Source organism: Pongo pygmaeus, chromosome X, assembly GCF_028885625.2.
Source record: "Pongo pygmaeus isolate AG05252 chromosome X, NHGRI_mPonPyg2-v2.0_pri, whole genome shotgun sequence".
In the NCBI taxonomy this organism is placed as follows: Eukaryota; Metazoa; Chordata; class Mammalia; order Primates; family Hominidae; genus Pongo; species Pongo pygmaeus.
Genome location: NC_072396.2, coordinates 97563314 through 97707492, shown reverse-complemented (window position 1 = coordinate 97707492; position 144179 = coordinate 97563314). Strand labels below are relative to the sequence as shown.

Sequence of the window (144179 nt, the reverse complement as noted above, 5' to 3'; positions counted from 1 at the left end):
ATTCTAGAACCATAAAAATACTGGTCTCATGTTCTTGACAAATAAAATAAAGCCCTGCTAATGATACTATTCACAATCACTTAGCCTTTGGAAAGGCAGTACAGCATAGTGAAAACATGCGCTACATTGGGATTTAGATAATTCTAATTTGGCTTTAGTCTGCCATTCACTGGCCATATGACTGAACAAATTGGTTAACCTCTCAGCCTCAGTTTCCTCCTCTGCAAAATCATCTGTCTAGCTAGTGCCATCCACAAGGTATTTGGAAAATCATATAAGGTTATGTATGTGAAATCCTTATCGTGCTCTATATTTGGAAGGCATTAACAATCTGAATATATCTCTGTTCAGCAGTGAATTTACGCTATATTCCCCTTACAAATATTTCTTTTCATATAATGTTTCTTTGGCTCTTGTCGCTGTTCACCCTTTAACTTTGTTAAAGACTATACTTCTTGATGAAAGGGATTTTAATTTTGACCATATAACCCTGCCATATAACCAAGCCTGGTTGTCTAGAAGTACAAGAATTATCAACTAATTGTTCTGTAACATTTAGCATTTACTTGTTCTAATATATAAAAATTGTAAAATATTGCAATTAATATATTAATTACAATATGAATATATATATCAATATGTTTATTTTTTATTATTTTCCTTTTTTGAGATGGAGTCTTGCTGTGTCGCCCAGGCTGGAGTGTAGTAGCGTGATTTCAGCTTACTGCAACCTCCGTCCCCTGGGTTCAAGTAATTCTTCTGCCTCAGTCTCCCGAGCAGCTGAGATTACAGGCGCCCACCACCATGTCAGCTAATTTTTGTATTTTTAGTGGAGACAGGGTTTCACCATATTGACCAGGCTGGTCTCGAACTCCTAATCTCGTGATCCGTCCTCCTCAGCCTCCCGAAGTGCTGGGATTACAGGCATGAACCACCACTCCTGGCCGATACATTTATTACTATATTTGTATATATGTGAAATTTGTTCAAAATCTACCAAATATTTTAAAAATTAAAAACTTCATAAACAGATAAAAACAAAATTCCGAAAGGTTAAGAAATCAACCTCACTTTACTTTAGTGAGTCTATATTTTTGCTATTGTGGTAATTTCCTTCATTTAAACTGTGTTTTGGGGTCATTTTTAATGCCACTTTGTAAGTTGCTAAGCTTTATTTGTAAATCAATGAGCTGTCAAGCTGTCTTTGACTTAAAAACTGGAATATGAAATACTGATTTGTAGTCTTTCATTTTCAGTGAAATAATTATGCAAATGTTGCAATATCTTTCTAATACAGTGAATAAAAATCTCATGAAAAATAATTTAATGAAGATCTGTTTTTACAATTTGAATTTCAGAGAGATTTGAAGAAATGTATGGAGAAACTATGCAATCATTTTACTACAGAAAATAACTGTCATGTAGCACTACCAACCCTCAGCTAGAATCTCTACTTTTCTATTTCAGCATCCATTATGGATTTATTTGCTTGAATGTTAGAGAAAGGCAGGAAATGCTCAATTATTAGCAATAGTTTCCTTCACTGAAAAATCTAAAAGAAATAGTTGAAACATTCAGCAGAGCTCTTAAAGTAAGAATGTGCTATATTAGTGATTCACATTTTCCTAACACTTTAATGACACATATTCAAGTAATATTCAAAGCGTAGACAATTATAATTATACTCCACAAATGTTCAGTAGAAATTAAGAATGGTGGTGATTTGAGATTGAGTTGCCATACAGAAATTCTGATCTTTGACTATTTACCTTTTTCTTAAAAATAAGTGTCTAGTTTAGTATTTAGATGCCCAAGTGCTTGGGCAACATGAAACCTTGCCTAAATCCTCAAGCATACAAATAGGATAGATAGAGTTGTTGAAATTTGACTGTAAATATACAGAATATGTAATGTCAAAAACACATTTAATTTCCATGGAGTGACTATAGCAAGCAGTACTTTTCGTACAGTAATATACATCTGAATCTATTGAATTTTTTAATTGCAAATTCTTTTTCAGTAGGTCTGGTGTGGGGCCTGAGATTCTGCATTTCTGTCAAGTTCCCAGGTGTTGCAAATGCTGCTGATTCTGCTCACACTTGCAGTGGGAAGAGACCATAGGGTACAACTGTATTAAGTACTATGAAGGTAAATTTAAGCTGTCACACAAGCATCTGGAAATAAATGAGACAATTATCCATATTTTCACTGGATTTCTCACCAGAGATAACACGAAAGTGGGCTTGCTTCCAAGTGGATTGGATGTTTTGATTTCATGCATTTTTTTCTAAGAGAGTAATGAAACACAATATCTAAACCAAGATAGATGAACCAGGCCTTGCTAAGAAGATACATAGGTATGGCAAAATATGTCAGAGTTCTGATACCCGAAGGAGCTAGGTTAGAATCCTATGTCTGGCTACTAGCCAGGTGCCCTTCGGCAAGTAATATACATTTTCTGAACTTCTGATTTTTGTCTCTAAAATGGATATAATAATAACTCACTTCTAGGCATTCACTGAATACTTCTTAGGTTCTAGGCACATATCTATGCATTTAAAAGTATTATCTCATTTTATCTTCACAACTCTATGAAATAGGTGCTATTATCATCTGCATTTTACAGTTCAGGAAATAAATGGACACCAAAGTGAAGTAAAATGCTACAAATCACATTGCTAGTACGTGGTATAAGTGGTATTCAAAATCAGGCAGTTTAACTTCACAGTTTGCTCTTAACCACTATGCCATGATGCCTTTACAGGGCCGCTCTTAGCATCAAAACTAAGTAAGAAACAGAAGCAGAGAGGTGAGGCAGATTGACATCAAAAGACCCCTTTATAACTTCTAAAACTGATATTGGAGAGTATGACTAATATGAGAGGAAAAGCATGGTTCTTAACACTGAATTCCTGAATTACGCAGACTTATCTGCCCAGACAATAGGTAGCCATGGAACATGGAGGCCTTCCTTTCAGGGGCATGTCCTTTATTGCAAAGCACATGCAGACAGAACCCAAAGAGGGTGAGTGAGGTAATGGATGAGCTGCACACGCTCAGTTCCCTCTCCCAAATTCACTGTTCCGATAAGTCACTAATGAACTCCTTGTACATGGAAGAAAATAAAAAGGGTAGAGAATAAACATTTTCTTCAGCAGTAAGATTCTACCTTTAATCTCTAGCTAAGAATTACATAAATAACATTTATTATACATCTGTCTTATCGAATATTTGAGACTCTTCAACTAGTACTTGCTATATTTCTTTATGCTACCAATTAGTCAGGCATTCATTAATCATGAATAAATCAAAAGAGATTACTAATACTTAGCTGGGTACAAAATGCTAGCAGGAAAAAAAAGCTCATCTAATATTATATATAATAAAATAATCTGCCCAATTTTAAAATTCAAAAAGGAAGAGATATTAGTAAAATATTTTTCTCATAGGGACTATTAAAAGTGGCACTTGATGTTATTAATAAGCATGCATATAACATGTTTCTAAGTTTTAATAAATAGCTCTTAATTCAGGAAAAATACATTTTCCTATTAATAGCATTAATATAAACGTGTATCTAATTAGGAAATAGTAAAAATATACAAATTAGTAAATAGGAGTCTCAAAACAATGTGGAGAAAATAGAAAAATGTAAGATAAGAAGATACTACATTGTATTTTTGTTTGTTTGTTTGTTTGTCTTTTTTTGAGACAGAGTCTTGCTCTGTCACCCAGGCTGGAGTGCAGTGGCAAAATCTCAGCTCACTGCAACCTCCGCCTCTCGGGTTCAAGCGATTCTCCTGCCTCAGCCTCCTGAGTAGCTGGGATTACAGGCGTGCACTATCACGCCTGGCTAATTTTTTATTTTTAGTAGAGATGGGGTTTCACCATGTTGGTCAGGCTGGTCTCGAACTCCTGACCTCGTGATCTGCCCCACCCCCTCGGCCTCCCAAAGTGCTGGGATTACAGATATGAGCCACCGTGCCCAGCGTAAGTTGTATATTTTGTGAATCAAATTCATTTACCTTTTGGTTGACATTGGACCGTGTCATTGTTCAGGGCGGCCTCACTGAACACCAACATGCCAACATCCATGTTATTGTTCCTGTTCCCATATATACTTTATATATTTATGTCCTTCTTCCCCTAACTGCCTACTTCCTTTAGCCTCTCCTTTTTCCACAAGTCATCAGCCTTGTCTAAATATCAGTTTCCTCTCTCTTCATCGCTGACCCTATGATCTGTCTCTTCATCTACTCTTATGTTAGCATTCTTCACTTCCTTCTCTCTGTGTATTTTAACTAATATTTACCTGAAAATTTCAAAACCTAAATCAATACAACCTAGTAACTCCCTCACTCCCACCTTAGCTCATTAAAATTGGCTATTTCCCCATAAATATGAGTATTGATTCAGCCACAAACTTATGGATTCCAACCACAGCTGAGCTCTCAGCAAAGCAGTGTTATTTGTTCAGGTGTTCCTGGAAAGATTCTTCTTCCATTTCCCACATTGTCTATTCTAAATCTTCACAATTCTGTACTCATCTCAGAGGTGATTAGATGTTTTTAGGCAAAAACTACTGCATTTCTCTGCTCCTAACCTGAGGACTTACCTCTATCTATATAAACCTTTATTTCTATGGATTAAATTTCTGTTTTTTCAAAGATGAATGTTTCTGCCTGTGCTCTGGGTTACATCCCTTCCTGTCTCCTCTGAAATCTTGCTGTAAGAGTAATTTTCCCCTTTTACTTTATCTTCAATCTATCCTTCTAAATTTTCTGGCTGATACACTTTGGCCTATACATATTTTAAAGTCTCTCCCACATTAAAACTATTAAACCCTAGACCTTCCAAGTTCCATTTCCAGGTACTAGTCGCTCTCTCCACTTTCCTTAACTGTTATCCTTAGAAGAATCATCTGTACCCGCTATTGCCATTTCTTTGCCTTACATTTACATTTCCATCCAGTCTAGCCTTTGCCCCCACTTCTACATCAAAACCTTCTCCTTGTATTAATTAGAAGAAAATAAACTCCACCCTAAATTTTGGTAATTTGATACTAACTTAATCAATTATTTATAAAAATATGTGTAGCATGTAGAAAAACAACTGCAAAATACCAGCCTCAGTAACATTGGGATTGCTTTACCACCCTTAAACCTGAAGGGGCAAGAGAAGGATGCAGTTACCAGAACCTGGAAATAGAGAAAGCTATCTAGAAATGGACACTTGACAGGAATTGTGACTTTGTGTCAGGAAAAATCCAGCATGTGCTAACCACAAGGAGGTAACGAGGAAATAAATATTCAAATGTCACCCTGCTCCTTCCCTCAGAACTCCTACAAGGACTCCCCAATACTTGAACCTGAATCAAAGCCCATTCATACACATCCGCTGAAGATGTACAGATCAGAGCAGAGTGGAGAAGGGTTAAGAGTGGATCCAGAGACATCTACAGAAGATATCCTGCATATTCATGTGCCCGGATCCAATGATGAAATTTCAATTCTTAACTTATTTGATATCTACAATATGTGATGTTGCTCCCTCTGACCACTTTAAAATTCTTGCCTACAACAAATTATGCATTTTGCACTTGAATATTTTTTTCTCCGACCTCCCTGAGTGTTCTTTCATGATTTCCTTCATCATCTTTTCTCCCTAATCCTGCTTACCTCTTACATATGGATGTGTCCCAAGACTTTGCTCTCAGCCTACTTGTCTCAAAAAGTAGGCCTTAGTTTGATCCTGATCACATCTAATATTTCAATGTATATGCTAAGAAATTCCAAATATATCTCTTCAGGACATATATTTGTTTCCAGAGCAACAGCTTATACTTTCAATTGTCCACTGCACATCTTTTTACCAGATGTCCCACAAATAACTCTATTTCAATCTGTCCAAAATAAAATTTGTCTTCTTTACCCAAGTACAGCTATTCCTTTACAAACCTATTCCTCTTCGTGTGTTCTTTATTTCAGTTAATAAAAACAATGATCCCCAATCTCTCCAACCAGAAATCTGAGTGATATCTGTGTTAGTTCCACCTCCTCATTCCACATACCCAAACAATGCTCAGGTCTCTTCAACACTATCCCATTAAAATACTTCATATGTATTCTCTCATCTCCGTCCCACTGCTACTACCTTACATCAAGTCCTATTTATCCCCTGGACTTTTGTTGCAGTATCCTGATTGTTTTTGAGGTTTGCGGGGGGGTGTCAAATGTCAGTCTCCATTTACTATACTGCCAGAATTATCTTTTTAAAAGGCAAATATATTCACAATATTCCTCTTTGGGAGCAAGGTGGATGAGGCCCTTTATGAGTTAGCCATTACTTAGCAATATAACATCATCAACATTCCCTATGCAGATGTTCCTTAGAGATTTATGTAATCAATATATGAGTGGATTCCATTGCATATAATAATTTTTACCACGTATTGAGGAATTACTGGGTGTTAGACACTGTGCTAAATGCTAATTGTGAGGTTTATTTCACTTAAACCTTGACAAGTCTGTGATCTAAGTATTTTTTTTTCCTGTTTAACAGATGAGGAAATACAGTAAATCAGGTTATCTGCCTAAAGTTACAAACCTGCAATTGGCAAAGGCCACAGTTTAATTCATGGCTACCTGAACCAAAAGCTTATGTATCCGGCAATATGCACAGGGCTTTATACCCAGTGCTCTGCATCAGACTACCTAGGTTCGGTTGTCAGTTTAGAAACTTATTACAGTTATGATGATTTAAAAAAAAAAACGTGTATTTTGAACACTTACAAACGGGCCTGACATTTGTTAAGCACCCAAAAAATGTTAGCTACTATTTATTAGACAGTAGGCTTTAAGGCTTTCTGGGAATTGAAAGAGTTAATTGCTTGCTAAAGCCTCTACGTTGATTGCCCCTCTCCCTTGACCCTCAATTGCTTTCCTGTAAAAAACTAGAGAAAGAAACGTTGCTGACCCTCATTCTGCATACAGGACAGATTTTGCTTGAAAAGGGACTGCAGCGTGTTCTCATTAGGAATTCAAGACCACATTCACCTGCAGCTTCACAGTGAGAACTAGTATTTTTGAGCAATCACTTTGCAAGACAACTTGAAAGGCAAAAGTCCAGATATAGTTATTCATTTTGTCACAGTCGGGGAGGGGATGTGTCGTAGGTTTCATTTGTCTGTTTGTCTTTGGAGAGAAGGTAACAGAGGAACCAAACTGCCTTTAGGAGTGTTTGGAGAAAGTAAAACACATCAAAATTAAATCAATGCATGGAGTTCGTACTAGCTATATGACCAGTACAAACATACACATACACACACACACACACACACACACACACACACACACATACACACAATTTCTTTTCCTTCTCCTACCTCTCTGTCCATATAGCATGAGTGAATCATCCAGAATCATGATTGCCTACACATTAAAGAAACATCAGGAGTTGGTGTCCCTTCTGTCACTGCCAGTAGCCCTAGACCCCAGTGCCCCCCTCTGCCTGCCACAAGCTAAGGAGAAAGCACAGTGGAATGACTCAAGCGTTTGCTTTTCTGTACTCCGTACATTAACATAACTGCATGTCTTGTTCCAGAACCTCCTGAAAAACAATGCACATGAGTTTGTAATAACAAAAAAGTTAACCGTTTATACACTCCCTTCCTTTTTTTTTGACTGAAGAATCAAAATATTCCACTTTTCTTGACAGTCTTCCCAGACTAGTTTCCATTTTGACCAAAACCATTGTCTTTGACTATAACTCATTTTTAAGATATTATCATTTCCTCTTATCTCTTTCTCCTTCAGTAGACTTATATAAAGTAGTCGAAACAATTAATTCAAAAACATTCGTTGCTCCTCTCCATTGTGCCAGATACACCCGGGACACTGAGCATTCAGAGAGGGATCAGACCCTCTCCCTGCAATGAAGGAACTTACATTTCAGGAAAATAGGTTACCATCTATTAGGTAGCTTAGTCTCATGAGACCAGTGACACTAGTCATCTTGAAGTGATATAGAGGTAGGTACACCCAGAATAACACATGATTAGAACACTTTACTATTATATTTTTTTTTGCAAAAGGACTTAATCTTTATTTTTATTTTTATTTTTATTTTAAGTTCTGGTCTACATGTGCAGGATGTGCAGGTTTGTTACATAGGTAAACATGTTAGAACATTTCACTTTTTAATTCAGTAGATAAGCATCAACTCAATCCAATCATAACATAGAGTTTTAATAAATTGAATCAGTATCATCATAATAAGATAATCTAGAAACAAAGTTTTTATTTGTTTTGACTAAAATTTCACGCAATTATTATTCCATGCTATTGCAATGGTGATTTTCACTTAAGGAAGAGAATGAAAGAAAGAAATGTGTTAATACATATTGTGGTGTCCATCAGAAAATTTTGACCCAATTAAATGCTTAATCATCAGGAAGCTTATTCTTCCCCTGTACTTGGAATATGTTCTCTTTTGTATTTAAAGATGATATTAAGGGTCATGTTTGGAATAATTCACAGTTGGGTGAGGAGGTGGAGGTGCATAGATACTCTACTTGCTAATCCAATATTCCTTGTAATTAATATATTACAAGGTTCATATATTTTTGTTTAAAGATAGCTAGCTGCCATAACTATAAGCAACAACAATGGTCATTAGTTCACCGGAAAAATTAATTGAACTGCTTCTAGAAGTAGCTCTGGATAAAAATACGAATTATGTGAAAGCGACCTTTGATGCAGCCCATCTTTCCATCTTTTCATATTTTTTGCCAGACTTTCCATTTCTCTTATCTCTTAGACATAAAGTGACTTTCTGCTACACTGGGTCTCTTCCATTCCAGAAAAAGCAAGTATAATATATACTAATACTTACCAGTCAAGAAGTTCTATATATCGAGTATCGTTAGTAGTCTCCTCATAGAAATATTGAATTTCAAAAGAAAACTATGGCGAGGGACAATGCAAAACTTCATGCTTTTCATACTATAGGGGCAACTGGCCATTTGTCCTTAGGGTAGTCCTTGTAACCTTATTAGCTCTGGGTTCTGACAAACAGCTGTTTAAGAAGCAAACTTCTGGGCTGCTGGATTGCAAGGCTCTTACCAATCTCTAGTGAGCCAAAATCAACTAGGATACAAATCAGTTGGTGGGTGCTAGTCCTTCTTGCTCTAGTAGTTCTTCACAGAAACACATCATATATTTCATGGTCATGCAGAATGAGGACCTGGCCAAGTCAGACATGTCTAAGATGCAGACTTTCTGCCTTTTATCCCATTAGGTTTGGGAGCAGCCACATCAACACTCAAGGATCTATTGCCATATGTAGCACTAGCATTCAAATTTTAAACTTTTGTGACTGAAATATATAGTAAGAAGTATACTTTATATATTGACTCATTAACTATACACACATGCAATACACATATGTATGTACTTCCATTATATATGTGTATTTACCAATATACACACATGCACATGCATATTGAACCAAAATTTCCACAAAGCAATACTTTCTCTTACCACTTGTGATGTACTATTATACTTTTAATTATCTTTCACTCTATTTTAAAAAGATGTAATGTGACTTGCTAAATTGATTTCACAACCCACTGAAAACCTCGACCCGCATTTGTAAAAACACTTAATATTACTGATATACGGTAATTCTATGCCATACTGCAGCTACATGTTTTCTTGCTCTCTTTCTTAATAAGTCATGAGGCCTACAGTAGTCCAGCCCATTGCTTACCAAACATCCTGACTAGAAACTGGAGGTGCCTCCTTAACTACCTGACTTATTACTAAGGAATGAAGAGAATAAAATACCTGGTTGTAAATTACAGGGCTGATTGTTACAGGTTTATTTCACCCAGCTTTCTATGATGCTACTTTTTTACAGATTATTTGAGATAGCAAGAAAATATACACTTCAGGGCTGCTGTCTTCTTTAAAAAATCTTTTGAGGTATAAATTATACAAAATAAAAATTTCCCTTTTCACATGCACAGTTTGGTGAGTTTTAATAAATGTATATAGCCATGCAGTCAACATTATAATTATGAGAAGACTATTTCCATTACCCCAGAATGTTTCCTGTGCTTCTTTGTAGTAAACATATTCTACTAAACTCCAGGCTCTGGAAACTACTGATTTGTTTTTTATCCCTAGAGTTCTGCCTTTTCTAGAATATCATGTAAATTAGAATCACACAATATGCAGGCCTCAGTTTCTAGCTTCTTTCATTTAGTATAATACTTTTAAGATTTATTTATGCTGGATACTTTTGCTAACAGGTAGTATATTGTATGGATATAATTAAAATTTTTTTTTTTTTTTTTGAGACAGAGTCTCCCTCTGTTGCCCAGGCTGGAGTGCAGTGGCACAATCTTGGCTCACCACAACCTCTCTCTCCCAGGTTCAAGCAATTCTCTTGCCTCAGCCGCCCAAGTAGCTGGGACTACAGGTGTGTGCCACCATGCCCAGCTAATTTTTTTTTTAATTTTTTTTTATCTTTAGTAGAGACGGAGTTTCACCATATTGGCCAGGCTTGTCTTGACCTCCTGACCTTGTGATCCGCCTGCCTCGGCCTCCCAAAGTGCTGGGATTACAGGCGTGAGCCACCGTGCCCGGCCGATATAACTCAATTTTTTAATTCCTATCCCTTTTCTATTGATGGAGAGCTGAACTGTTTCCAGTTTGTAGCTGTTATGAATAATGTCACTATGAAAATTCACATAAGGTATTAATATGGACATATATTTCTTTTTGTGTGTGTGACCACCTGGGATCATATGGTACGTGTATGCTTAACAATTTAATAAACTACTGAACTGTTTATCGCGGTGGATGTACCCATTTTCATTCTCACTGGCCATGAATAAGGGATCCAATTGCTCCTCATTCTTGCCAAGACTTGGCATTTCCAGTCTTTTAAATCTCAGCCATTCTAGCTATGCATAATAGTATCTCATCAGGATTTTTATATTCTCTTTCTAATATCATGTGAGAAAAAATAAGCAAATGCATCACAACTGTCATATTTAAATTGTTGAAAGCACGCATTCCAGTACAAGTGTTAGCCAGATGGCAAAGCACACTGCCAAAACATCCTTCCAAGTTTCTCTCTCCTTATGATGCAATGGCTCTGAAGCCTTAAGGATACATTGATATTCAATACACCTCTTCTTTGAACAATGCAATGTCATATCAAACATCATTCAGGTGTACAATTAATGCCTTAAATGTGCTGTTTATTTATTTATTTATTTATTTGTTTATTTATTTATTGAGAAAGGCTCTCACTCTGTCTTCAGGCTAGAGTGCAGTGGTGCAATCTTGGCTTACTGGAACCACCACCTCCCGGGTTCAAATGATTCTCCTACCTCAGCCTCCTGAGTAGCTCGGAATTACAAACACACACCACCATGTCTGGCTAATTTTTGTATTTTTTGGTAGAGACAGGGTTTCACCATGTTGGCCAGGCTGGTCTCGAACCCCTAACTCTAAGTGATCCGCCAGCCTCAACTTCCCAAAAAGTGCTGGGGTTACAGGTGAGAGCCACTGCGACTGGCCTAAATGTGCTATTTTTGAATGTGATTTTTTTAAAAAATAAAGAGTTTTGAATTCATAAGGGCTTAAATAGTTGAAAATTCTGAGGACCAAGAAATTTTTTAAAAACCATAAATCCCACCCCCTGACAAAAAAACAAAATTAGAACTACTTAAGAATTCTGTTTTCTGGTAAAAATACTATCTACATTGAGAAAGTTTAGGACTGGGAGGGGGATTGCAGAAGATGAGCTTGCGAAGAAATATTAGGGCCAAAAATTGTGCGCTTGACCTTAAATGGTATGCCAAGGAACCAAAATATGAAATGACTTTTACTTGTTTGCATGTGTGTATTCATATGACTCCATGTGTAGCTCTCGATTTGCTTGTCTGTTAGTTTCTATACCTATATAATACTTCTTTATTTAGTAAAATGTGCTATTATTGAAAGTTCCCTACTGTTTTTAATTATTTTATGTAGCTATCTGTTACCCAATATTTAAACCTTATCTGTGCTGTTCCTCTAAGCTCACACATTATTTCCTCTTGGAAGCCATTCTGACCCACTCAGCCTTCATTTTGAGTTAGGTGGCCCTTTTCTGTAATTCTATAGCCACCTACACTTAGCTCATAACCTTTACCTACACTGTTAACCTTAAATTATAATGGCACATTTATTTGTTCATTTTCCCTACCAGGCTTGAAAATCTTTGAAGTCAGAGACCAAGTTCTGTTAATTGTTGCACCAACCAGACCAGGCAGGGGACCTAGTGTATAGTGGATATTAAATAAATATTTGGTTAATGAGTTAATGATTTTTACTCCTATCTGACTCATGCATTTCAACAGGAGTTTTCAAAGTCTTGCAAAGGCATTGCTAATGCAGAAATTTTAGTCAGGCTATGTGTTGAGATATTCTTTGGGTTAAGATTGTAGCTACCCTCTTATCAATGAGTATTACTGCCTCCACATCTTACCTCACTAACTTCAATGTATGTCTTAGTGTTTTACGTATCCATGTAGCACTGTGGTAATGTCCTTCGATCTGTCTCAGAAAGAAAGAAGCATGATCCAAGGATTCTATAAACCTGACATCAGGTACCATCAGAGGACTGAGCAAACCTTCCTTGAATAAGGTCTTTCTTTTATCTATATTTGTATGTTCCAGGTGCTATTTTAGGATACATTTGTTATTAATTTTTTGTCTTTAAATAGATTTTATCTGTGTGTAAAATGTCTTCCCAACTTAGACAGTCAGCAGCTTAACATAGAGAAACATGACGGAAGCATAAATTAAAATTTTTAGTCTCTTCTCATATCTTCTTATAGCTACATATATGACACACAACAAAACTCACTGTCTAATTATGTAACTCTGCTGGGTAATTACTTCTCTCATTTAGGCAGAAACTTCTTTCCTGCACAGTGTCATCCTGACCTGAATGATTGTCAAACTGAAAACAATTTTGAAAATGGGAAAATTTAGATAAAAGGCTATCACAAAGGCAAAACAAATAAAACAGACAAAACCCTAAAATTGAGATGATTAAGAGGAAAATTGAGAAAACTATTTTGCTTTAAAAATTGTGAAACAGTGTCAGTTCCATGCATGAGGGAACTTATGTAATCAGTGGCCAGAAAGAATAATTATGAATGCTAAGCCTCAGACAATTGCAACTAGCAAGTAGTTTTAACAAATACCTTTCATAACTTGTTTTTAACACACTTTTTTGACTAGGCCTTGCCACTCATGCTTGTAATCCCAGCACTTTGGGAAGTCAAGGCAGGAGGATTGCTTGAGATCAGGAGTTTGAGACCAGCCTGGGCAACATGATGAGAACCCTGTCTCTAAAAACCAAAAACCAAAACAAAGAAACCCACAATTTTTTTTTATTGTTAACATAGCTATGTAAGAAACAGAACTAACAACCTCCACAGACATCTGAGCTGGCAGTGAGAACTGCCTGGAGAGCTGGATGAAACAGAACTCCTACAGAGATACCAGAGTGTTTGGTACCAGAAAGGCTGTAGTTGAGCACTGTCATGGGCTCCCATCCCCTAGGAAGACTGAGCCTTTGTTAGCTGCTGGAACTGAACAGAAAAGGGCCATCTTGCCCATGGGATGAGGCCAATCTGATCTGAACACTCCCTCATTTGCCAGTCTTTCCCAGGGTTTCTCCCTGGACATACCTGCTTGCAGCATGGCCTCAGATCCCTAGCCAAAACATTCACCAGTGCCCACTATTATAGCTCTTTCACAGGCAGACTCTGCCTACCCACCTTTGCAGACAGATCCCCCACTATTGCATGCATGGGGGCCCACCACTGCCCCACCATAGCACTTTTGATGGCCACCCAAATCAGAGGATTATTGCCAATGAACTGAGAACACTTCAATCGCTCCAGTGCAGCAGGTGCTTAAACTCAAGAGGCCAGGGAACAAAGCTGCAGGCCTGGTCCTAGCCCCCAGGGTGAGAGTATGCAGCACAAGAGTGCTGAGCTGAGCCTTGGCCTGCTGAAAGCATACAGAAACAAAGCCAATCCACTAAACTCAACTTATACCACAGTTAAACCCTCAAGGGCATCAAAGGATATAAAAGAAAAAAGCACCATCCTCAAGAGAGCAACTCCAAAGATTAAAGAAACACGAGCCCACACAGATGAGATACAACCAGCACAAGAACTCTGGCAACTCTAAAAGCCAAACTGTCTTCTTACTTCTAAATGACCACACTAGCTCTCGAGCAATGATTTCTAGCCAAACTGAAATGGCTGAAATTACAAATGTAGAATTCAGAAACTGAATGACAAGGAAGCTCACAGAGACACAGGAGAAGGTTGAAACCCAATCCAGGGAAAAAAGTAAAATGGTCAAAGAGTTGAAGGATGACATAACCATTTTGAGAAAGAACAAAACTGAACTTCTGGAAATGAAAAATTCACTACAGGCATTTCAGAATGCAATTGGAAGCATTAATAACAAAATAGACCAAGCTGAGGGAAAAATTTCAGAGCTTGAAGACTGCTCCTTCAAATCAATGCAGACAGATAAAAATAAAAAGAATAATATAAAAAATGAAAAAATCTCTAAGAAATATGGGATTATATAAAGGGTACAAACTTACAATTCATTAGCATTTCTGAAAAAGATGGAGAGACAGCAAGCAACTTGGAAAACATATCTGAAGATATTGTCCATGAAGATTTCCTGAACCTTGCTAGAGAGGTATATATGCAAATTCAGGAAATTCAGAGCACTTCTGTGACATACTATAATGGATGGCTATCCACAAGGCACATAGTCATCAGATTCCCCAAAGTCAATTTAAAAGAAAACAGCAACAACAAAATTAAAGCCAGCTAGAGAAGAGGGGTAGGTCAAGTGCAAAGGGAACCTCATCAGGCTAACAGTGGACCTTTCAGCAGAAACCTTACAACCCTGAAGAGATTGAGGACCTATATTAAACATCGTTAAAGAAATTCCAAGCAAGAATTTCATGTCCAGCCAAACTAAGCTTCATAAATAAAGGAGAAATATGATCCCTTTCAGACAAGCAAATGCTAAGGGAATTTGTTACCATTAGACCTGCCTTACAAGAGGTCCTTAAGGGAGTGCTAAACAGGGAAATGAAAGACTGTTACCTGCCACCACAAAAACACACTTAAGTACATAGCCCACTGGCACTATAAAGCAACTATGCAATCAAGTCCAAGTCTACAAAACAACCAGCTAACAATATAATGACGGGATCAAATTCCCACATATTAAACTTGAATGTAAATGGGCTAAATAACCACTTAAAAGACACAGAATGACAAGTTGGATAAAGAAGCAAGACCCAACTGTATTCCGTCTTCAAGAGACCAATCTCACATGCAATGACACCCATAGACTGAAGGTAAAGAGATGGAGAAAGATCTATGAAGCAAAGAAAAAAAAAAACAAAAAGATCGGGGTTGCTACTCTTATTTCAGACAAAACAGGCTTTACACCAACAATAATTATGAACAAAGAAGGGCATTACATAATTATAAAGAGTTAAACAAGAAGACTTAACTATGCTAAATATATATGCACCCAACAAAAGAGCACCTAGATTTACAAAACAAGTTCTTAGAGATCTCCAAAGAGACTTAGATAACCACACAGTAATACTGGGAGACGTCAACACCCTACTGACAGTGTTAGATCATTGAGAGAGAAAACTAACAAAGATATTCATGACAGACCTAACAAGCATCTACAGAATACCCCACTCATCAACAGAATCTGTATTCTTCTAATCTGTGCACTGCACATACTCTAAGATTGACCACAGGCTCAGCCATAAAGCAATTCTTAACAAATTCCAAAAATAACAAAATCATGCCAACCACACTCTCAGACAACAGTGCAATAAAAATAAAAATAAAAATAAAAATCAATACCAAGATCTCTCAAAACCGTACAATCACATAGAAATTAAATAACCTCCTTCTGAAGGGTTTTTGGATAAAGTATAAAATTAAGGCAGAAATGTCAAAAAATCTTTGTAACTAATAAAAACAAAGATACTACACACCAGAATCTCTGGAACACAGCTAAAGCAATTTTAAGAGGAAATTTAACAGTGCTAAATGCCTATATAGAGAAGTTAGAAAAAGTTCAAATTATAATAACAACATAACAGCTCATTTAGAAAAATAGAAATAAAAGAACAAAGCAACCCAAAACTAGTACAAGAAAAGAAATAACCAAAATCAGAGCTAAATTTAATAAAATTGAGATGTGGAAAACTATACAAAAGATCAGTGAAACCAAATCTTATTTTTTGAAAGAATAAATAATATTGATAGACTACTAGCTGGACTAATAAAGATCAAAAGAGAAGATCCAATAAACAGAATCATAAATGACAAATGTGGCATTACCACTGATCTCACAGAAATACAAAAAAAAAACAAAAACAAAACTCTCAGACTATTATGAACAACTCTATGCACATAAACTAAGAAACTTGCAAGAAATAGGCAAATTCCTGGAAACACACAACCTCCCAAAATTGAATCAGGAAGAAATTGAAATCCTGAACAGACCAATAACAACTTCTAAAATTGAATCAGTGATAAAAACCTTACCAACCAGAAAAGGCTCTGGAACAGATGAATTCACAGCCAAATTATACCAGACATATAATGAAGAGCTGATACCAATCCTACAGAAATTATTTCAAAAACTTAGAAGGAAGGATTCCTCTGTAATTCCTTCTATGAGTCCAGCTTCATTCTGACACCAAAACCTAGCAGAGATACAATGAAAACAGCAAATGTCAGACCCATATCCCTAATGAACATAGACACTTAACTTTTTAACAAAATACTAGCAAATCAAATCCAGCAGCACACCAAATAGTGCACCATGATCAAGTAGTCTTATTCCTGGGTTGCAAGGTTGATTCAATATATGCAAATCAATAAACATGAATCATCAGTTAAGCAGAACCAGAAACAAAAACCATATCGTTATCTCAATAGATTCGGAAAAGGCTTTCAATAAAATTTAACATCCCATCATTTAAAAAGCCCACAACAAATTAGGCATTGAAGGAATATAACTCACAATATTCAGAGCCATCTATGACAAACCCACAGCCAAAATCATGCTGAATGAGCAAGAACTGAAAGCATTCCCATTGAGAACTGAAACAAGACAAGGATGACCTCTTTCAGCACTTCTATTCAACATAGTACTGGAAGTCCCAGCCAAAGCAATCAGTCAAGAGAAAGAAATAAAAGGCATCCAAATAGGAAGAGAGAAATTCAAACTATATTTCTTTGCAGATGATATTATTCTATACCTAGAAAACCTGATAGTTTCTGCCCAAAGACCCCTAGAACTGATAAACAACTTCAGTAAAATTTCAAGATACAAAATCAATGCACAAAAACAGTAGCATTTCTAGACACCAATAATATCTAAGCTAAGAGACAAGTCAAGAATGCAATCACATTCACAATAGCCACAAAAAGAATAAAATGCCTAGGAATACAGCTAACCAGGTAGGTGAAATATCTCTATAATGAGAATAACAAAACACTGCTGAATGAAATCAGAGATGACACAAACAAGTAGAAAAATATTTCATGCTCATTGGTAGGAAGAATCAATTTTTTTTTTAAGAAATCATAGTTAATTAACTTTGGGAACAGAAGAATCAAGGTAGAGTATCTGCAGAATGAGTTTAACAATCATGTAAAGGAACTAGAAATAAGAATCAATATTGTTTAAATGGCCATTCTGTCCAAGAAATTTACACATTCAATGCTATTCCTATCAAACTACCAATGTCATTTTTCTCCAAATTACAAAAAAAAAACTATTTTAAAATTCATATGGAACCTAAAGATAGCCCAAATAACCAAAGTAATCCTAAGCAAAAAGAATAAAGCTAGAGGCATCATACTGACTTCAAACTGTACTACAAGGCTGCAATAACCGAAACAGCATGGCACTGGTATGAAAACAGACATATAGATCAATTATACAGGTTTAGAGAACCCATAAATAAAGCCATACACCTACAACCATGTAATCTTTGACAAAGTCGACAATAACAAGCATTGGGAAAGGACTTACTATTCAATAAATAGTGCTGAGATAACTGGATAACTGGCTAGCCATATGCAGAAAATTGAAACTTGATCCCTTCCTTTCACCATATACAAAAATCAACTAAAGGTAGATTAAAGACCTAAATGTAATACCTAAAACTATAAAATCCCTAGAAGAAAACTTAGGAAATACTATTCTGGACATAGGGCTTGTCAAAGATTTAATGATGAAGTCTCCAAAAGCAATTGCAATAAAACAAAAAATAGATAAGTGGTTCCTACTTAAACTAAAGAGCTTCCGCATAGCAAAAGAAACTATCAACAGAGTAAACAGACAACCCACAGAATGGGAGAAAATATAAACTATGCATTAGGCAAAATCCTAATATCCAGAATCTGTAAGAAACCTAAATCAACAATCAAAAAACAAACGACTGCATTAAAAATGGACAAAGGACATTAACAGACACCTCTCAAAAGAAGGCATATACACCTGGCCAACAAGCATATGAAAACAATGCTCAACATAGCTATCATTAGAGAAATGCAAATCAAAACCACAATTAGTTGGCTGGGTGTTGTGGCTTGCACCTACAATCCCAGCACTCTGGGAGGCCAAGTCAGAAGTATCGCTTGAGACCAGGAGTTCAAGACCAGCCTGTGCAACATAGTGAGACGCCTATCTCTACAAATGAAAAAAAAAGCCAGGGTAGTACACGCTTGTAGTCCCAGCTACTGCAGAGGCTGAGGTGGGAGGATCGCTTGAGCCTGGGCAGTTGATGCTGCAGTGAACTGAGATTGCACCACTGCACTGCAGCCTGGGCAACAGAACAAGACCCCATTTCAAAAAAAAAAAACTACAATGAGATACCATCTCACACCAGTCAGAAAGGCTATTATTCAAGTCAAAAAATGACAGATGTTGGTGAGGTTACAGAAAAAAGGGAACACTTATACACTGCCGGTGGGAATGTAAATCATTTCAGCCACTGTGGAAAGCAATTTGGACATTTCTCAAAGAACTTGAAGCAGAACTACCGTTCACCTCAGTAATTCCATTGGTGTATTGTGTATATACTCAAAAGAATATAAATTGCTCTACCAAAAAGACGCATGCCTTCATATATTCATCACAGTATTATTCACAATAGCAAAGACATGAAATTAACCTAGATGCCCATCAACGGTGGACTGGTTAAAGAAAATATGGTTTTTGTACACCATTGACTACCATACAGCAATTAAACAGAAGAAAAATCATGTTCTTTCCAACAACATGGATGGAGCCAGAGGCAAATATTTTAAATAAATTAACACAGGAACAGAAAATCAAATACTGTGTGGTCTCACTTATAACTGGGTGCTAAACATTGATTACACAAAGAAGAGAACACTAGACACTGGGGCCTACTTGAGGGTGGAGGGTAGGAGGGTCAAAAACCTACCTATTGGGTACTATGCTTACTACCTTGGTGACAAAAAAATCTGTATACCAAACCCCAACCACATGTAATTTATCCATTTAACAAACCTGCACATGTACCCCCTGATCCTACAATAAAAGCTGACAAAAGACCAAAAACAAACAAACAAACAAACAAACTGATTACCTCTTTCACATGATTTCATTCTAAAGCAGAATTTACTTTTGATATGAACATTGTTAAGAAACTTTGCTTATATGTATCTCAGCACTCCAGGTGGTTACCTTTTAAAGAATAAGACATAATATGGATTTCAACATTCCAAATGCTTGCATTTTAAATTATCAGTCATAAAAAATAAGGGAACAGTTGGTACGCTAAGCAGAACATTCATTTCTGCTTAGGGCAACGATTTTTTACATGTGTATGGCATAATGAGCAAAAGAATAAATATCTCAGTGACAGGTTATATAAAACAAACATAACAAACAGATCAAAAGGCACAAGTGTGTGCATGTATGTGTGTGTGTTGGGGGTATATGAATATTGACAAGAGTAAGAAAATATGAAAATCTAAAGAAAGATCCAGAGGTTCATGATAAGAGGAATTGTTCTAAAGAGAAGCCTATCAGATGAGGAGACTCAAGAAACAGATATTGGGTTGGATACTCTTTTGTAGTTCCCTATTATTATCAAGATAAAAGGTGACATTTCAACAACTGGCAGTGGGAGAAAAAAAAAAATTCAGAATGCCCCCTCTTACCTTGCCCAGGTGCAGATGTGGGTTATTCCTACATATGGAATGTTAAATCCAGAAGCTATTCACAATAAAGTGGGAAGGTAAGTAAACACATGGAATCAATTATCCAAAGAACGTATAATTTTAGAGAACATCTTGTAGCTGTTTACTACTTTCACAAATTGAGAAATTGAGAAATTGAGGCTTAGGTAGAATAAATAATTTTGAAATGACAAGAGATGCATAACTGTGATGCCACCAATTATGACTCAAGGGTTGATACTCAGCCCACTTTACATTATGGCTTCTTGGAAAATACAGAAATGTTTCTCAGTGGCGTACTTAATAAATTGCACTCGTTTATCCATGTTCATTTGTAATAAAAAAGCACTGAAGCAGTGGACTGTACACCATGCAATGGAGAAACTATAATTGAGAGGTGACTCAAAGAAAGGATGAAACTAAGGCACAAAACAGAAAAACTGAGGCATAGAGATCCACACTGAGGCTAGAGAAAGACAACATCTCAACATAGCATACCAAACTAGCACCCATTCTCCCCTTAGCAGAGCTCCAGGAGTCTATCTTTGTCGAGGATGCTGAGGAACCATTTTAGGAAGGCTCCTGTTTTTGTCTTTTCAACATATTAAAGATCTGCCCAAAACATCCTAGTTTTTACAGTGAAAATCATGTCATTATGTCATTAGAGCCTATTCCTTTGTACACAATGAAGACCATTATTACCACCTCATAGGGGAGCAGAAAAAAAACTAATTGATTTAACTTCCATCTACTTTTTTTTTTTTGAGATAGGGTCTCGCTCTGTTGCCAGGCTGTAGTGCAGTGGCACAATCACGGCGCACTGCAGCCTCGACCTCCTGGGCTCAAGTGATCCTCCTACCTCAGCCTCCTGAGGAGCTGGGACCACAGGCACATGCCACAATGCCCAACTAACTTTTGTATTTTTTTTTTATAGAGACAGGATTTTGCTATGTTGCCCAGACTGGTCTCAGACTCCTGGGCTCAAGTGATCTGCCTGCCTCAGCTTCCCAAAGTGCTAGAATTATAGGCATGAGCCACTTCTCCCAGCCTAACTTCCATCTTAAAGATAGAGAGGAAATGTGCTTTCCTTTCATTTTGAATATGTAAAATGTGAGGTATTTTATCCAGCTGCTAATTATCTCAGAATACTTTAAAAGGATGTCACAAACCCCTATTTTTTAAATGACAATCAATTCATAAAATATTATATTAAAATTATAAAAGAACTGATCAAGTCTCAAGTAGCTTAAGAAATTTTATTCCTTTCCCATTGGCTTATATTGATTAATATATCTATATAGATGTCACTCAACACAGAGATCTTCCCTGACTACCCTGTCTATAAAAGCACCCCATGATTTTCTGTTTTATTTTCCTACTTTTTTTCTTCATGGCACTTTTCATACCTGATATTATATTTTTGTTTGTCTATTTCCCTCAATATACTATAAACTCCATGAGGGCTTGTACCTTACTTTTGTTTATCATGTATCCCCAACGCCCAGAAGAGTATCTGGTATATCTCTATATCAGCAGCAGCAGCACCACCCTGGAAATTTCTAAAAATGCAAATTAGCAGGCCCCATCCCAGACCAACTGACTCAGAATGCAGTGAGTGAAGACCAACAATCTATATTTTAACACGTCTTCCAGGACTTTCTGATCCATGCCTTTGAAAAACACTAATAGAAAAATGAAAGAATTAATGTATTTAGGTCTGATTGCTTTCAAAGGGCAGACATTTGCATAATGACTTTCCTTTTTTTCTTTAATTCATACTTAATTAAATTGGAATACCATTCACATCCACCTACAAAAAAAGGCTACATATTAATATTTGGATGTGTGGTCATGGCCTGTCTGGACTATCTGGATAAGATAAGATTTGACATATCTTAGAATAATGGGGGAAGTTACCAATTTATTATCTTCACTCATATAAATCCCCCCTATCGCCTCCCTGCCCCAATATAATGTGAATAATTTAGTATTATGTTGGAGGAGGACTGGAGTTGGGGGTTACTCACAACTGCTGATAACATTTATTCTTTAAACAAATATTTAGTGGGTATCTACTGTGTACTGTTCTAGGCACTGTTCTAGGAGCCTGTGGTATATCGATGAGCAAAACAAAACAAAATTCCTACTTTCCATAAAGTATACTTTCTAGCGAATCCTGATGAAAGTTTCCTGATGAAAACTTACATCTTTCTCTCCCTGTCTCTTTCTTTCTCTCTCTTTCAGACTTGAACTAGACTTTGACTCATAACCTATAGCATTGAAGGTGCTATGAAATAAAAAAAAATATTTTAGCATTGGTTCACAGAGTCTGTGTCTTTTTAAAAATTACCTCTAAAGCCCCCCCAAAATCATGACTAAAATGGAGAATAGGCCCTGCTACCTTTACATTGTCTCCTAATACTAGACTTATAGGCTTCTTCAAGAGCCTGTGCCCTAAAGACACACAATTACACTTCACATCCCACTTGTTATTGTTGATGGCTGCAGTAATAATAACTAGCATAGTGCTTCCTATGTGGCAAATACTATTCTGAGTTTTTTACACATAAAAACTCATTTAATTCTTACAATAACCCAGTGAGGCAGGTACTACTATTTTAATCTTCATATTCTACAAATCAGGAAAGTGAGGCACAGAGAGGTTACATAACTTGCCCAAGTGTTTACAGATGGTTCAGAGTCAGGCTTCAAATTGATACCATTCATCTCCAGAAACTGTGCTGTTAACCAATGCACTAGTGATTCTTTGTTATGTCAAGGAACATAATTACCTAAGAACTCAATATGAGAGAAATCTTCCTAAAGCACTTGTAACAAACAGTGGCAATTTATGCTTGCAATATTGATTAGACTGACTAATTACTTCTGTGAACTGCTAACTAAATAACTAATACTGTCTCCTTTAAACCATTGACTCTGTTATTAACGACACTAACAGCCTTGGAAGAGTTCCTCACATGTTCATTCAGTTTATCATTGTTTTGTTTCCATCTTTTCCTTTATTTCATATTTCTTTTCTCATATATACACACACACACACAAGAGTGTAAATTTCTTTTGGTATGTGTGCTCTCTTCCTTTTTAGATCTCATTCTCTCCCCACCATTCATTGTCAAACTCATACAAATAACCTTTTGGAAATGCTGAAATAAGGCTGTTTCTATAGCAGCAGTTTTCAAATATCTTGAATTTTTCTCTAATTGGTACAGGCTTTTAAGGTCATTCAGAAAACTAAATTAGCTATTCCTGAATATGCTGGTATTTCAAGAGCTGCATTTTTCTCTCTTTCTGATGAAATTCTGTTAACAAATATCAGTTACAGGAGGACAGAGTCAATTAACTTTTAGAAAATCCATTCTTTAAGAAAGGACTATAGCCCAGGTTTACACAATCTCAGAATTTAATGAGCTTTGATTTTTTTACTGAAAAGGTTATAAGTTCTTGAATGATGTTGAAGTAACAGCATTATATATTTTTGCCTTGTATATCACATTGCCAAGCACATAAAAGCACTCAATAAACACTTTTAAAAATTAATATAAGGACTTCAAGTCCCAAGCAAGATAGAGTAAGTCAGCTATAGCCTATCTCTTCCACTGATTACAACTGAAACCTCTGGACAAAGTATAAAAATAAACTATCAGAAGGTATGTTAACAGGAGAAAAAATGCCTATTTTTCTCTGGTTAAACATATTTAAAATATTGTAAAAGATAGAATGCCCCCCCAAAATGTTTAGGAACTAATCCCGGGAACCTGTGAATATTCTTTATTATATTACAAAAGAGACAGTAGAGATGTAATTAAGGTTATTGCTGGAGTCAGATAGAGTCAGAAGAATAAGAAGTCAGAGAGATTGAAAGAATGAGAGGAACCTGACATGCCATTGCTAGAGGAGGCCACATGGAAAGCATGAGTAGGAATGTGAGCAACCTCTAAAAGCAAAGACTGGCCCCAGCTGATGATATTCAGCAAGGAAAGAGGAACCTCAGTGCTCCAGATGAAAGAAAATATATATGGCCAATAACCTGAATAAGCTTGGAAGTCGATTTTTTCCACGGATCTTCCAGTAATAAAGAAATACAGCTCTGCTGATACCTTAATTTAGGCTTTGTGAGGCCCCGAGCAAAAGACCCCAGTGAGTCATGTTGTGATTGGCTTCTGATTCATAGAACCAAGATAATAAATGGCTGTTGTTTTATGCTGTTAAATTTCTAGCAACTTTTTATGGCAGCAATAGAAAAACAATGAATATTTTGGTACCAGAAGTGGGGCATTTATATGACAAATATCAAAAAATGTGGAAGTGAGTTTGGAATGCGTTAGTGAATAAAGGTTGGAAGACTTTGAGGAGCATGACATAAAAAGCCTAAATTGACTTTAACACTCTGTCAGTAGAAATACTGATGCTGCTTGTGAGGGTTCAGAAGGAAGAGAAGAGAGAAGATAACTTGAGAGAAATTGTAAATCACTAGCGAAAGCCTAAATCACTTGAACAGACTATTAATAGAGATCTAGACTTGGATGATAGTACTGGTTAAGGCTCAGAGAGAAGTGAGGAACATATTTCTGTAAACTGAAGGAAAGGAGACCCATGTTATGCACTGTCAGACAGTTTGGTGAAATTGCATCCTGCAGTTATATGAAAAGCAGAACTTGTAAATGAAAGTCCTGATCATTTACCTCACATCTCCAAGCAAAATTTTAAAGTGCATTCTGGTTTCTTCTCACTGCTTATAGTAAAAATAAAGAGAAGAAAGAGAACTTAAGGAAAGAACTGTGAAATTAAAAAAAAAACAACCCAGGAATTAATGATTTGGAAATTTTCCAACCTATTCAGATGCCAAAGAGTCAGAGTATTCAGTCACACAAAATGCTGTTTGAAAAGATTAAAGGTGTGGCCCACAGATCCCCTTAAACAAATCAGGGACCCTCTATCTTAAAGGAATCATGCCTTAGACATCCCAGTAGAAGCCAAGCATAGAGAATCATCCAAAAAGATTAGTAGACCTAACTTCTGTCTAATGAATACTTGTGACATCAAGATGAGATCCACAAACTTCTTGAGAATCGTATATCATCAGAACACTGTCAGCTTAGATTGAAAAGGACAGAGAAAGTAAGTAATCAAAGACGGCTGGAGAACCTGTGAAATGCTGCTGACAGTAAGCAGGCTGATAAAGTTATTTTGCTGCAAATACATGCTTCCTCCCATGAAAAAGAGAGAATGACTTAGAGGACAGAGCCAAGAGCATACAGGACAGAGCTTAGAGCACCGAGGGCAAGGCTGAGAACCACAGAAAATTACTTCCAGGTATTGAACTATAAGGAAGTTTGAATGGCTAATTTCAAAACTGTTTTAGATTATTGATTATTGTTTACTATCCATCTTCCCTTTTTGGAAATAAAATGTCTACACTGTAACTGCTATCCTATATCTGTGCCACAAGTATATTTTGGGAGCAGTTCACTTGTTTCTTTAGCTTCACAGGCCAGCAGATGGAGAGGAATTATGCCCTAAAATTTGTATCTAATGAATTATAGCCACAGTCTCATCCACAACTGATTTAGATTAATAGACTTAGGTTTTTTGAGCTCATGAGATTTATATGCTATTTTTGGACTTTGTTTTGACATTGTAATGGAATGAGATCTTTGAGGAACTTAGAATGAAGTGAATATTTTCTTTTTTATTTGGAACGGACATGAATCTTTTGTGGCCAGAGGGTGGATTGTGGTAGATAGAATACCCACCAAGATGTTCAAAATCCAAATCTTAGGAACCTGTTAATGTGTCACATGGCATGGCACAAAGGAATTGGCAGATGTAATTAAGGTGACCAACATTAAAATAATAAAGAGATTATTCTTGCTTTTCCATGTGGACCCAATGTAATTCCATGAACCCTTAAAAGCAGAGAACTTGTTCCAGCTGAGGTCACAGAGATGTAGTATCAGGGACTGTGAGAAAGATTCAAAGCATAACCAGGACTCTATCCACTGTAGTGGGAGGGGAACACATGGAAAGCATGAGAAGTAATGCATGTGCACTTGCACTCCAGGAGCAAAGACCTGCCTTAGCTAACGGGCAATGAAGAAACAAGGACCACGGGCCTACAGCTACAATTGGATGTCCATATGCAAATACATAAATAAATGAACAAACTATAATCTATACAGTTTGGCAGCAAAATACAATAAGTATCACAAGAAAAGTAAGTGGGCTAGCTTCATCCATCAAATCATACAACACCTCAGACTGAATTAGAAATAAAATTCAATTATATGTTGCTTATAAGACACGTTTTTAGTAAAAAATTTAAAAAGAAAGGCTGAAATCTATAAATCAAAAGTCCTTAGGAACTACTAGAAACAAAGAAAAAATGAGGAAAACAATAGTGGCATGATATGTTTAACTAATGTCAATCTACCACAGATAACACTAAACAAAAATTAAATAGCAAAGGAATAAAAATTTAATTATTGAGGAGCCAAGATGGCCGAATAGGAACAGCTCCGGTCTACAGCTCCCAGCTCGAGCCACGCAGAAGACGGGTGATTTCTGCATTTCCATCTGAGGTACCGTGTTCATCTCACTAGGGAGTGCCAGACAGTGGGCGCAGGTCAGTGGGTGAGTGCACCGAGCGCCAGCCGAAGCAGGGGCGAGGCATTGCCTCACTCGGGAAGCGCAAGGGGTCAGGGAGTTCCCCTTCCAGGGGTGACAGATGGCACCTGGAAAATCGGGCCACTCCCACCCGAATACTGTGCTTTTCCGACGGGCTTAGGAAACGGTGCCCCAGGAGAGTATAGCCCGCACCTGGTTCAGAGGGTCCTACGCCCACGGAGTCTCGCTGATTGCTAGCACAGCAGTCTGAGATCAAACAGCAAGTCGGCAGCGAGGATGGGGGAGGGGCGCCCGCCATTGCCCAGGCTCGCTTAGGTAAACAAAGCAGCCTGGAAGCTTGAACTGGGTGGAGCCCACCACAGCTCAAGGAGGCCTGCCTGCCTCTGTAGGCTCCACCTCTGGGGGCAGGGCACAGACAAACAAAAAGACAGCAGTAACCTCTGCAGACTTAAATGTCCCTGTCTGACAGCTGTGAGGAGACAAGTGGTTCTCCCAGCACGCACTGGAGATCTGAGAACGGGCTGACTGCCTCCTCAAGTGGGTCCCTGACCCCTGACCCCCGAGCAGCCTAACTGGGAGGCACCCCCCAGCAGGGGCAGACTGACACCTCACACAGCCTGCCGGCCAGGTACTCCAACAGACCTGCAGCTGAGGGTCCTGTCTGTTAGAAGGAAAACTAACAGAAAGGACATCCACACCAAAAACCCATCTGTACATCACCATCATCAAAGACCAAAAGTAGATAAAACCACAAAGATGGGGAAAAAACAGAGCAGAAAAACTGGAAACTCTAAAAACCAGAGTACCTCTCCTCCTCCAAAGGAACGCAGTTCCTCACCAGCAACGGAACAAAGCTGGACGGAGAATGACTTTGACGAGCTGAGAGAAGAAGGCTTCAGATGATCAAATTACTCCGAGCTACGGGAGGATATTCAAACCAAAGGCAAAGAAGTTGAAAACTTTGAAAAAAATTTAGAAGAATGTATAACTAGAATAACCAATACAGAGAAGTGCTTAAAGGAGCTGATGGAGCTGAAAACCAAGGCTCGAGAACTACGTGAAGAATGCAGAAGCCTCAGGAGCCGATGCGATCAAATGGAAGAAAGGGTATCAGCCCTGGAAGATGAAATGAATGAAATGAAGCGAGAAGGGAAGTTTAGAGAAAAAAGAATAAAAAGAAACGAGCAAAGCCTCCAAGAAATGTGGGACTATGTGAAAAGACCAAATCTATGTCTGATTGGTGTACCTGAAAGTGATGGGGAGAATGGAAACAAGTTGGAAAACACTCTGCAGGATATTATCCAGGAGAACTTCCCCAATCTAGCAAGGCAGGCCAACATTCAGATTCAGGAAATACAGAGAACGCCACAAAGATACTCCTAGAGAAGAGCAACTCCAAGACACATAATTGTCAGATTCACCAAAGTTGAAATGAAGGAGAAAATGTTAAGGGCAGCCAGAGAGAAAGGACGGGTTACTATCAAAGGGAAGCCCATCAGACTAACAGCGGATCTCTCGGCAGAAACCCTACAAGCCAGAAGAGAGTGGGGGCCAATATTCAACATTCTTAAAGAAAAGAATTTTCAACCCAGAATTTCATATCCTGCCAAACTAAGCTTCATAAGTGAAGGAGAAATAAAATACTTTACAGACAAGCAAATGCTGAGAGATTTTGTCACCACCAGGCCGGCCCTAAAAGAGCTCTTGAAGGAAGCGCTAAACATGGAAAGGCACAACCGGTACCAGCCACTGCAAAATCATACCGAAATGTAAAGACCATTGAGACTAGGAAGAGACTGCATCAACTAACGAGCAAAATATCCAGCTAACATCATAATGACAGGATCAAATTCACACATAACAATTTTAACTTTAAATGTAAATGGACTAAATGCTCCAATTAAAAGACACAGACTGGCAAATTGGATAAAGACTCAAGACCCATCAGTGTGCTGTATTCAGGAAACCCATCTCACGTGCAGAGACACACATAGGCTCAAAATAAAAGGATGGAGGAAGATCTACCAAGCAAATGGAAAACAAAAAAAGGCAGGGGTTGCAATCCTAGTCTCTGATAAAACAGACTTTAAACCAACAAAGATCAAAAGAGACAAAGAAGGCCATTACATAATGGTAAAGGGATTAATTCAACAAGAAGAGCTAACTATCCTAAATATATATGCACCCAATACAGGAGCACCCAGATTCATAAAGCAAGTCCTGAGTGACCTACAAAGAGACTTAGACTCCCACACATTAATAATGGGAGACTTTAACACCCCACTGTCAACATTAGACAGATCAACGAGACAGAAAGTCAACAAGGATACCCAGGAATTGAACTCAGCTCTCCACCAAGCGGACCTAATAGACATCTACAGAACTCTCCACCCCAAATCAACAGAATATACATTTTTTTCAGCACCACACCACACCTATTCCAAAATTGACCATATACTTGGAAGTAAAGCTCTCCTCAATAAATGTAAAAGAACAGAAATTATAACAAACTATCTCTCAGATCACAGTGCAATCAAGCTAGAACTCAGGATTAAGAATCTCACTCAAAACCGCTCAACTACGTGGAAACTGAACAACCTACTCCTGAATGACTACTGGGTACATAACGAAATGAAGGCAGAAATAAAGATATTCTTTGAAACCAACGAGAACCAAGACACAACATACCAGAATCTCTGGGATGCATTCAAAGCAGTGTGTAGAGGGAAATTTATAGCACTAAATGCCCACAAGAGAAAGCAGGAAAGATCCAAATTTGACACGCTAACATCACAATTAAAAGAACTAGAAAAGCAAGAGCAAACACATTCAAAAGCTAGCAGAAGGCAAGAAATAACTAAAATCAGAGCAGAACTGAAGGAAATAGAGACACAAAAAACCCTTCAAAAAATCAATGAATCCAGGAGCTGGTTTTTTGAAAGGATCAACAAAATTGATAGACCGCTAGCAAGATTAATAAAGAAAAAAAGAGACAAGAATCAAATAGATGCAATAAAAAATGATAAAGGGGATATCACCACCAATCCCACAGAAATACAAACTACCTTCAGAGAATATTACAAACACCTCTATGCAAATAAACTAGAAAATCTAGAAGAAATGGATAAATTCCTCAACACATACACCCTCCCAAGACTAAACCAAGAAGAAGTTGAATCTCTGAATAGACCAATAACAGGAGCTGAAATTGTGGCAATAATCAATAGCTTACCAACCAAAAAAAGTCCAGGACCAGATGGGTTCACAGCCAAATTCTACCAGAGGTACAAGGAGGAGCTGGTACCATTCCTTCTGAAACTATTCCAATCAATAGAAAAAGAGGGAATCCTCCCTAACTCATTTTATGAGGCCAGCATCATCCTGATACCAAAGCCTGGCAGAGACACAACAAAAAAAGAGAATTTTAGACCAATATCCTTGATGAACATTGATGCAAAAATCCTCAATAAAATACTGGCAAACAGAATCCAGCAGCACATCAAAAAGCTTATCCACCATGATCAAGTGGGCTTCATCCCTGGGATGCAAGGCTGGTTCAACATACGCAAATCAATAAATGTAATCCAGCATATAAACAGAACCAAAGACAAAAACCACATGATTATCTCAATAGATGCGGAAAAGGCCTTTGACAAAATTCAACAACCCTTCATGCTAAAAACCCTCAATAAATTAGGTATTGATGGGACGTATCTCAAAATAATAAGAGCTATCTATGACAAACCCACAGCCAATATCATACTGAATGGGCAAAAACTGGAAGCATTCCCTTTGAAAACTGGCACAAGACAGGGATGCCCTCTCTCGCCACTTCTATTCAACATAGTGTTGGAAGTTCTGGCCAGGGCAATTAGGCAGGAGAAGGAAATACAGGGTATTCAATTAGGAAAAGAGGAAGTCAAATTGTCCCTGTTTGCAGATGACATGATAGTATATCTAGAAAACCCCATTGTCTCAGCCCAAAATCTCCTTAAGCTGATAAGCAACTTCAGCAAAGTCTCAGGATACAAAATCAATGTGCAAAAATCACAAGCATTCTTATACATCAATAACAGACAAACAGAGAGCCAAATCATGAGTGAACTCCCATTCACAATTGCTTCAAAGAGAATAAAATACCTAGGAATCCAACTTACAAGGGATGTGAAAGACCTCTTCAAGGAGAACTACAAACCACTGCTCAAGGAAATAAAAGAGGATACAAACAAATGGAAGAACATTCCATGCTCATGGGTAGGAAGAATCAATATCATGAAAATGGCCATCCTTCCCAAGGTAATTTACAGATTCAATGCCATCCCCATCAAGCTACCAATGACTTTCTTCACAGAATTGGAAAAAACTACTTTAAAGTTCATATGGAACCAAAAAGGAGCCCGCATCACCAAGTCAATCCTAAGCCAAAAGAACAAAGTTGGAGGCATCACGCTACCTGACTTCAAACTATACTACAAGGCTACAGTAACCAAAACAGCATGGTACTGGTACCAAAACAGAGATATAGATCAATGGAACAGAACAGAGCCGTCAGAAATAATGCCACATATCTACAACCATCTGATCTTTGACACTGAGAAAAACAAGAAATGGAGAAAGGATTCCCTATTTAATAAATGGTGCTGGGAAAACTGGCTAGCCGTATGTAGAAAGCTGAAACTGGATCCCTTCCTTACACCTTATACAAAAATCAATTCAAGATGGATTAAAGACTTAAATGTTAGACCTAAAACCATAAAAACCCTAGAAGAAAACCTAGGCAATACCATTCAGGACATAGGCATGGGCAAGGACTTCATGTCTAAAACACCAAAAGCAATGGCAACAAAAGCCAAAATTGACAAATGGGATCTAATTAAACTAAAGAGCTTCTGCACAGCAAAGGAAACTACCATCAGAGTGAACAGGCAACCTACAAAATGGGAGAAAATTTTCGCAACCTACTCGTCTGACAAAGGGCTAATATCCAGAATCTACAATGAACTCCAACAAATTTACAAGAAAAAAACAAACAACCCTATCAAAAAGTGGGCAAAGGACATGAACAGACACTTCTCAAAAGAAGACATTTATGCAGCCAAAAAACACATGAAAAAATGCTCACCATCACTGGCCATCAGAGAAATGCAAATCAAAACCACAATGAGATACCATCTCACACCAGTTAGAATGGCAATCATTAAAAAGTCAGGAAACAACAGGTGCTGGAGAGGATGTGGAGAAATAGGAACACTTTTACACTGTTGGTGGGACTGTAAACTAGTTCAACCCTTGTGGAAGTCAGTGTGGCGATTCCTCAGGGATCTAGAACTAGAAATTCCATTTGACCCAGCCATCCCATTACTGGGTATATACCCAAAGGACTATAAATCATGCTGCTATAAAGACACATGCACACGTATGTTTATTGCCGCGTTATTCACAATAGCAAAGACTTGGAACCAACCCAATTGTCCAACAATGACAGACTGGATTAAGAAAATGTGGCACATATACACCATGGAATACTATGCAGCCATAAAAAATGATGAGTTCATGTCCTTTGTAGGGACATGGATGAAATTGGAAATCATCATTCTCAGTAAACTATCGCAAGAACAAAAAACCAAACACCGCATATTCTCACTCATAGGTGGGAATTGAACAATGAGAACACATGGACACAGGAAGGGGAACATCACACTTCGGGGACTGTTGTGGGTTGGGGGGAGGGGGGAGGGATAGCATTGAGAGATATACCTAATGCTAGATGACGAGTTGGTGGGTGCAGCGCACCAGCATGGCACATGTATACATATGGAACTTACCTGCACATTGGGCACATGTACCATAAAACCTAAAGTATAATAATAATAATAATAATAATAATAAAAGAAAAAAAAATTTAATTATTAACATAGAATTAGATGTGCTTTAAATTCTATAGCTCACTAATTGAAATTATAACTCATTTTCAAATGTCTTTTTATAAAATAATAGACAATATATCAAGCTGCCAAAAAAGGTGAGAATATCCAATTAAATTAGTAATATAAAAAAGAGTAAATGTTTAGAAACAAAAATGGTGCACCCTAAGTAATAACTCAAAGACAAATTGAAAATATCTGATTACCTAAAAGTAATATTTAGAAAATAATAATAGGTATATAGCATTTACTATACACAAAGCATTGTTTAAAAAAGATCTTTACATAAACACTTTTCTTCCTCTCAGTGAGCCTATGGGATTTATGTGTGTATAACTATTGTAATAATTATTATTTTACAGTGAAGATAGACAGTCAAGGAAGTATTCAGAGGTAAATTAATTAACTTTAAAGACTTTTTTAAATAGCCAAGTTAAGGCAACTAGTAACTATCCAGATAGAACCATCAAGTTGAGACCTACAAAAAATTTTATAGGATCATAATAGGCTCAGTTGGAGCATCTTGAGTTAAAAGCCCCAGAGAACATGAAAATGGAGTTATCCAGCAAGGGTTTGAATATATAGTCTGAAGCTCAGGAGAAACAGATCATGGCTTGAGTTGTAAAGCTGGGGAACATCACCCACAAGTTAATAGCTGAAACAATTTACCTTGCTTTGTGTTATCAATTTGTTTTTACAAATTTCTATTACAATGACAGTCTGAGCTCACTCAGGTTAAAAATGGCATCATATTCATAAATGGATATGATTTCTCAGGTAGAGAACAAAGAATGAGAAGGGACAAAGGCAAGACTCTTTGAAGATACATTTGAAGGTGAATAAAAATGGAAATTGAAGGGCTTCATGCCTGAAGGTGTAGTTGACAAGATATCTAGAAGAGAATGAGAAGGTAATGAAGCCTGGAGGGGCCTGCCAGCCTGGGAGAATTGGGAGGGATCACAGGTTAAATATATAGAAAGTAGAAGAGTGGAAAAGTGAGAGTGGAAGTGGAAAGATACAAGAAAGAATCATTTCTGAATTCAAGAATTCAATGCTTGCATTTTCCCAGATGTTTACAATGTCTAGGGTGGGCCCGTGAGAGGGAATCACAGAAGTGTTGAGGGTAATTTTTGGTGGAGTATAAGATAGATATCAGAACTGAAAAATCACATTGTTAGATGAGTCATCACCATGATCTTGAATTTGCTAAGAACAAATTTTCTCAGGATTACAGGAGAATAAATGAATGGGAAAACTGTGAATGAAGTTCCAAATCCCTTTCTGGAGATGGGGAGAACCCACGATTTAGTTTAAAAACCTGAATCTAGGAAGAAGGTTGGGAAAATGTGTCATCTTCAAATGAGACATTAGAAAGCAGAGATGGTAGAAAAAATTTCAGCTTCTCTTATCCGTAAGTCATATGCCCCCACGTCTTTGCTTGGAATGCATATACCCCACACATCTCTCTCTTCACTAAGTCAGCTGATGTCTATTATTTAAGAGTCAACGAAGGTATCACCACCTCCAGAAAGACACTGTTGACTTCCTCAATTTGGGTTATGTGTCCCTCCCCTGTGCCTATCACTATAAATTCACTAATAATAATTTATTATAATGATGCATTTGCACGTCTATTAGGATTATATCATAATAACCACTCTAACCCTAATTCCTAGCAGTGTCACACACATAGTAGGCCCCCTATATATATGTGTTGAATGAGTGTTCTCTCTAGTTAAGTTCAATTTTATCAAGATTTTACTTCCCTTACTCTCACGTAAAAGCCCCAATATGTAACATACAATACCATTAATTTCCATTTTGTTTCACAAACCACTTCTTATATAGAAGCCAGTCTTCAAGTTTTGTCCTAAAACTTTGTTAAAAATGAAGAATCACAGACCTATACTTAGAAAGTTTGATTCAGAAAGTCTAGCATGCAGCTCAGAGCTCGGAAATCTATTTTTAACAATCACTCCATGTGATTGTGATACATGTAGTCTGAGCATCATATTTTGAAAAACATTTCCTTAAGTTAAATGCTTGAAATAAAGTTAGGTTAGTGATTTATAAAGAATGTAATGAAAGACATATTTGGTATGACTGTTTTAGCATTTTTCATCTCCGCCATGGATTTTTGTCACAATTAACTGTGATTAAGACATGTCAAAGTTAGTTTTATAAGAATGATTTGTAAGTATCTCTAAATATAATTGGAGATGTTGATAGCAGTGTCTTGTGCAAAAGAAAAATATAGCTATATCCATAATTCAGAACAAAAGTCCAATATGACAGGATTTTGATTTCTTCCACAGCTTTATCCAAGAATCAAGAGTGGAAGCAGTTAGTTTTCTAATCAGCAAAATATCAGAAATTTTTTTTAGTCGCTCATAAACACTTATAACTATTTGATTAAATAAAATAAAGAAAGGAGTTTTCATGATTGCAGTTCCATTTTGTTATTATGTGATATATTAAATATATAAGAAGGTAGAGAGAATGATACCACATACCTACTCTTGTACCTACCACTTAGTTTAAGAAATAAAACATTACGAATACAGTTATACTCTGGTATACCACTGCCCAATCAACTTTCCCTCCTCATACCCAAAAGTAACCAGTATCCTGAATTTGGTAGTTATCATTCCCATGGATAACTTTCTACTTTTATCAGATATGCATTTATCAATGAGCAAAATATGAAATTGTTTATATTATTTTTTGCATGCCTATACTGCAATTTATTTTTCCTTTCTCATGTTAATGTTGCCATTCTTAGCTCAATGTAGAATTTTTATGCTTTTCAGTTTTAACCTCTTAGCTCCAAGATATTAAAATGTTAATATTCCTAATTTGTGTGGCTTCCTTTGACAAACTTTAGTGGCTCAAGTTTGTCCCATTCTCTACCGCTACCATCAAATTTTCTTAGTTCGTTCTAAATACTAATTTATATAAAGTCATTTTTACAATTAAAATGGGCATTCAAAACAGGCATGCAAATAATTTTTCTATACTTAAAGGTTGAGATTATTCTAAGTCTTTGTTTATGAATACTTTTAAATATATATGGGATAGAGAGAGCATCTGTTTTGGCATATAGACATGGTGACCTCAAACTAGAAGGAGGTACACAAGTGTAATCTTACCATGTGCTCAGAAGGGGAACCATTAATATCTATTGAATAATATTAATGATTACCATGCCAAGGGAAATATATTAGGCAACTAGTAGGTTGAATACTTTATACAGTTGACAGTCAAGGTGTGAACTGATAATGTGTCAAGTCAGATTCAGGACATAGGCAACAAGATGAATAAGATTTGAGAGCAGACTGAAGAGAAGACCTATTAGGGCTCAAGTTTCCACAGGAATAGACTGATCACCAATCGATGGGTTCCTCCTATTCTCAATATCTATGTGCCCCACCAGCTCTACTCTACCCTTTGATTTCTGCCCTGGGATATTAACAGTTATGGGTTACATCAACAGGCTCCTGTGCTCTCTAGCTTCCCCTTGGGTTTAGTGAAATGAGAATCCTCGAAAGAGACAGGAGAGAGAGGGAGCACTGTAAGCCCAGCATGTTTATTCTCTTGGCATTCTCCCAGTGAGGTCAGTTCAGGTTTCTTGTGTCCATTCAACTCTCTTGCCTGTAAAGGCAGCCTCTGCATAAAACACTTTCAGTAGTAGGACCAGGACTGGTTGCCTCACAAATTGGAATTATTCCTCTTTGTAACTTACCATCTTTCATTGTCTTTGGGCCCATAAGAGAGTGTGGAGGGCATGTATGGGAGTGAATTATAAGAATGTTTCAGCAAGGCAGGTGAAATTTAAGACTCAATGAACTAAATGCATTGACATAAGTATATTCACCTAGGATACAATAGTTGATGTGGCAGCTCAAGAACCTTGGATTAGCTAATAACAATCTGCTAGATTGGATAATTAAATTCTGGGTTCAGTAGTGGACTACAGTTAATGAGGTTAAAATGCTAGTATTTTCCTGGCATACACTGGAGCAATTATTATAAAAAATTAGTCCCTAGACCATCATCATCAGCCTAACCTGGGAACTTGTTATCATTCTAAATTATTAGTTTCGGGGTAGCCGGAAATGTTTAATCAGAAACACTGGCGGCAGCACCCAGTAATATGTGTTTTAACAAACCCTCCAGGTGATTCTGATTCACAATGATGTTTGAGAACCACTGCACTAGAGGAAAAAGGCCAAAGACCCAGGGAAACGGAAACACTGGTGCATCAATTATGTAAAATCTTAACTCTGTAGTGGCCGAACTCTGTAAACCAGCGAAGAATATGAAATGTGATGGATTTGGGTTCCCTAATGTCAATGGAAATAATGGGATCCTGGTGTGGTAGAGATGAAGTAGCAGCATTTAACTATCAAGTTCTGTGAAATTTCTCAAAAACCCAGGGATTGTAATGATAATCAGAGTGTTTTGACCTAAAATAAACTATGGCAATGGCCACCTGATCACAGGGTCCTTAGAAATTCAGTAGATTGGTATCCTACTAAGTTGCTAGTTGATAATAAAGGTGGAAAAATTCTAAAACACTTAGAATCCTAATTTTTACACCACAGTGTGAATTTATTCACCACAGTGTGAATCCATGGTCTCTTCTCCAATTCCTCAGGGTCAGTCAGGTCAAAGACCTTCAACTGAGGGCAAACTGTGAACTTTTGAGGAGGGATCCTGCAATATGGTCACAGACTTATACCGTAAACCATTCCTCAGCTCTTCTCCAGTGAACCCTGCAGCCATCAGTCTGAGTAACTGCACTGGGGGATGAAAGATAGCCTTAGCTTCTGGGGATTAATAGTTACTTACCTGGAATTTGGGTCAATGCCTAGATACTTGAAAATGCCACTGTATTCCACTGGTAGAAGTATGGGCTTAGTAAAATCAGATGATAGATGGAGTCTTGGCTTTATTTTACAATATATTCATTTGAAATGTAGGATCATTCCGTGGTTATTTCACTGGCTGCAAAGTATATAGTGGGAATAGGCATATAAAGTAACTTACGAGATCTCCACAATGGTTCCTTTTCTCATAGGGTAAGGACTCTTATGGTAGAAAATGTGAAGGGGGAGATCCTTCAAAGATAACAAACCAAAAACCCTGAAGAAATTTGCAGATTAGTGCTGCCATCAGAATTTAGAGATGCAGAGGAAATGATTGCTATAACATTTCCATTTACTATGCTTGTTTGGCTGGTGCAAAAGCCAGATGGATGATGGAAAATGACAGTAAATTATTGCAAATAATCAGGATGTGATGCCAATTACAGGCATGATTTCAGATGTGGAATCTTTACTGAAGCAAAGCAACACAGCTCCTGGATTCAAGTACGCAACTACTGACCTGTAGAACATTTTCCCTTAACCTTCCAATCCGTAATGACTATCAGAAACAGTGTATATTTCCATAGCATGGACAATAATACATTATTTACTGTATCACCTCAGGACTGAAAGCTCTCTTGCTCTAGGTCCAAATATAGTCCAAAGAGACTTTGATCATCTTGATATCCCACAGACTATCACTTTGGCCCATTAGAGTGATGTTAATTGGATTAAATTATGTTAATTGGACCTACTGAGTCAGAAATAGCAAGCACTATAGATCAGTTCTTACCAAATTTCATTAGCAAAGGATATCTTTTAAAATTTTCAATTAAAAAATTTTTTTTTAAATTCACCTTTAATGTGATTTTTATTTATTTATTTATTTATTATTATTATACTTTAGGTTTTAGGGTACATGTGCACAATGTGCAGGTTAGTTACATATGTATACACGTGCCATGCTGGTGTGCTGCACCCACTAACTCGTCATCTAGCATTAGGTATATCTCCCAATGCTATCCCTCCCTCCTCCCCCCACCCCACAACAGTCCCCAGAGTGTGATGTTCCCCTTCCTGTGTCCATGTGTTCTCATTGTTCAATTCCCATCTATGAGTGAGAACATGCGGTGTTTGGTTTTTTGTTCTTGCGATAGTTTACTGAGAATGATGATTTCCAATTTCATCCATGTCCCTACAAAGGACATGAACTCATCATTTTTTATGGCTGCATAGTATTCCATGGTGTATATGTGCCACATTTTCTTCATCCAGTCTATCATTGTTGGACATTTGGGTTGGTTCCAAGTCTTTGCTATTGTGAATAATGCCGCAATAGACATACGTGTGCATGTGTCTTTATAGCAGCATGATTTATAGCCCTTTGGGTATATACCCAGTAATGGGATGGCTGGGTCAAATGGTATTTCTAGTTCTAGATCCCTGAGGAATCGCCACACTGACTTCCACAATGGTTGAACTAGTTTACAGTCCCACCAACAGTGTAAAAGTGTTCCTATTTCTCCACATCCTCTCCAGCACCTGTTGTTTCCTGACTTTTTAATGATCACCATTCTAACTGGTGTGAGATGGTATCTCATTGTGGTTTTGATTTGCATTTCTCTGATGGCCAGTGATGGTGAGCATTTTTTCATGTGTTTTTTGGCTGCATAAACGTCTTCTTTTGAGAAGTGTCTGTTCATGTCCTTCGCCCACTTTTTGATGGGGTTGTTTGTTTTTTTCTTGTAAATTTGTTTGAGTTCATTGTAGATTCTGGATATTAGCCCTTTGTCAGATGAGTAGGTTGTGAAAATTTTCTCCCATTTTGTAGGTTGCCTGTTCACTCTGATGGTAGTCTCTTTTGCTGTGTAATTATTTTTAACTTCATCAAAGATTGACACTTTTTTCTACTTTTATTTTGGGTTCAAGGATTACATGACATGTGTAGTTTTGTTACATGGGTAAATGAAATAACACTAAGGCCTGGTCTACAAATGATCCCATCACCAAGGTAGTGGGCATAGTACCTGATAAGTAGCCTTCTCATCTACGACCCCCTCCCACCCTCACCCTTCAAGCAGTCCCCAGTGTCTATTCTTCTCAACTTTGTGTCCATGTGTATTCAGTGTTTAGCTCCCACTTATAAGTAAGAACATGTGGTATTTGGTTTGTAAAATATAATAAACATAAAGTACTAGAAAAATATTTATGTACTTGGATATTGCAAGTATGTCATTATTTCTGTATGATTATTTAAAAATGCCAATTTTCTTATTTATCTTATTGTAGACTAATGACAAACAGTTCCTGAACCGACATGAATCCATTACTTTCAATAATACTGCCATAGATGCCTTAGTAAAACATGTGAATGCCAGAGAGTGGAAGATACATTACACAGAAGTTCACAACCTGCCACATTAGGGAGAGTCCAGTGGTCTAGGGTATATTGGGAAAATTTACTCAAAATGAGAGACAAGTTGTTTTACCTTTTACCACCCACCACACACACATACACACACACACAGTAGACATAATGCTTGGCGGACCTCTTTGGATTTGGAAGGCAACATATAATACACTTGGCATGCTGCTATGACAGCCTATTTGGTGATCTGTAGAGCTTCTAATTTTAAGTGAGTGCTCGAAAAGAATGGGGTCTCCGTGAGTTCCAGGCTGCAGTGCAACATGCTTGACTATTAAGGCTTTGTGAGCCAAAGGTCCTGAAGGCATGCAAAGTTTTGTGGGAGAAAAAGATGTTGCACGCAGCCTCTGGAAACTCCAATTGGAGAAAAATAGCACAGAATTCCTTGGTTTAAGAGAACAGTCTTACCCTACTTCCATTAGAAAAGCAGCTCCTGCTTTTCTCACCTAGAAGAGATTGTATTGCTCATCATTAATTGGTGATATCTGATTCAGATAACCATGAATTTGGATGTGCACAGAAACTTTTCATTATAAAATAGAAATGGTATATACCTGGCCTAAATATATTTGAAAGGCAACATAAAAATTATGAGCAGATGATCCAGCAATCACACTTCTTGGTATTTAACCAAATTAGTTGAAAACTGATAGCCACACAAAACTTTGCCTACAGATGTTTATAGTAGCTTTACTCATAATTACCAAAACTTGGAAGCAACCAAAATGCCCTTCATTAGGTTAATAGACAAATAAACTGTGGTACATCCAGACAATGGAATATTATTCTGTGATCTAAAGAAATGAGCTATCAAGTTGTAAAAAGACATGAAGGAACCTTAAATATCCATATTACTAGGTGAAAGAAGCCAACCTAAAAAGGCTACATTACCGTACGATTACAACAATATGATATCTGGAAAAGGCAAGATTGTGAAGACAATAAAAAATTCAGTTGTTGTCAGTGGTTACAGAGGGGCAAGGGATGATTAGACGGAACACAGAGAATTTTTAGGGCAACGAAACCACTCTGTATGATATTATAATGATGGATACGTGCCATTATACATTTGTCAAAATCAGTAGAATGTACAACACCAAGAGTGAACCCTAATGTAAACTATGGATTTTGGGTGATGATGGTTTGTCAATGAAGAATCATCAATTGTAACAAATGTACCACTCTGCTACGGAATATTGGTGGTGAGGGAGATTGTGTATGTATGGGAAAAAAGGTATATGAGAACTCTCTATACTTTCTGGTTAACTTTTCTGTGAACCTAAAATTACTCTAAAAATAGTCTATTAAAATTATGGACAATTATCTCAGGCTTTTATGCTACTTGATTATATTGTTTTATCACTTGCCCTCAACCACACCTATTATCCCATGAGGAGTTCCTCATGAGTAGTTAACGAGGAGGAGAAAATGTGGGCTCGATTCACCTATGGATATGCATGCTATGCCAATATGACCAAGAAGAAATGGTTGTGAAAATCAGTGGTGAGAGGAAACCCTTCCAGTTAGCAGAATATTTGGCAGTATATGGGGTTTTACACATCAGTGGAAGGAAAGATAGCTAGACATATAGATCTAGCTCAATTAATGAGCAAAGGCTAACAGGCTGGTTAGGAATTTGGAAAGATCATAATTGGGAAACCAGTAAAAAGAAGTCATGGGAATGGGGGAAGGTACTTGGATGGAACTCTTAGAATGGTTCCTCTTACAATAGTGTAAACACATTCATAGCCCATGCAAATGCCAACCAGGGGGTATCCATATCAGAGGAGGCTCTCAATAATCAGCTGGGCAAGATGACCTTTTCTTCCACTGAGTCAACCTTTCCCCAGTTACCTTGATGCTTATTCAATGGGTTAACGTACAATGTGTACATGGTGGCAGAGATAGAGACTATGTGTGGACTCAGCAATATGGTCTTTCCATTGCCAGAGCTAACTTGGCTACCACCTCTTCTGACTGCCCAACCTGCTAATAGCAAAGGCCAACGTTGAACTCCTAATATGGTATAATTTGCCATGCATTAGCATGTGGCAGATTTATTATATTGGACCCCTTCCCTTATTAAGGAGAAAACTTTGTCCTTGATGCAATAGGTCAGCACAATTGTTCTTGGACCTATAGAATGCCTTTATCCATTGCCGTGGCATCCCACACAATATTATCTCTAACCATAGGACACATTTATAGTAATAAGTTCACACCCACAGAATTAACTGGTCTTATATGGCCTACTAAAGATTAATTTGTTATTCGAAATAGAAAAAAAAATCTGCAAGGTTAGGATGCTGTGGTAAACGACACAATATGTGGCTTAAACCACATGGCCAATAAGTGGTGCAATTTCTTTCATAACAAAGAATTAAAGGGTAGATGGGAGTGGCTCTTCTTACGAGTACAGTTCATAATTTCCTTGAATATTTTTTTCCCATTTTCACAGTCTTGGTATATTTGGAAATCCTAGTGTACAAGGCAAGAATACTTCCACCAGAAGAAAAGAAAAAAAAGATCATGGGTTTGATGAGTAGGAAGCTGAGACTACCCCAGTGGCCTTTTCTTGAGCTCCTGATGCCACTAAATCAACAGGCACAGAAGGGAGTCACTGTATCGGACTAGGTAATTGGTTGTAATTTTAGGGGAAAATTGGGTTGTCGCTACACAATGGCACCAAGAGGATTATGTTTAGAATCCAAGTACTTCACTGGGGTGCCTCTTGTTATTCACTCCCTTGTCCAGTTGTCCTCGTCAACTGAAAACTGCAACAACCCAATAAAGGCAGGACCACAAGGACTCAGATCCATCAGGAATAAAGGTTTGTTACACCTGAGTAGGTAAAGAACCCCATCCATCCAGGTGCTGGCAGCGGGTAAGGGGAGCATGGAATGGAGACGAAAGGTAGCTATGGAAACCGATTTAGCCTCATGAACAGTTATAGAAGAGAAAGATGTAGCACTATGTTTTATGTTCCTTTTCCTCTCACCTTCCCATACCCCATCACTATTTTAATGAATAATGTCAGTGGTGGCTAATATTTTACTTGCAGTGTGATCAAACTGACATCACCTTGAGATGATATGAAACTTCTGTGACCTCACGAAACTTCTTGGTTGGAGACATAAAATGTTCACTCAGTCGAAGGACAAGAATGAATGCTGACGTGCAAAAAGGGTGTGCAGTGCTGGGTATATATTTCATTTGCCCCTCCAGCTCCACTGTCTATCCTTCTTTCACCTTCCCTGTGCTTGAGGAGGCTGACCTGTATAGATAACATCAGTGAGATCCCATGACTTCTGATTTCCAGTTTGGTTCAGCTAATGGGGAAGCAGGACAAAAGATCAGAAGAAAGGAAGTGAACTCAGAGTATTTATTTATTTAATGACAGCTCAGGTTGATTTGACTATGCTCAGCTCAAAGTGACCTTCTATACACAACTCTCTTTCTTAGTTTTAGTCTCTTTGGGCCTAAAAGTAGCGATAGCTCATTGTTACTAGTCCCAAGGTTACTGCACTCACTAGCCCTGTGGTTCTCCTATACTCTGCCAACACCTTTGTAAATAGCCCTTTTGTAAATAAACCCTTTTCAAATTATCTGGAGTGTGCCATCTGTTAAATGATTGGATCTCTGATTGATGCAATCTCCCAGAGAATGCTCTTGGTACAGCCTACTATCAGTGGCTGGGCAGGTATATGACAGATATTTCCAAGCAATTTTTTAAAGGGTTAATCTATACATGTGCATATATGGTTATATATTGGGGATAATCACATCTTGCCCTGCTAATTGATTGCAATGACTTCTAGAATATGATAAATAAAGATCTATGTGGTATTGCAAAAGATCATTGGACTTATAGAAATTATGTATATAGGATTCTTGGTTAGCTCCAGAAATACATGTCCATCAAGCAGGAGTAGTAACTGCTTAACGACCATAGTATATCTTTTGTAAAGTCTCCATTTTTTTTTCGTTGATATTTATCTCTATTTTATTTTATTTTTATGTACTGGAACATTATTAAGATCATTTTGAGTTATACTAGCTCTGGTTTATACATCCGCTGGTTTCTCCCTGTTCATTTGTAACAGATGTAATAGGGCCTTAGCTGTGGTTCTTTACTTAGTATTATGTTTGTTGTACTGGTGAAATATTTATGTCAGTAAAGAGACTACAACAGAGAAAATATATTATTGTGTATTATATCTGAATAGTGTCTAGATAAATTAATCCTGTGAAGGTTTGGGTAGCAGGTAAATGGGACACATCTTAAAAACAAATTTAGGTGAAGTAATTGAATGAAGATGGGAAGGTGGGTGGATGGATTGCAAATGAGATACCATATAGATAAACAAGTAATAAAGCTATTTGGGGGGACTAAAGAAAAGCGGATTACAATGTCTTTTTTGAAGGGAGATAATCTGTATCCTTGATCTTTGTAAACAGCTTCTGAGAAAAGACATTTCAAAACACTAGAGTTCTTGATTAAATCATTCAGAGTAGTAGCTTATTGGAAGGAAAATAAGCCTATCCATGCTCTCCTTAAAACAATTTCAACTTGCCAAGTTTCTGAACACAAATCATGCTCGTGCTGGGTTAATGTTATCTGCATCTATCATAAAAATTGACGCAATGTCTCTATTAATTCATATTCGAACATTTTTACATCCAAGAAGTATAAACGCTCAATAGCCTTCTGTATAATCAGTATTTTTAAATCAGTGCAAATCGGATTAATGATGTCTCGCATATTTAAATAGGGAAGATTTTTTTCTCCTGGTTCTAGCAGAAATTCTATGGACTGCGCTAGATTTTCTTTCTTTTTATCTTGATGTAAATGCTCTTAATACATGCTAAAGAATGGATGAACATTGAAAATATTATACAAAGTGAAAGAAGTGTCACAAAAACCATAATTATATAATTCAATTTATATGAAGTGTCCACAACAGGGAAATATACAGAGTCAGAAAGTATGTCAGTTGTTGCTTAAGGCTTGAGAGGATGGGTGGGGTGAGTAGGGAAGATAAAAGGTACAAAGTTTCTTTTTGAGATGATTTACATGTTCTAACATTGTGGTTATATGGAATTCTTGGTTAGGTCCAGAAATATATGTCCATAAAGCAGGAGCAGTGACTGTTTAATCTCCATAGTATGTCTTTTATAAAGTCTGATTATGTTTCCATGTATTTGTAAATACACTAAAAACCATTGAATTGCATACTTTAAAGAAGTGAATTTTATGGCATATGAATTATATCTCAATTCAGCTGTTGTAAAACGTAAGGCAAGGCACTTACACACAACATCTAGTATACTACATTCATTCAGTTTCCTTTCTCCCAAGTCTTGTTCAACTAATTCAATTTAATGAAAATTAGGAGACACCCATCATATGCAAAACACCATGTATTATCATTGTTAGAGATAAAAGATGAAGCAGGCGCTACATTCAAAAAAGTTAAAATGCAGCATAGGAGGTGGCAATATCATAATAATGTAATCATCATTATTATGTCATATGTGATAATGATAACAATTGGAGGTGGAGGATGAAAAAAACACATTTATTGAGCATTTACTATGTGCCAGGAATGTTTAAATACTTTAAATGTTATTTTATCTTATTTTCATAACAATCCTAGATATAGGTACTGATGTGGTTTAGATGTCTGTCCCCTCCAAATCTCATACTGAAAAGTGATTCCCAATATTGGAGGTAGGGCCTAGTGGGAGGTGACTGGATCATGGGGGTGGATCCTTCATGAATGGTTTAGTAAAGTCTCCTAGGTGACAAGTGAGTTCTCACTCAATTAGTTCACAAGAGATCTGGTTGTTTAAAAGTCTGGGACCTCTCCCCCTGCCCTTGTTGCCTGTCTCACCATGTAAGGTGCCTACTCCTGCTTCACCATCAACCATGAGTATGAGCTTCCTGAAGCCTTCACCAGAAGCTGAGCAGATGCTGGTGCCGTGCTGTACTGCCTGTAGAACCGTGAGCCAATTAAACCTATTTTCTTTACAAATTACCCAGCCTCGGGTATTTCTTTATAGCAACGCAAAAATGGTTTAATGCAGATACCATTTTCTCTGATTTTGTATATGAAGAAATTGTGTCATAGAGGTAGTGAAATAACTTATTTTGGGTCACATGTCAAGAAATGGCAGAATGAAAATTTCAACCTAGTGCTGAGCTGAGAGCTGAGGCTCGTAACACGAAGAGTCCATGAGTCTACAAAATACATAATACAAAGCAAATTAAACTTAAGTGGCATGAAGAGTCAAGAAAAAGTGCTAGAGCCTATATCAAAGAACATACCTTGTTTGCAGCTCAGGCAGGAATGAGAAAGTCAGTTCAACTTTAAATTACATAGGTGATTTTGAATGATTGTCTATATTTTCATGAGACATGACGTAGTTACAAACCTACATCTTAGATTAAATATGTCTTTTTTGTAAAATAAATAGGGCCAAACAGAAATGACTACAGAAATGTCACAATGTCAAATGAAACTTTTCTTCAAAATAAATTTATAATTATCAAGAGAGTTGTCACAAGATAAAAAAGAACTCTAAATTTTCTTGTTTCCTTATCTCCAATCTAAATCTTCACCTGAAGCCTGAGATGTTTCAAATTCCTTTTGTGATCAAAATTAAATTGTGAATCTAGAGTGTATCAATTTTTCCCATCTCCCATCTTCTTTCTTATTTACTTTCTCACTGCTGCCCTTTCCATAGCCAAAGCAAGTTGAATGTTATAGCTAAAGCTATACTCCTTACTAAGCACACAGGCAGATCACTAATAACAACTTTAGTGCTTTTCAAATAGGGACAAAATTATGTTGCTTTTAATTTAGAAGCTACATATTAATGTTCAACTAAATCTATTTAGTGTATTATCCTCCATATTTCTATAGCACTTTTCTCTGCTGTAAGTTCTATAATTAATATAAAAAATAGCATTCCTCTTCTTCATCAAGTCCTCATTAGTACTTTTAAAATTTCCTTCTCAAAAACTTTACTGGAACTTTTTTACTACAATCAACAGAATAATGTAGTTTTATTTCCTAGGCAGCATTTCTGATAAGCATGAAATATGGTAGACCACTCTCTCCCTCAATCATTACATAAAAACCAGTGCAAATACAATGAGTATTTCCTTCTACTATGGCATAATGATCACTTCTGAGTCAATCTGTAGACTACAGAAGAATGTGATAGAAGAAGGTGAGTTATTTTATGTAAATAATGAAATAGATGTTCTAGAGTTCTGTGTTATTGGTCAGATTTAGGTTAGGTGATTCCGCAGCAATAAAAAGACCTCAAATCACAGTGGTTTAACACATAACAGTTTATTTCTTACACTTAAAAAGTTTACTGCAAGTCCATTAGCACTCCAGTCAGGTCCCTTCTAAACAGCGACCTAAGGACCGAGGTTGCATTCGTCTTGTAAGTATGCCATTTGGAACATCTTGCTTTCAGGTCACCATGACAGGCAAAAGAAAACTGGAGGGTCATGCAGAACTTTTTACAGTCCAACATGGAAATAGAAAATCACTTCTGTTTACAATCCCTCTGCTTGAAGTAGTCAAATGGCATTGCCTAACTACAAGAGGTTTGGAAGTGAACGGGAGCAGATAGATATATGATGAGCTGTAAATGCTTTTGCCATATTCTACAAATAATATAAGCTTATAAAAGGCATTTTAATGAACAATTCTGAAAAACTCTATATGGATACAAAATATCCCATAAATGTAATTGTTTTTATCAGCATAAACATATATTTTTAGGAAAAAGCTAAAGTTATGAAGCTCCAAGGTAATCTAACATGGCATCACTATAATGTTCCAAGAACTTTAATGAGAGATTCCAGTATTTCCAATGCAAAAAATTTGGCAGCCAACATGTTATTTATGTAGATGTTTTTTATCTTTATAATTTTACTTGTGATTGAAGGTAGCTGAGATAAAATCTGCTATTTAAAAACAATAGCTATTGAGCCTTTCATCATGCCAAAATACTTTGTACCTATGATATTACAATTAGCACATCCTCCATCACAGGTGGTTTTTGAGACACAAATTTATAATTTATGTTACTCTGATATATAAAAATGTAAAGTAAAAATATTTTTTCACTTATTTTTACACTAGTGGTAAAAGTGAATCAGCAACAGATACAAGGCACCAAATTGTAGGAAAATATGGACACAGGAAGATCAATGATGTCATTATCACCTACATTTAACTTCTATATAAATTCAATATTAATGCTTAAGACAACAATCTTTTCAACAACAATCTTACTAAGATTTTGGCAGTAGTTTCATGTAACACACGGCGTACTAGAGGTCTGGCACTCAACTTGCGTACAGTAACCAGCTTCAATATGAAGGCATTACATATTTTTTTAAAAAAACCTTTTCACATGCTAAATATTTTGGCAAGGGTGCAATTAAACACAGTAATGAAATTAATATAGCAAGGTTAAGAAACTAAAAACTTGAAACTTATATCCTAAGCATAAATCATATCTTAAAAAAGGATCATCAGTTATATAGAATATGGTCAGATAATTAAAACTTAACAGTATAAAACATGCAAAAAAAATTTCAGAATATTTCTTAATCAAACAACATCAGGGTCTGTTTAGAATGGTTCCCATACAAAATGGGTATAAAGTTATTTCAAATCATGTAATATTGTAATACTAAATATTATTCAGTACTGTATAGTAAACAGTGCTGAAGAAGAGGTAAATTTCATAGATATGGGGGCTTACTTATGCTGTAAACTTCTGTCCTTCTTGTTCACTTGAAGCAGCATACAACACCCCAGAATTTCATAAAGTAAGAAAAGGACGGCTGCTGCTCTGGCAAAAATAGGATGTGTAAGAGTCAAAGGCACACTATTCAGCTAGCCACAGTGATTAGCAAACACTTGCCCTTCCCACCCCACATGCTCTTTCCCCATGTAAACAAAGATTCATTAAAGAAAAAAGGAAAATGAACTAAGCTTATTTACAAAAGCAAGGAATTTGAGACATCAATATTAAGTCCTTGCATCAAAAATACCAACTACAATTGTCTGGAAATTACATTTATGTTTCATTTATGGTGATATTTCAAAGATGTACTCGAATTAGATACATTTAACCTTAGATACACTTTTTTTGTCAAAGTTATTCATTATCTAACACATTTTACTTTAATTTCAAACATTTTATTCACTGGTATGACAACAGAATTTTAGCTCTCAGAGGAATTAACCATTGGAAGGAAGGACAAGCAAACAAACAAAAATGTATATTGAAGTTGCCAGCAGCCACTATGCCCCTTTCTGGCACAGTGGGATTTGATAGGCAACTCAAAGTCCAGAAATAATTCTACTAACACAGGGAAACTTGGCAAACTCATTCTTGCTTTTTTTCTTGATGTTACCTTGACTTGTGACTTGATCCAGACTTCTTTTTCTTCTTCTTACTATGTTTCTTGTGCTGTTTCTTCTTCTTCTTCTTTACTTTTTCCTTTGCTTGTTCTCGCTCTTCACACCTTCTCTTCTTTTTTGCTTGCACATCCTCTTCATAATCTGATTCAGATGAGGACTCAGATGATAAAGGTTTATCATCAGGGTAACTTTTCTTTCTTTTTTTGCTGAGGCTTCTTATATCCTTTTCTTTCTCTGTTTCATCCTTTGACTTCTTTTTCTTTTTTACAGACTCCTTGCTCTCTGATTCTGATTCATACGTAGAGCTTTGGGATGATTTGTATGAACGGTTCTTCTTTTTCTTTCTCCTTTTTCCTTGTTTCTTTTCCTCATCCTCAGAATCTGAAGAACTGCTTGAAGAATCAGAGCTTGATGAAGAAGATGAAGACCGACAAGATTTCTTCTTTTTCTTTCTCTTTCTTTCTCTTTTTTTAGATGAGCTCTCATTTCCACTTAATAATTTCTCTCTGCTTTTTTCAAGTTCTTTCTTCCAATTTTCATTCATTTTTTCTTCAAATTCAGCTAATGCTTTTGAGCCTGTTTTTTTATTTTCTAATTGTTTCTTTACTTCTTCCCAGGTGGGTCTTGGTCGATTTAGATAATCTTGGATTGTTGGGCCCACAGATTGAGTTGGGCCTCTCCATCTGGCCATTGCTATTGGATTCATATAGGCTACCCGATTATCCCGCTTCCCCATGGTGCCTGACGTTTCCAAGGGCAGACTCTCAGTTGCCAAGGAGAACAAAGATAGACACTCGCCTTAAATTCTTTATCTAGTGAAATATCAAGCAAGCTCCATTCTGTAAGAGAAGCAGATGGAATGATTACAAATCACCTTTAATATAAAGACAAACAAACATATAAGCTTAATTGTTCACTGCCTATCACAGAGTACAGTAGAAATTTCCAAAATCTTATACCATGGGAACAAACAATACACACATTTAAAAATTTTACATATTACAGACACTGTGGTATAAACATAATATAAACTAAAAGTGTTTTATATACCTCATGTAAGATTCTGACAGATACCTAAAATATTTAATAGCCATTTTCTCTTACATTTTATGATACTTACCTTTTTCCTTTCTTTCATTCCTGCTTTATATAGTATATAGAGAGAAATTTATATAACTAAAATCTGTACCAGACAGACCTTCGCCAACTCAAGAAAGTACAACACAACCCTCTCCACTCCTTTTGACAGAAGCCCAGGAGTCATAACTGAAAAATCCTTCTCCCTCAACTGTCAAATCCAATACATTACTAAATCCTGATATTTAAACCTCCACGATAGGCCTCGTATCCATTCACTTGTCTCCAAACATGCTGTCATCAACTTAGCCCAGGCCACTATCATCTCTCGCTTGGGCTATTAATCTCTAGTACCTAGTAAGTGTTTATTCTCTGTCAAGGACTGCTTAGTGTTTGCAATGGATTATTTCATTCAATCTCAAAGCCAAACCTATGAAGTTGATCCTATCATTGTCTCTATTTCACAGATAGATAAACTGAGGCTTAGAGAATTCGAGTAAAACTCAAAATTTGAACATGAAGTAACATGGCTAATAAATGGCATATCCAGGATTTAAACAAAGGCAGCCTGATTCCAAACTGCACAAATAAGGCAACACCAAATTGTCTCCTTACATCAACCTCTTAATAGGTAGCATTTTTCCAACCTTACTCCCTTTTATTCTAGTCCCACACTGTAAACAGAGGGATCTTAAAAAACTCCAGTGGCTTTACATTTTAATGAAAAACAAATCCAATCTCCTATAAGGTCCTATATGATCTGCCCTACTTCTGTCTCTTACTTTTGTTTTGTTTCACTCACCTTTTTTCTCAATGCTTTTAATTTGGTTCCTGGAACATGCCAAATTATAGGCTTAGCCAGCATGGCCAATTCCACCTCATCCTTCAGGTTTCAGCTTAAATGTCAATTCCTCAGAAAGTCAACCATTAGGTTAAACTATGTAAAACTATTTTATGGGACACAAACAGTTTAAAGATCAACAACTTTTTATGGCTCAACCTTATACTAAAGTGGTTTGCCTCTCTGTCTACCCCTCATCTGCATTTTTCTGTATGATAGTTCATTGTTTATTTTATTCGTAGCATTTATGAAATTGGTAATTATTTTGTGATTATTGCGTTATACATGTGTATCCACTGATAAATTTAAGACCAAGAAGGGTAAAGGTCATGTGTGGCCTATCTTATTCACCACGGTGTTCCCATTACATGACATAGAAACTGATCCATATTAAGCACTCAATAAATATTTTCTCAATAATAAACAAATAAATAAATGCATGGATGGATGGATGGGCAACTCTGAGAGCAAGGAGGATTCAGAGGGAGTGTCCTGGAGATGGTGATGTCTGTATAGGGTCTTAAGGAATGAACAGGCATTTACCCAGAAAATGAGGAAATTAAGGACAATCTTGGCAGAGGAAACATGAGAAAAGAGCAGCAGGTATTTAGAGTTGATGGAACCTAAAGATCAAGAGTGCAGGGGGAAGGAGGTAAGTTTGCAGAGATAAAAAGAAGCCTAAATATGGAGGCCCTCTTAGGTCATTTGAAAACCTTGAATTTTGTCCTATAGTTGATAGAGAGCCAATAAAGTCTTTTATATATAAGAGAAAGATGATCAGACATATAATAGATTTTTCTATCAATCTCCATCTTAAATATGATCCTTGAAGTCAACCTAACATACCTACCCATCATAAGCTCAATGCTATAGACATTTCAGTGACTCTTGGTGATAGTTTCCAAAATCTTATTTTCTGTGTTCTTGATCTTGTTCTCCTTCCTCCTTAGTTATAGGCAGCCCTTTTAGGTCTTTCTGTAATTTTCATTCTTACTCTTACCCTAACCACGTCTCAAATATCATCGTGTCTCTGATTTGACCATTCGAAACTCTTAAATACTTCAGTTCATATTCAACTTGCAGCTTCTTTCTGTTACTTGACACTTACAATAGAATATTCCATTCTAACTTCAGTCCCTTGAGACCTAGTCCTGACATCAGCTAGAAAGATAGGCAAAGGCCAGTTAACGAAGGCTTTGGATGGTATGCTAAGGAGGTTGGAATCTCTCCTGTGGCATTTACAGTGAAGCTAATGGGGAGACACTATTTTAAGCAGAAAAATGATATGGTCATATTTGAGTGTTTAAGGACAATTATTTGCACAGTGAAAGACAGATTGAAGTCAGGTTAAGACAGAAGGCAATGGAACCACTTAAAAATTCATGTAGACAAGAAATGAAAGAGTCTGAACTCAAACAGCGACACTGTGAATGAAAAGAATGAGAAATACATGAGATATGCTGAAAAGATTGTATTGAAATTAGTGACAAATTGGATACAAAGGATGAAAAAGGGAAAGAAATCTGGGGTAAGGCTCTGGCTCGACACATTAGACCAAAGGCAATGACAATGACTAGGTAATAGAGAAAATGGCACAGACTTCGAGAAAAGGTTCTAGTTTCCATTTTGGACTCCTGAAGTTTGAAGTGCCTATGAGATTTATGAACCATTATGCATGTAAGAAAGAGGATGTATGGGAATTGGCACTTTGGAAAGTGATCTGAGTTAGAGATACTGAACTGGCAGTCGCTGAGTGATAGCTAGGGTCATGAGAGAAAACTAAATTACTTTGCAGGGAAATTTCAAGTGAAAACAAGTTTGAGCACTGGATCCAACTGAACACCAACATGCAAGGGGTTGGCAGTGAATGAAAAACCTACAAAGTATGCATTAAGAAATTAGCCAGAGTAGTAAGAGCTGGACCAGTATCAGAAAAGAAAGAGTCAAGAAACACAGGGTGAATAAAGTTTCAAGGTGAGCATAAGAATCCTTATGACTCTGTAATGTTTAAATTTTCTACAAAAAACAAGTATTATCCTTACCTTCGAAAAATTCATAAAAATAGAAAAGATTTGTTACAGACAACAGTATTAAATGCAGAACATCAGTCAAGTTCAGATCTGAAAATGTCCATTATACTTAGCTATTAAGAAGTCATAGTAACCTTTGCTAATGCAATCTCAGCTAAGTGCTGAAGGCACAAGCCAGGTGACAGTGGGTTAAAAGACTGAATTGGAAGTGAGAATGTAGAGACCTAGAGTACATAGTTACAGTCGATACAGAAAGTCAAGAGATAAGAAGGCAACCATGAAAGATGCAGAGTTAAAATTCTTTTATGTTTTTTTTTCTACATGAAAGAAACTTGAGCATATTCATAGGGCATCTAGAAGGATAAAGTACAAAGAAAACATGTTTTAAAAACATAGGTAAGAGAAGAAATAACTAATGTGGCAATATCACAGAGAAAACAGAAAGGAATGAAATTAAACTCAGAGATAGAAAGAATTTTCTCTCCCAAGAGCAGAGGCAAGGAATAAAGAAAGGGAATGGATGCAGGATTTTTTGGAGGGTGGTAGGAGGTAAAAGGGAGAAAGATGAAGTATTTCTCACATAATAGCCTTCATTTTCATTCAGTGGTAAGTGCCAAGGTCGTCTGCTAAGATTAAGACAGGATAGGAGTTTTAAGACCAGTAATTAAAATTTGGAGTAACAACAGAGAATAGGAGTTGCCAGCAACCACATAAGTGTTGCTGGAGTTCTTCTGAACTGAAGAATCTGTATGATCCTTTCCTAGAAGATAAATCAAATTGAGAAAAGAGAAAAAGTAACACCAACAAAGTCTCTTGCTCAAACACTCTGTTTTAAAAGCATTGTGGCTTACCTTCTCTGTTTCTATTATAGAACAAAGAGTAACTTGATTTTCTGTACATCTACTTAGTTTCATGAAATATGCTAAAATCCTGTAAAGGTTAGATATAAATTGTGACAATCATGCTAGTAATCTGGATATTATAATAATATTTGTTCATTGATTCTTACACTTCCCTTTTGATAATCTATTATGTGCCAAGATACCATGCAATGGATATTACAGTTTAGTAAAGGTAATAGTTATTACACAAATATGAAACAAATGAGTATATAATCATAATCATGACTGGGGAGATGAAGGGAAAGTACAGGATGCTATGAAAGAAACAGAGACCTAATTCAGAAGGGAAGGTCAAGTCTGAGTTACTGACATATCATCTGAGACCTGTGGTATAAACCAGAGCTAGCCAGAAAAAGTAGTTAAACAGGATGGGAGTAATAAAAGAGCCAAAATTGTTTGAATGCCCCAAGCAGAAGGAATATCAGATGCTAAGGCCTTGAGGTACAAAGGAAAAGCTGAATACAGTGCAAAATATTCATATTACTTTTATAAACTAGTAATCATCTCAATTTATCCTTTTTGAAAGTGATTATAACATCTGTTATGAAACATCTTAAGTAAATGTCAATATAAATGTAAGATCACTGAAAAGATATTTAAATGTTTCACAATGTAGTTTCTACCACAAATATCACTAAAACTAGTTATCTTAAAGGCTACCTCTAAATCATTTAAAGATTACAAATGATTCCAGTGAATTTTCACTGAGATGTATAATTGTAGATAAATTCTCACAGATACATAAATTTGAGTTGAAACATCTTTTTCAAAGTAGCTGGCAATTCCTCTAAGCCTTAATCTGAAGCATTCAACTCTTCTGCAAATATCTGGACATTTGGATGAGGCTCCTATTTAAAAAAAAATCTTAATGTTCTTTGTTCACACTAGCTCATGTAAATTACCATGCTGCTGAAACAAATGTATCTTAGAAAATTTCTTAAAGGATTTAAGATAGGAATGGGTCTGTCAAATTATGAAACGACAATAATCTTCACATACAACAATATCTTTAATTACCACAATATGCTTGGCCATTTCACATTGGATGATAATATAGAAAATAACAATAGTGCAATCTAAGTCACAGGACAAATGAAAACTAAAGAGGGTTTTTTGGAAAATTTAATCATATATATTAATTTCCAGGAAATACATAGCTCTAGCAAGGGTGTGTAATATAATATCCTTTTTTTCCTAAATAAAAGCCAAGCATGAACGCATCCTATTCTAGTTGTCAACATGACTGTTCTGAAGCAGAAATTATCGCTCTTATCCTGACTGGAATCAACATGGTAGAAAACTGTGCAGTGTGGAAACAGTTCTTCTCATGTATATTCCCTCCCGCATAGTTCTGTCATGGAGCATTTGTCATTCTAAGGAAAATGTGAGAATTTAAAATATCTCTTCCTCTTTCTTCCCTCTACAGAATTGTCAAGTGACAAACAATCAATCTCTGCCATCTTAAGGATGATATCTGAAAGCTTATAGAAGCAACAAAATATTGTAGATGCAAGTGATAAGATAGAAAAGAATGACGTGAGAGGGTAGAAGCTCCAAGTATAAATGTTTGTCAAATGTTTGTTTTAAAGAAATGAGCACTTCACTCTCTCATTTACCTTAATATAGTAAGACATTTTGAATTTTGTATTCAGAAAAACAAATCATCACTATTGTTTAGCTTTTATGCCAATCAAGTGATATGTATTTTTAAACATGCTTTTTATTTAAAATAGTTTTAGATTTACAGAAAATCTGCAAATACTGTACAGAGAATTCCTATATCCCCTGCATCTAGTTTCTCTTACCGTTAATATCTTACATTGGTATGGAACATCTACCACAACTAATGAACCAGTACTGACACACTATTGTTAACTAATGTCCATTCTTTATTCAAAGTTCCTTAGTTTTCAGCTAAGTCCTTTTATTGTCCCAGGAATCCATCTAAGATACCACATTACAAGTAGGCATCATGTCTCCTAGGCTCCTCTGAACTGTGGCAGAGGAATTTGTTTTTGATGACCGTGACTGTCTTGAGGAGTAATCATCAGTTATTTATTTTATAGAAGGTTTATTTTATATTTATTTTATTTTATTTTTGAGACAGGATCTCACTCTGTTGCCCAGGCTGGAGTGCAGTGGCATCATTTCGGCTCACTGCAACCTCTGCCTCCTGGGCTCAAGCGTTTCTGTTGCCTCAGCCTCCTGAGTAGCTGAGACTACAGGCATGTGCAACCACATCTGGCTAATTTTTGTATTTTTTCGTAGAGACAGGGTTTCACCATGTCACCACGGCTGATCACGAACTCCTGGACTCAAGTGATCCACCTGCCTTGGCCTTCCAAAATGCTGGGATTACAGGCGTGAACCACAGTGCCTAGCCTAGAATGCTTTTCAATTTGGGTTTGTCTAGTGTTTCTTTTTTTTTTTTTTTAATCATAGCTATAATTAGATTGTAAGTTTTTGGGAGAAATAACACAAAGGCAAAGTACCATTCTCATCACATCATATCAAGGGTATGTACTACTAACTTATCGCTAAGGTTACTAACCTTGATCACCTGACCAAAGTAGTATTTATCAGTTTTCTCCACTCTAAGATTATTCTCCTCCCATTTCCATACCGTACTCTTTGGAAAAAAAGTCACTATGTGCAGCCCACACTTAAAGAATGGGAAGTTACATTCCAACTTCTTGATGGTGGTATGCCTACATAAATTTTCTGGAACTCATCTGTACAGGAGATTTTTCCATTTATCCCCATGTATTAAGTCATTTATTTATACCAGTATGGATTCATGAGTATTAATTTTATACTTTGGGTAATATTCCAATACAATTTTATTTTGTTGATTAAACTATTCCAGCTTTGGCCACTGAAAGCTCTTTTAGTTAGCTCCTGTGTCTCTCTGACATTAACTCCCTCATTTTGTTTCTTAAGTACTCTCTTACTTGCTGGCTCTTACAAGATGCTCCAGTATCATTTTGTATGACCCCTGCATTAGCCCTAGAATCAGCTATTTCTACAGAGCTTGGGTTCCTTTTACTGCAGAACGATAATAGGAAACAAGACCTTGGCACTGGGTGTGCTTATTGCTATTGGGATATTGTTTCGTCCAGGCCTTCTCAATGGACAGAGCTACAAAATACATAAAATGTTTTTAATTCATCCAATCACATATTAAGTTTAAATTAAGCACTTTGCACGAGACAGGAATTATTTAAAGATGATATATAGAATACTGTGTTGACTATAATGGACATCTAGGTGATATGACTGAGTCATCATCGACAAAGTCCATTTATTTCTCAAGTAGTAGGAATGGATCTGTCCTGCATATACTTCTGAAATTCTTTGAAAGTCTAAGAGTATAGTCTAATAAAAAGCATAAAGGCCCTCAGAGAAACTAAATTCGCAAGCTTTGTCCCTTTAGCACTTTACCCTAGCCAAGAAGCCATGAACTAAATAACAATAGTTTCTATAGTTCCAGTGTCAATGCTTTAGGAAATCCTCTGTAGAAAACCATTATATACATAAATACCAACTTCAAATATGCATTTTCCAAGAAGGTACTTGTTTTGAAAGTGCATTTGATATGTTTTGGATACTCACTAGCAACTTTCTTGATTCTTCCTTGACAACAGATTTTGCTCTAGAGCCCTATGTTCAGATGTAGTGGGACATGACTACATATGAAGTAACCAAAATGTCCTAGAGCCCTGAAAATTCCAGCCCCTCTATTTCACGGGTCACCTTACATGAAACAAATCTAATTAAATACTAGTTTATTTCCATCTGTGTGATATGACTACTTATATAAAAATACACCCCAAACAAATAAGGTTTGCCCTATGTTATCTGCCCATTGTCCTAGTTCCTATTTAACAAATGTCTTGTAAGCTTTGTAGAAATCCTTGACAAGTTTCCTCAAATTACAAATCTTATTAAGCCAGTGTTGTTCAGCACTGAACACCTAAAATCAATTTTATTTGGATTTGACCAGTATGCAAATGAAAAAATATTTCAAACTTTCAGGTTGAGATCAAACTGGACTTTCCATTTATTTCTTATAATTTCATCTGCATTTTAGTTTTAAACTAAAGCAATATATTTTATAGTAGAGGACCATAATATGCACTTTGAGGCAATGCACTGTGCATACAAAGCGATTTGCAATCTAAAATATGTCAACATTTCCCTAGCATCTAGTTGTGCCAATATACACATGTCATCTCGTCTAACAACTTATCAAAGATAAGGACTTAAGCATAGGACGCAAAATACCAGGGGAGTTCTTTACTATTTTTCCCAGTGAGCATAATTCAAAACATATCTATTTGTGCATGGCTTTAAATAGCATTACTTGGTTTTACATGTATCAGTGCCTTCTGCAAACTGCCACCCCCACATAAATTTTTTAATGTATTTCTGAAAACAGAACAGAGAATTTGATGTAAATATACTGGCTGAGAAACAGCCAAAAGTATTACAGTTATTTATTGAAGCTGGATACACTTATATGAGTTTTAGATTTTCTCACATTAGAAATGTCTATGTATATGTACATGTCCTTAAAATCCAAAGGCCAGAGTATATTTGTTAACATAACTAAATTATAGATGGCTACTGAAAATAATAGCATGGAATGGTCAGAAGCATCAAAAACTGTGCAAATTTATATTATAATTATCATACTGGAATCAAAAAGGACTATATTTTCATAACTGGCATGATTTGAAAAAACATGTGGAGGGATCACTCAGTATTCATCGTCAGAGGGAGAAAATTTAAAATGGAAAAATGTCTTAAGCTGAGATTGAAACTGGATGGCAAAAATATATAACCTGAATGTAAGTGATTCATTCATTCACTCAACAAATTTTTATTGAGATCCTACTGTGAACCACACACTGGTATTGGAGAAGGCTTTATGGGGCTTACATTTTAGAGGAGGAAAATAATTAGCAAATTTGGGTTTTATTCCAAATATATCAGAATGAGTCTAACCAGGACTTTAATAGAAAATATTGGGAGTGGCGGTTGGGGGATGGATAGAGGAAAAAGTTAAATGACATAATGAGAAAACAGGCAGATAAATCTAGAATGTGGAAGATTCCATAAAACAGCTGATTTCTTCTAAAAATCAATTTCATGGACTAAAAGAAAAATTATTTTAGGAAAAAACTTTAAAGAGACATAACCTTGATTTAATCCTAGTTCAATTAAAAAAAAAACATGTATCAGAGGCTTCTTTCTAGAATGACGAAATGTTCTCAAATTAGATTAAGATGATGGCTGTACAACTTTTGTAAATTTGCAGTAAATTATCAAACTGTACACCTAAAATAAATAATTCTTATGGTATAAAAACTCCAATAAAACTGCTAAAAACTGGGGGGAGGCATCTAAGATATCTAATACTGATTAGGCAATAGATGATAGGAAAACAAGTAGCTTAAATATGGTAATACTGAGATTACAGAGAATGCCCTTATTTTTAGGCAATATATGCTGCAATATGTGCATATGAAGCATCATGAGGTCTGTAACTTACTTTCAAATTATGCAGCAAAACAGAGAAAGCAAGTAGAACAAACTAATAAAAGTTCTTGACTCTAGATTGCGGGTATATAGGTGTTAGTCTTCAGGTTTTCCAAGTGCTTAAAAATTTCATAAGAAAAAGTTGGAAAATATATTATTTTTAAGAGATTTAAAGAAAGCCGCTGGAGGGTATTAGGTAGGGAATGACAATCTGTTGTTACTGATCATATTAACAAACAAATTGGACCTGCTTACTATATGATTTGATCAGTTAGACAGAAATATCTCAATGATGTGAATACTGAATAAATTTAGTATTTATGAGAAAAAATAATTGATGATGAAGCTACAGATAGACTTGGCCTAATGTCATGTGTGTGGCAGTATGAATAGTGGTAATGCAATTCACCTTTCCTTTCTGCTTTCTATCTGTCCCATCTTTTACCTTTCAGTTTTGGCTAGTTTACTTTTGTTACACCAAACACACGAAGTCAAGAATCCCTAAGGTACATGGCATAATAACCAAAGACCTTAACTAAATCTATGAACTCCAACCTAAATAATTTAGCCACTGATTAACTCTTCCTCTTTTTCTTCTGCCAAATTCATTCTACCCTCTGTCTGTACTTCAAGCTCAGTAGCTTCTTTCTTTCAGTATCCCTGATATGCCATATTCCCTCTGCCCAAGACCTTTTCAAGTACTATTCCCTCCCTAAGGGCAACCTTAGTATCATTTACATAGGGAAGCCTTTCTTGATGTCCTTGAAAAAGTTAGGTGTGGTAATTATACTCTAATTATTTGTGTAATCATTTATTTAATACCATTTCCCCCCACTAGATCATGGATTCTATAAGGAAAGCATTCATGTCTTGAGAGTTCACCACTGAAGCTCTCAAAAAAATAAGCAAATATGCATGCTATTATTTATCTCATTTACAAACCAAAAGAAACCACCTGTATTAACCTCATTTCCTCTAAAATCTATTGCTCCATTTCTCTGCTTACTGTTTTAGCAAAACTGGAAATAGCTACTTATACAAAGTTTACAACTCCTTTCCTCTCAGTCTCTCTTGAACTCATAGCAATGGAACTTTCACCTCAAACACTCCATGGGAATTTTTCCTCTCTAGGTTAAGAATGACCTCCATGTCACTAAATCTCATGATGAATGATTATTCTTCATTTTAACCTCATGGATCAGCATAATTTGACAGAGTGGATCACTCCCTCTTCCTTGAAACACTTACCTCAATTGGCTTGCAAGATAACACACACTCTAGGTTTTCCTCTCACCTTTTCCAGCTGCTTCTTTCCAGGTTCCTTTTCAGGTTCTCCACTTTTACCACAGATAAATGAGAAATAAGATAATGTTTGTCAAAGTTATTGCACTAACTTGGCAGTAAGTTTTAGGTTATAGAACTAAAACTTAAGAGTAACAAAAAATGTAAGAAAATTTGGGGAGGTATGTGACCACAAGAAAATATTGTTTTATCAGGCAAATTAATCACCCTTTTTAGAAAGTTACGATTAGCACTTTCTTACCATTATTGTTATTTATTCAATTGTGAACAACTATCTACTATAAATAACTATAGATTGCTCCCTGCTCTCCCACTTTTTCTACCTATAATTGTTTACCTAACGTATTCCTTCCTCACTGCCTATTGAAACCACTCTACTCTCAATCTAATCATTGTTCTAAAACCCAATTTCTGTAAACAAAATTCTTCCCCATCACCTACACTTCTATTTTATATTTCAATAGTGCTTTAAACCTAATAAAGCAAATTAATGAAAGAGCAACTGGGGTAATATTTATAAAATAATTTTCCCCACCCTAAGTAATCTAAGAAATAAATTCATTTTTAATGTTCCTCAGTGTCCCTAAACTTTGATTGCCAACAAAAACTGATGAATATAGAACTCTCTGACAGTAAAAACAGCTATTCCTACAAAACAGGAACTCAAAGTATGGTCCCATGACCATGGGAATCTTCAAGATCCTTTCAGGGAGTCTCCAAGGTTCTCCTTTTTCTAACTATGTATTTGTGTAAGGTCTGATTTTCTTCATATACTTCAACTAAAATATCATATCACAACAGACTGAATGTAGAAACAGATAAGAAAATTATTAAGCTAGGCATTAAGGAGATTTTAAAAAATATGCAATAGTATATCCTGTTTTCACTAAATGTTTTTAATTTGGAAAATACAGTTATATTTTATAAAGTGTTACCTGGTTAACAGGTAATGGGTTTATTCTTGGTATTTTCAAACGCGTTAAATATTGTAAACATTTCTCAGTTTTACTTTTAATACCACAAATATCAATAGCTACTATATATCAGATATTATTTACCACATAAATAAATGCTTTTTAAGGTTCTTGGTAACTTGTAACAGTGCAAAGGAATCCTCAGATTAAAAAGTTTGAGAAGCTTCGCTCTGAAAAAATTTTCTCAAATAATACCCACTGACCACCTGTCTTATTTTTATTGAAAACATATTTTTATTTTTAATACATTAACCTGCCTATGAGAGAGAGAGATATATATATAACTTGCCTATATTTATTAAAAATACAGATTTTTGATTTTGCAGAATGCCTATTAAATCATAATTTGGGGGGAACTTGTCATGAATTTACATTTTCAACATGGTCTCCAGTTGATTCTTATACACATTAAAATTAGAAAAATCAAGGGAAGGGGTATATAGACTTTGAAGTCTGATTAATTCAAACTCTAGTTCGGACACTTCCTGGTTGTAACCCTAGCCTATACTACTTTTTTTTTTTTTTCTTTTTGAGACGGAGTCTCACTCTGTCGCCCAGGCTGGAGTGCAGTGGCGCGATCTCGGCTCACTGCCAGCTCCGCTTCTCGGGTTCACGCCATTCTCCTGCCTCAGCCTCCCGAGTAGCTGGGACTACAGGCGCCCGCCACCATACCCGGCTAATTTTTTGTATTTTTAGTAGAGACGGGGTTTCACTGTGTTAGCCAGGATGGTCTGGATCTCCTGACCTCGTGATCCCCCTGCCTCGGCCTCCCAAATTGCTGGGATTACAGGTGTGAGCCACTGCGCCCGGCCGCCTATACTACTCTTAAGCAATTTCCAGCTCTTAGTTTCCCCTCCCCCTATGTCCCGAATCCTATTCTAACTGCATATACTCAATCAAATAATTGCTCATTTCTTGAAGACGCTCCAAGATTTTGTATCAGAGAAGTTTTAGAGGCAGTAATCTGGGTCTGAGAGAAAGAACACTGGAAAGGAAAGTTGCACTTCCATAAGAGGCACGTTGTTTTAACTTAAATTGTTTTTAGGTGGCTATGAGAAGATGATGGCGATTTTAATGGGATTCTGTCTCCCAGGCTACTCCTTGGCATCAACACTTACCTATTTGCTTCTGCTATTGAACAGGGAGGGTCCCCTCAAAGGATTTTATTAATCACAGGCTTAGAAATGGTTAGAATGTTACCAATTTAGTCAGTTAACAGAAACCTAACAGAAACCCATGAAATTTTGCCCAGCAGTGAACCATCCTTTTAAGAAAGTTTTCATCTGTATAAAAGTGCTGCTTATAGTTCATTAACCCTCAGGATGAGAATTATACAGAGTGATGTTTAAAAATGCAGATTCCTGGCTGGGCGCAGTGGCTCACGCCTGTAATTCCAGCACTTTGGGAGACTGAGGCGGGTGGATCACAAGGTCAGGAGATTGAGACCATCCTGGCTAACATGGTGAAACCCTGTCTCTACTGAAAATACAAAAAAAAAAAAAAAAAAAATTAGCCAGGCGTGGTGGCGGGCGCCTGTAGTCCAAGCTACTCAGGAGGCTGAGGCAGGAGAATGGCATGAACCCGGGAGGCGGAGCTTGCAGTGAGCGGAGATTGCGCCACTGCACTCCAGCCTGGGCGAAAGAGCGAGACTCTGCCTCAAAAAAAAAAAAAAAAAAAAAATGCCGATTCCTGTGTTTCATCCCAGACCAAGTGTATCAGAATCTCTAGGAATAAGACCTAGGAATTTAAAAAATGTCTTCAGGGGCCTGGCATGGTGGCTCACGCCTGTAATCCCAGCACTTTGGGAGGCCTAAGCGGGTAGATCACCTGAGGCCAGGAGTTCGAGACCAGCCTGGCCAACGTGGTGAAACCCCATCTCTACTAAAACTACAAAAATTAGCCAGGCGTGGTGGTACGCGCCTGTAATCCCAGCTACTCGAGAAGCTGAGGCAGGAGAATCGCTTGAATCTAGGAGGCAGAGGTTGCAGTGAGCCGAGATTGTGCCATTGAACTCCTGCCTGGGCGACAAGAGTGAGACTCCATCTCAAAAAAAAAAAAAAAAAAAAAAAAAAAAAAAGGCTTCAGGTTATTATGATAGAAACTAAAGTCTGAAAACCATTGCCACAGGAAAAATTTCACATAAAAACAATACAGAGAATAGGAAAAATATGCATATTCTCTATCATCACCTAGTTCTTTTACCAATTGCAAACAGAAGGATGTTGTCACCAACATGCCCTTCTATATAGCCATATTTATTTCCTTCCAATTAGACACTATTATTCTGCAGTGTCCCAGTAGCACCAGGAGTAGCGAGGCTAATTCTCCCTGTCTAAAGTCATAAGATATTTAAGTATAAATTAGAATGCCCATGCAATAGCTTATACTGGGAAATATTATAAACACAGGAATGTTTAGTTTGATAACCAGCATATTATGTCTCTATTAAAGGATATACATACTTTTGTATGTATATCATACATTAAAATCATAATCAGAGTTTTCCTTGGTGAGCCTGAAATCATTAAAAAGAGAGTCAGTAGATTTTTTTAATGATCACTGCCTCAAGGTTTAATTTGATGTACTTACCCATCTCCATCATTGAGATAGGGACTGAAATATTCCAGTCTACTAATCAGGACACCCTCTTTCCCAGACAGTGCTGGAAACCTGCAACTAGCTCTCTGATTTTCCCTAATGGAGCAGTTTTCTTTCTGATAATTCATTCTCCTGTTAAATGATTAGATTTTACTTTTTCAATTTATAATCATGGTCTATTTGTGTCTCCTTCAGACTCAACCAAAACTCTGGATGTTTCCAAATTGAATTGTCTACTCACCAGTCATCTCTTTGGTTAATTTTGCGGGTGTTTTAATCTTATTGGAGATTTAAATTTTTCCTAATTTCACCTTGAATTTCTGACCCCTTTGTATTTATTTCACACAATACATCGAATTTTAAAAGTACAAGCAATCAACTTTTAAAGAGATCTCAAGAATGTTTAGTATAACGTCTATTAATTATAAAAATCCCATGGCAGAAGTTTTTCATTGTGTTATATTAACTGGAGAATATTTTCAAAGTGGTTTACTGCATCAAAAGATATTCCATATGAAAATATTATAAACAAGCATGTAATATTATCTTTCTCAAAAGATGCTCAGTAATATTGACATTTTTCATCTGCATTTTGCATTTCTACCTCTGCTTCTCTTGATCTCACTCTCACCTTCTAAACATACAAGATGATCCCTGTGCTGCCAACCCAATGTTATTTTTTCTCTGGGCTCACTTGTTCTTTCCCTTTAAAAAAATATACCTTGGGTTTTGTAAAAGGTCTAAAATACAAGTGCTTTATTGTACTGGATAATAATCAACATTTTAATTTTAACAAATATTATATTCATAATCTATTATCTAGGTAATTCTTTATTCAACCTTTTACACTGTGGAAATACTTCAAAAGAGCAATTTGAAAGAAGCAAATGCTAACCTTGTTGTTACTTCAAAGTTAAAACTTTCTTATAAAACTTTTATAAGAACTATTAGTTACAGAAAGCAAAAGCAGTAAAATTAGTACTAAAATTCATGGATGAATGCTACCTTTAGAAGGGGTTTGGATTTCAAAAAGGGTTCTAATGTTGCATCTTAACTTGTACTGGTTATGAAACCATAGGCTGATCTTTTAGTCTTTATTAGGATAGTCTTCACATTGGTAAAATGAAAAATGCTGTCTCTACCTTGTGGGTTTTTGTGAAAATCAAATATAGTACTAATAGGGGCACACTTCAAAAAGGCAAATGTGTCATACTGATGTAATTTCATATTGTTAGAATTTTAATATTAAGAATTATCATGCTGTCACAAGGATATAAAGGGAGGACCATGTGGCTCTATTTAACAAAAATTCCAAAGCAAATTTTAAAATTAAAGAATATATATCTCAGTGACATTACACTCTCTCTCTCTCTCTCTCTCTCTCTCGTAAGCTTTTAGGAGGCTCCTATACATAATACAGATGGCTATACAAATATTGTACACTGGGTTTGCCCAGCTTGCATACATATTATTTATTCTTTTCTCTGTCCAGTCCATCTTCCATGCTGCCAACTCTAGTTGCCTACTTTAAAATAAAACCCTGACTTTTTAAAATGTCATTAGTTTGTCAGAAAGACCCTGGCTTCCACTTGCTTCTCCAAACTCATCTCCCCTTAACTTTCTTCCTCTTATTCTCTTTTCTTCTTTGACTCATCACTATAATTCCTATGCTACAGCCCTAGAAAATACCTTACAGTTACTCAAATATTTCTGGGTCTTTTCTAACTCTTTGACTTTAAACAATCATATTGTTTCCTTTGGCTGGAAACCTTTCCTTTAACCCCTGACTTTTCTGATCCTCTTAGTAGGAAATAATTTCCTTCTACCCTATATTTCCATGACATGTTGTTCACTCATTCATTCAAACAATATTTATGGAGTGTCTATTATGTTCCAAACACTGTGCTAGGAAATGCTGACAACATGGAAGTAAACCATACAATCATGGTTCCTAACCTCATAGATTTTATGGATGTTCATATTAAATAAATCACAAGTAACTACATAATTAAAAATATGACAGTGCCATAATGGTTCAATGGCAGCACATAACTACAGCCTAGTCTACAGGATCCTTAGGGCAGCAATGATGATTTATTCACCCATTATTTCCTGTGGTATTGAACATATAAGAAGCGCTGGAATCTATCTGTTTGTTTATTTAAATTACATAGCCAGTCTCAGTAACTGTTTCATCATCATGCTAAACATAGTCTATTCAATGCAAAAAAAGGAAACTATTCAGTAACCTAAATGTTTTGTCTTTATAAGACAAGTGGTAGTTTAACATGTTTTTTGACTGAATTGGCATCTCAATACATATTATGTTACTAAGCATTTGCAGCTAGAAGCGCTTGGAACATAAATTCTCATAAAAATACACAGATGACAGAACTTCCAGTTATGACTAGATGAGAAGATCAGGAAATCCTTTCCCACAGAAGTATTACAGGTTGAGTACACCTAATGTGAACATCAGAAATCCAAAGTGCTTCAAAACCCAAAAGGTTCTGAGTGGCAACATGACAGGAAATATTCATTGGAGCATTTTGGATTTTGAATTTTCGATTAGGGCTATAGAATCGGTAAGTATAATGCAAATACTTCAAAATACAAAAAATCAAAAATCTGAAACATTTCTGGTCCCAAGTCTTTTGGATAAGGAATATTCAACCTGTATAAGCCTGGACAAAATTAACAAAAGCAACCATTTTGGTACTCTGGAAATTAACCAAAAACATACCTCCATCTGAGAAGCATTTATGCTTGAAAAATCTCTGACTTTTGGATAAGAATAGTAGGTAACTGTGGCCTACAGCTGCTCCCATAACTCCCCACCCTTAGCTCATTTAGCTCAGAGGTTCTATCAGGACGCATACACCGAAAAACACAAAACATTACTGAAAGAAATTAAAGAATATCTAACTAAATGAAGAGACATTTCATACTCTTGGGTTGGAAGGATCAACACTGTCAACATGGCAATTCTCCCTAGTTTGACTGATAGATTAAATCCAACCCCTATAAAAATACCAGCTGGCTTCTTCACAGAAATTGACAAGTTGATCCTAAAACTGACACATTGATTGGAAAATTCGTTTAAGAGTACAAGGGATCCAGAATAGCTGAAACAATCTTGAAAAAGTAGAGTAAAATTGGATGACTCATACTTTCTGATTTCAAAACCTACTATAAAGCCACAGTTAAGACAATGTGGTGTTGACATATAATATAAATAAGTGAAGCAGAATTCATAGCTTAAAAACAAATCCATACATTTATGGTCAATTGATTTTCTACAAAAGGACAAAGACATTTCAGTGGTGAAAAGGATAGTCTTTTCAACAAATGGACATTTGTGTATCCATCTTTTTTGAAAAGAAAGAAATTAGACACTTCACACCATATATAAAAAGTTAACTCAAAATAGACCACAGACCTAAATGTAAGATCTAAAGGTAAGAGCTAAAATTATAAAATTCTAGAAGAGAATATAGGAGAACATTTTCATGAGTTGGGGTTCGTCAAAGAGTTCTTAGGTAAAATATTGAAAGCATGTTTCAAAGAAGAAAAATACTATAAATTGGACTTCAACTTGTGTGACTCAAAAGTCATCATTAAAAGAACATAAGAGAAAATATTGCAAATCATACATCTGATCATATCCAGAATATTTGAAAAACTCTTACAAGTCAATAATTTTTAAGACCAAAAAATTAAAAATTGGCAAATAACTTGAATAAATATTTCTTCAAAGAAAATACATTAGGGAAATGCAAATCAGAAGTCCAACAAGAAACTACTACACATACACTAGAATGGCCATAATAAAAAAGGCAAATTATACCAAGTGTTGATGAGGATGCACAGAAAGTGGCCCACGGTGCATTTGTTGGTGGTAATGTCATATAGTACAGCCACCTTGGAAAATATTTTGGTAGTTTCTTAACAAATTAATCACAAATATACCATACAACACAGCAATTCTACTCCTAGAAATATATCCATGAGAAACAAAAACATTTGTCTACACAAATACATGTACGTAAACATGTATAATAGCATTACACATAATAACAAAAATAACTGGAAACAGTCCAAATATCCACCACCTAGTAAATGGATGAATAAAATGTGATACAGTCATACAATGGAATAGTATTCATCAATTAAAAAGAAAAACTATTGATCCATGCTATAACATGGATGGATCTCAAAAACATAAGTGAAAGAAGCCAGGCACAATGAGGAATATACTGCATGATTCTATTTCGATAAAATGTACAGAAAAGGCAAATTTATATAGACAGAAAACAGAAGAGTGTTTGCTTAAGCCTGGATGTAAAAACAAGGATTGACTGCTAACAGGCCCTAGATAACTTTCTGGGGAGACAGGAAAATTCTAACAATTATGGTGATGGTCACACAACTCTCTATAAATTTACTAAAATTATTGAATTATACACATATAATGAGTGAAATTTATGGTATGTAATTATATTTCAATAAAGGTTTTTAAAAAACACACAGGGATATAGTAAATAAAAACAATTTAGTGGATTTTCTTAAGTCCTTACTTAGCATTTATAGGCTCACCGTATGCACCCATTTTCATAATTTCTACTTCTATACTAACACTCTTTACACCCAAGTCTATATCTCCAGCCCTGACTTCTAAGCCTTTTTTTTTTTCCAGTTTTCATCTCATATAGTTGGTTACCTCTTACACTACTCCTGGCAAAAGTTAACTCCTCCACCTCTTGCTTTCCTTCTCAATTTTCCCACACCTATTAGTGGCACCTATATTTTCCTATGTTTCTCACAACTTCAGTGTTGTCTTCAGTCTCCTTATCTTAATCCCACATTAAATTAGAAACCTAGTAAAAGTGATTTTCTCCAAAGCGTCTCTTAAATGTGCCCTTTCCATTGTCTCATCAACTAAGTCTTACTGGTTTGATATCCTTATGCATAGGTGCTAAAGCAATCTACCTCATGTTCTATCTTCATATCATTACAGTCCTTGAAAACTTGTAGTGTCTTTAAATTTACATATGCATTTTTTCAACCAAAAATATCTGCTGAAAAAAATACAGAAAAACAAAAAATAACCATGGAGTACACTACTTATATGTAAACATACCTTGTTGATTATACTTCCAGATATTTTAATGCCTATTTATACCCTTTATTTAAAAAAACAAGTTTATATACATAATATTTTGTAACCTGTTTGCATGACTAAATACTATATCATGATCATCTTTCTAAGTCAATAAATACTTATCACTATTGATAGCAGATTAGTATTCCTTTGGATAGGTAGACTTTATTTTATTTAATCAACTATTACTTTTACCAAAATTTTAAAAAATTAATTAGAAAATGATTGTTGTGGCCAGGTGCAGTGGCTCACACCTGTAATCCCAGCACTTTGGGAGGCTGAGGTGGGAGGATCACCTGAGGTCAGGAGTTCGAGACAAGACTGGCCAACACGGTGAAACCTCGTCTCTACTAAAAATACAAAAATTAGCCGGGCATGGTGGCAGGTGCCTGTAATCCCAGCTACTCGGGAGGCTGAGGCAGGAGAATCGCTTGAACCTGGGAGGCGGAGGTTGCAGTGAGCCGAGATCGTGCCATTGCACTCCAGCCTCGGGGACAAGAGTGAGACTTTGTCTCATAAAAAAAAAAAAAAAAAGATTGCTCTTTCCTATTATATTAAATCTAAATTTATAACCCTTGTATTCTCCAATACCATCTCTATATGTTCCAACATAATCCCTTTATGCCAGACAAAGCAATCTGCTTGTACCACACACATATATATATATAGTTAAGTCATGCATTTACATTTTCTTATATCCTTAGCACTGATATTTAAAATTTTTAGATTATTTATTTTACTTATTTATATAATTGTTCTGGGCGTGTCTCATACTTGTATTATTTTCTCTCCTAAATTAGATTGTGAACTACTCCTAAAGCAATTTTCAAGTTTATTTTTTCTATCCCCACAAAGCCATCAATATAGTGCTACATATACAGTAGGTAATTAAATTAGTATTGATTTAAATTAATGACTCACATTCTTGCATTCATTCATCATAAGTTCATTTGGCAAAAATGATTTTGAGAAAGTGAAATGAAATGAAAAACATTTATTATAAGTTAATGAACATCTACCTCATACATAACACTGGGTTATCAAGAAAACAAATAAATAAATGATACATGATCTCTCCTCTCAAGGGGTTTACAATCTATATGGGGAAAGTAAGGCACATAAATAGTTAGACAAATATACAAGACTACCATTCAAAAAAGATAATAACAAGCAATACATGATTAAAAGAAAATGAGGAATCAGAAAATCAGTGATTCGGCGACCAGTAAAAGGAGAGCTAAATCTTAGAAAAGATAAGTTGAATATTAAAACATGAGAGATTTGGAGAAAAGGCAACCCTTACACACTACTGATGGGAATGTAAATTAGTATAGTCATTTTGAAAAAACAGGTTGGTGGTGCCTTAAAAAACTAAAAATTGAACTACCATATGATCCAGCAATCCCACTGCTGGGTATATATCCTTCCGCCAAAAAAAAAAAAAAAAGACAAATCAGTATATCAAAGATGTATCTATATTCCCATGTTTATTGAAGCAATTTTCATAATAGCTACGATATAGAATCAACCTAAATGTCCATCAGCAGATGAATGGACAAAGAAAACGTGATATACAAGCATAATGGAATGCTATTCAGCCATAAAAAGAGTGAAATCCTGTCATTTGCAGCAACATGGATGAATCTGAAGAAGATTATGTTAAGTGAAATAATCCAGAGACAGAAAGATTCCACATGGTCTCACTAATATGTAGAATTTAAAAAGTTGTTCTTATGGAAGTAGAAAGTAGATTAGTGGTTACCAGAGGATGAGGAAGGTAGTGAGTTAGTCGGGGGATGGGAAGAGATTGGTCATTGCTACAAAGTTACAGTTAGGAAGAATAAATTCTGGTGTTCTATTGCATAGTAAGATGACTAGAGTTATCGACAATGCATTGTATATTTCAAAATCGCTAGAAGAAAGGTTACTGAATGTTCATCACAAAGAAATGATGTTTAAGATGATGCATATGTCAATTGCCCTAGTTGATCATTATACAATATATATACATGTACCAAAACCACTATGTTGTAACCCGTAAATATGTATAACCATTATGTGTCAATCACACATCTTTTTAAATTTTTAAAACATTTTAAATTTTATTTCAATAGTTTTTGGGGCACAGGTGGTCTTTGGTTACATGGATAAATTCTTTAGTGGTGATTTCTGAGATTTTGGTGCACTAATCACCTGAGCAGTGCACACTGTACACAATATGTAGTTGTTTATCCCTCACCTCTTCCCACCCCTCCATCCGAGTCCTCAAAGTCCATTGTATCATTCTTATGCCTTTGCATCTTCATACTTAGCTCCCACTTATAAGTGAGAACATACGATATATCTTTTTCCATTCTTGAGTTACTTCACTTAGAAAAATAGCCTCCAGCTCTATCCAAGTTGCAGCAAAGGCCATTTTATTCCATTTTATGGCTGTTGTATATATACCACATTTTCTTTATCCACTCATTGGTTGATGGGCATTTAGGTTGGTTCCATATTTTTGCAATTGTGAATTACACTGCTATTAAACATGCATGTGCAGTCATACATCTTTTTACAAAGTAACAGGTCAAAAGCATTGCAGGGAGTGGGAATGGGCTGAGTGAGAAAAGCAGACAGGAAAATTCAGGGCTTATGCAGAGGAAAATTAAGTTTGGAAAAGTAGGCTGAGGCCAGACAGTGAATGGCCATGAATGTCTGATAAATGAGTCTAGACTTGTTAAAATAGCCCTTTACTAGGCACTATTATGTGACTGGTGGGTCACATGCCTAGTGGGCATCTTTTGTACATTAGATATTGGAAATCCATTTCCTCTGTTTCATGGCACTCTTGTTTTCTTTTGAGAGTAGTCAAGTGAGACTAGGACCAGCAGCCTCATCCTCCTATTATAGCCAAGTAGCAAGTAATTGAATTAAAAATGACTGACATTCCAGTTTATCTCAGCCTCAACATCATGATTAGACTATTCTGGCTATGGAGCCATGTTGTATTCCCTGTTTCCTTGGTCTGCAGGGCTACTTCAGTTTCTGCCTGTTTCCATACCTGACTCACTAGTCTCCCATTGATTCTGTGAGACCCTGATATTTTTCCAACGAATTAAATATTACATAAGTTAGCCAGAGTCTATTTCTGTTGCTTGTAACTAAAAAGTCCTAATTGACATAGCTATGTATTATTTTCCACATTTCACTGAAAAGAAGACTTTGTATTTGTGAAATCTAGTAAATTCCCAAGGCCACACAGCTAGCAAGTGGTAAATGTGGGTATGTTTGACTCTGGAATCTAAGTTGTATAAAATTACCTACTAGATGCTATGTGTCAGGCCAAAGTTTAAACTCTAATTTAAATCTTCAAAACTGATGTTCTTATCCCTATGTCATTCTGGCTTTAAATGAGAAGTGACTGCAGATTTTAGAGAAGGGTATGATATAAAGAAAATTACATTTTAAAAGGGTTTTTTTTTTTTTTTTTTTTTTTTTTTTTTGAGATGGAGTCTCACTCTGTCACCCTGGCTGGAGTGCAGTGGCGCCATCTAGGCTCACTGCAGCCTCCGCCTCCCAGGTTCAAGTGATTCTCTGCCTCTGTCTCCCGAGTAACTGGGATTACAGGTGCCTGCCACCACGCCCAGCTAATTTTTGTATTTTCAGTAGAGACCAGGTTTCACCATGTTGGCCAGGCTGGCCTTGAACCCCTGACCTCAAGTGATCTGCCCGCCTTGGCCTCCCAAAGTGCTGGGATTACAGGCATGAGCCAGCATGCCCGGCAAAAGGGTTAATTTCAGAGTATGTAGGCTGGAAGGGAAGCAAGAGAGCTTGAGGTTGGAAGATAAATGAAGAAGGTGAGGTGAATAACCCATGTGGGAAATGACAGAAGTCTAAACAGTGAAATGATGGTTAGAACATAAGACAGTGTAGAAGGGAACAATTATTAGAATATTCTATCAGTTTTCATGGCTATCTCTCTGAAATTTGCATCCTATTAATTTTTCTTTTTACTATTTTATAATAACTTTGGTCCAATGACGTCAAATTTCAGTCCAGTAAGCATAAGTCTTACTGAATTAAACAGAATCTCTTGGTAAGCATATTATAAACTTATAAGCATGCATAGATCATTTGCAGCTAAATTAGGTACACATCATTTGCAGAAAAAGTGCAATCTGCCTAGTGATTTTATGATCGAGCAATATTTTATAGGTTGAAATTTCTTCAAATCATCACAAATCTACAGGAAAAAAGGATACCATAAAATTAAGATAGACATTTGTAGAAATTGGCTCAAGTTTTTCCTACAAGAGTAAAAATAAACTTTTCAGAAGAATGGTTAGCCAACTCACGATCTTCATTTTTCAGGTGAGAAAAGTCTCTAGAAGCAAGTCATTTTTCTCCATTAAAAACAGCTGTACGAGTCAATAAGAAAAAGAATAGAAGTTTTGAAATAAGAAGAAACAATTAAAAGTAATTTCACAGAACTTAGACTGTGAACATAATGGAGAGGAGGATAGTACCTCCTCTGACAACTTTATAGTCATCCCAAGAAAATACCATGCTTTTTGGAAAGAACAATGATGCATAGAAGCTTCAAATACCAATCAGAGTAAAGCATAAGCTCTTTAAAAATGGTACAATTTACATGGCACCCATGTATGATAATAATACCTCAGAGCAGCCTGTATGAGTGCTGTTCAAGTGATAGTTCCTCCTTTGCAAAAGTAGTAATTGAAACACTATTTCAGCTTTCTATATAAACTTTGACCAAATAATGACCCAATTTAAACAAACAATGTTATTCATTATTGCCTTAAATGTTTGTTTTTTTAATTATAAAAATAATATATGTTTGTTTTAAAAATTCAAAAAGTGATTCAGAATAGAAAATACAAAGTTAAAGCTTTTCCTTCAATCTAATTTCACTGGTTCGGTGCATCTATCGTCAGACATTTTTCTATGTAAATGAAAACAAACACACATGCACATAACATATATACATCTATACTTTTTATATAGATGGGAGCAAATAATAGATATTGTCTCACAACTTGCTTTTTTCATTTGAAACTTTATTATGGACATGTTTTTTATATATTGAGAACCAGCTCTTTTGTTCTAAGTTACCAAGGCAGATATGTCCTTAAGCTCTGGTTTCTGGCACTTTCCCAACCATCTAAATGTTTCAATAACTGATTTTTGTATTAAAAAAATTTGACTTCTGGCATAAAAAGAGGCACGTAGTTCAATAGAACAGAACAGAATATCAAAACATTAATCCACATATCTACAGCCAAATGATTTTTGACAAAGGCTCCAAGAACACTCATTGGGAAAGGGCAGACTCTTCAATAAATAGTGCTGGGAAAATTGGATAACCATAGGCAGAAAACTGAAACTAGACTCTCTCACCTCTCTCCCTATACAACAATAAACTCAAAATGGATCAGACTTACATGTAAGACACAAGACTATAAATCTATTAGAAGAAAACATAGAGTAAATGCTTCAGGACACTGGTTTGGGAAAAGAGTTTATGAATAAGACCTCAAAAACACAGGCAACAAAAGCAAAAATAAACAAATGGGACTATATCAAACTAAACAGCTTATGCACAGCAAAGGAAACAATCAACAATGTGAAAAGTCTACCTAGAGAATGGGAGAAAATATTTGCAAAGTATTCATCCAACAGGGAATTAATATCCAGAATATACAAAGAACTCAAAACAGCCAAAAAAAAAAACCCATTTCAAAAATTGGCAAATTATCTGAATAGACATTTCAAAAGAAGACATACAAATGGCCAACAAATACATGAAAACATGTTCAACATCACTAATCATCAGGGATATGCAAATCAAAACCACAAAGAGATATCATCTCACCCCAGTTAGGATGGCTATTGTAAAAAAGATAAAAATTAACAAATGCAGATGATGATGCATAGAAAAGGGAACTCTTATACACTTTAAGTAGTGAACTAGTACAGCCACTATGGAGAACAGTATGGAGGTTCCTCAAAAAACACGCATGTATAATTTTTATAATTATAATAGAAATATGATTTGACTTTCCAAAGAAAAGTATCTTTCAAACAATAAAGAAATTGGAGGAAAGTTGTTTTCAGTAATTTATGAGACAGGAAAATGCAATGTGGCAAGTTTGATTATGCTTAATTCAAGCAACAGATTCTGATAAGAATAAAAGTAACTGGGTTATTAGGGTAGCCATTTTATGAGGTAGAGTACTGTTTATTAAAATAAGAAGCTCTGGTAATTTGATCTATATTTTCCTTTAAATGCTCATTATATGTAAAGGAATTTTGCAATAATTATTTAAAATGTTGTCCTTTAGAAAGAAAATACTAATGAAATAAAAGGGTTAAATAAACAGACATTTTAATTTAATATTAAATGTGGATCATCATTAGATTCCAAAATTTTTCTTCTGAAGACTCTGTGTGTCCTCCTAACTATTAATAGTTTGTGAGGTGTTACTATTTAGAAGTTGGTTGGTAAAAAGCGAATTCTTTAAAACCTGAAAATTTAGTAAACTAATGTAATTTGTTGCATGACAATTATGCATTAGTAAATCAGGCACAATTAAGAGACAACTGTTAAATAAAATTAGAGTGCAATCAAAGGCTAAAAATGAGTTTTATTTGAACAGCAAGTAAAAATGGTACTGCTGGCTGAACGCGGTGGCTCACTCCTGTAATCTCAGCACTTTGGGAGGCCGAGGCAGGTGGATCACTTGAAGTCAGGAGTTCGAGACCAACTGACCAACACGGTTAAACCCCGTCTCTATCAAAAATACAAAAATTAGCTGGGCATGGTGGTGAACGCCTGTAATCCCAGCTATTTGGGAGGCTGAGGCAGGAGAACGGCTTGAACCCGGGAGATGGAGGTTGCAGTGAGCCGAGATCACACCGTTGCACTCCAGCATGGGCAACAAGAGCAAACTTTGTCTCAAAAAAAGAAAAAATGGTACTGCTGTAAGGAAGCCAGTTCATTTGTTTAAGAAATTAATTAGTACAGTACTAAATGTATTCTTGTGCAGAGCAATACTCTGAGCAAGGACAGAGGATTATAAATAAGAAAATATCGTGGTCCCTCTACTAGGTAAATTTAAAATATACATAGGAAAAGAACATGTGTGTGTACACACAATAAATGACCTATGTGGTTCTGTTATAATGTTTATCATAAAGCATACAAAAATGTAATACACTCCAAGCAAATAAGCTCTGAAGGAAAGAAAGAGTTAAAGAACTATGTTCCACTGGGTAACTATTCCTGGAGAAGATAAGTTTAGTAAAAACTGTTTGGACATGCACTATGTTATCAGAATTTTACATGTATTATGTCATTTCGAGCTCAGCATTGCTCTGTGAGATGGGTACTATTATTATCCCCATTCTACAGATGAGGAAATTGAGGCATAGAGAGTTAAAAAATGTGCCCAAGGTCACTGGAGGGTAAAGGACACAGCTTGTACTTATACACTGGTTTGATTCAAGACAGTGAAGTATCACTAAAAGTTTGGGATTAGAGCAAGGATATAAGTGTTTTCACAAAGACCTTTCAAAGAACTATGTACAGCATATCTGAGAGGCTAAGGAGCAGTTTGGGGGCTGCTACAAGCAGATTGGTCAGCTAGCCTAATCATTTATGTAATGCTCTTGTCATGTCATGTTTAATCCTTCTTACAAAGAAGGCTAAACACATTCCCATGATGTAGATAATGTAACAGTTTTAATTAAGGTATCCAGTTACCTCTAAACAAACAAAAAAATGCTTATTCTTTTAGATAGACAAACGCTGGTTATAAGAGAAGACAGACAAAAGTGGTCAGTATTATAATTTTAAAATTTGGTTACACCTGTTTTAAGAGAGTTGCTAAATCAAAGTAATGAATCTAGAGAATGTATGCCTCTATTTCTTCTTTCTCCGAGAAGCAGATTTTTTAACCAAAAGCAACAATTAGTTCATTGACATCTTGTTTGTTTACTCACTTCTTAGAGAATTGTGAAGTGTTAGCTATCATCACCTTGAAAGTATCAATACTAGATTTGCTGAAGCATTAGTCTATACTACTTACTAAACATATACTTTAAAAGAAACATCTGCCAGAATGGAGAACAACTAATTTTTTTTCTGAGAGGAGGTACCTAATGAAATTAATTAAATATATTTGGATAGTCTGGAAAAAAATCAGCAGAAAATGTCACTTTGGGCTTCCTTCACTTTGTCCAAATAAATTGCAAAATGGGGAAATAGCCACTGCAAAGATAGATAGATAGATATATATATAGATAGATAGATAGATAGATAGATAGATAGAATATATCTAAGATATCATATAAGATATATACATATATATCATATGCACATAAGATATATCTATCTATATATATTGTAAACTGTTCATTTTTCAAAGTCTTTGGATTTTTCCTTCCTTTTTAGTAAAATTAAATAAAATACTTTCAAACTTGCAATAAAAAGGCTTGCTTTATTTGAATTTTAGAATGAAAATTCTTCAGATGAGTACTACGGGCAAAAAATTCTTGATTACCCTTGTAAAAGTATTCTTCCGTGATGTGGTTTTACATTTTTGAAAAATGTATGCTGTTTGTACATTCAAAACTAGCATTAGCAACAAAAGCAAAAATAGACAAAAGGCATCACATCAAACTAAAAAGTTTTTGCACAATAAAGGAAGTAAATGAGTAAAGAGGCAACATATGGAATGGCAGAATATATTTGCAAACCAAACATATGATAAGGAGTTAAATATTCAAAATATATAAGGAACTCAAACAACTCAGTAATTAAAAAAAACATAATTTTTTAAAATGAGTAAAATATCTGAAGAGATGTTTTTCAAAAGGCATACAAATGGCCAATAGGTATATGAAAAAATACTTGACATCACTAATCATCAGGTAAATGCAAATTAAAACCATAATGAGATATCATCTCATGCCTGTTAGGACAGCTATTATCAAAAAGACGGAAGGTAAGTGTTGGTGAGAATGTGGAGAAAAGTTAACCCTTGTAAACTGTTGCTGGTAATGTGGATTAGTATAGCCATTATGGAAAACAGTATGGACATTCCTCAAAACTACCGTAAGAATGGAACTACCATATGATCTAGTAATCCCAGTATTGAGTATATATCCAAAGGATATGAAATCAATACATTGAAGAGATATCTGTACTCCCATTTTCATTGCAGCATTAGGTACAATAGCCAAGATATGGAATAAACCTAAGTGCCCATCAATTGATGAATGGATAAAGAAAATACGGTATGTATACACAGTAAAGTATTGATCAGACTTTAAAAAGGGAAATCTTGTCATTTGTGGCAACATAGACAAATCTGGAGAACAATATGCTAAGTGAAATAAGCCAGGCACAGACAAACACCATGTGATCTCACTTACATGTGGAGCACAAAAATGTCACATTAATAGAAACAAAGAGTAAAATGGGTGGTTACTAGACGATTGGGAGTTGGGGGTTTGAGGAGATACTGTTCAAAAGAAACAACATGGCCTGGTGCAGTGGCTCATGCCTGTAATCCCAGCAATTTGGGAGACCAAGGTGGGAGGATCACGAGATCAGGAGATGGAGACCATCCTGGCTAATATGGTGAAACCCTATCTCTACTAAAAAAAAAAATATATATATATATATATATTTTGCTGGGAGTGGTGGTACACACCTGTAGTCCCAGCTACATGGGAGGCTGAGGCAGGAGAATCACTTGAACCTGGGAGATGGAGGTTGCAGTGAGCCGAGATCACGAACTGCACTCCAGCCTGGGCGACAAAGTGAAACTCCGTCTCAAAAAAAAAAAAAAGACATAACATTTCAGTTAGACAGGAGTGAGGTAAGAGAGATTTTGAGTGTTCTTACCAGAAAAAAATAAGTATTTAAGGTAATATATATGTTAAAATGCTTGATTTAGTCATTCAACAATGTATACATATACCAAAACATCATGTTATATGGCAAAAATATATGTAATTTTTACATGACAATTAAAATTTCTTTAAAAAAATAGCACTATCTTAAATACCCAAATTGGGAAACAATTTTCCTTATCTTATGTTGCATTAAACTTCCCTTTTAAACTCCATGCAGTTAAGGGTATATTGCTAGAAACGCAATTCAGAAATGTTTCCTTAAAAAATAAAAATCTATAACAACATACCATATTCTGTTAATTTGAGTATATCCGTATTATAGGAATAAGTATAAAATGAAATGAAATATTTTTGTTTGAAAACCACTGCTATGGTTTGAAATGTTATAAAACAACCAATGTTTTATTTATTACTATTAATAATAGTAACATCATAACAACCAATATTTTATTACTATTCTTTTTTTAACTATAATTTATTAACAGCTTGAAGATACTTTCTATTCAATATTTCCATTTTTGCAAGCAGGTCTCTCTTTATCAGATGTGAGAAAAACAAGGGCATTATTTGTGCTTCTGAATAATACTAACTACCATTCTTGTGGCTGGGCTATGGACATCTACACACTGGCAACTCCACAAAATAGAAGAACATTTATGTTTCTTTTTGTTATTTCTTTTCTAGGTTTTTACTGCTGTTATCTGACCCTTTATCTCACATAGTTGGGAGTAGAAGTGAAAGGTCAAGGATGAAGATCCAGCTCCTGTGACTGTCTCCATTGTAATGAAATTCTGTTATCACACAATTTTGTTCTCATTCTTTCCCAAATGCATCTAACAAATGGATAACTACCGATTGCGTCATTAAAATCAGTACACAAAGGAACAGATTAGAGCGTCCAACATAGACCCATACATACAAGGACAGCTAATTTTTGACAAATGTGCAAAGGCAAATCAGTGGTGAAAAGACAGTCTATTCAACAAATAGTGCTGGAAAAACTGCATATCTATATCAAAAGAAATAAACCTTCAATCCATACCTTGTACTTTTTGCAAAAATGTATCAGACCTAAATGCAAAACCTAAAAGTATAAAACTTAAAAAAAATGGAAGAAAATAATTGTGACTTTGGGTTAAGCAAAGATTTCTAAGAGATGACACACAAAGTATGCTCCATAGAAGAAAAACAAGATAAACTGGACTTCATCAAAATTGCAAACTTCTTATCCCAATTACCCTGATTTGACCACTACACATTGTATTCATGTATCAAAATCACATGTGCCCCCAATATATGATGTATCAATATAAAAATTACTAACGTTTCCTCTTTAAAAACAGTAAAAGGCACCCTTAAGAGAATGCAAAGAAAATATGCGGTCTGAGAGAAAATATTTGCAGAAGCTATAACTGATAAAGAACTTGCATCCAGAGTATATAAAGAACGATCAAAACTTAATGATAAAACAACAATCCTATTTTTTAAATGGACAAAATACAAATGGTCACTTCACCAAAAAAGATATGTGGATGGCAAATCAGCACATGAAAAGGTATTCAATATCATTAGTCATCAAAGAAATATAAATTAAGATCACAATGAAATACTACTGAATATTTATTAGAATGGCTAACTTTTAAAACACTGCCCATATCAAATGTTAGCACTGTTGGTGGAAATGCAAAACAACCACTTTGGAAAATAGGTAATTTCTTAAAAAGTGAAACATACACCTACTATGTGATCCAGTCATTCCACTCCTATGTATTTTTCTAAAAGAAATTAAAACATATGTCCATACAAAACTTATATACAAATGATCATAGCAGCCTTATTTGTGTAGCCCAGAACTCAAAACAACAAAAATGCCCATCAACAAATTGTAGTATTGCCAAGTAATGAATAATTACTCAGCAGTAAACAGGAAAAATAAACTCCTGATACACACAACATGGTAAATTTCAAAATAAGTCTGCAAAGACAGGCAAAAAGAGGAACATACTACATTATTCCACTTATATAAAATTTTAGAAAATGCAAATTCATCTATAGGGACAGAAAACAGATCAGTGATTGTCTAGGGACAAGAGGAGGGATTCAAAGGCATATGAAGAAACTTTCAGGGATGATACAATTTTCATTATTTTGTCTGTGGTGATACTTTTGCAGATACACACATTTATTGTGCGCCTATTATACATCAATAAAATGGTTTTTAAAAAAGAATTAACTTGTGTATTCAGATACAACTTGTCCAAGAAGAACAGGAGGAAGTCATTCAAAAATAAATGAACTTGCAATGCTTTGCTTCTTAGATACCTATAAAAAAAGATAATGCTGCTACACTTGTCATTATATACTTTGTGTGTTTGTGTGGTAGGAGTGGGTGGTGGAAGGGATTGTGTGTATGTTCATATTAAGGGAGGTATCAAGAGATGTTAATGTGCTATGTTCAGTCTGAGTATACTATCAGATTCTGTGTTATGTATCATCTCATGTAGAAGCATGAACATTTAGCCCCCCCCAAAAATCATCTATTAATTGAACAAAAAACATATCACTATGCAAATAATTTATATCTAACCTTATTAAGAAAAACAAACATATGATATGATAAAACTAATACTTATATTTCACAGTAGAACAAATAGGATATAATGCATCAATTAAATTGATTATGAAGAAAAAGCTTATTTTCTTTTAGATACCTACTACATAAAATTAAATAAACTAATTGACCAAAAAAAAAGGCTACAAAAATAAGTGTGTTACAAGATACTTATGTATACACAATTAAAGTAGAGAATTGTGATTAGAAAATGTCATCTACTTTCAACCATTTTCATTGCCTATATCTAGGAAAAAATAATTCCAAATTGAAAATAACAATTTTTGATTAGTACATTATTTTTATATGATGTTTTTATAAGCTTTTTTCTATTTTTCATCTTCATGTTCCATTCCAAACTTTTCCAGGATCAGTGTGAGTGGTTAAGTAGTAATCTGTAATCCTTGAAAAGCATCCAAAAACCCCCCCAAGTATCCAAAAAAAAAAAAACCAACCAATTTTAATATGAAAGTAACTGAAAGTAATTTAGTCACATTTGCCCAATATCATGCGTTATTTCCTGAAGAAATCATAGTTGTCTTAAGTAAGTCAAGGCCAAAATCATTTTACCTTTAGGATTTCACCATTGATTAATTTCTTGCTTAATTCAGTGGAAAACAAAAAATATGAACAGACAATTCTCAAAAAAACATAAACATATGAAAAGACAATCTTACCACTAATCTAAGAAATAAAAATACATAATATTGATAAATGAATTTGGAGATGTTGATTACAAATGTAAGTAGTGATTACTTCTCAGTGGTATTTTGAGTTACTTTTAATTTCTTCTTTGTATTTCAATGTATTGTCTGACTTTATCAATGAACACATATCATTTTCACAAAATGTAAAGTTATCTTAAAACCGACTCATTAGTTGTTTGCAGAAAACGTCTGACCAATGGATCAGAAAAGAATTTAGAAACAGACCCAAGCAATTTATTTAATGTGATCAAAATAGCATTTCAAGTAAGCAGGAGATAGAAAGATTACCAAATAAATGGTACTAGAAGAATTAGCTAGCTAATAAAAATAAATATTTTAAAAATCTGGATCCCTAACTCATGACTGACTCTAAAATACTAATTCCTGATGCTACAAAGTTTAAAACATAAGAGCATACATTTTTTTAAATCTCCATAATTTAAAATAAAAATAGTAAGTTTCAGAAAAATATTTATGGTATAACACCAATGATGTAAATCATTGTTTCTGTAACATATGTTTTGATTAAAATTATTCAATGAAAGGATATGCACTTAGTAAATTTCATTCACCATTATACTACAATCCTCTACCACATTTGCCCGGCATATGACAGGCACAAAAATATATTAGTTGAATGACCAAAAAATGAACCTTTATGCACTGTTGGAACTGTAAATTGTGATAATCATTCTGCAGAGAGTTCGGCAACATGTATACAATAATAATTTCATAACATGAAATGATCATCCCCAAGCCATCCATTTCTAGGAATTTATCTTATGACCAATTTTCACAAGTGCATAATATATGCTTTTGGTATCCAGGGACACTTTTGTTATAGCAGGAAAATAGTATGTATTTAAGGGGAGAGATGGCATAGAAATGGCCACCCTATAACAGGAATCTGGTCAAATAAGTTAAGGCAATTATTTCCATGGAATATGCACTTATTTAAAAATAAGATGTCGATCATTTGCCATGAAAATTTAGCCACTAGTAATTGATAAATTAAATGAAAAGATTACAAAACATAATATGGTGTCACATAGATAAAGCAGTATACATAAATAGGCAGGTATGTATATGCACAAGGAAATTTCTGGAAGGAAGTGCATCAAAATGCTAGTAATTCTTATCATTTGGTGGTTAAGATTGTGTGTTTTTACTACTGTTGGAATTTTCAATATTGAGGTTTTATCTTTGCAATGTTCACAGACTTTGACAATTAGAGATAAACAATAAAAGTAAATACATTTATGAAACAGAAAAGCGTTTCCTAACTTTTAAAAAACGTGATTACATGACAAAGCACAAATTCTATAAAGATTAATCTAACTTTAATACATTTCCTCATTTGAAATGAATAATTTATCATATTTCATATTTTAATTTACCACTTGTATTCTATGACCAGGTTTAGATAGTTAATGCGGTTAAGTATGTAATTGTCTACATTAGTATGCCAAATTACCTCTGTGGATTTTCCTGTTTCCATAGAATTATCAAGATAATTCTCTAAAATAAATCTTTAAACGACTGTATCCTGTAAACTTTTATTCAGATGGACATGAGTAATTTTTTTCATTCTTTAAAATGTGCTAAATATGATCCTTACCTTTCAATGAAAAGTAAATACTCGTCTTTTTTATTGTACCAAGGGAGTTGTTCTGTAGCAGAAAAAAAAAATCCTGTAAATAAAAATAACAAATACCCGTTTTTAAACTTCATTTTGCAAAAGTTTATTCACATATTACTGGACTTGTAAATCATACTATAGTATGGCTAGAATTTTACAACATTAGAAGGAAATTGGTGGCAGATGACATCGCATACACTGACAGAAGATGCACATTCATTAGCACAAATTCCCCCTCCCATCCCACTATTCTTGGAATTGAAACCTGCTGCACAAAAGTATAACGCAAATCATTTGCTTTTTAACAATACTACCTAACATTTAATACCTCTTTGTTTTATCTACAAGGTTGTTACAAGCATTGAGAAGGGCTACGTGGCAAGTTAGCAGCAAGGTTGGGGTACATAATATGCCAGCCTAAAAAGAGAAATATAATAAAAATGGTGTAACTGACTCACGGCAACATGGGTTCGCAAACCTTGTAGATGGATATAAACCAGGCTTGCCAAACATCACAGACAGCACTTATTAAATCAGCTTCGTGGAATGCAATACGCCTGCTGTCTAGTCCCTCCCTCCTCTGCCAATAACCGACTCTCCCCTTTTTTATCCAGTGTAAAAATGCATGCTCATAGAATATTTAGAGAAATCGTTTTGTTTTTAAATCGTCCATAGTCACACTACCCAATGACGCCATTTGGACCATTTTCATTCAATTTTTTTTTTTTTTTTTTACAGCTTTTTGTCAAGAGACCCGTGACAAACTAAACGGGAATTCAGGGTGGGCGGATGGGAGAAGGAAGACACGCCTCTTCTGCCCTTGTTAGGAACTATGGCTGGTATTTTTACCTCATGTCTACGCGTTTTTTTCTTTTTTAATTATAAAACCATAAATATAGACTTTTTGGGGGGCAGGGGGACACCTTCCAGGGGGTCGCACCTCAGCCAGCGAGCAGCGTCTGGGAAGGTGGGCGGAGCCAGGAATAGTGGCGTTTGGCCGTTCGTTGGGCGTACGGTTTGTCAATTAAGGTGGACCAGCAAATGAGGAGCGAACTAAAGGCACACTGGGAACGAAATTAACGGGAGGTCTGACTGCAAGGGGAGGGGGCTCGCGAACTGAAACGAGAAGAGATCTTGGGGTCTCATACTGCGCCATTCGGCTGCGGTACATCTCGGCACTCTGCAGCTGCAGCCGGGAGAGGCCTTGCTGCCACCGCTGTCGCCCAGGCCTCCACTGCAGCTGCCACCTCAGCGCCGGCCTCTGCATCCCCAGCCCCAGCTCCAGCTCCAGCTCCGCTCTGCGCCGCTGCTGCCATCGCCGCTGCCACCTCCGCAGCCCGGGCCTCCGCCGCCGCCACTCAAGCATCCGTGAGTCATTTTCTGCCCATCTCTGGTCGCGCGGTCTCTCCGGTAGAGTTCGTAGGCTTGCAAGATGGCAGAAGCAGATTTTAAAATGGTCTCGGAACCTGTCGCCCATGGGGTTGCCGAAGAGGAGATGGCTAGCTCGACTAGTGATTCTGGGGAAGAATCTGACAGCAGTAGCTCTAGCAGCAGCACTAGTGGCAGCAGCAGCAGCAGCAGCACTAGTGGCAGCAGCAGCAGCAGCGGCAGCGGCAGCAGCAGCAGCAGCAGCGGCAGCGGCAGCACTAGCAGCCGCAGCCGCTTGTATAGAAAGAAGAGGGTACCTGAGCCTTCCAGAAGGGCGCGGCGGGCCCCGTTGGGAACAAATTTCGTGGATAGGCTGCCTCAGGCAGTTAGAAATCGTGTGCAAGCGCTTAGAAACATTCAAGATGAATGTGACAAGGTAGATACCCTGTTCTTAAAAGCAATTCATGATCTTGAAAGAAAATATGCTGAACTCAACAAGCCTCTGTATGATAGGCGGTTTCAAATCATCAATGCAGAATACGAGCCTACAGAAGAAGAATGTGAATGGAATTCAGAGGATGAGGAGTTCAGCAGTGATGAGGAGGTGCAGGATAACACCCCTAGTGAAATGCCTCCCTTAGAGGGTGAGGAAGAAGAAAACCCTAAAGAAAACCCAGAGGTGAAAGCTGAAGAGAAGGAAGTTCCTAAAGAAATTCCTGAGGTGAAGGATGAAGAAAAGGAAGTTCCTAAAGAAATTCCTCAGGTAAAGGCTGAAGAAAAAGCAGATTCTAAAGACTGTATGGAGGCAACCCCTGAAGTAAAAGAAGATCCTAAAGAAGCGCCCCAGGTAAAGGCAGATGATAAAGAACAGCCTAAAGCAACAGAGGCTAAGGCAAGGGCTGCGGTAAGAGAGGCTCATAAAAGAGTTCCTGAGGAAAGGCTTCAGGACAGTGTAGATCTTAAAAGAGCTAGGAAGGGAAAGCCTAAAAGAGAAGACCCTAAAGGCATTCCTGACTATTGGCTGATTGTTCTAAAGAATGTTGACAAGCTCGGGCCTATGATTCAGAAGTATGATGAGCCCATTCTGAAGTTCTTGTCGGATGTTAGCCTGAAGTTCTCAAAACCTGGCCAGCCTGTAAGTTACACCTTTGAATTTCATTTTCTACCCAATCCATACTTCAGAAATGAGGTGCTGGTGAAGACATATATAATAAAGTCAAAACCAGATCACAATGATCCCTTTTTTTCTTGGGGATGGGAAATTGAAGATTGCAAAGGCTGCAAGATAGACTGGAGAAGAGGAAAAGATGTTACTGTGACAACTACCCAGAGTCGCACAACTGCTACTGGAGAAATTGAAATCCAGCCAAGAGTGGTTCCTAATGCATCATTCTTCAACTTCTTTAGTCCTCCTGAGATTCCTATGATTGGGAAGCTGGAACCACGAGAAGATGCTATCCTGGATGAGGACTTTGAAATTGGGCAGATTTTACATGATAATGTCATCCTGAAATCAGTCTATTACTATACTGGAGAAGTCAATGGTACCTACTATCAATTTGGCAAACATTATGGAAACAAGAAATACAGAAAATAAGTCAATCTGAAAGATTTTTCAAGAATCTTAAAATCTCAAGAAGTGAAGCAGATTCATACAGCCTTGAAAAAAGTAAAACCCTGACCTGTAACCTGAACACTATTATTCCTTATAGTCATGTTTTTGTGGTTTCTTGGTAGTCTATATTTTAAAAATTGTCCTAAAAAGTGTCTAAGTGCCAGTTTATTCTATCTAGGCTGTTGTAGTATAATATTCTTCAAAATATGTAAGCTGTTGTCAATTATCTAAAGCATGTTAGTTTGGTGCTACACAGTGTTGATTTTTGTGATGTCCTTTGGTCATGTTTCTGTTAGACTGTAGCTGTGAAACTGTCAGAATTGTTAACTGAAACAAGTATTTGCTTGAAAAAAAAAGTTCATGAAGTACCAATGCAAGTGTTTTATTTTTTTCTTTTTTCCAGCCCAGAAGACTAAGGGTTTAAATCTGCTTGCACTAGCTGTGCCTTCATTAGTTTGCTATAGAAATCCAGTACTTATAGTAACTAAAACAGTGTATTTTGAAGTTTGACTGCTTGAAAAAGATTAGCATACATCTAATGTGAAAAGACCACATTTGATTCAACTGAGACCTTGTGTATGTGACATATAGTGGCCTATAAATTTAATCATAATGATGTTATTGTTTACCACTGAGGTGTTAATATAACATAGTATTTTTGAAAAAGTTTCTTCATCTTATATTGTGTAATTGTAAACTAAAGATACCGTGTTTTCTTTGTATTGTGTTCTACTTTCCCTTTCACTAAAAATGATCACTTCATTTGATACTGTTTTTCATGTTCTTGTATTGCAACCTAAAATAAATAAATATTAAAGTGTGTTATACTATAAAAATCTAGCCTTTTCTCCTGACTATAAAAGAGGGATACTTATCATAGAAAAAAGTAGAGGATCACAAGGAAAAGGACAATTTAATAAAAAGATAACTATTATTAACATTCTGATGTATTTCCCACATCTTAGCTTTTCTGTTGGAGGACACTCATTCAAGATTTTGGAGAGCAGTGGAACAAGGAGAAGGAACAGGGCATGGAGGGAAAGGAAGGGAAAGGTAGAAGGGGATGGGGATGGGTAAGGGAGGAGGGAAAAAGGAGGAGTGGAGAAGAAAGAAGAGAGGTGAAAAAGGGAAAGGGAGGAAGGTGGGTAAGGGAGGAGGGAAAAAGGAGGGGTGGAGAAGAAAGAAGAGAGGTGAAAAAGGGAAAGGGAGGAAGGTGGGTAAGGGAGGAGGGAAAAAGGGGTGGAGAAGAAAGAAGAGAGAGGTGAAAAAGGGAAAGGGAGGAAGGTGGGTAGCAGAAGGAATGTGGGGGGGGCAAAGGGAACTGGAGAGAAGAGGGGAGGGAGAGCAGGAGTGCCTCACTCACAACGCCACATATATAAGACAAGCTATGGACCCACCCTTCACCTTGACTTGGGAGGAGGTCACACTATCTTGACTCATTTTTTCTTACAGTGACACCAGGCTCTCATCTCTTCACCATGCAGCTGGTCACAAAGAGATCCTAAGATTTTCGTTTGAGATAAGTGTGAGGAGTTTCCCTCACACTTAAACTCAGTTTACCAGGGAGCTTTGCACTGGACATAAAGGGAGAAGCACAGCATATAATAAAGTGGTACCTTATTTCACATTTGCCATTTCCCAGTCCACAAATGTTTTCCTTGAAAATCTCATAGGAAACTGTAGCCAAAGTAAGAGAGGATTTTAGAATTTCTGACTCTCTAGGCCTAAAATGATCTATAATAGTCTTCCATACCCTACCATATATAGTTTAGCATCTCGCTTTCATTCTGCTTAACAATAGTCGCTCCCCAATTTCTATAATGTAAAAATATTAAAACCAATGTCATATTTAACCAACCACATATGTTCAGATAGTTAGGTTTGCTTTATGATTTTCCACAAAATCAGGAAGCAAATTATTGTTTTTAGCAATATCACAGCATTTTTTGTTTTGTTTTTTTTTTTTTAGACAGAGTTTCACTTTTATTGCCCAGGCTGGAGTGCAACCTCTGCCTCCTGGCTTCAAGTGATTCTCCTGCCTCAGCCTCCCAAGCAGCTGGGATTAAAGGCATGTGCCACCATACCCAGCTAATTTTGTATTTTTAGTAGAGACAGAGTTCCTCCACATTGGTCAGGCTGGTCTCGAACTCCCAACTTCAGGTGATCCACCCACCTCGGCCTCCCAAAGTGCTGGGATTACAGGCATGAGCCACTGTGTCCGGCCCACAACATTTTTTTTACAGTGCCTATTTTATTTCTGAGATTTTTGCATCCATGAAGAATGGATATGGCAGATTTACTTATATGCCAAAACCAAAATGAAGAATGTAACAAATATAGTGTACCTGGCTCCTGATGCATAGGTGTCCAAATAGGATATATACTGTACTTGCCAGACATCACAAAGAGCAGAGCCCTTAAAACTTCTACATAGGATGCAATATCCTTTTTGCATCTTAGAACTCTTAGCAAAAGTATTTAGCACCTTCCCTTTCTGTGTTCTCCATATTAAAGGAATACATGTTATTATAGAATGTTTGCAAAATAGAAGCAGAAATGCAGAAGATAAAAATCACTCAGAAGCACACTATACTAAGATATGCTCTTTTGTGGATTGGTGTATTTTTTCCCAGTTTATCTCTCGGTAAGGTTTTATTACTGTTCTTTTTAACTTCAAAGTTAGATCTAGGGATGGGGCAGGGTTGCAGAGAGCCGAAGATTTATGCATCAGTAAAGTTGGGATACTGGAAATGCAATCAGCCGGTAGTGGATGCTTCAACCACCTCTGCATGTTAAGAAAGATGGGCAGAGCCAGAAAACTCATTGGACTGGCACATGTATTGGGCTGCATGTTTGCCCATCACACGTGCTCAGACAATGAATGATGTTGGAAGGAGAAGCCCGCTGGGAACTAAGCCAAGGGGAAGGTGAGATAGTGAGAAGTGTTCAATGGGTCATCTTCTGCACCTTCCTTATGGTTTGCTGTTTCTTGTTGCTGTGACTCAAAGCCGAGGCCAGCTGCCCTCAGCCCAAGGAAAAGGTCACCTCCTCCTCCAGACTGCTCCTCCACCCCCTCTTTATCTTCCTTTGCAGTCCAGACCACCTCCTTATTAATGAGCTCATTTCCCTCCTGAGTTGGGCTCTGAGCATCCACCTAGTCATTCTAAATGTTAGGTCTTTTTTGTTTAATGTTGCAGACTCAGATAACAAGAGACATCTCTAAGCAGCAGCAGCAGAGACTACTGAAATGGTAATGGAAGGTACCCGAGCTGAGCGAAGAAAGTGACAACACAGTCAAAGGATGCAAGTGTCCCATTCTGCAGCCTGGAGTGCTCCAAGCCTAGAGGTGCCACACTATCTGGCAATGCCAGTTCATTTGCCCTTAAAAAGTTTCAGGGTGATGTGATAAGATAGAGGCTGATTTTTTAATCAGGAATTGCAGGCTCTGGGAAAAGGTGTATATCTTCACTTTATGAGGTGTTTGAGCCCACCAGCACATGTATGAAGATGTGGGATTATGCCTACAGATTGCAAAGTGAATGTCCTGAAAGTGATGAGGTTTTGAATAAGGAGAATCTGGATTCTGAGGTAACTAGTAAAGCTGGGAAACAAAAGGAGGGGCAAAGATGGGAAAGGAGAAAAATGATTTAGGAAAAAACTCCTTAAAGTACTGAGCATGTGCTGACTTTTTGAAGTTATAATTTATATTTTATTTGAACAAAATATTTCAAAATTAAGGTGTTGAAGAAGATAGGAGCCGATGTTAAAATGAGATTTCCTGATCCCTTCCTTTTTGAATATTCAGAAAATAAGATCTGTAAAGAATGTCACGTAGACCAGAGGAAAATAAAAATCATCCCTCTAAAAGTAAGGTAATCACATTTTAAATCTGACACTCCAACCCAAACTGAAGAAGTTCCCAAAGACTATTTATTTCCTTCAGTGCTTTATTTCCTTTAGTTCTCTTGAAATACAGTGCTTGAAAGTGGAACCCATGAAGAAAAACAGTCAGGTTCATTTATAACTGTGTGATTGCTGGATTTAAGTTATATGCTTTTCTAATTCAGAAATGAGATTTACACTAAACAGAAGAGTCTGTTGGAGCCTAGGATGACAGCAAACTGAAAGGCTGACAGATCTTGACCCAACTATTTATAAGATGGAAAAGCTGAGTTTTCAATATCTGGAAAATACTTTGAACATCTAGAAAACAACATGATTTGAAGAAGCAGAGTGTATAACCTACAGTATAATATTTCAACACAGTTAAGCACTACTTAAAATTTTACATTTTGTGTTTTTTGTAGATTATATTTTCAAAATGTCAAAAGTGAGATGTTTTAGTATTAAAAGACATAGTACTTAGAAGTATACCTTTCTTTGAGATGAAGAACACAACAAATTCTCTAAAAAATCTTTATTTATTGCTATGTAGTTTAGTTCTTATGATGTATTTTTATCATACAGCTATTAGAAAGCAACAGTAAAAATTATCAGAAATTTTCAGTGAAGCTAATATTCACTTGAGGAAAAATACACTTGATGAATGAATCCAAGTGTATGTTTGCCTCCAGCTCAGAAGTAGGAAGGGTTTAAGTCATCTTGTACCAGGTATACCTGCATTATTTTGCTGTAAAAATAGACTTATTTATTATGCAATGGTACATTCCAAAATTTTACCTCTTGAATAAAGCAACATAGAGCTAAGAATTTTCAGAAATCCATTAATATAAATTATCCTAGATTATTTATAGTTTTCAATTTTGCATGACACAAATTTATAAAGAAAAATATAATAATAATTAGGCTGTTACTTCCCATAGCAGTGTTATTAAAAGTTACTGTTTGCAAGTGGTTTTCTCATTCATCTTTTACTCTTCAATTATATTTGTAATTTTTAAATTATGATGCTTAATCACCTTAGTTTGAAGATGATTAAGCATATTTTCTTTGCATTGTGCTTTACTAAAAGTTATATTGTTTTATTAAATCTTCTGATTATAAAATGTGTTCACTATAGAAAATTTGGAAGATATATTGAAAAGTAAAAAATAATTTAAAACTTTATTTGAAATTTGACAATTTATATGAAAACGTATCTATGTATATGTCTTTAAACATGATAATTACTATTTTATACCTTTCATATTTCATTTATTATATTTTGAAGTACTATCTATATCAGTGCATGTAAATCTTCACTCTTTTTAGTTGTATTGGATTTATAACTGACATATAATAATTGTACATTTTTTATATTTGTATTCTTTTTTTAATTATACTTTAAGTTCTGGGATACATGTGCAGAATGTACAGGTTTGTTACATAGGTATATACGTGCCATGGTGGTTTGTTGCACCCATCAACCCATCATCTACATTAGGTATTTCTCTCAATACTATCTCTCCCCTAGCCCCCCACCTCTCGACATGTCCTGGTATGTGATGTTCCCCTCCCTGTGTCCATGTGTTCTCATTGTTCAACTCCCACTTATGAGTGAGAACATGTGGTGTTTGGTTTTCTGTTCCTGTGTTAGTTTGCTGAGAATGGTGGTTTCCAGCTTCATCCATGTCCCTGCAAAGGACATGAACGCAACCTTTTTTATGGCTGCATAGTATTCAGTGGTGTTTATGTGCCACATTTTCTTTATCCAGTCTATCATTGGTGGGCATTTGGGTTGGTTCCAAGTCTTTGCTATTGTGAACAGTGCTGCAATAAACATACATGTGCATGTGTCTTTATAGTAGAATGATTTATAATCCTTTGGGTATATACCCAGTAATGGGATTGCTGGGTAAAATGGTATTTCTGGTTCCAGATCCTTGAGGAATCACCACACTGTCTTCCACAAGGGTTGAACTAATTTACACTCCCACCAACAGCATGAAGTTGTTCTTATTTCTCCACATCCTCTCCAGCATCTGTTTTTTCCTGACATTTTAATGATCACCGTTCTAACTGGCATCAGATGGTATCTCATTGTGGTTTTGATTTGCATTTCTCTAATGACCAGTGATGATGCCCTTTATTTTCATATGTTTTTTGGCTGCATAAATGTCTTATTTTGACAAGTGTCTGTTCATATACTTTGCCCACTTTTTGAAGGTTTTTTTTTTCTTGTAAATTTGTTTAAGTTCTTTGTAGATTCTGGATATTAGCCCTTTGTCAGATGGATAGATTGCAAAAATTTTCTCCCATTCTGTAGGTTGCTTGTTCCCGCTGATGACAGTTTCTTTTGCTATACAGAAACTCTTTAGCTTGATTAGATCCCGTTTGTCTATTTTGGCTTTTGTTGCCATTGCTTTTGGTGTTTTAGTCATAAAGTCTTTGTCCATGCCTAGGTCCTGAATGATATTGCCTAGGTGTTCTTATAGGGTTTTTAAGGTTTTAGGTCTTACATTTAAGTCTTTAATCTATTTTGAATTAATTTTTGTATAAAGTGTAAGGAAGGGGTCCAGTTACAGTTTTCTGCATATGGCTGGCCAGTTTTCCCAACACCATTTATTAAATAGGGAATCCTTTCCCCATTGCTTGTTTTTTGTCAAGCTTGTCAAAGATCATGTGGTTGTAGATGTGTGGCGTTATTTCTGAAGCCTCTGTTCTGTTCCATTGGTCTATATATCTGTGTAGGTACCAGTACCATGCTCTTTTGGTTACTGTAGCCTTGTAGAATAGTTTGAAGTCAGGTAGCGTGATGCTTCCAGCTTTGTTCTTTTTGCTTAGGATTGTCTTGGCTATACAGGCTCTTTTTTGGTTCCATATGAAATTTAAAGTAGATTTTTCTAATTCTATGAAGAAAGTCAATGGTATCTTGATGGAAATAGCATTGAATCTATAAATTAGTTTGGGCAGCATGGCCATTTTCATGATATTGATTCTTCCTATGCATTAGCATCTAATGTTTTTCCATTTGTTTGTGTCCTCTCATTTCCTTGAGCAGTGGTTTATAGTTCTCCTTGAAGAGGTCCTTCACATCCCTTGTAAGTTGGATTCCTAGATATTTTATTCTTTTTGTAGCAATTGTAAATGGGAGTTCACTCATGATTTAGCCCTCTGTTTGTCTATTATTGGTGTCTGGGAATGCTTGTGATGTTTGCACATTGATTTTGTATCCTGAGACTTTGCTGAAGTGGCTTATCAGCTTAAGGAGACTTAGGCTCAGACAATGTGGTTTTCTAAATATATGATCATGTCATCTGCAAACAGAGACAACATGACTTCCTCTCTTTCTATTTGAATACCTTTATTTCTTTCTCTTGCCTTATTGCCCTGGCCAGAACTTCCAATACTATGTTGAATAGGAGTGGTGAGAGAGGGTATCCTTGTCTTGTGCCGGTTTTCAAAGGGAATGCTTCCAGCTTTTGCCCATTCAGTATGATGTTGGCTGTGGGTTTCTCATAAATAGCTCTTATTATTTTGAGACACGTTCCATCAATACCTAGTTTACTGAGTTTTTAGCATGAAGTGGTGTTGAATTTTATCGAAGCCTTTTTCTGCATCTATTAAGATGATCATGTGGTTTTTGTCATTGGTTCTGTTTATGTGATGGATTACGTTTATTGATTTGTGTATGTTGAACTAGCCTTGCATCCCAGGGACGAAGCTGACTTGATGGTGGTGGATAAGCTTTTTGATGTACTGCTGGATTAGGTTTGCCAGTATTTTATTGAGGATTTTCGCATTGGTGTTCATCAGGGATATTGGCCTGAAATTTTCTTTTTTTGTTGTGTCTCTGCCGGGTTTTGGTATCAGGATGATGTTGGCCTCATAAATTGAGTTAGGGAGGAGTCCTTGTTTTTCTATTGTTTGGGATAGTTTCAGAAGGAATGATACCAGCTCCTTTTTTGTATATCTGGCAGAATTTGACTATGAATCTGTCTGGTCCTGGGCTTTTTTTGGTTGGTAGGCTATTAATTACTGCCTCAATTTCAGAACTTGTTTTTGATCTATTCAGGAATTCAACTTCTTCCTGGTTTAGTCTGGGAGGGTGTATGTGTGCAAGAATTTATCCATCTCTTCTAGATTTTCTAGTTTATTTGCATAGAGCTGTTTATAGTATTCTCTGATGGTAGTTTCTATTTCTACGGTATCAGTGGTGATAGCCCCCTTTTTCATTTTTTATGCGTCTACTTGATTCTTCTCTTTTTTCTTCTTTATTAGTCTGGCTAGCGGTCTATCTATTTTATTAATCTTTTCAGAAAACAAGGTCCTGGATTCATCGATATTTTGAAGGGTTTTTCATGTCTCAATCTCCTTCAGTTCTGCTCTGATCTTAGTTATTTCTTGTCTTCTGCTAGCTTTTGAATTTGTTTTCTCTTGCCTCTCTAGTTCTTTTAATAGTGATGTTAGTATGTCTATTTTAGGTCTTTCCTGCTTTCTCCTGTGGGCATTTAGTGCTAGAAATTTCCCTCAAAACACTGCTGTAGCTGTGCCCCTGAGATTCTGGTACGTTGTGTCTTTGTTCTCGTTGGTTTCAAAGAACATCTTTATTTCTGCCTTAATTTCGTTATTTACCCAGTAGTCATTCAGGAGCAGGCTGTTCAGTTTCCGTGCAGTTGTGCAGTTTTGAGTGAGTTTCTTAATCCTGAGTTCTAATTTGATTGCACTGTGTTCTGAGGATGATTTCCGTTCTTTTGCATTTGCTGAGGAGTGTTTTACTTCCAATTATGTGGTCAATTTTAGAATAAGTGTGATGTGGTGCTGAGAATAATGTATATTCTATTGATTTGGGGTGGAGAGTTCTGTAGATGTCTATTAAGTCCGTTTGGTCCAGAGGTGATTTCAAGTCCTGAATATCCTTGTTAATTTTCTGTCTCATTGATCTGTCTAATATTGACAGTGGGTTGTTAAAGTCTCCCACTATTATTGTGTGGTAGTCTAAGCGTCTTTGTAGGTCTCTAAGAACTTGCTTTATGAATCTGGATGCTCCTGTATTGGGTGCATATATCTTTAGGATAGTTAGCTTTTCTTGTTGCATTGATCCCTTTACCATTATGTAATGCCCTACTTTGTCTTATTTGATCTTTGTTGGTTTAAAGCCTGTCTTATCAGAGACTAGGATTGCAATCCCTGCTTTTTTTTTTTTTTTTTTTTTTTTTTGCTTTTCATTTGCTTGGTAAATATTCCTCCATCTCTTTATTTTTGGCCTATGTTTGTCTTTGCACGTGAGATGGGTCTCCAGAATATAAAACACTGATGGGTCTTGACTCTTTATCCAATTTGACAAAATCTCTCAGCATTTGCTTGTCTGTAAAGGATGTTATTTCTCCCTTGCTTATGAAGCTTATTTTGGCTGGATATGAAATTCTGGGCTGAAAATTATTTTCTTTAAGAATGTTGAATATCGGCCCCCATTCTCTTCTGGCTTGTAGGGTTTCTGCAGAGAGATCCACTGTTAGTCTGATGGGTTTCCCTTTGTGGGTAACCAGACCTTATTCTCCAGCTGCTCTTAATATTTTTTCCTTCATTTCAACCTTGGTGAATCTGATGATTATGTGTCTTGGGGTTGTTCTTCTCGAGGAGTATCTTTGTGGTGTTCTCTGTATTTCCTGAATTTGAATGTTGGCCTGTCTTGCTAGGTTGGGGAAGTTCTGCTGGATAATATCTTGAAGAGTATTTTCCAACTTGGTTCCATTCTCCCTGTCACTTTCAGGTACATCAGTCAAATGTAGGTTTGGTCTTTCACATAGTCCCATATTTCTTGGAGGCTTTGTTTGTTCCTTTTCATTCCTTTTTCTTTGATCTTGTTTTCATGCTTTATTTCATTAAGTTGATCTTCAATCTCTGATATCCTTTCTTCTGCTTGATCGATTAGGCTATTGATACTTGTGTATGCTTCACGAAGTTCTCGTGCTGTGTTTTTCAGCTCCATCAGATCATTTATATTCTTCTCTAAACTGACTATTCTAGTTAGCAATTCCTGTAACATTTTTTCAAGGTTCTTAGCTTCCTTGCATTGAGTTATAACGTGCTTCTTTAGCTCGGAGGAGTTTGTTATTATCCACCTTCTGAAGCCTACTTCTGTCAATTCGTCATACTCATTCTACACCCAGTTTTGTTCCCTTGCCAGCAAGGAGTTGTGATTCTTTGGAGGATAAGAGGGATTCTGGTTTTTGGAGTTTTCAGCCTTTTTGCACTGGTCTTTCTTTATCTTCGTGGATTTATCTATTTTTGGTCTTTGATGTTGGTGACCTTTGGATGGGGTTTCTGTTTGAATGTCCTATTTGTTGATGGTGATGCTGTTTCTTTCTGTTTGCTAGTTTTCCTCCTAATAGTTAGGCCCCTCTGCTGCAGGTCTGCTGGATTTTGCTGGAGGTCCACTCCAGACTCTGTTTGCCTGGGTATCACCAGCAGAGGCTGTAGAACAGCAAAGATTGCTGCCTGTTCCTTCCTCTGGAATCTTTGTCCCAAAGGGGCACCTGCCAGATGCCAGCCAGAGCTCTCCTGTATGAGGTGTCTCTCGACCCCTGCTGGGAAGTGTCTCCCCATAGGAAGCACTGGGGTCAGGGACCCACTTGAGAAGGCAGTCTGTCCCTTAGCAGAGCTCGATCGCTCAGCTGGGAGGTCCACTGCTGCCTTCAGAGCTGGTAGGCAGGAAAGTTTATGTCTGCTGAAGTTGCACCCACAGCCGCCCCTTCTCCCAGGTGCTCTGTCCCAGGGAGATGGGAATTTTATCTATAAGCCCCTGAGTGGGGCTACTGCCTTTCTTTCAGAGATGCCCTGGCCAGAGAGGAGGAATCTAAAGAGGCAGTCTGGCTACAGCGGCTTTGCTGAGCTCTGGTGGGTTCCACCAAGTTCGAATTTCCCAGTGGCTTTGTTTACCCCGCGGGGGGAAAACTGCCTACTCAAGCCTTAGTAATGGTGGACCCCCCTCCCTTAACCAAGCTCGAGCTTCCCAGGTAGGCTTTAGACTGCTGTGCTGGCAGCAAGAATTTCAAGCCAGTGGATCTTAGTTTGCTGGGCTCCATGCGGGTGGGATCCACTGAGCTAGACCACTTGGCTCCCTGGCTTCAGGCCCCTTTCCAGGGGAGTGAACAGTTCTGTCTCGCTGGCATTCCAGGCACCAGTGGGGCATGAAAAAACACTCCTGCAGCTAGCTTGGTGTCTGCCCAACCAGCCGCCTACTTTTGTGCTTGAAACCAAGGGCCCTGGTGGCATGGGCACCGGAGGAAATCTCCTGGTCTGTGGACTGTGAAGACTGTGGGAAAAGCGTAGTGTCTGGGCTGGAATGCACCATTCCTCATGGCACAGTTCCGCACGGCTTCCCTTGTCTAGGGGAGGGAGTTCCCTGACCCCTTGTGCTTTCTAGGTGAGGCAATGCCTCACCCTGCTTCTGCTCACCCTCCGTGGGCTGCACCCACTGTCTAACCAGTCCCAATGAGATGAGCTGAGTACCTCAATTGGAAATGCAGGAATCACCCGCCTTCTGCGTTGATCTCGCTAGGAGCTGCAGAAGGGAGCTGTTCCTATTCGGCCATCTTCGATCTGGGCAGTAATTATACATATTTATGGGATGCAGTGTGATGTTTCAAAGCACGTATACGTTATATAATGTACATCAAATGGATATCCTATAATTTATTTCATCAGTTCCTTATAATGTCATTTTGGCTATAGGCATCTTTTTATATGTGATTAGTAATTTTAAGCACCAAATTAAGAAAAAATGTTGCATGTGTTACAAACATTACTTTTTTCACTTGTTTTTATATTTTTCCCTACAGAAGTTTTAATAGTCGTATTTATCTTTTTTCCCATTATGGAATTGGGGTATTTTGGTTAGAAAAATCTTTCTGCACCAAGATCATTGTTTAAAATTACTTATGTTTCTTCTAATACTCTTATAGTTCTATTTAAAGCCTTAAACTTTTTGGAATAATTTTGACGTAAAGATCAAGATAGCTACACCACTTTTTTTTTCTCTCAACACAACTAACCAGTTTTTTCAACATCATTTATTAAATATTGAATATCCAATATAATTAATTGCTGCCTTTATTATCTAATTTATTATTGTATGTGTTTGGGCCTATTTTTGTACTCCTATTCAGAGGTGTTATTCTTGTGGCAGTATAAATCTTATACTATATATGTTAATCTTATAACATAAATTTGTTCATATACATTTTAATATCTAGTAAGAATAATTTCTTATAAAACTAGTTTTTAAGATTTTCTTGGATATTTTCACCTATTTTTTCCCCACATGATTTGCAGTATCACTTTTTTCAACTCCTTCTCCCATCAAAACATGCTGATATTTAGATTGGCATGTTTTGAATTTATAGACCAACTTACAGAGAATCAGGAACTTCATATTATTCAGTCTTTTTATCCAAGGTCAAGGTGTGCTTTTCCATTTAATTGTCTTTTTTATATCATTCAATAGAATTTTGAAGTTTATTTGTTAAATAACATCTGAATCATTTTCAAAAACTTGTTTTTACTTTTTCCGCCACTTGATTGTCTTTAGTCTATGCTGTTTTGCTGGCTACTTTTAAATCGTCTATGATTAGGCATTGTGTCCTTTTTTTCAGCTTTAAATGGAAGTAACTGTTTGCTGAAGTGCAATATGTGAAGAGGTGGGAGGAAATGAACTTGGGCATCTCAGAAGCTTTAATTCAGGTTTGTTTCACTATCGTCTCACTCTAAATTGTCACGACTTCCGCTGAGGTTATTTTTCCTCTTAATTTAGGAGAGGAAGCTCATTCCACAGCTCATTGCAATCTGTGGAATGAGCTTCAGGTCAGCGTGACTCAGTGAAATGCCTTGAGTTAGAGGTGTTCAATGTGATCTTGTTTAGTTAATTTGTTTTTGACTCACTGGCCAACATCTGTGTAACTGTGTGTTGCCTATTTCCTCTGGAGGATCTCAGAAAATGAAGATGATATTTCGGTATAATTTCCCCTTTCCTCTAGCTCCCCTTCTGTGTCATAGTACTGTTTTCCTAAGGGGTCATTCCTGTTGTTTTCACTGTGTGACACAGCCCCGAATCAAATCATCAGGGCTTGAACACTTAAGAGAATCTACATCCTGCCCGAAATTTATGGAAGCAGACATTAACTCAGATTCCTGCATTGCTTTGGTCCAAATTTCACTCTAATGGGAAGATATTATTTTCAATGTGTAGTGTAGGGTTGTGGCTATTTCTTTGATTCATTGAAGATCCTTTATTCTTTTATTTTTTATTCAGATGACTCTGATGCACAGCCAAGATCGACAATCATAGAGCAACATTGAGGGGAATCTCAAGTTGGAAGTATGTAGTATCCTCTAATTGTATTGATCTCAGAAAACTTTCTCTGCAGCACAACTATCAACCACTCTCCTAACTAAATATTGTTCCAGAAATACTAGCTTGGTGAATATTGACTTTGGCCAAATAGGTAAATTAGCCCAGGTCTACCCACAAGTAAAAGCATTCTTAATCACTAGTTTTTCTTAACTTTTTATTTGGAGACAATTAAATACTTATAAACAGTTGCAAATATAGAACAGAATGGTCCTGTGTACCCTTCACCCAGCTGCCCCTAATAGTAACATTTTACACAACTGTAGTGCAATACCCAAACCAGGAAATATTTTAACACTGGTACAATCTACAGACCTTATTCAGATTGCACTAGATTTTACATGCACTCGTGTGTGCGTGTGTGTGTGAGTGTATTTCTAAGCAATTTTATCAGATACATGGATTTGTGTAACTACCACTACAACCAACGTTCAGAACTTTTTCATTACCACAAAGATATGCCCTTATACTAACCTCATACTTTCTTTCTCTAATTCCTGGCTACCACTGATTTGTTCTCATTATTTAAATGATAAAATAATATAGATGGTTATATAAATGGAATTATACAATAAGTAACCTTTTGAAATTGTCCTGTTTTCATTCAGTATAATAATCTTGAGATTCATCCAAGTTGTACCTGTATCAATAGGTTGATGTTGTTTTTTTTTCATTGCTGAGTGGTATATCCCATTGTGTTAACCACTAATCTGTGACCATTTAATAGGAAATAAAACCAGGTGGGAAGGGAGTAGTAGCACTGCCAGTGGCCAGAACTGCCCGTAGGGACAAAAAAAAGAAAAAAAGGAATTACAAAGTCTTCCTTTGTAATGTATGAAAGTTTAATAGTATCAAGAGCAAATGGTTATATAGTGTTTACAGTACACCAGGTATGTACAGATTAAGTAATTTTCCCAAGCTTACACAACTGGTAAGTGGCAAAGCCAGGCTTTAAACTTGGCAGTCTGGCTAGAGTTCCTGTTCTTAACTGCTATGTAGTACCACCTCTTCACCATGCTATACCACTTAGAAAAGTGCCTTCCTTGTCCATACTCAGGACTAGATAGGGCCAAGGAAAGCAGCAGAAAAGAAATAAGTACAAACTGAAGACAAGGGGTTGAGGTGCTCATCTAAAGAGGAAAATTAAGGATTCCATCTTATCTAGTAGTGGTACTCCACTGAATCCACTTGTAGCTCATGTCTGGGTAACTTTGTCAAGATTTATAGCTTAGGGAGACCATTGGGTAGGGGTTAGCCTGCAGTTCACATCCATCATACCCAGGGATATGATGAAGATGGGCTTAGTAAATTTATATTTCAATTAAATGCAGGGTAATACATTACCCCTGAAGATTTCTTTTAGCTTTCCAACTTGTTATATTTTATTATTACCCATCTGTTTTCTTATAGTTAGCAGCAATAGACAGCCTTTAAATCAATAGATGTAAGAAGGGAAAAGAAGCTGGTAAAGCAATTGGCTCCTTAGCATCCTTGAGGAGAGCCCAAAGGGAAAGGTAAGAGAATTGGGCATTGTAGACACTTTGTACTGCTTTTCAATTTTGTCACTTATTGGCTGTGTGACCGTAAGCAAGTCACTTAACTCTCTAATCCTCATTGATCATAATTATAAAATGGAACTGTTAAATGACTATTTCATGGAGTTATTGTAAGACTTAAATGACATATTATTTTTCAAACACTTAGCATAGTGTTTGGCACACAGTAACCATTCAAATAATAATTACTATTATTAGTGCCACAATTACAATAAGTGAGTTTTACTTGGGACTCCAGGCAAAATATCATGAAACTAAAGATGTTAAAATTGGTATTAATTCACCCAGGCTGGCTTCAAGAGAAAAAGATCCTTTCATGTACACATCTTTCATGAAATACGTGAAACATACCTTTCATGTATGTCATGTAATTATTCCTGCCCTTTCTTGTTTTTTTCTCCCTGAATCAATAGCTCTCAATTGATTTCTGGTAAACACTCACCTTTTTATATCATCACTACATCTTTACTCTTTCAATGTCACTTTGAATTTTTCTCTGTTCTTCCAAAGGGCCAGTACTCTACATAACCTGTTGCCTGTGAAAGTCTAGGATGTACACTTTTTTCTTCAGTAATGTTGGATATAATGGGACCCTTTCTAGAACCCTAGACCCCCATTTCTGTGTTTATATTTCATTGATAACACCAGTGAAACTATAAGATAAGAATTTAAAAACTATTTCCAGTTTGGAATGCTTTCCTCAAAACCTCTTTTAGTTTTGGCCAGGGTATTAATAGGGGATGCAGAGACCAGTCAGTAATTTATTGAATTGGTTTTGAAAAAACATATTTTTATCAGGAAATCCATTTTTCTGGGGCAAAATCACTGCCGTTTTTTTAATTTTCAATTTTTGTTGGAACATAGTAGGTGTATATATTTATGGGATACATGAGATGCTTTGATATAGGCATGCAATGCATAATAATCACATCAGTGTAAAGGGAGTATTGAACACCTCAAGTATTTATCCTTTGTGATACAAAGAGTTTAATTATAATCCTTTATTTTTTTAATTTATAATAAAGTATTGTTGACTGTAGTCACCCTGTTGTGCTATCAAATACTAGATTTTATTCATTTTATCTATTTTTGTACCCATTAATTATCCTTACTCTCCTGCGCCCCTCCCTGACCCTTCCCAGCCACTGGTAATCATCCTTCTATTCTCTATTTCCATGGGTTCAATTGTTTTAATTTTTAGCTTTCACGAATAATTGAGAACATATGAAGTTCGTCTTTTACTTCACCTTATTAACATAATGACCTACAGTTCCACCCATGTTGTTGCAAATAACAGGGTCTCATTCTTTTTAACGACTGAATAGTACTTCATTGTATATATGTGCCACATTTTATTTTTCCATTCATCTGTTGATGGCCACTTAGGTTGTGTCCAAATCTGGGCTATTGTAAATAGTGCTGCAGTAAGTATGGGCGTGCAGATATTTTTTTGATATACTGATTTCCTTTCTTTTGGATATATATGTAGCAGTGGGATTGCTGGATTGTACAGTAGCTTTATTTTTAGTTTTTTGACAAATATCCAACCTGTTCTCCATAGCGGTTGTACTAAGTTACATTCCCGCCAACAGTGTCCTAGGGTTCTCTTTTCATTGCTTGTAGAAGTTTAAGAGAACACAAAAGGCAAAAGGCAACGAATGACATACCAAATGGCACCTATTTAAAACATTTGCACTGTACCCAGTGAGAAATGACATTTGAGGAAAGTAGAGGTCTTTCTCAAAATATTTTCCTTAAACTATTACCACTATTTACAACTTCAGGCCAAATATTATAATGCTGACCTACTGGAATTGGTATCAACTCACACCAGCCTGGCTTGCATTAAACAAAACAGTTTCTTTAATCTAATAGAAAACAAGGACTCTGGGAATAGGATGCACTACTTAGAATAAGTTAGGTGTAATTCAAGTTTTAATATAATTCTCCAGTCTTTACATTGAAAGGCAAATGAAAAAAAAGAACGAGGAAACATAAATCACATCTATTTATTATTCTGTTAATTTTTTTCCTGGGTTCAGGGTACAAAGAAAGCATTTCAACAAATATAACTGTAAATATTGGAAGAAATGTGTTTTCACAGCATAATAATTGTGTCAGCAGGTTGCCAATTAATTGAAATCCTTCTGTGTATTTAAGTAGTATTTAAGTAGTCTGAAGTCCTAGAGAAAGAACATGGCTATTTAAAAAAATCTGCCTAGATGATGAAGCTTTAGAAAAATAAACCCTGACTTATTTCAATGTATACTAAAGGAACAATCTCTAAGCAGTACATGGGAAAGCCTTCAGAAAATTTCTCTAGCATAGAGAAATCCCTGGTTGATTTTCTGAACAACAGTTTTAGAAATGAGTCTTTTCAAAGGTTGCAATTAGGTTTGTTAAGATAGTGTAAGTATTTCCTCATGTATAATTATTACTGATGAAGTAACTTTACAAGAACCAACAAAAAAAATGCAGTGTATTAAGGTACAGGTTTGAAGAAGTATTAACCCAGCAGTATGATTTTTATTTCAAGATATTTTTATGAGGAAACGAGATCACAAATGCTATTGGCAAACTTTAATTATAGTAATATTTATATGCAAAAAGAGAATAGTTATTTTTTGGAGCAGAATCACGTATTTGATACTAAATGTACCTCACACAAAGTGTTTGTGTATTTCTATCCAGCAAAAATATATTAGGCACTTTTTACAAAATATATCAAAATTTCTTGATGTTTAAGTTTCTTTACTTGGCCTGTCTTCTGTATCTTGCAACTTGCTTTGTGATAGTTTTCCTAATGGTAAGTTATATCTAAAGAAAGGTAAAAGAGACTGAATTACATTCCTCATTCAATTTCAGGATCTGTTTTGATATTTGCAAGTAAAGACCATACTAACACCATTTGTAAAACAAAGTATAAATATAAAACTACTTGTAAAAGAAAGGAATAGGCAATTCAGAAAAATTTTTAAAAAGTACCTGTCCTAGTAATAAAAAAATAAAAATTAAAATGATGATGCACTGTCAAATACTGCAAGTGGAAGGGTAAAACAGTACACATAGCTGGAGTACTGTTTGATGATACTTAATAAAAACCTGAAAAATGTCCATACTCTTTGAACCAACAAATGTTCAAGGAATTTGTCCTAAGGAAATAATAGTGAAGAAAAAACAATTTTAATACTGTTCATTTCACTATTGCTTATAATACTGAAATATTGAAAACAATGTAAATGTCCAGCAATAGAAAACTTAGTTTATAAGTTACGGTTTATTCATAAGGTTGAATAATTTGAAGACCATTTAAAGTAATAATGTAGATCTACACTGACACTGAAAGATACCTAGGATAAATTGTTTAATGAAAAATGTCACAGAATATGGAAATATATGTATGTATGCTTAAAAACAGGGATACTTTGTAGTGTTAGGTGATTTTGTTGTTCTATGAATATCATAGAGTACACTTACACAAATCTAGATGGTATAGTCTTCTACACACCTAGGATATACGGTATAGTCCATTACTCCTAGGCTACAAACCTATACAGCATGTTACTGTACTGAATACTGTAGGCAATTGTAATAAAATAACAGGTAGTTATGTATTTACATATATCAAAACACAAAAAAGGTAGAGGAAAATACAGCATAAAAGATTGCAACATGGTACACTTGCGTGGGACATTTAACGTGAATGGAGCTTGCAGAATGGGAAGTCACTCTGGTTGATTCAGTGAGTGCTTAGTGAGTTAATGTGAGGGCCTAGGACATTACTGTACATTCCTGTAGACTTTATAAATACTGTACAATTAGGCTACACTAAATTAATAAAAAATATTTTTCTTTCTTCAATAGTAAATTAACCTTAGCTTACTGTAACTGTTGACTTTATAAATTTTTAATTTTTAAAAATATTTTCACTCATAATAACACTTAGCTAAAAACACAAATACATTGCACAGTAGACAAAACTATTGTCTTTACATCCTTATTCTTTAAGCATTTTCTATTTTTAAATGTTTTATTTTCATTTTTTACTTTTTAAAGTTGTTTTTGTTAAAAACTATGATACAAACACATACATTAGCCTTGGCTACACAGGGTCAGGGTCATCAATATCACTGTCGTCCACCTCCACATCTTGTCCCACTGGAAGGTCTTCAGAGATAATACTATACGTGGAGCTGTTATCTCCTATGACAATACTTCCTGAAGGACATGTCTGAGGCTGTTTTACAGTTATTTTTAATAAGTGGAAGCAATAAATTCTAAAATAATGATAGGAAGTATAGTAAGTATGCAAACCAGTAGCAGTCATTAATTATTATTGTCAAGTATTATGTACTGTATGTAATTGTATGTGCTGTACTTTTCCACAACTGGAAGTGCAGTAGGTTCGTTTACACCAGCAAACAGGTTACAAACAGATGAGTAATGTGTCATGCTACAATGTTGAGATGGCTATGACTTCACTAGGTGATAGGAATTTTTCAGCTCCATTATAATTTTATGGGTCCACCATTTATATGTGTGCCATCATTGACTGAAACATCTTTATGTGTTGCATGACGGTATATATGTTACGTGTAATACACAAAAATGTAGATACTGTTTATCTATATGTCCCAGGGTTTGGAGTAATTTATATTCATAATTTTTGGCATTTCAAATTTGATATCATGATCAGAACTTACAGTTGTGATCAAAAGAAAACAAAGTGGGAGAAAAAGAAACATGTTAGAATTATGGTGGATATATATGGGTCAAGGAGAAAATTATGTGCAGCTAAAGTAAAAGAAACATACAAAATTGTGCAAATGCTATATAGGCACATATTTGAGCTATGCAATATTAGAATTGCATTTTTTTAAAATGTATTAAAGCATACACACAGGAGTTGTTCCTTTCATAATGGTCATCTTAAGAACAAATATTTATTTTAGCAATGCTGACACTAACAGAATGTTAAAGATTACCTATTTCCTCATTGTATAGGTGAGAAATCTTGGGCTCTTTGCATCTAAATCCTATCCAAAGTCACAGAAGAGCTAGTTAGCAGGAGGTTCACAAAACTATGCTTCTTTCTCATTCCATTTTTTGAATAATGAACTGTTACTAAAAAACAAAGATTTTCCAACATCTCTGAACTTCAATGGTTACTTTTCCCTTTAATACCATAATAACCTAGTCTTAGCATTCCTTTCCCCAAGTAACCTAACTATCTGACCAGGTAGACTAATCACAACCTAGTTTCCTTTTCCAATTATTTCTGAGAAACAGCAGAGAAGGTCTGGTTTTATGGTCCAAAAGTGTGTCTGCTTCTCACTTTTCAGTTCTTTTTTTAAATTTTTGTGCATACATAATAGGTATATTAATATATGAGGTACATAAAATGTTTTGATACAGGCATACAATGCGTAATAATCACATCAGAGTAAATGGGATGTTGATCACCTAAAGCATTTATTCTTTCTTTGTGTTACAAACAATCCAATTATACTCTTTGGCTATTAGCCCTTGCCTCCTTTTTACTTATGCAAATCTCTGCAGCCTTCTTGAATTCCTCCCCTGAAAATTGGTTTTTCCTTTCTATTACATGGCCAGGTTTAAAATATTCTGAATTTTTATGCTCTGCTTCCTTTTTAAATATGTTTCAATTTCAGATCATTTATTTGCTCAAAAATATAGCATAGGCCACTAGAAGCAGCCAAGTTACTTCTTGCGCAGTTTGCGGCTTAGAAATTTCTTCTACCAGATACCCTATATTATCACTTAAAAGTTCAAAATTCCATGGATCCTTAGAGCAGGGACACAATGCAGTGAATCTCTTTGCTAAGCATTACAAAAGTGACCATTGCTTGAATTCCCAATAGGTTCCTCTTTTCCATCTGAGACCTCCTCAGCCTGACCGTCACTGCACATATCACCATCACCATTTGGGTCATAATCATTCAACCAGTCTCTAGGAAGTTTCAAACCTTCCCTCATCTTCCTGTCTTTTACTGAGGCCTCCAAACTGTTCTGCCGTCTGCCTGTTACCCACATGTACTGCTTCCACATTTTCCAGTATCTTTATATCAATGCCCCGTTAATTATCTATATTAGTCTGTTCTTCCACTGCTATACAGAAATACCTGAGACTGGGTAATTTATAAAGAAAATGTGTTTAATTGTCTCATGGTTCCACAGAAAGTATAATGCCAGCATCTGCTCAACTTCTGGGGAGGTCTCAGGAAACTTACCATTATGGCAGAAGGGGGAACACAGACATCATATGGCCAGGGTAGGATTAAGGGGGTGGGGGATGTGCTACACAATTTCAAACAGCCAGATCTCATGAGAACTCTATCATAAGAAGAGCACCAAGGAAATGGTGGTAAGCCATTCATGAAAGATCCACCCCCAAGATTCAGTCACCTCCCCCTAGGCCCCATCTCAAATATTGAGGATTACCAATTCACATGAGATTTTTTAGGGACACAGATGCAAACCATATCATATGTCTTCTTTTGAGAAATGTCTTTTCAGATCTTTTGCCATTTTAAAAATTAGATTATTAGTTTTTTTCTATAGTGTTGAATTCCTCATATATTCTTGATATTAATTCCTTGTCAGATGGATCATTTGCAGATATTTTCACCCATTCCCTTGGTTGTCTCTTCACTTTGTTGATTGTTTTCTTTGCTGTGCAGGAGCTTTTTAACTTTATATGATACCATTTGTCCATTTTTGCTTCAATTGCTTGCTTGTGCTGTATTACTCAAAAAATATTTGCCCATTCCAATGACCTGGAGAGTTTCCCAATGTTTTCTTTCAGTAGTTTCATATTTTGAGGCCTTGTATTTAAGTCTTTAGTTCATATTGGTTTGATTTTTGTGTGTAGTGATAGGTAGGGGTCTAGTTTCATTTTTCTGCATATGAATATCCATTTTTTCCAGCACCATTTATTGAAGAAACTGGTTTTTTTTTTCCTCAATATATCTTCTTGGCATCTTTGTCAAAAATGAGTTCACTGCAGATGTGTGGTTTTGTTTTTGGGTTCTCTATTCTTTTGCATTGGTCTATGTGTCTGTTTTCATGCTGGCACCATACCGTTTTGGTTACTATAGCTCTGTAGTACAATTTGAAATAATGTAATGCAATTCCTCCAGTTTTTTTCTTTTATCAGGATAGCTATGACTATGACTATCCTGGGTCTTTTGTGGTTCTGTGTTAATTTTAGGTTTGTTTTTCTACTTTTGTGAAAAATGTCTTTGGTGTTTTGATAGAGATTGCATTAAATTTGTAGATTCCTTTAGGTAGTATGAACATTTTAACAATATTGATTCTTCCAACCCATGAACTTGGAATATCTTTTCATTGTTTTGTGTCCTTCTCAATTTCTTGCATCAGTGTTTTACAGTTTTCTTTGTAGAGATATTTCACTTAACTGAATAAGTTAATTCCTAGGTATGTTATTTCCCTTGTAGCTCTTGTATAAGGGATTACTTTCCTGACTTTTTTTAGATTCTTTGCTGTTGACATATAGAAATGCAACTGATTTTTTATGTTGATCTTGTGTCCTGCAACTATCCTGAATTTATCAATTTTAAGAGCTTTTTTAATGGCTTTTTAAGACTTATCCAAATATAAGATCACATTGTCTACAAATAAAAATAATTTCATTTTTTCTTTCCCATTTGGATGCTATTTATTTCTTTCTCTTTTCTCTAGCTAGAACTTCCAATACAATATTGAATAACAGTGGTGAAAGTGGGCATCCATGTTGTGTTGTGGATTTTAGTATGAAGGCTTTCAGTATTTTTTCCCATTCAGTATGATACTAGCTTTGGGTCTGTTGTATATGGCTTATATGATGTTGAGATATGTTTCTTCTATCTCCAGTTTTTTGAAGGATTTTATTACAAAGCGATGTTGAATTTTATCAAATGCTTATGCAACATCAAGCTGAATTCTACCAGAAATACAAAGAGGAGCTGATACATTTCCTTTGAAACTATTCCAAACAATTGAAAAGTAGGGATTTCTCCCTAACTCATTCTATGAGGCCAGCATCATCCTGATACCCAAACCTTGCAGAGATATAACAACAACAAAAAAAGAAAACTTAAGACCAATATCCCTGATGAACATCAGTGCAAAAATTCTCAATAAAATACTGGAAAACCAAATAGAGCAGCATATGAAAAAGCTTATCCACCACGATCAACTTGGCTTCATTCCCAGGATGCAAGGCTGGTTCAACATACACAAATCAATAAATGTAATTCATCACATAAACAGATCTAAAGACAAAAACCACGTAATTTTCTCAATATATGCACAAAAGGCCTTTGATAAAATTCAGCATCTCTTTTTATTAAAATCTCTTAATAAACTAGGTATTAAAGGGACATACATCAAAATAACAGGAGCCATTTATGACAAACCCACAGCCAAAGTCATACTGAATGGGCAAATGCTGTAAGCATTCACCTTGAAACCCAGCACAAGGATACCCTCTCTCACCACTCCTATTCAGCATAGTATTGGAAGTTCTGGCCAGGGCAATCAGGCAAGAGAAATTTAAAAAGGTATTCAAATAGGAAGAGAGGAAGTCAAATTGTCTTTGTTTGCAAATGACATGATCCTATATCTAGAAAACCCCATTATCTCAGCCCAAAAGATTCTTAAACTGATAAGCAACTTCAGCAAAGTCTCAGGATACAAAATCAATGAGCAGAAGTAACAAGCATTCCTATATACCAACAACAGGCAAGCAGAGAGCCAAACCATGAATGAAATTCCATTCACAATTGCTACAAAGAGAAAATACCTAGGAATACAGTTAATAAGGGAAGTAAAGGATCTTTTCAAGGAGTACTACAAACCACTGCTCAAGGGAAACAGAGAGGACACAAACAAATGGAAAAATGTTCAATGCTCATGGATAGGAAGAATCAATATTGTGAAAATGGCCATACTCCCTAAAGTAATTTATATATTCGATGCTATTCCCATTAAACTACCATGGTCATTCTTCACAAAATTAGAAAAAATATTTTAAAATTCATATGGAACCAAAAAAGAGCTCATATAGCCAAGATAATCCTAAGCAAAAAGAACAAATCTGGAGGCATCATGCTACCAGACTTCGAACTATACTATAAGGCTACAATAACCAAAACAACATGGTACTGGTACCAGAACAGACACAAAGAACAATAGAACAGAACAGAGAACTCAGAAATAAGACTGCATATCTGCAACCATCTGATCTTTGACAAACCTGACAAAAACAAGCAATGGGGAAAGCATTCCCTATTTAACGAATGGTGCTGGGAAAACTGGCTAGCCATATGCAGAAAATTGAAACTGAACCCCTTCCTCACACCTTATGCAAAAATTAACTCAAGATGGATTAAAGATTTAAATGTAAAACCCCGAAGTATAAAAACCCTAGAAGAAAATCTAGGCAACACCGTTCAGGACATAGGCATGGGCAAAGATTTCATGATGAAATTGCCAAAAGCAATTGCCACAAAAGCAAAAATTGACAAATGGGATCTAATTAAACTAATGAACTTCTGCACAGCAAAATAAACTATCAGAGCAAACAGACAACTCACAGAGTAGGGGAAAATTTTTGCAATCTATCCATCTGACAAAGGCTAATATCCAGAATCCCCAAGGAACTGAAACAAATTTATAAGAACAAACAACCCTATTAAAAAGTGGGCAAAGGACATGAACAGACACTTTTCAAAAGAAGACATTCATCCTGCCAACAAACATATGAAAAAAGCTCAATATCACTGATCATTAAAGAAATGCAAGTCAAAAACCACAGTAAGATACCATCTCACACCAGTCAGAATGGCAATTATTAAATCAAGAAACAACAGATGCTGGTGAGCTTGCAGAGAAATAGGAATGCTTTTACACTGTTGGTGAGAATGCAAATTAGCTCAACCATTGTGAAAGACAGTGTGGTGATTCCTCAAAGATCTAGACCCAGAAGTACTATTTGACCTAGCAATCCCATTACTGGGTATATACCCAAAGTAATGTAAATTATTCTATTACAAAGATACATGCATGTGTATGTTCATTGCAGCACTATACACAATAGCAAAGACATGGAATCAACCCAAATGCCGATCAACGATAGACTGGATAAAAAAAAATGTGGTACATATACACTATGAAATACTACGGAGCCATAAAAGGAGTGAGATCATGTCCTTTTTAGGGACATGAATGAATCTGGAAGCCATTGTCCTCAGCAAGCTAATGCAGGAACAGAAAACCAAACACTGCATGTTCTCACTTATAAGTGAAAGCTGATCAGTGAGAACACATGGACTCAGGGAGGGGAACAATACACACTGAGCCCTGTTGGGGGTTGTGGTGAGAGGAGGGAGAACAATAAGAAAAATAGCTAATTCATGTTGGGCTTAATATCCAGGTCATGGGTTGATAGGTACAGCAAATCACCATTGTACACATTTATCTATGTAACAAACCTGCACATCCTGCACATGTTCCCCAGAACTAAACATAAAAATTAAAATTAAAAAAAGGAAAATTGAAAAACAAAAGCCAGCATTTCCTTCAGCAGAAACTTCACCCTTGCCACAGGGTATCTAGCCATGATGTTTCAGATGAAACAATTATACTACGTATTTGTCAGTCCGTCTTATTCAGATATACGTAGAGTAAGTGAATTTCCTTCTGTAAACCAAAAAAAGGATTTTGAAATACAGGGCCTAGACTATCTTTACAGCTGCCTCTTTTTATGTCTCTTCCTGTCTCCTTGTTTCAGTGTGTATCTCTCACTTTCTCTAGTGTTCTACTTTCTCCTTGTTTTGTCTACCATCACTCTTCTCTATCTTAATTTTTTTTCACGTTCTTTCTTGCTTTTGACTTTCTGGACAAATTGTGAAGTCAACTTTTGCTTGCTATTGCTTTTCTACAGCATGTTTTGCAAAGTTAAGTATACTGTAATCTGTAAAATTTAATTGGAAGTCTCAGGCAAGGGGATTGTTTTTACTTCTAAATTGGATAAATTAAGTTTATTAATAAAATTAATCTGGTTTTTAAAATCCAAGCTGAGGAATTGATCATCCAAAAGAGACTGCTATGTCTTTTTAAAGATTCAAAATAAATTAGCAGCGGTACACTCACTGCAACGCCCAAAACAATGCAAACATCCCAAGCATAGAAATCAAGGTAGAATAAATTTTGATGTTGAACATAGTTTATAACTTTTTATACATTCTTCACTCTAAGACATCAAGTTCTTTTGTCAGTAATTGGATATATTTTTTATATTTGGTAAATCCCTGAGACAAGGCTATGACTTTATATTTTAAATAATACTAAAGTAAAAGGAATCACCCTTCTCCTCTCTATTTCTCCCTTATTCCTTTCCACAATATCACATATAAAAAAAATCAAGAACTTCTTACCCTTCTCCAGCCTCCAAAAGTAATTATTTAATTATTTTGCAATTTGATCCTTCTGAAAATGGTGACTTCTTTGAGAGATAATTAATAAACATTACAGTTTACTTTTAAGTATATGTTCAATGATTTTTAGTATATTTGCAGAGTGGTTCAATGATCACAATCAAAATTTTCATTACCCTGTTTAGAAATCCTTTATCCATTAGCAGTCACACCCCATTTTCTCCAAATTCCTTCTCCTTGGCCCCAAACCCTAGACAACCACTTATCTACCTTCTGTTTCTATAGATTTGCCTATTCTGGACATTTCATAGAAATTGAGTCATATAACATATGACCTTTTGTGACTGGCTTCTTTCGTTTAGTATGTTTCCAAGGTTTATCTGTATCATAGCATGTATCAATACTTTACTCCTTTAAATGGCTAAATTATATTCCATTTCATTTATATACCATGACTTGTTTATCCATTCACCAACTAATGATATTTGGGTTGTTTCAATTTTTTGGGTCTTATGAATAATGCTATTATGAACATTCATTCAGACATATTTTTTTTTTCTTGAGTATGAATACACCCAGGAATGGGATTGCTGGGTCACATGATAACTCTATGTTTACCCTTTTGAGGAAGTGTCAGACTGTTTTCCAAAGCAGCTGCACCATTTTACATTTCCACTAGCAACTTATGAAGATTCTAATTTCATGACATTCTTAGTAACACTTGTTATTTTTTGTCTTTTTACAAAGTGTTATTTTATTTTTAATTGACACGTAAGTAATTGTACGTATTTTTGAGGTACAGGGTGATGTTTTGATACATGTATACAATATGTAATGAGTTAGAGAGGATTTTGAGTGTTCAAAGAACATTCATCTACCACTAGGAAATGATAAATGTTTGAGGTAATGGATACGCTAATTACAGTAATTTGACTATTTTCTGTCCTTTTTATTACCGTCATCCTAGTGAATGTAAAGTGGTATCTCATTGTGGTTTTGGTTTGTATGTCCCTGAGGACTAATAATATTAAGCATCTTTTCACATGCTTATAGATAATTTTAATATCTTTGATGAAATATCTATTCAGATTTTTTGCCAACTATTTATTTATTTGTCTTTTTACTGGTGAGTTGTAAGACTTTGTATATTCTGCATATAAGTCCCTTTATTAGGTATATTATTTGCAAAAATTTTCTGTTTTGTTGGCTGTCTTTTTACTCTCTTTTTTTCCTAAATTTTATTTATTATTTATATACTTATCTTTCTTTTTAAATTTTTATTTATTTATTTTTTAATTTTTGTGGGTACAGAGTAGGGGTATGTATTTATGGGATAAATGAGGTGTTTTGATATGAGCATGTCATGTGAAATAAGCACACTATACGTAATGAGGTATCCATCCTCTCAAGCATTTATCCTTTGAGTTACAATCCAATTATACTTTTAAAGTTATTTTAAATTAAGTACGATTAAGTCACAATTGACTGTAATCATCTTACTATGCTATCAAATAGTAGGTTTTATTTATTCTTTCTATATTTTTGTACTCACTAACCATCCCCACCTCCCCTTGCAGCCCTCCACCACTAACCTTCAAAGCCTCTGATAACCATCCTTCTACTATCTATGTCCATGAGTTTAATTGTTTTGATTTTAAGATCTCACAAACAAGTGAGAACATCTGATGTTTGTTTTCCTGTGTCTGGGTTATTTCACTTAATATAATGATCTCCAATTTTCTGCATGTTGTTGCAAGTTACTGGGTCTCTTTTTTTTATATATATATCTGAATAGTACTACATTGAGTATACGTACCACATTTTCTTTATCTGTTCATCAGTTGATGGACATTTAGTTTGCTTCCAAATTTTGGCTATTGTAAATAGTACTGCAACAAACATAGGAGTGCAGATACCCCTTTAATATACTGATTTCCTTTCCTTTGGGTATATACCCAGCAGTAGGATTGTGGAATCATGTGGTAGCTCAATTTTTAGTTTTTTTTTTTTTTTTTTTTTTTTTTTTTAGAACCTCCGTTGTATTAACTTACATTCTCACCAACAGCATATATGGGTTTCTTTTTCTCCACATCCTCACCAGCATTTGTTATTCTCTGTCTTTTGGATATAAGTCATTTTAATTGGGGTGAGGTTATATCACATTGTAGTTTTGATTTGCATTTGTCTAATAATCAGTAATGTTGAGCACCTTTTTATATGCCTGTTGCCATTTGTGTGTCTTTTTTTGAGAAATGTCCATTAAAACCTTTTGCCCATTTTTGATTGGATTATTAGACTGTTTTCTACAGAGTTGCTTGAGCTTCTTATTAATATATATTTTAGTTATTAATCTCTTGCCAGATGGGCAGTTTTCCATTTCTTTTTTTACTCTTGTTATCTCTTCATTTTGTTATTTACTCTTGTTATCTCTTCATTTTGTTGATTGTATTCTTTGCTGTGCAGAAGCTTTTTAACTTGATGTGATCCCATTTGTCTATTTTTATTATAGTTGCCTGCGCTTGTGGGGTAAAGCTCAAGAAATTTCTGCCTAGACCAATGTTCTGGGAATTTTCCCTAATGTTTTTGTCTAGTAATTTTGTAGTTTGATGTCTTAGATTTAAGTTTTTAATCTATCTTTATTTTACTTTTGTATATGGTGATATGTGGGATCTAGTTTCTTTCTTCTGCATAGGGATACTCATTTTTCCCAGCATTATTTATTTAAGAGACCGTCTTATCCCCAGTGTATGTTCTTGGCATCTTTGTCAAAAATGAGTTTACTGTAGGTGTGTGGATTTATTTCTGGGTTTTCTATTCTGTTTCATTGGTCTTTGTGTCTGTTTTCATGTCAGTACCATGCTATTTTGATTACTACAGCTCTGTAATATAATTTGAAGTCAGGTAATGTAATTCCTCCACTTTTGTTCTTTGTGCATAGCATAGCTTTGGCTATTTATTTTGTAGTTCCATATAAGTTTTAGGATTTTTTTTCTATTTCTGTGAAAACTGTTGGTATTTTCATAGGGATTGCTTTGAAACTGTAAATTGCTTTGGGTATTATTGACATTTTAACCATGTTGTTACTTTCAATCCAGGAGCATTGTATATCTTTCCATTTTTTGTGTTATCTGCAATTTATTTTATAACTATTTTATGATTTTTGTTATGGAGACTTTTCACTTTTTTGGGTAAGGTAACCCCTTAGAATTTAATTTTATGTGTGACTACTGTAAATGGGATTTATTTCCTTTTCCAGATTGTTCACTGTCAGCATATAGAAATGATGCTGAGAGGTTCACTGTAGCCCAAACAGCAAAGATGGCATCCCGCTCCTCTCCCTGAGAGCTTTGCACCAGGGAGTACTGAAACCTCTGTCAGCTGGAGAACACGGGCTACAAAGAGCTACCCTTTGTAGATAACCTGGCCTTTCTCTCTAGTTGCCTTTAACATTTTTTTCTTTTATTTAGACTAGACTCTCAACTTCCTTCCATTGATTCATATGTCCTTCTTCATGCTAGTACCACACAGTTTTGATTACTGTAGCTTTGTAGTAAGTTTTGAAGTAATAACTTGGGAGTGCTCCAACTTTCATTCTTATGTTGGCTATTCTGGTTTTCTTTAATTTCACTGTGAATTTTAGGATCTGCATGTCAATTTCTGTAAAAAAAAAAAAAAAAAAAGCAAAAGGCAACATGGAAATTTGACAGGAATTTCACTGACTTTCCATATCAATATGTGGAGTATTGACATATTAACAATACTAATTTGTCTATTCCATAAACGTGGAATGCTTTTACATTTATCTAGGATTTCTATAATTTTTTAGGAATGTTTTGCAGTTCACCATACCTGTATCATACTTCCTTGGTTAAATTTATTCCTAAGTATTTTATTCTTCTTGATAGTATTATAAATTGAATTATTTTCTAATTTTCATTTTCAGCTTGCAATTCTGTTTTAAAAATGAATTGTTTATTTACTTTATTGATGTTTTTGGTCTCTATAGACTTTTTCTCTTTGTATAAAGCTAATTAACTTTTAAAACTAATTGTTCCACTAAAACACTTACACTAAATTACTATTTATATAATGCTGGTTTTCCTTTGTGCATTGGTGTAGCACAGATAAAGATTTACTTGTTCAACCTTTTCCAACACACACACACACACACACACACATATGTATAACGTGAAAATGTATAATTCTGTGAATAAAGTATTCCTTCAATAAATAAATGGCAAGTTTGCTCTTTCATTCTTACTCTCTTTTAATAGTTGAATTGCAAAATAATGATAAATGAATGGCTCTTGGTCATATGTTTAACTTATAATTTGATTGCCTTTCACTTTTCTTGAACTCGATTTTTCTTGTTGTAAAATCTATATTAGTCTGTTTTTGCACTGCTATAAAGAAATACCTGAGACTGGGTAGTTTATTAAAAAAAAAAAAAAAGGTTTCACTACCTCACATTTCCATAGGTTGTACAGGAAGCATGATGGCTTCTGGAGAGGCCTCAGGAAACTTTCAATCATGGTGGAATCCAAATGGGATGCAAGCAAATCTTACGTGGCCACAGCAAAAGGAAGAGAGAGAGGAGGGAGGTGCTATACACTTTTAAACAATCAGATCTTATGAGAAACGACTCACCATCACAAGAACAACACCCAAAAGAATGATGTTAAACCATTCATGAGAAACCATCACCATGATTCAATCAACTCCCACCAGGTCCCACCTCCAACAGTGGGGTTTACAATTCAACATGAGATTTGAGTGGGGACACAGAGCCAATCATTCTGTCCCTGGCCCCTTCCAAACCTCACGTCCTTCTCACATTTCAAAATACAATTTTGCCTTCCCAACAGTTCCCCAAAGTCTAAAATCATTGCAGTATTAACTTAAAAGTGCGAAATCCAATGTTTCATCTGAGAAAAGTCTAGTCCCTTCTACCTATGAGCCTGTAAAATAAAAAATGAGTTAGTTACTTCCAAGATACAATAGAGGTACAGGGCATTGGGTAAATACTCCCATTCCAAAAGGGAGAAATCAGGCAAAAGAAAGGGGCTACAGGCCCTACACAAATCTAAAACCCAGCAGAGTAATCATTAAACCATAAAGCTGCCAAATAATCTCCTTTGACTCCATGTCCCAAATCTGGAACACATTGGTGCAAGAGGTGAGCTCCCAAAGTCTCGAGCAGCTCCTCCCCTGTGAATTTGCAGGGTTCAGCCCCCACAACTGCTTTCATGGGCTAGTGTGGAGTGCCTGCAGCTTTTCCAGGTGCACAGTGTAACTGCTGGTGGATCTACTATTCTGGGGTCTGGAGAATAGTGGCACTGTTCTCACTGCTCCATTAAATAGTGCCCCAGTGGGGACTGTGTGTAGGGGCCCCAACCCCACATATTTATTCTGCACTACCCTAGTAGAGGTTCTCCATGAGGGCTCTGCTCCTGCAACAGGCTTCTGCTTGGAAATCCAGGCTTTTCCTTGCATCCTCTGAAATCTAGGTAGAGGCTCCTAAGCCGCAGCACTCTGTTCACCTTCAGGCTTACCACCACATGGAAGCCACCAAGGCTTGCAGCTTGCACCCCCTGGGACAGCGGCCCAAGCTATACCTGAGTCTGTTTGAGCCACAGCTCAAACTGGAGCAGCTGTGATGTGAGGAGCAGTGTCCCTCATCTGTGAAACCATTTTTCTTTCCTAGGCCTCTAGGTTTATAATGAGAAGGGCTACCATGATTGTCTCTGAAATGCCTTTGATGCCTTCCCATTGCCCTGGCTAATGACATTTGGCTCCCCTTTACTTATGCAAATTTCTGCAGCTGGCTTGAATTCCTCACCAGGAAATGGGTTTTTCTTTTCTACCACATTTCCAGCTGCAAATTTTCCAAACATTTATGCTCGGCTTCCCTTTTAAATATAATTTCCAGTTTCAGGTCATTTCTTTGCCCACGTATATGAGCATACATTGTTAGAAGCAGCCATGGCACATCTTGAATGCTTTGCTGCTTAGAAATTTCTCCTGCCAGATACCCTAAATCATCACTCTTAAGTTCAAAGTTTCACAGATTCCTACGGCAGGGGCATAATACAGCCAACCTCTTTGCCAATGCATAACACAAGTGACCTCTGCTCCAATTGCCAATATGTTTCTCATTTCCATCTGAGACCTCCTCAGCCTGGTCTTCATTGTCCATATCACTATCAGCATTTTGATCACAACATTTTTTTTTTTTTTGAGATAGAGTCTCGCTTTGTCACCCAGGTTGGAGTGTAGTGGCGCAGTGGTGCAATCTCGGCTCACTGCAACCTCCGCCTCCTGGGTTCAAGCGATTCTTATGCCTCAGCCTCCCGAGCAGTTGGGATTACAGGCATGCACCACTGCGCCTGGCTAACTTTTGTATTTTTAGCAGAGACCAGGTTTCACCATGTTGGCCAGGCTGGTCTTGAACTCCTGACCTAAACTGATCCACCTGCCTCAGCCTCCCAAAGTGCTGGGATTACAGGTGTGAGCCACCACGCCTGGCTTGGTCACAACAATTTAACAAGTCTCTAGGAAGTTCCAAACCTTCCCTCATCTTCCTGTCTTCTTGTAAGCTCTCCACACTCTTCCAACCTCTGCTTGTTATCCAGTTCCAAAGCTGCTTCCACATTTTCAGGTATCTTTATAGCAAAGACCCTCTCCTTGGTACCAACTTTCTGCATTAGTTCGTTCTCACATTGCTATAAAGAACTACCTGAGACTGGGTAATTTATAAAGAAAAGGGGTTTAATTAGCTCATGGTTCTGCCAGCCTTACAGCAGCACGATGCTGGCCATCTTTTCAGCTTCTGAGGAAGCCTCAAGAAACTTACAATCATGATGGAAGGCAAAGGTTAAGCCAGAACTTCACATGGCCATAGCAGGAAGAAGAGGTTAGGGGAGGTGCTACACATTTTTAAACAACCAGGTCTTATGAGAACTCACTCACCTTCAGGAGAACAGTACCCAGTGTGATGGTGTTAAACCATTCATTAGAAACTGCACACATGATTCAATCATCTCCCACCAGGCTCCACCTCCAAAATTGGGGATTACAATTCAATGTGAGATTTGGTCAGGGACACAGATCCAAAACATATCAAAGTCCTCATTTTATTCTATCTTTTGTTTTTTCCACTAATCTCCTATTATTCTTAGCCTTTGTTCATTTTATCAGTCTTGTGTAAGGATCTGTGTTTCTTCCTAAAAAAAGGTATTATTTGCATTTTTACTTTATCTTAGAGACCACTAAACAGGAAATTGGGCTAAACATGTAACACTGTAGCTGGTAATACTTCTTTTAATGAGACTTCTCATTTCCTTATAGGCCTTTCCTTCAGAATCATCACAGAAATTTCTAACTTCTATGATATTTTAGGTAATTTTTTTTCCTGTCAATTGCTTAAGTAGTACTGGGGTGAAGGAGATGGAGGTGGGAGAAAGGCTTTTTCCTGGAAGCAAAACTTAAGGAATATGCTACCTATACTACTCTAGTACACCTACTGCTCAGTTGTTATTATCTATAGCTCTGTTGCCGTAATTCTTTGGGGGAGACATTTAATGTCACGGCCTTAACATTGTGCCATGCTTGAGCCCATTATGTTGAAGTCTATCAGCAACTGTTTCAAATTTCCCACATAACTATGTCCTTCCTGAAACAGAGTGTTGTTTTAAGAGGATTATTTCTAAAAAACATCATTTTAATGAACTGTAATCAGTATAACCAGTGTGTTCATTAATTTTATGTGTCATCTTGACTGACCTATGGGGCGCCCAGACATTCATTCAAATATTACTTTGGGTTTGTGCGTGAGGGTGTTTGGAGGTGCAATTAACATTTGAATCAGTAGACTAAGTAAAGCTGATTGCCCTTCTTAATGTGGGTAGGACTGATTCAATCACCCTAACACCTGAATAGAACAAGAAGCTTGACCCTCCTTCTAATAAGAAGAAACTCTTCCTACCTGACTGCCTTCCAGCTGGAACATTGGGTTTTTTCTGCCTTCAGACTCAAACCCAGTCATTAGCTATTCTGGGATCTTGAGCCTGCCAGACTCAAATTACACTATGTGCTCTTCTAGGTCTCCAGCTTGCTGACTGCAGATCTTGGGACTTTTCAGCCTCCATAATCATGTGAGCCAATTCCTTATAATAAATCTCTCCCTCTTCCTTTCCCTCTCTAATATATCTCCAATGGGTTCTGTTTCTCTGGAGAACCCTGACAAACCAGTATCCTACCTTTTCTTCACAGTAACTCTTCCCACCACCCCATCCCCATCTTTAGAAATCATTTTCTCTCTCATAACTTTTATGCAGTCTGCCACCTACAACTACCCTTCTGAGAGGCTACCCTCAATGACTCTTGAAGGTCTAATATCCCCTACCCTTATAAAGATCTCTCTCTCTATATATATATACATATATATACACACACACACATATATATACACACATATGTATATGTATATATGTGTGTGTGTGTTTGTGTATGTGTGTGTGTGTTGAGGCTCTATTCTGTCTACCACTAGATAAGGAGTAGCCCTCTATTCACTGGTTATTTTGTATTTTCCAGGAATTTCCATTTCTTTATCAATATTTGTCCCATCCCCTGGCATCCTACTTGCAAATTAACTCTGACTTACCTGGCAATCTTGCTCACAAAAAAAAGATAAACAAATTGCATCATTGCTATGTTTTCTTCTCTGATAATGCCTCTGCTACAGATATATATGAGAAAATTGGTTTAGGAGTCAGACAAACCTAAATTTAATGTCAAGGTATGCGGAGCAACTTAATTTATTTTCTGTAAAGTCAGATTCTTATCAGTAAACGGGAATAATAATGCCATCTGCTTCATAGAGCTGCATGGTATAACTGAGATAATGTACAAAATACTTAGCACTGGTTTTCTGCTATATAGTAAATGATTAATAAGCTGGTGTTATTACTAATATTAGTATTATTATTCAGTAGACTAAGGGGATTAATGAAATACTAGCTCTATTCTTTCCAGCTTGCTGCCTAGCCTCTAAAATATATTTTCTTAGTCCTATATATAAAGTGATTCTCTGGAAAATCTAGCTCGTTTTGTTTACCTCTATCTACCAAGAATATACACACAGATCAGTAATATTTATGGTGGGTTTTCAGTAAAGAAGTTAACCCCTTACAGCCTGTGATGAATCTAGGTTGACATCAGGAAGAGTAATTTATGGTGATAGATGAAGCAATGAAATTAATTATTGTAAAGTGCATACCTAAGACACTTTACATGAATATTCAAATATGAGAGAATTACAAATGTAACTTTCCAAAGTAAACAACTTTATCATTACCTACCATAAACAGTCCCTGTCCTTAAGTTTCTAAGCAAAGAGAAAGTTATTAATAATTTTATATTCCAGCTGCTCAAGTAGATAATAGCTTGTATTTTTTAGGAAAATCAAAATTCATGCATGAATAAGATTAATACTTTTTGCTATACATAAGCACAAGTATATTCTTAGCAAAATGTTAATAGAATTGAAGTATAGATGTTTAAGAATATTTATCCTATTTGAAAAATTTATCTTTGTTACCTTGTTTTATTTGATTTTGATTATTTTCAACTTTTCATCTTCAAAAATGACAGGCTTAGGTATTCAAATACAGAGAGCACATTTCTTCCAGGAAAAGGAAGAATTCAAATGATCATTAGATTCTCAAGTTGTTCAGGGAGAAAAGTGAAACTATCAAGTTATATATTGGCAAAAGTGTGTGATAACCAGTCCATGCTCTGAATAAAGTAAACAAGGAAAAATACTTTATTTTTAATTATCAAAAAGGTTTAGAGCATTGATGTTGTGTTTTTCCCCCAAATTAATTTTGACTAAGGAAAGAAGTTCTATGTTCAATCCTTGGCCCATTAAAAATGTCCTTTTTTTCTCTCTCTCTCTTTTTTTTTTTTTTGGCCTTTTCTTCTTAATCTCTGGAAGACAACTTGGCGTTCCAGGACGCCCATTGGCCTTGGAGTGACGACACCTAGATTCAAATACTGCTTCTCCAGTTATTAGTTATGGCATCTTGAGCAGGAGAATCACTTTTAAAACTAGGGTATACATAGAGTTAGGAGTCAGGACTCTGTGTCCATAATCTTTATACTATTAATTTTACTTTCGGAGTTAAATTCTGAATACATACATTGAGGAAAATAATTCATGTTATTAAACTGAGTTTAATGACAGTAGGACGCTTTTTAGAAGGCTGGGAATTTACATGTTAACAAAAAGAGCAGAGTATTAAGAATTAGTAGTTCGCATATTTCTAGACACATTTTGGTTCAAGTATATTTCCATTTTTTTAATTGTTTGACAAGCCTAAAACATGATTTTGATCACTTACATGAAAATACAGACATGCTGTGATAAGAGATCTTCCCTAGGCAAGTAACCTACCTGTTGAACAAAACATTTTCATGAAATATGTCATGACAAATATGTTCTTTTCAAAATATATTTTTCTCCTACCTACTATTAACACTGAATAAAGAATGTGGCCAGTGGGTCTTATTTGCTGTGACCCATTAAGACAACTGGGTGTGCGGTAGGTGGCACTGTGTTTTTTATCTGCGGATCCTTGCCATCCTCCGCGTCAGGTTAGGCCATGACAATTCAAGACAACTGAATATTTTACTTCTATCCTATTATGTGCTGTGTATCACTGTGTAGATATAAGTTAATAATTAGTAACAATAACATATCTCCTCTAAATTCTTGAATGCTTCCATGATGCATATATTCTATTTCACAGAAGTATTCCTTTTTATGAGACATACTGGAAGGAAATGAATCTTCTTCTAGAAGCTGATACTGAAGATCTTTTTCAAAGTCTCCATGTACAAATATGCATAGAGACTTGCATGCAAGTTGAAGATTTTCAGATTAGAAGCATGCCAGTAAAACAAGTCTCATCAAATATCACTTTGGCTGTTTTTTGCATTTTTGCCCCTCTGCAAGTGACTGGCTTTCAGGAAGAAGACCAACACTTCAAGTGACAGGCTTTCAGAAAAAAGACAACTATCTGATATTTAGAGAGAAACACTCATGGAGATACCTACTATTCAGAGGAAGAGTGTTCTAGGAAGTAATTATTATCCAACTGAGTGAGACAGTCCTGGCTTCTTTCATAGGACGGAGATAACTAAATACTTTTATAAGACTAAACACAGGCATTCTGGTATGGTGCTGCATATGTCAGCCTCTATGAATGTCACAATATTCTTGTAATTTCTCTGTAGTAACATTTCTCCAATCTTATTGGACCTTGGATCTGTATATGTAATTTTTGGAAGAATCACTAGATAATCTTTAATAAGAAAACATAAAGGCACCCTAAAAATCAAGAAGAAATAAAGAATGTCCACCATGATCAAGAAAGTATATTTGTACAAAAAGATTATTCTCCCTACTCCTGCTATGGTTTTCTACTGTTTTATCTATTTCAGCAGCTCTCATGAACTTGAATACCTGGTATCCACAGGAAAGAATACTTGATAGGCAGACACTTGATCTTGCTGTGATTGAGCTTGGCATGATTTTAACCTCCAAGTGCAAGAAATCATCATTTATTAATCTGCTTCTTGTGAGTCTGTTGGGGAGATGAACTTTAGCCAAGAATATTACAGTCATCTAGTACTGTTGATACAAAAAGTCCCAGTATATTTGTGTGAGTAGTAGCATCACATAGGGAAAATAAAGTAATATTATTTAGAGTCTGACTGTCCAAATTTGAATTCTAGCTATGCTACCTTCTAACTGTATAACCTTGGTCAAACACTAAACCTCTCTAAATCTTAGTTTCTTCATCTATGAAATGGAGATAATAATAATGCTTGCTTCAAAAGTGGCTGTGCATCTGTATACCCCACAGAATACAGTCACGTACTTACTCTGCACAAATATATTAAATAAATGTTGACTGCATACCCAAAATTTAATAAACGCATAACTTTAGTGCTGTGACCCTGAGATTACTCAACCGATGTCATTAAAGATTTCACATTTTTATTCAGTCTTAAATGTTGCCCTCGTTTTGTATAATATTCTGAATGGATTGCAATGGCTTGCAATTTGTCTTTTCTTAATTAACAGAGTCAACAGAATAATCACAAGTACAGTTATTTTTATTGTGTACTTACTGAGTGTCCAGTGCAGAGTTAAACGGTATATGGAATATGAAAGAAATAGACACTGCAGTCCCTGAACTTAATGAGTTCAGCATCTAACTAGGGAGGCAGAAAGCAAATGATATACGCATAAAAAGTTAAATAGAAATACAAAAATGTCTGAAAGGATCCAGAAGAAACTGTTAACAGTAATTTCTTGAGTGAGAAGGTAGGGTTTGCTGTTAGTAGTCACTTTTCATTTTACACTTTTCTTTGGTAATATTGCATTTCTGTACTATTTGTTGTAATTATTTTAATAAAAACTGATGTAAACATCTAATTCAATATTAAAATAGGAAACATAAAATATTCTTTGTGGTTTAAATTCTGTTTTTTTATTATGGAATATAAGTGTGTTTCCAAAGAGGGAATTAGCTTCTTTCACTCAGTATGTATACAGAAAACATTTCTGGAGCCCTTTCTCAATGCCATGAATGTGTCTGAGCCTAGCAGATAAAAAGTAGAAAAAGATTCTGTCTTTAGAAAATCCTTTAGTGGAATAAGAAGATAAGCAAACAAATAGTAAAATCTGACAGGCTATAATTAGGGTGTGCACATGTTGTGCAAGAAAACACACATGAGCAGAGAGAGAATTTGAGAGTCCTGTTTATTAAATCACTTAGGATTCTGTGCTGGGCTCTGTACTGATAAAAGGGGCGTCTCCAGGAGTCCGTGTAAGAAGAGCAGTGCAGGATGCTTTGATGTAACTTGGAAAGCCTGCATAAGCAAACGTGATGTATTTCATCCTGCCTTAGGTAGTCTACAGTATTATTTGTCTTAAAAAATAATGCTTCAATTTCTAGTGTGCCCAGAATGTTTTGTGTTGATCCAGGTGCTTCTGTCTCTCATTGGCCAGCTCCTCTGATCACCAGAGCACCTTTCATCTAAGTCCTGCAGCTGAATCTCCCCAAAGTCCCCACTGTCAGCTCATTTGCCTGTGGGGTAAATGAAATACATAGATTGATATTACAAATTTTACAGAGAGAAATCAGGCTTGTCTCATGTCCTAGATAATTCTGTTGACAGCTGTCACTGTTAAAGGTTAACTCTTATTCCAGGGCATGTCTTTTAACAACAACAAAAAATGTCTATATGATTTTAAAAAATTAAGTCTTAGCCAAGGACTCATTTATTTTAATCAATATTCAGTACAACAAAATTCTGTTGCAGTCTGTTGACACAAAATTTAAGTTAGATGAATTTCAAGAATTTTTCCATATATTTTCTCCAAATATCTAGACACAGACACTGAAAAAAGTCTGTTTTATCTTAGCTTTATTATTGTATTCATAAACTAGCTTGGGTTAGCCTACTTATTCCAAAAATAAAGAATAACTGAATACTATGGAATAAATACCTGTGAATAAATAATATTCTGAGATTTTCATAACCTAAGCATAATTTCCCTCTGAAAGTATACATTGCACATAATTGCCAGAATATTAAAATTTGAAATAGTAGCACATATACAGGATAATTCAATTACATGTTTCAATACTGAATATGAAGGTTCTAGTGGTTATATGGTTAAAAAAACTATCACAGAGGATGAAAGTTAAAACTTGAAAGAAATTGATTCAGTTTAATCATCAGCTACAGTAAGGCTGTTGGTGGTGGTGGTTTTCAGCCCTCATTTCTATTTGAGTAAAACCAGCCTGTGAAGGTTTAGTTTGGTAAATAAAATAGATAAGAATTTATCCAAACTGGTTTATGTGTACAATAAATTGCAAATAGAGCATAACGTAAATCTGGCAATTTTCTCTGTACACATAAATTACAGGAAGAAGATTTGTTATTCTGTATATTTTGTGCCCACATTTATAGTTTGTTAAACCTTCATGAGTGTTGTTACCTATGAAAGAGACTAAAAGTTCTAGAGATAAATTCCAACCTGGGAAGCAAAAACCTTGCTGTAATATAGTAGATCCATGGTACCTACCCTTAAGGATGGGAGAATGCCACATATAAACAGATAGAGAAGAGCAAGTTTTATACAAATCCATTATAGCACTTTTCCATTTAATCAAATTAATGCTTTCAAATATTTTATTTAAAAAATATATGTATTTTCTTTTATATCACAATATATTGGGCATTTCCTCTGTTGTTGCATATTGCTAATATTCATTGTTTTAAAACTCTCTAACCAGCTTCTTTTTGACTTAAAAAGGACCTAATACTGGACCAGAAAGCTTAGAAATCCTTCTGGCAAGAAAGAAAAAGAGTACTGTAACCCAACTATTATGTTCAATTTATCTTAAAATTCTGAAACACAAATATATAGGAAAGAAGAATATGCATACAATAACATCTGTCATCACAGTTTCTAAGAGATGAACACCTCTACAGCTCATATAACACACTAGTCTAAAATAATGTGGACACAGCACAACAGCACAAACATACGTAGTTGCCCCATAATTCTTTTTATGTTGCCGGAATGTAAGTCTGCTGCACACTATATGACATTAAGCTGTTAGCATTCTTTTACATTTTCTATTAATAGGAAACTCTTAGTGAAATTTGGATTCATTTACATGTCTATTTTTTAAACATGCTAAATTCGACTTGGTCAACTTAAAATGCATATATATATGCATTTTACATATATACATACATATATATACATACATATATATGCATTTTAGGTTGACCAAGTCAAATTTAGCATGTTTAAAAAATAGACATGTAAATGAATCCAAATTTCATTGCTAAGAGTTTCCTATTAATAAAAATCTTTATAATAAGAAATTATGTATTCATACTAGATGTGACATCGAATTTGTGAATTTGGGAAATAAAAACCAGTTTTGAAATTATAATGAAAAGTTGTCCATTGCTTTAAAATTCTGCCTTTAAAATATATAGAATTGTAATATTACACTGAAATAATTTATTTAATTTAAATAATGTAATTTGAATTATATAATGGATATACTAAACAGCTCATATGAACCATATATTTAGTTCAAAATGAAAGGTATTTTCTATACATCTAATATGCACTCACCTAACGTTTATGGAGCACTTCTTATGTGCCAAGCTCTGTGCTAAGTGCTGCTAAGTGCTTCACATACTGTGTTGTTAACTGAGGATAGACTGTGACATCAAGTGCAGGAAGAAGTTTAGAAGGCATGGATGGACTCAAGTGTGCTGGAAATATCACTTCATTTTCTATAATAATATAATTTCTGCTTCTTAGTCTCCATTTTAGAGGAATGATCGAAATTTAAACTCTCATTTTCAGTGTTCTCTACCCTATAGAATTCATGCTACACTTTTAGGATCTCACACTACACTAATATTTTAGGGGAGAGATTTTGGTCTTCAGTTATCTGACCATGCAGTTACCACAGAGATGACTGTTATCTCAGCCTGAATGAGTCTGTCAGGTATAGGGATACACAGTTGATTTTTGTGCCAAACCTAGATACAGGAATCTTTGCTGAGGCTTAACTTCTTATGTCAAGTGTCTAACTCACACTCCACAGCCATTGCCCTCCAGGACTTGTTACCTCTTTGACAGTGCTTACAGGAAGTAGAGCTCAGAGAACATCAGGCATTTTCCTTTCTCTTCCACCACACCTTGGAAGTTTTTGTTTGTATGTTCTTGTTTCTGCATTTGAATGTGTATGGTCAGACTTCAGAGGAACCCAGGAATCTCATTTATTCAGTACAATATAGTGGCCAGGTGTTCAGGCCCTATTATCAGAGAGATCTCAGTTCAACTTCCCAATTCCACCATTTACTGACCGTATGACTTGGGGAACATTATCTCACCCATCTGAGTCTGTATCCCCATCTTTAAATTGTAAATTTTTAAGATGCCTATCATAGTAATATTGTGAGGATAAAATGAAATAATGCACACATACAAAAAAGCCTGTTAAAGTTAATGTTAAGTAAATGGTAGCTGTTTTAGGAAATATGAAATAACTCACCTCAAAAGATTGGGAGCCTCAAAAATACACTATGTATGATTTTACTAATGACTTTGAAGGACTCTAACAAGTGGAAGTACTACTGAAAATAAGTTGAAGGCCTGAGTCCTTTTTGCATTACTTTAAAATTAGTCTTATTAAAATGGTACAAATAAGTTGATGCTCTTCCTTAGGTGTTATATTCTGCCTTCTGATTAGTCTAGATCTGCCTGGCTGATGAAAAAAATCTTTAACAAGATTGAAACCCTCCTAGTCTTTTAGAAGGGTTCCAATAGATAAATCAGGTTCCTACAATTTTTTCCCCATAAACATGCTTGACATGAAAGACCTGCTTATTAATGGGATTATTTTGAATAGACTATGGAGACCTGTAACAAAAAAATAGATCAAAAGAAAATTTAAACAAAGTGGAATGAATATGAAAAACCTCTTTCTGTTATATTTTTTAAAAGGGGAGAAATAGATTCTATGCATTATGGAAAGATGTGCTTGTGTGATTGTGTGCAAGGGCTAAGGATAGCAGATGGAGTAGGGGCAGGACAAGAAGTTGCTTTTCTTACTACTGAGCAAAAACCAGACCAGGGACTATTTTCTTTTCTGAGAGTTACACATAAAATTATGTTTCATCCCTCTTTGAACACACATGTTTCTTAATGCATATTCAAAGAAGCCATATGCCTGGAGACGTGTCAATAAGGCTATTAGCCCACCTGTATGTTCTAAATCTAAAACAATTGAATCTCACTAATACAATATTTACATATGAATAGAACACCAGAGTAGAATACCATCCTATTCTACTAGAATTAGAATACCATATCTAAAGGAGAACAAAATATACAAATATTTTAATATAAATATATGCAATATATGTACTCATTTTGTCCTATTTTCACTCCATCCCTCTTCTCTTTGCCATTCTCCTTCTCAAAATCATGTTAGGGAAGTGTTGGGATTCTGAAGCGTTAATGAAAGCCTCTGAAAACACATGAATGACAAAGAAACGATAAGACTCCTCATGCTCTAAAGATCCCTTAATTAACAACAGTTTACCCTATTTTCTCCTCCTTCCCTCACTTTCAGCAGCCAAAACTCAAGACTCTATTAGAATGGGAAGTAATAAATAAATATGGCTATATTTATGACCATATATTTAAAAATGAGTAAATATATTTTATGTATTTATATTTACATATTTGTATATTTTGTTCTCCTTTAGGTATGGTATTCTAATTCTAGTAGAATAGGATGGTATTCTACTCTGGCGTTCTATTCATATGTAAATATTGTATTAGCGAGATTTAATTGTTTTAGGTTTAGAATGTACAGGTTTAGAATGTACAGATTTAGAATGTTTTAGGTTTAGAATGTACCTTATTGACATGGCTCCAGGCATATGGCTTCTTTGAATATGCATTAAGAAACATGTGCATTCAAAGAAGGATGAAACAATTTTATGTGTAATTCTCAGACAAGAAAATAATGCCTGGCCTGGTTTTTGTTCAGTACTAAGAAAGGCAACTGCCTCTTTTAGAATTATGAGAGACTTGAACATTAGGTCATACCGATAATGTGCTTTCCAAAGCCTCCTCTATGCTTTTTAATTAACCACTTCTCATTTATAAGTATTTGTCTGTATCTTTCCAATTAAGAATCCAGGAAGGCTGAGGTGTGTCTTCCTTATTCACTGTGACATACTCAGGTCCTAGAATAGGGTCTAGGGTATAGTAGGTGGTCATAAATGAAACTGAACTTTGGATAAACTAATTAGGAAAGTTTATGGATTAATCACAAAGTCATTCCTCAATTATTGTGTATTAATTCTCCTGATTTTGGAGTTTATAACTAATCCCAGATCAAGCTAGTTCATCAACATAGCATCATAGAAGTCTCTCTCCAGGAATTTTAAAAATAAAAATGGATAATTTAATAAAAACAAAAACAATGGTGAAGCACTTCATATGCATTATCTAATTTGATGCTCATAAAAACTCTGGGAGAGATGTACTTTTAACCCAACTTGACAGATGAGAAAACTAAGACTTGGAGAAGGTAAGCTCCTACAGTTAGATAACAGGGCTACAGAGACTGAGCACCGAATAAGCACATCACCCTGATTCACTTTCTTCCTGTGACAGCTCATCTTGTGTTTGAAGACCAATGTGCCGGTTTTCCTAACCCCCAAGTCTATATTTCTCTCTCACACGTTTTCTAAGTCTGTTTGCATTTTCTCTTTCTAGACCATGAGCCTTGCTAAGTAACATGTTTTGAATACCACTGAAATACTTGCACAATTTTATAGCAGCTTTATTCTTGATAGCCAAAATATGAAAACAGCGCATGTTCAACAATAAGACAATGGGTAAACAAAGTGTGATATATTCACACAATGAACTACTACTCAGCAGTAAAATGGCATGAACTACTGATAGACACAACATGGATAAATCATAGAAACATTATGTTGCATTTAAAAAAAACCTTACATGAAAGTACTTACTGCATGAATCCATTAATATGAAGTCATAGAAAAGGCAAAAGTAATCAGTTGGGAAAACAAACCAGGACAATGGTTTCCTCTGTGGGTTGGAGGTGGGGATTTATTGGGAACAGACATGAGGAAACCTTCTAGGGTGATGATAATGTTTTGTGTCTTTACAGGGGTTTGGGTTGCACAGGTGTGTGCTTTGACTTAGGGAGGAAGTTGTGGAATAGTACACTTAAGTTTTATGCATTTCATTGTATGTAAATTTTAACTGAATAGAAAAAATCTATAAGCAAATATTAAGCTCTAGTTAATGATATCCATGCTGAAGTATTTGGGGAATAGGTACTAATATCTGCAACTTACTTTGAAATGCGTAAAAATGAGAAGAAGTGGCAGACAGATAGGATGGATAAGTGGACAGATATGGGGTAAGATAAGTATTACAAAATGTTAATTGCAGAACCTAGGAGGTGGCTGTATTGGTGTTCACTGTAAAATTCAACTTTTCAGAAAACACTTTCAATATAAAACTTAAGAACAAAAGAAAACTCCCCAAAGTAATTTTACAACCTGAAACCATAAGCAGTGGTTAAAAATAGGAGGCTGAGAGTCAGACAGACCTACCTGAATTGAATTCATGCTTCTGTCATTTTTCAAGCTGTATAACTTTGAGAAAGTTACTTGATTTCCCTGAACTTAGGTTTCTTTACTTATAGTACAATGATAATGAGATCAAGGGTCCAATTCTGTTAAATAGTGTAAATAAATCACTTAACGGGGTGCCTGGTATAATCTTACTCTTTAAAGCATGTATTTGATTATGTGAAGTGAAAATATGTACTAATCATTTCTATTGGTAAATGTATAAATATTAAAGGGAGTATACAGGGAACTGTGAATAAACCTGCAATAAATATATCTCTACCAAAAATAGACATAGATGGTAACATAAATGAGAGTTCAGCTGTCTTTTTTTTATTTTTCATTTTATTATTATTATTATTATTATACTTTAGGTTTTATGGTACATGTGTGCAATGTGCAGGTAAGTTACATATGTACACATGTGCCATGCTGGTGCGCTGCACCCACTAACTCATCATCTAGCATTAGGTATATCTCCCAATGCTATCCCTCCCCCCTCCCCACAACAGTCCCCGAAGTGTGATGTTCCCCTTCCTGTGTCCATGTGTTCTCATTGTTCAATTCCCACCTATGAGTGAGAATATGCGGTGTTTGGGTTTTTGTTCTTGCGATAGTTTGCTGAGAATGAGATGATTTCCAATTTCATCCATGTCCCTACAAAGGACATGAACTCATCATTTTTTATGGCTGCATAGTATTCCATGGTGTATATGTGCCACATTTTCTTCATCCAGTCTATCATTGTTGGACATTTGGGTTGGTTCCAAGTCTTTGCTATTGTGAATAATGCTGCAATAAACATACGTGTGCATGTGTCTTTATAGCAGCATGATTTATAGTCCTTTGGGTGTATACCCAGTAATGGGTTGGCTGGGTCGAATGGAATTTCTAGTTCTAGATCCCTGAGGAATCGCCACACTGACTTCCACAATGGTTGAACTAGTTTACAGTCCCACCAACAGTGTAAAAGTGTTCCTATTTCTCCACATCCTCTCCAGCACCTGTTGTTTCCTGACTTTTTAATGATTGCCATTCTAACTGGTGTGAGATGGTATCTCATTGTGGTTTTGATTTGCATTTCTCTGATGGCCAGTGATGGTGAGCATTTTTTCATGTGTTTTTTGGCTGCATAAATGTCTTCTTTTGAGAAGTGTCTGTTCATGTCCTTGGCCCACTTTTTGATGGGGTTGTTTGTTTTTTTCTTGTAAATTTGTTGGAGTTCATTGTAGATTCTGGATATTAGCCCTTTGTCAGATGAGTAGGTTGTGAAAATTTTCTCCCATTTTGTAGGTTGCCTGTTCACTCTGATGGTAGTTTCCTTTGCTGTGCAGAAGCTCTTTAGGTTAATTAGATCCCATTTGTCAATTTTGGCTTTTGTTGCCATTGCTTTTGGTGTTTTAGACATGAAGTCCTTGCCCATGCCTATGTCCTGAATGGTAATGCCTAGGCTTTCTTCTAGGGTTTTTATGGTTTTAGGTCTAACATTTAAGTCTTTAATCCATCTTGAATTGATTTTTGTATAAGGTGTAAGGAAGGGATCCAGTTTCAGCTTTCTACATATGGCTAGCCAGTTTTCCCAGCACCATTTATTAAATAGGGAATCCTTTCCCCATTTCTTGTTCTTCTCAGGTTTGTCAAAGATCAGATAGTTGTAGATATGTGGCATTATTTCTGAGGGCTCTGTTCTGTTCCATTGATCTATATCTCTGTTTTGGTACCAGTACCATGCTGTTTTGGTTACTGTAGCCTTGTAGTGTAGTTTGAAGTCAGGTAGTGTGATGCCTCCAGCTTTGTTCTTTTGGCTTAGGATTGACTTGGCGATGTGGGCTCTTTTTTGGTTCCACATGAACTTTAAAGTAGTTTTTTCCAATTCTGTGAAGAAAGTCATTGGTAACTTGATGGGGATGGCATTGAATCTGTAAATTACCTTGGGAAGGATGGCCATTTTCATGATATTGATTCTTCCTACCCATGAGCATGGAATGTTCTTCCATTTGTTTGTATCCTCTTTTATTTCCTTGAGCAGTGGTTTGTAGTTCTCCTTGAAGAGGTCCTTCACATCCCTTGTAAGTTGGATTCCTAGGTATTTTATTCTCTTTGAAGCAATTGTGAATGGGAGTTCACTCATGATTTGGCTCTCTGTTTGTCTGTTATTGATGTATAAGAATGCTTGTGATTTTTGTACGTTGATTTTGTATCCTGAGACTTTGCTGAAGTTGCTTATCAGCTTAAGGAGATTTTGGGCTGAGACAATGGGGTTTTCTAGATACACAATCATGTCATCTGCAAACAGGGACAATTTGACTTCCTCTTTTCCTAATTGAATACCCTTGATTTCCTTCTCCTGCCTAATTGCCCTGGCCAGAACTTCCAACACTATGTTGAATAGGAGTGGTGAGAGAGGGCATCCCTGTCTTGTGCCAGTTTTCAAAGGGAATGCTTCCAGTTTTTGCCCATTCAGTATGATATTGGCTGTGGGTTTGTCATAGATAGCTCTTATTATTTTGAGATACGTCCCATCAATACCTAATTTGTTGAGAGTTTTTAGCATGAAGGCTGTTGAATTTTATCAAAGGCCTTTTCTGCATCTATTGAGATAATCTTTTTTTTTTTTTTTTTTTTTGAGCCAGAGTCCCACTCTGTCATCCAGGCTGGAGTGCAGTGGTGTGATCTCGGCTCACTGCAACCTCTGCCTCCCGGGTTCCAGTGATTCTCCTGCCTCAGCCTCCCAAGTAGCTGAGATTACAGGTGTGTGCCACCATGCCTGGCTAATTTTTGTATTTTTAGTGGAGACAGGGTTTCGCCATGTTGGCCAGGCTGGTTTCGAACTCCTGACCTCAGGTGATCCATCTGCCCTGGTCTCCCAAAATGCTGGGATTACAGGCGTGAGCCACCGTACCTGGCCCAGCTGTATGTCTTAATAAGATTTACTTCTCAAAATTTAAAAAAGAAGAGCTGCCTGAACAGACCTGATCCACTAGGTCTTGGAGATCCTATTATTTAAAGAGACGATTATAAGGAAAAACGAAGTTAATATAAAACTGTTGTGAGACCTTAGTGACCAGGACTTAATGATCACAAGAGATGAACTAGAAGATAAGAAGGTTAAAAAAAAATAACTCTCTAATGTAGTTAAGCCAGACTCCCTGTTATTCCTCTGAGTGTTGGCAATTTGGCAGCTGGTTTGAATGGGTTTTCTGAAAGGCAAAAAAGTGAAACATCAAAATATAAAAGTAACATTTTTTTAAAAATAGGACAAAACAGAAAAGAAAAGCATTTATCATTTCTTTGACATAACCACTGCTATTGTTTCGATCCATTTGTTTATTAAAACTAACATTGGTTGGGTTTCTCCTGTGTATCAGGCCTTCTGTTAGGCATTTTCATATTTTATTTAATTCATCCTTGTAATTCTTGTTGAGCAAATCTCCATCATGAGCAAACTAGCTCCATTCTAGAAATTAATTGTAAATTTTCAAGGAGAGAGGAGGAAACTTATATTTGTTTTCTATGAAGGTAGGCTAAATAGCTGCTAAGTAACAAGTTCTCTCTAGAGAAGGCACAGCCACATTTTCAAAAACAAAACAAACAAACAAAAACTCTCTTCTACTATCCTCATCTTACTTCCCATTAACTCTTCAGTTCATAACAGCCTGGCCTCTTCTACAGTCAGTCTATTAAAGCTGCTCTTGAAAATGTCACTGGTGACCCCAGAAGCACCAAATCTCATAGGCAATTTCCTGTATTTATTATAGTTGACTGCTGCTCTGTAGAGATTGATACCCTCAATCCTTCCCTTCTTGAAAGTCTTGTTTTCCCTTAGTTTAGATGAAAGGAATCACTCCTATTTCTTTTACCACACTGACAGCTTATTATCAGAATTTGTGTGTGTGTGTGTGTGGTGGGCTTTCTCTTCATCTGGGTTCCTAAACATTAATATTCCTCAAGATTGTTATTAGTTCACTTTCCATCTAATTTACTCTCATATACTATCTCATCCATATACCCAGCTTAATCTGCAGCTTAAATGCTAATGACTCCTATGTCTAGATCCTTCTTCCAAAAGAATATATTTTCATGGATGTTATAAAAATATTTGTTCATTGGAAAAAATTGGAAAGCACACAAAAGGAGAAAGGAGAAAATGCTAATACTCCTATCAGCCAGAAAAATAACTACCATTACTATTATTCACAAATGTTAACATAAGAAATCTCTATAATGTGTGAAATCTCAGCTTACTGGTGCAAAATCAAAGCCTTTGAAATTAAAGCACACATTAACTCATTAAATAATAGAAACTGATAACCTACATAGTCAAGTCACAAACACTTAACACAACGAATTTCTGCATTGAAATATATACAAAATAAATCTAGTATGTGCTTCCATGTCTGACACATTAAAAAGTGACAAATAAATGAATAAGTGAATAAATCAGAGTGAATAAGTGAGACAGTGGGAAGTTAAATGAATGAAATAACTCATGCATTTGCATAAAAGCTTTACACAGGAGTCTGTTGGTCTAGTTCCAATCCTGTCACACAGTAAATTATTCTATGTCTCTGAACCCCTAATACCTTATTTGTGAAATGGAAATAATATGAATATCTTACATACCTTTCAGAATGGTTGTGAGGATAACTAATCATGTAAGTAGAAGTTCCTCAAAACCATGGTAGACTTGCATCTGCATCTACCACCAGAGAAGCTTGCTCAACCAACAGCAGAGTACACAACCAAATCAAGACTCACTGGAGAGATTTGCAAGTGAAACCCTTATTCCCCAGGCCTCATAATATCATAGAAGGGAATAACTTTCCACTCCTTTTCTTCTAAATGGAAATATAGAAAGTACACTCTTTACCTTTTCATTTACTCCTCCCCAGAGGAGGTGGAGTGACTTCCCTGATTGGTGAATTGACAAGAAGAAACAAATACTTGGCTTAATGCTTTCTGGGACCTGGTTTTCCATGGAGGTACTCTCTGGTGTGTGTATGTGTGGAGACCTTTAGTTATCTAGCTGTGACTGTGGCTGGATCAGTTGGTTTATCTTCCTCAGGAATAAAATATTAGAAAGTCTATTATGACTGCTTATATAAGTCAAGTCCTGTGCTCCAGCATTTATCATGAATAGACATGATTGTGGTCTCTTTCTCTCACTTGTTCCTGAACTCAGGTGTCAAAGACAGGGCTGTAAGTTATTTATTCCTTCCTTTCTAAAATCCCCAAAAGGTTCATTCTCAGCCGTCCCTCACAAAGCCAATTATTTGGGAAAATGTAGCAGTGTTTCCCTATTCAATAAATGATGCTAGGATAACTGGCTAGCCATATGCAGAAGATTGACACTGGGCCTCTTCCTTACACTATATACAAAAACAAACAAACAAACAAAAAACTCAAGATAGATTAAAGACGTAAAACCTAAAACTATAAAAACCTTGGAAAACAACCTAGGCAATACCATTCTGGACACAGGAATGAGCAAAGATTTATTGATGAAGATACCAAAAATAATTGCAACAATAGCAAAAATTGACAAATAGGATCTTGTTAAACTAAGGAGCATCTGTACACCAAAAGAAACTATCAACAGGGTGAGTAGATAACCTACAGAATGGGAGAAAAATTTTACAAACTATGAATATGACAAATGTCTAATATCCAGCATTCATAAGAAACTCCAACAAATTTACAAGAAAAAAAACGAACAGACACTTTTCAAAAGAAGATATACATGTGGCCAACAAGCATATGAAAAGAAAAACCTCAACGTCACTGATTATTAGAGAACTGCAAATCAAAACCACAATGAGATACCATTTCACACCGTTTAGAATGGCTATTATTAAAAGTCAAAAATAATAGATGCTGGCAAGGTTGTGGAGACAAAGTAATACTTATATACTGTTGTTCAAAGTATAAATTAGTTCAGCCACTGTGGAAGACAGCATGGCAATTCCTCAAAAACCTAAAGACAGAACTACCATTTGACCCAGCAATGCCATTATTGGGCATATACCAAAGGAATATAAATTGTTCTATTATAAATAGACGTGCACGTATATGTTCATTGCAGTACTATGCACTATAGCAAAGACATGGAATCAACCTAAAAGCCCATCAATGGTAAACTGAACAAATAAATGTGGTGGATATACACCATGGAATAGTATGCAGCCATAAAAAAGAACACAATTATGTTCTTTGCAGGAACATGGATGGAGCTGGAAATCATTAAACCAAATATCACATGTTCTCACATATGAGTGGGAGTTAAATGATAAGAACATGTGGACACATAAAGGGGAACAACACACACTGTGACCTGTTTGAGGGTGGAGGGTGGGATGAAGGACAGGATCAGGAAAAATAACTAATGGTTACTAAGCTTAATAACTGGGTGATGAAATAATCTGTACAACAAACCCACATGAAACAAATTTACCTATAAAACAAACCTTCACATATTCCCCTGAACATAAATAAAAGTTAAGTAAAAACAATGAATGCTGCAGTGAACAACCTTGTAAATGTATCTTTGGACACAGTGCAAACATTTCTTCACAAGATAAAATCTCAAGAGCAGAATTGCTGGGCTTAAGGGTATGCCCACTTTTAACTTTAAAGGATACTACCAAATTGCCCTTCAAAATCAAACCCCAACAAGTCCTATGTCGAAATTCCCATTTCTGTACAGCCTAGCCAACTGAAATATTGTTACAGTTTTTACAATTAGAAGGAAAAAAACAAACATATGCTATCTAATTGTAGTTTGCATTTCCTTTGATTGCTAGTAAGATTGAACATATTTTCCTATCTTTAATGGCCAAATGTATTTTTCTTTAGAATGCTTATTTACGTAGTTTGTTCATTTGTTTTTCCTGATGGTTTGTTTTTTTTTCTCATCAATTTGTAGGCACTTACTTATTTTTGAGGATATTAAGCTTTGATGTTTAGCTGTAACATATATGTTGAAAATAGTTTTATCTTATTATTTTTCTTTTCTTTCAACATTTTCAATATTTCATTTCACTCTCTTTTTGCTTGCAGGGTTTTAGATTAGAAGCCTACTGTAATTCTTATCTTTGTTCCTCTGTAGTAAAGGTATCTCCCTCTTCTCTTTCCCCTGGTTTCTTCTTCTTTTTTTTTTTTAGGTTAAATGCATGCTATTTTTATTTGTTTTTAAAACTATTATTGATTTTAGTGTATTAGCAAATAAAAGAAACCATTCTTTTTCTACTGTGAGCTATATTTCAAATACTTCCATGTTGCACATTTTATGGATTAGTCTTGTCAAAAAAAGAAAATTAGACAGATGTCTTAAATCCCAGAGATTTTTTTTTAATTGTTATTTTAGGTTCACAGGTACATGCACATCATTGTTATGTAGGTAAACTCGTGTCATCGAGATTTGGTGTAGAGATTATTTCGTTACTCAGGTGCTAAACTTACTACCCAATAGTTAATTTTTCTGATTGTCTTCCTTCCCCCACCCTCCACCCTCAAGTAGGCCCCAGTGTCTGTTGTCCCCCTTTTTGTGTCTATGTTTTCTCATCATTTGGCTCCCACATATAAGTGAGAACATGTGGTATTTGATTTTCTATTCCTGCATTACTTTGCTAAGGTTAATGGCTTCCAGCTCCATCCATGTTGCTACAAAGAACATGATCTCGTTCTTCTTATGGTCATGTAATATTCCATGGTGTACATGTACATATTTTCTTTATCCAGTCTACCACTGATGGAAATTTAGATTGTTTCCATATCTTTGCTGTAGTGAATAGTGCTGCAGTGAACATATGCATACATGTATCTTTATAGTAGAATGCTTTATATGCCTTTGGTTATATACCCAGTAATTGGATAGCTGGGTGGAATGGTAGTTCTGTTTTTAGGTTTTGGAGAAATCACCATACTGCTTTCCAGAATGGTTGGACTAAGTTACACTCCCACCAACAGTGTATAATATCATAAATAATCTACCAGTTTTATATATTCAAGGCATTTATCCCTTTACTTTACAGTTTCTGGGATCTATTGTCTAGTTTAATAAAATCTTCCCCATCTCAGGATTATCCCAGGATTATAAAAAATGTTATCCTATATTTTCTTTTAACGTTTCGTTATATTTGCTTTTCAAAAGTGTGTGTGTGTGTGCATGCACGTGTAAGTGCATGAACATTGGGGTATCTCTGTGTGAAATACATCTCTATAAGCTAAAGAATATAATGAAAAAAATGGCGATGTACTTGACACTCAGGTTCAGAAATGGAATGTTACCAGTACTCTGGAAGGCCCTTGTGGGCTTATGTCTGATTATATCCTCCTGCTTTCCCCCAAGAGGTACCCACTGCCGTGAATTTGGTTTTAATTATTCCCTTGTTTTTGTTTATAGTATTGCCACTTGTGTATATATCCCAAAATAATATACTGTTTATTTTTCTTATTTTGAGACTTTGTATAAATGGAATCATATTACATTTTATTTGTCCAGGTTTTGCAGAAAAACAGGACCAAAAGGATATGAATTTATATAGGAAGTAATTTATTATAAGAAATTGACTCACACAATTATGGAGGCTGGTAATCCCAAACTCTGCAGGGTGGGCCAGCAACTGGAAATCCCAGAGAGCCATTGCTTCAGTTTCAGTCCAAATATCAGCAGACTGGAGACTCAGGAGCGCGGATGCTCCAGCTTGAGTCTGAATGCCATCTGCTACAGAACCAGAAAGAACTGATGATGCTGCAGATGAAGTCTGAAGGCAGTCTGCTCTGCTGGAGAATTTTCTCTTACTTGGAAGAGGGCAGCCTTTTTGTTCTATTTATACATTCAACTGATTGGATGAGGCCAATTCACACTATGGAAAGCATTCTGGTTTACTCAAAATCTACCTATTTAAATGTTAATCATGTCCAAAAGCACCCTCATAGAAACACCTGAATAATGTTTGACCAAATATTTGATCACCTTGTGGCCCAGCCAATTTGACACATAATATTAAATATCACTTCTATTTATTCCTCTGTGGTTTATTTTTTTGACTAATATTATGTTATTGCAATTCATCCATATTAATACATACAGAGGTAATTCATTTTCGCTATCATATTCAGCTTTTTTAATATACCACAATTTATGTGTTTCACTGTTGAAGGATATTTGGATTGTCTCATGTATTTATTATCTGAGCAAAGCTATACACATTTTTCTATATCACTCTTGATGTACAGGTGAAGTACATTTCTTGTAGGCAACAGATCATTGGGTCTTGTTTTTTCATCCATCATTCAGCCACTCTATGTCCTTTGATTGTAGAGTTTAATCCATTTACATTCAATGTTATTATCGATAAGTAGGGACTTACTCTTGTGATTTTATTAATTTGTTTACTGTGTTTTATTATTTGCAGTCTTCTTTCTTCCTCTTTTAGTGAAGTGATTTTTTATGTTTTAATTTCTTTCTTTTTATTTTTTGTGTATCCAGTTTATGTTTTTTGATGTGGGGTTACCCTGAGGCTTGAAAATATTTCATAACCCATTATTTTAAACTGATGACAACTTAACACTGATTGCACAAATAAACAAGCAAACATACAAAAAGAAAACTAATAAAAACTACACTTTTACTTTGTCCCTTGCTTTTAATTTTTTTGTTAGTTGTGTCTTATTGTACTGTCTATGTCTTGAAAAGTTGATGTAGTTATTACTTTTATTGGTTCATCACTTAGTGTTTGTACTTAAGAGTAGTTTACACACCACAATTTCAGCGTTATTATATTCCATGTTTTTCTGCGTGCTTACTATTACCAGTGAGTTTTTTATTTTCAGATGATTTCTTCTTTCTCATTAATGTACTTTCCTTTTAGATTACAAAACTCTCTTTAACATTTCTTGTAAGACAGTTCTGGTGCTGACAAAATCTCCGTTACTTGTTTGTCTGTGAATATCTTAATTGCTCCTTCTTGCTTAAAGGATATTTTTGTATGGATATACAATTCCAGAGTAAAAATGTTTTTTCAAAACTTTAAATATGTCATGCCACTCTCTCCTGGCCTATAAGGTTTCTACTGAGAAGTCTGCTGCCATACATATTGGAGCTCCATTGTATGCTATTTATTTCTTTTCCCTTGCTGCTTTTAGGGTATTTTTATTATCATCAGCTTTTGGAAGTTTGATTATTAAATGCCTTGAGGTAGTCTTTGAGTTAAATCTGCTTGGTGTTGTACAACCTTCTTGCACTTGAATGTTGGTATACTTCTCTAGGTTTGGAATGTTCTCTGAGATTTTCCCATTGAATAAACATTCTGCCTATACCTGTTTCTCTACTTCCTTTTTAAGACCAATAACTTAGATTTGCTCTTTTGAAGCTATTTTCTAGATCTTGTAGGCTTGCTTCATTGTTCTTTATTCTTTTTTCTTACGTCTCCTCTGACTGTATTTTCAAATAGCTTGTCTTCAAGCTCATTAATTCTTTCTTATGCTTGATCATTTCTGCTATTAAGAGACTCTGATGCATTCTTCAGTATGTCAGTTCAATTGTTCAGCTCCAGAATTTCTGCTTGATTCTTCTTAATTATTTTCTTCTCTGTTAAATATATC

At 35.9% G+C, this 144179-nt stretch overlaps 2 protein-coding genes across 12 annotated transcripts; one reads left to right on the top strand and one right to left on the bottom strand.

The window, feature by feature from the left end:
* Window positions 1-47566: 47566 nt before the first annotated feature.
* FAM133A (family with sequence similarity 133 member A) lies at window positions 47567-85956 on the bottom strand. 11 transcript variants are annotated; one of them, XM_054472626.2, is made up of 5 exons: window positions 85451-85686; window positions 84972-85044; window positions 79831-79951; window positions 61368-61410; window positions 47567-50521 (listed from the first exon to the last, which is right to left on the bottom strand). In XM_054472626.2, exon 5 carries the CDS (start codon window positions 50416-50418, stop codon window positions 49672-49674), a length of 747 nt encoding a protein of 248 aa, XP_054328601.1. In that variant the 5' UTR covers window positions 50419-50521; window positions 61368-61410; window positions 79831-79951; window positions 84972-85044; window positions 85451-85686; the 3' UTR covers window positions 47567-49671. The 11 variants fall into 11 exon arrangements, with proteins under 11 accessions (XP_054328601.1, XP_063516007.1, XP_063516005.1 ...); XM_063659937.1 differs by having other exon boundaries at window positions 85321-85458; XM_063659935.1 differs by lacking the exons at window positions 79831-79951; window positions 85451-85686 and adding an exon at window positions 85933-85956.
* A 20-nt stretch (window positions 85957-85976) lies between these two features.
* Window positions 85977-88811, top strand: NAP1L3 (nucleosome assembly protein 1 like 3). The gene has a single exon (XM_054472620.2). The coding sequence runs from the start codon at window positions 86425-86427 to the stop codon at window positions 87955-87957; it is 1533 nt and encodes a 510-aa protein (XP_054328595.1). The 5' UTR covers window positions 85977-86424; the 3' UTR covers window positions 87958-88811.
* The last annotated feature ends 55368 nt before the right edge of the window (window positions 88812-144179 follow it).

What these genes read in the sequence shown, in the direction of transcription:
- FAM133A (XM_063659935.1), bottom strand. Translation starts at nt 50,418, where the DNA reads ATGGGGAAGCGGGATAATCGGGTAGCCTATATGAATCCAATAGCAATG.
- NAP1L3 (XM_054472620.2), top strand. Translation starts at nt 86,425, where the DNA reads ATGGCAGAAGCAGATTTTAAAATGGTCTCGGAACCTGTCGCCCATGGG.